This window comes from Podarcis vaucheri, assembly GCF_965113315.1.
Source record: "Podarcis vaucheri genome assembly, chromosome: 3".
NCBI lineage: Eukaryota > Metazoa > Chordata > Lepidosauria > Squamata > Lacertidae > Podarcis > Podarcis vaucheri.
The window spans coordinates 50,499,635-50,641,866 of NC_138761.1; the positions used below are offsets into that span (position 1 = coordinate 50,499,635).

Here is a 142,232-nt window from a genome sequence, read left to right on the forward strand (position 1 = left end):
TCACATCTCTGTAGCTGTTCTACGCCAGGCACATCTGTTATGGTATATATAGCTACTGCTTCTTCTTCCCTGAATCCCTGTGATGTGCATTGTACAAGCCATTCACAATCAATGTAACATTGTGTGTTCTGCATAAGGCAGTCAAAGTCAGCACACCCAGAGGGGCAGCACCAAAAATGTCAAGGGAGGCAACAACAGAGAAAAGACAGAGAGGCAACCCACAGTCTCTGAGTGGAGAAATTAAGATTTCCCCAAACATTTCTGCAGTGTTTCTTCTTCAAGGGCAAGAGTTCTCAATTTTCTCCTTTTTTATCAGTGCTCCCTTGGAGTTCTGACTCTCAGAAAGAAAAGCCCTTGAAGAAAACACATTATCACAACCCACTATCGAGGACCATCTTTCTCATCTTGTCCTAGTCTAATGCTTTACTTGATGGGTTGATACGATAAGAATAATCCTTGGTAATGGATCTGTGATCATGACATCACCTAAATGATAGCTGCTCGTGCAAAAAGCTGTTAAGTCCTATTCCTGTAAACCGATTGTATGAATTGCCCTTAAAAATGCTGCTTTGCTCATCAGTTTCCTAGATAAATTTAAGCCAGCATACCCAAGCAAAGTGACATGCAAATTGGAACTCATGATTTTGTCAAAGATTGCAGTAATTAATAATTTAAATTCATGTTGATCCATGTTGGGGAGGGGGCAAAGTGAAGAGAAATGGATCAGAAAAAAGTCAAGAAGAAGAAGTCAGGAAGACACTGCAAGACATGATGGGGAAAGACTGAAGGAAAAAGAGACAGATTCAAAGAAGAACATAAAGGACAAAATTCATTGAGTAAGACAACTGGGTTCCTTGGGTCATTCTGTCGTTGCACCATGAGTATGAAAGTGTCTTATCTGCTGTATACTTGATCTTTTGTTCAAATTGTATATCTCCTTCCTGTGGCTTTTCCTTCAGTTTCATTATCCTGGTGTGTGTGAATGACTTCATCTGATGGCAGTAATCTAACAATAGAAAAGCATTTCTCAAGCAGAGATTCAGGTTCAAAGCTTTGACTACCAGAAGTGGGGACTTCAGGCAAGGTATCAGATCAAAGTTCCTTTCTAAAACAGGAAAGAAGACATATACACTCTCATAAGTAAAGCAGTACACCCAATGTGAAGTAAAGTAATACACCCAATGTGAAGTATTTCTCTTCTTTTTATACCTTTTATATTTTATAAGGAAATGCAATGCTAAACCAGAGGGGGAATGGATGGGGAAAGATGAGAAGTAATACGGGTTGTAACTGTGAAAGTAATTCTATTGGTGTTAAACACAGTGGCCACGAATTGTGTGGAAAAGAAGAGTTGTGTTCACTGAAATAAATAGGTTTGGAGACTCACTGACAACTTGAGAGTCAGTGTGGTGTAGTCACCAAGAGTCAGTTTGGCATAGTGGTTAGGGTGTTAGGCTAGGATCTGCGATACCAAGGTTCAAATCCCCACTCAGCCATGAAATTCACTGAGGGATCTTGGACCAGCCTAACTTACCTCATAGGGTTATTATGGGGATTAAATGAGGGGGAGAACCATGTACAGCACCTTGAGCTCCTTAGAAAAAAGGTGGGGTATAAATACAATAAATCACTTAGTGATTTCTGTGCATTCTTTGTACAATCGCCTTGATGGATATGTTATACCTCCAGCATCAGAGTATGCCTCTGAATACCAGCTGCTGGGTATCACAAATGGGGAGAATGCTGTTGCGTTCACAAAGGCTGCCCATAGACATCAAGGTGGGCACTCTGAAAAGAGGATGCTGGACTTGTTATGCCTTTTGCTCTGATCCAGCAAATTTATTCTTAGGTTCTTAAGTTTTGAATCGTAGAATTGTAGAGTTGGAAGAGACCCTGAGGATCATCTAGTCCAACCCCTTGCAATGCAGGAATATGCAGCTCTCCCATGCAGGGATTGAACTTGCAACCTTGGCATCACCAGCACCATAAAATCACCTAAAATCATTTCACATATGTGAAAAAGATATTAGAGAAAGAAACATCAGGCAAGGAGCCAGTGGCGTAGCGTGGGGGGTGCAGGGGGGGCCGTCCGCACCGGGCGCAACATCTGGGGGTTAGGGTTAGGGTGCGCAAATCCACGGGTTAGGGGGCGCAAATAACTTGCCTTGCCCCGGGTGCTGACAACCCACGCTACGTCACTGCAAGGAGCTGAAAGGTTAGGATAAGGGACTGGAAATGAAAGTATTAAACACTTTTTGTTAAAATTATTCATACGCACGCCTTTTATTTTTTCACTGTGAGTTCTTTGGAGAGTGGATAGTATTGGATTGGAACAAAGAAGGTCTGCCTTTATGTCCTTTCTCAGTCCTGAATTCTCTGCTTGGCCTAAGATAAACCATTCCGACTCAGCTTTCCCATTTGTAAAATGTAGAGCTGCAAGCATGGCATGGAAATGCCCTTTTCCTAAAGGACATACCCCCTTTGCCTGCTGCATCCCCTCCTCCTGACACCAGATTTGATTATTTGAACTTGTCCTGAGTGCTCTCTCTGGGTTTGTGTGGGTAGCTAGAAGAAATTAATGAACGTGTGCCTCCACGGTAGCAATCTAGGTTACAAAGCATCCTAGCTTCAAGAAAGCTACTTCTGGCTCTTCAATATGACTGTAAGCCTCATAGTGGGTATGAGAGGTTCTCTGGGGATTACAGGCAGCATTTTCTTAGGCTAGAAGGGCATTCCTTCTCCTTGGCTTCATTAATTTCACTTCTGGCCCCTGGAGCATTAAACTTGACAGCAGGATGGTAATTCTTCACCTCTGTGTTTCTAATGGAATGATAATTGTGCATCTACTTGCCAAGTGCAGGGAAGTTCTTGCTCCACAGTCTGTCATGACACTTCCATTGCCAACCCATTTTGCTGACTTAGAATGTAGTTGTTTCTTGGATTCCTTGAAATAAAAGCTATAGAGAGATGAATAAAGCAAGAAAAATGTTCAACATACTAAATTGTTCCACCCCAGCTGTCATATGCCAAGGCCTAAATGTATAACAACTGACCTTTAAAAATCTGGAAAGTACCTTGAATGAAGAACACAGCCAAAAAATAGAGAAAAATAATCTTGACAGCATGAGAGATTGGTTTATTTAAAATATATTCATTATGCCATAAGTTCTCTTTCCAGAGCCATAAACCACAAGCAGATATGGTTAGACATAGCCAGATTCACTGCAGAATGAAGTAAAAATTTGGAAGTTCCCCTGGTTTGAATGTAACATCTGCTTTAACTAGAATATACATTTGACCTGAAAATAGCTACCTTGCATTCTATTGTACATTAACAACATTCACATATGTTATATGAGTTTTGGTGGGAAAAAGTAGACTGTGTGCCAAGACTCTTCAATTGCTTGGGCATCATGAGACCAGGGCCCCTGCAGGATCTGATTTCTTTCCGCAGGGCCTGTAAGACAGAGTTGTTCCGCCTGGCCTTTGGCTTGGAGCCAATTTGATTCCCTCCCCCCCATTTTCTTTTTTCTTTTCCTTCTCCTGCAATGAGGCTACATTTTAATATTTTAATGTTCCATTATTTTAATGTTGTATTTTATTTTTGTTTTTAAGTTGTAATCATTCATCTTGTTTTTATTATTGCTTGTAAGCCGCTCTGAGCCCGGCCTTGGCTGGGGAGGGCGGGGTATAAATAAAAAATTATTATTATTATTATTATCCCTTCTAATTCCTGGAATAGCCAAGCTAGCTTTCCAGTGAGGTGATGGGCCATTAAGGGGAACAAAAGAAGGAGCTCTGTGAGAGGCAGCAAATGGTTGGGGCCAAGTGACCAACTTGGGGATAGTTAGAAGGACAAAGCCAGAGTTGAGAGCAGAGAGTTGGGAGTGATGTAAGCTAGAGGCAAATCAGCAAGCTAGGAAGATAGAACAAGAGTGATGTTTGATTTCTGTTTGAATCCAAGGTTGTCGCTATGGAAGAAGCAAGACCCTCTTGGGCTGTTAATGCTGTGAACCCCTCCATCACAGGCTCAGGTTGTATATGTGCGAGTGTAAATAAACCGTATTTCATAAAGACACCATCATCTCCACTTTACCTCTTTCCAAAGGGAACACAAACCCAGGTTAAATGCTTGGAACCCTCTCACTGCTTGGAGACTGGGGTGGTGTGCAATGTTATATTACTTGCCAAAAGGCAGATGTGACGTGTCTCATTAGATAAAGCAGAGGCTTAGAGAAATACAGTTTTATTGTATTCATTGTGTATTGAAATGTTTATCAGTTGTAGACTATTCTCTATACTAGGTTAAAAAGGTGGGTTATAAGTTTAAGATCAAACAGAAGTATTTCTTCAAAGATGGCCACCTTCTGTCAAGTTAGAAAACCCATATTAGCCAGCAAACAAGCATAATTCAACACCAGAGAAGCTATGGGCATTTAGGGAGACCATCTGATCCCTTGCAACTTTCTCATGTCCCATATTAATTTATAGGGCCCACAATCTGCCTTTAGCATTAACCTAGCCCTAGGCACTATCCTATCTGTGATGGATCTGCCAAGCATAGTTTGGATTTGTAGTGAGAGCACATTTACTAACTGGTTCAGAGGAATTTCTCAGAAGAAGAACTGGTGAAATTGGAGAATCTGTTGTTGGCTGAATCTTGTTGCCAAGATAGGGCCCAGAAGATTGGCTATTGCTCACTCCAAGGAGGAAGGTGCTATTTCAGACAATACAAGGAGAGGAAAGTGGTGCTCTCCTTGCATCCCAAGATTTTGTCGTCTGCTTTTGAGAGAGAAATTATTTCTGGGGGTTTTTTTTCTACCCCCTTTTTCTTCTACCTCCTAAGTGCAATTAGCTGTAACTTTTCCATATTTATAGTCCCATTGCTCCCTGCTTATAGCAGTTATGGTATTGGCAGAAACATCATATGAGAAGCAAATGTGGCAGAGCAGTTCACCTCTGCCTCTCTTGCACCATCTTTCTACATTCATTTGCCAGTGCAAGTTTGCACTGGAAGTAAGAGAATATAGCTACTTCCAGAATAAGACATTAGACCTCGCCACTTCCATACAATTGTAGGTAGAAAGAAACTCTGTTTTGCACCAGGAACTTTTATATGTAACAATGAGTTTACAGCTTAGATCAAATCCTGTGTGAGAATATGATCAAAGAACAAGCATAATGGCATGTTTCTTGTAGGTCCATTAATACAATGATATAAGCAAGTTTATACTGTGAAACACTTGGAAACCACTCTAATAACCATCTGAGGACTTTACTGAAATTGTTAAAAATGTGAGTAGTGTTAAACACAGTAATAATTGCTCTGTGGTGGCTCCAGTTTAGTAAGCTGCTTGGGACACACATTGCTAGACATCCCTAATTAACTGAAATAGGCACCTGCTGCAACCAAGGTAGGCACAATTCACCTGGAAATTCCATCATGTTATCTATGTCAAAATTAATGTGCAAGATCTCATACTGTGATCTCATGCACAGGAGAATATGCTAAATGTGTAGTGCTCAGGTAATTGTGCAGGCACCTGCTGTTTGTAATGTCTCTTAACCTGGTACTTAAAGTTGTAGGATGAACAGAGTTGAGATAGTTTTTCATTTTCTGTGTCAACCAGCAATTAGCCCATCAGTTATCAAAATATACCCCAGGCAAAAGTTGTGATCCATAGGACAGGATCTCCACAGCCGTGGACATTACAAAATTCCCTTCTGACCATAGCCCCTGCACCACGCAACAAGCTGTTTCTTAAACTAATGAAACATTTTGAATCAGAGTGATGACAATGACAATGATTGTAGTTAATAATAAATATATGTAAGAAAACTCTGGGACATTCTGAAGTTCAGCACCTTCAAACCACCTTTGGATCTTAGATGCTTCAGAATCTCCCATATTTTTTTCATGGACATATCATTTTTTTCATGTTGACATATCAGTAAGACAGTGGAGAGATGGCCAAATATTGAGAAAGTTATGCTAACTAGCTGTAGTTAGTAATTTGGCTGGATTCCAGGATTGAAATTATTTATTTTGCATTCCGAGCCACTAATTATTAACCCACCTTTATAACATATATTGCTTCTTTTATCTTTTTTGGCCCTTCCTCTTTGGCCATATATGCCACTAGCTCAGATCTGGGTAGTAGAGGAACAGATTTAAAGGGAAAATAAAATGTGTTGCATTTAAAACAGCATTCCAGCCAATTCTGGTTTTATACAGTTTCTTGGTAATCCTTGGTAATCTTTCACCTTTTGTTCCCCTTGGTTTCAAGTATATTTTAAAACATCCATATACACTTAAGTAAGCAAAGTGTAAGACTATTTATTACTAAAAAGGGTCTTGGAGCTTTATTTTATTTATTTTCTATACCATTGCTACTTGGGTTACAAACCATTATAATCTCTTCCAAGTCATAAAATAATGGCTTTTTATCATCTCTGTTTTATTCTAGCATTCCATCTTTCTATTATCCTAAACATATGTAGAGCAAAGAAAAAACAGATGGGATTTCCCACTGCTAGTGCATCCTTGTAATGATGGTTATTTCCAACTCACAAAACACTCAGCTGTCAACTCTGATTTATTTTTGAAGCAAATTTGGATTCGGTTGCTAGTGGAGTGGTGCAGGGTTTTTTTTTCCCTACTTCCAACATCATCTTTTGTGTGTGTGTGGAATGCCACTATCCAATCACAATTCAGCCTGTGTACCATCTATAATAATAATAATAATAAAATCTCTTTCATTCTTCTAGTTAACAGCGTGCAATATTTTGTGGTTGGAATTTGTGTTCCAGCATGATAAAGGATGTGGAAAGGAAAACATATTTGCAGCTTGCTCTCTTCTTTCAAGCTTCCTCATTTGAACATCCCCGTCTTCCCTCAGGGGGAAAGCACGCTATTAGAGATAAAGAAACCCCCACTATGTTCAATCCTGTCTATAAATAATGGATTTTTATCGTATAAAGACATCTCCCTTTAAATAAAACTCGTTCTCTCCTTTCAGTCACATAGCAAGCGATCACCTATTTGCTGAAAAAGCTATTCCCGCCCCCTTTACGGTTCTTTTCCCTTCTGTCTCCCCTTTAATCTATGCAACACGAATTCCAGCTAGCCGACTACTATGCTAACTGCATACACCAAGGGCAAGGAAATTCCTTTGCAATAAACAATAGCTGTCTTCCACCCCTTTGGCTGCAACTAGGCAAGGTCAGTCCCGCTGCGGCAGCAGCTACAGCGCCTGGAAAAGACCCCCGCCTCCAGCTCCCCTATGCGTGCAGAACTCAGCAGCTGTACATCAGGAAGAGCCGGCCAACCCCATCAGCGCTATTGAACTCAACCCAAAGGAGCTGTCCAACTCCATCGTGGTGCTGAACCGAGCTAGAGCAACACAGCTGGGAAAGCTGTCTATCCGCGCCGCGGTGCTGAACTCAGCAACATCCGCTCAGCAAGGAGCTGTCCATCCTGCCGCGGTGCTGAAAGCTGACTCCTCTCCGACATCTTTCCAGCTGCAAGAACAGCAGCAGGAAGAGACAGCGGCTACTGTGGAACATGGAGGGAAAGGGCTCCCGGAAGAGCAGCAATAAGGCTGACTGCACCGCGCTGTATTTGCGCTGATCGGTTCCATCCCAGCCCGCTCTTGCTGTTTGGACACAAAGCCACCCGCAGCCATGGAAGAGGAGCTGAAATGTCCCGTGTGCGGCTCGCTGTTCCGGGAGCCCATCATCTTGCCCTGCTCGCACAATGTCTGCCTGCCTTGCGCCCGAACCATAGCCGTGCAGACGCCGGAGACGGAGCAGCACCTGCCCGCCATGCTGCACCCCCGGGGCCCTGCGGCAGCGCCGGGGGCCGGGGCCGGAGCCTCCGGACCAGCCTCTCTCGACTACGACTGCGGGGCCGGAGGGGGCAGCGGAGCAGGCGGAGGGGGCGGCGGAGGGGGCGGCGTGGATCATGCGGACAAGCTGAGCCTGCACAGCGAGACCGACAGCGGCTACGGCTCCTACACCCCGAGCCTTAAGTCTCCCAACGGGGTGCGGGTTCTGCCCCTGGTGCCACCTCCTCCGGGCTCCTCGGCGGCGGCAGCCCCTCGGGGTGGAGGCACCAGCTCCTCGCTGACCTGCCCGCAATGCCACCGCAGCGCCTCGCTGGACCATCGCGGCCTACGCGGCTTCCAGCGCAACCGGCTCCTGGAGGCCATAGTGCAGCGCTACCAGCAGGGCCGGGCCGCCGCCTCGGCCGCCGCCAAGTGCCAGCTGTGCGACCGCAGCCCCCCCGAGCCGGCCGCCGTGATGTGCGAGCAATGCGAGGTGCTCTACTGCGCCTCTTGCCAGGTCAAGTGCCACCCGTCCCGGGGGCCCTTTGCCAAGCACCGCTTGGTCCCTCCGCCCAGCCAGCAGGGAGCCCCGAGCGGAGCGAGCGGCGGAGCAGCTGGTGGAGGCGGCGGCGGGGGCAGCAAAGCGCCCGGGGCTGCGCGCAAGCCCCCGACCTGCGCGGATCACGAGCTGGAGAACTACAGCATGTACTGCGTGACCTGCCGGACTCCCGTCTGCTACCAGTGCCTGGAAGAAGGCAAGCACGCCAAGCACGAGGTGAAGGCCTTGGGGGCCATGTGGAAGCAGCACAAGGTAAGGCAAGGAGAGGTCCTGATCTTTGCTCCACAGCTCGCTCGCCTGCACCGCCTGCTGGCAAAGGCTGGAGCGTGTCATGCCAGATCACAGCCGGCCATTGACTCGCGGTTCTTTCGTAAGGAGCCATTACCGCCCTCTAGGACTGAACTAGCAATCGCTACAGCAGACGAGAATCCCAACGCTATAGATAAATTGGCACTGAAAGAGTGGGGAAGGCCCACCCTATAAATCACTTTCAGCAGGTATTTATTTCACCCCTAGGTGGACAAATTTTGTGAATGCCAGTAATGTACATGTACAGGTTTTAAACAAAAGGGTGCCCGTCTTTTCCAACACCATTGAGTAAACCCAACCCTAGGGAGCAGGGTCACTGCAGCACAACATGTTTTGAATCCAGGCTGAATTGAGCTCTGCTACTTCTTCTTTTAGAAATTTGATCCTGTTCTGTATAATGGTCCTAATAGCTGTATGAACCAGTTCTTAAAGTGTATCGAGGGATGAAGTGAACTTTGAGTGCATCCCAAGATTTCCTCCAAGGTTCTTCCCCAAGCATTACAGTACAAAAATATTTAAAGTGGTACAGTTCTGTACTATCTCCATTGTATTTGCCATTCTAACAACCCTTTCTCCCATTCTAAAGATGAAGAACAATGGGCAAAGAAAGGTAGGAAACTTGTAGATGTCCAGATGTTGTTGGACTCCCATCAGCTCTGGTCAGCATAGCAAAAAGCCATGGATGGTTATTATTGTTTATTATATTTATAATAATAATAATAATAATAATAATAATAATAATAATAATAATAATAATTTATTATTTATACCCCGCCCATCTGGCTGGGCCTCCCCAGCCACTCTGGGCTGCTTCCATAAAAACCAAAAATACAATAAAATATCACACGTTAAAAACTTCCCTGAACAGGGCTGCCTTAAGATGTCTCCTGAATGTCAGATAGTTGTTTATCGCCTTGACATCTGCTGGAAGGGTGTTCCACAGGGCGGGCGCCACTACCGAGAAGGCCCTCTGCCTGGTTCCCTGTAGCTTTGCTTCTCGCAGTGAGGGAACCGCCAGAAGGCCCTCGGCGCTGGACCTCAGCGTCCGGGCAGACTGATGGGGGTGGAGACGCTCCTTCAGGTATACTGGACCGAGGCCGTTTAGGGCTTTAAAGGTCAGCACCAACACTTTGAATTGTGCTCGGAAACGTACTGGGAGCCAATGCAGGTCTTTCAAGACCGGTGTTATATGGTCTCGGCGGCCGCTCCCAGTCACCAGTCTAGCTGCCGCATTCTGGATTAGTTGTAGTTTCCGAGTCACCTTCAAAGGTAGCCCCACGTAGAGTGCATTGCAGTAGTCCAAGCGGGAGATAACCAGAGCATGCACCACTCTGGCGAGACAGTCCGCAGGCAGATAGGGTCTCAGCCTACGTACCAGATGGAGCTGGTAAACAGCTGCCCTGGACACAGATTTGACCTGTGCCTCCATGGACAGCTGTGAGTCCAAAATGACTCCCAGGCTGCGCACCTGGTCCTTCAGGGGCACAGTTACCCCATTCAGGACCAGGGAATCCTCCACACCTGCCCGCCTCCTGTCCCCCAAAAACAGTACTTCTGTCTTGTCAGGATTCAACCTCAATCTGTTAGCCGCCATCCATCCTCCAACCGCCTCCAGACACTCACACAGGACCTTCACCGCCTTCACTGGTTCTGATTTAAAAGAGAGGTAGAGCTGGGTATCATCCGCATACTGATGAACACCCAGCCCAAACCTCCTGATGATCTCTCCCAGCGGCCGCATGTAGATGTTGAAAAGCATGGGGGAGAGGACAGAACCCTGAGGCACCCCACAAGTGAGAGCCCAGGGGTCTGAACACTCATCCCCCACCACCACTTTCTGAACACGGCCTAGGAGGAAGGAGCGGAACCACTGTATAACAGTGCCCCCAGCTCCCAGCCCCCCAAGACGGTCCAGAAGGATGCTATGGTCGATGGTATCGAACGCCGCTGAGAGATCCAGCAGAACTAGGAAACAGCTCTCACCTTTGTCCCTAGCCCGCCGGAGATCATCAACCAGTGCGACCAAGGCAGTTTCAGTCCCATGATGAGGCCTGAATCCCGACTGGAAGGGATCCAAATGGTCCGCTTCTTCCAGGCGTGCCTGGAGTTGTTCGGCAACCGCTCGCTCAATCACCTTGCCCAAGAATGGAAGATTTGAGACTGGGCGATAGTTGGCCATCGTGGCCGCATCTAAAGATGGTTTTTTAAGAAGCGGTTTAATAACCGCCTCTTTCAGCGGGTCTGGGAAGGCTCCCTCACGGAGGGAAGCATTCACCACCCCACGAAGCCCATCGCCCAGTCCTTCCCAGCTAGCTTTTATAAGCCAGGATGGGCAAGGATCCAGGAGACAGGTGGTTGGTTTCACTCGTCCAAGCAGCCTGTCCACATCCTCGGAGGTAACAGATTGGAATTGATCCCACTCAACTTGACTAGACAGAACTCTTGCACTCTCCCGCCCCGGCCCTGCTCCCACGGTGGAGTCTACTTCTTCCCGAATCTGAGCGATTTTATCTGCAAAGAACTTTGCGAAATCATTGCAGGAGAACATGTGGCCCGTACTGGGCCCCGATGTTGCAGGTGGTTCCGCTAAATTGTGAACCACCTGAAAAAGTCTCCTGCTGCTGTTTTCTGCAGATGCAATAGAGGCGGTGAAGAAATTCTTCTTCGCCGTCGCTATCGCCACTTGGTAGGCTCGACGTTGAGCTCTAACCTGTGTCCGGTCAGATTCGGAATGAGTTATCCGCCACCGGCGCTCTAGCCGTCTCAACGATTGTTTCATTGCCCTCAGATCCGTGGAAAACCACGGGGCTGTCCGGGCTCCATGCAATCGGAGAGGGCGCTTCGGAGCCAAACAGTCAATAGCCCTGGTTAAATTTGTATACCACCCTTCATCTTTTTTGGGATCACTCACAACAAGAAAAAAAATCAAAACCCCACAAAATACATAATAAAAACAAGAACAAGAACAAACCAATAGGCCTTGTCCCCTTCCCACCCGCTCCCACAACACATTTAAAAGGGTATCAGATCTAATCAGCCAAAGGCCTGGTTGAAGAGAATGGGAGTCCAGTACCTCCCTATGATGGGGCTAATGGATAGTGACTTCCTCAAGGCCACCTTGGTGAGAGACAAATAACATTATATTAGATATACCTGACTAGACCCCTCTTACTAATCTGCTGTGCAACTTGCCTGTGCTTTCCACCCTCGGGAAACTTCTACTAACAGCTTTATAAACCACTTTGCAGCAGCAGAATAGTTCAGAGTGACCATCCTGAAACAACTAAGTGTTATAGTGGGAATGTATTCATTGTAATTTGGTTTTTGGGGGATGTTTGCTAAGAAAAGCAATAGGTGTTCATTCAGAGTGTGGGAGGAGAATATGGAAAATTTCCTTGTAGGTTTCCGGCAACATTTTTTTTTAATAAAAAAAGTTAATGCAATTTTTATTGACACATCACTACTTTGGATTTCATTTCCATTCTACAAGTCTGTTGAAAAACCAAGCTGTATTAAAGTTGCAGGATAAAATGTTATTTTCTTGGCTCTTAAATTATGGGAATAAAGAATCCTAGGTAAGTGAATAAGCGTAATCAAGTATTCCCTTCTGCTTCGTTATTTTTATTTACTATTTACTACACATTCAACTATTAGCTATTCAATAAAATTTTAGGGTTTAAACCAATTCATTTCAGTTTTGATATCACAGGACATAGATCTCATAGAGCATGGCATTTGTATTATTTCTATTAAATACAGTTGTATTTTCTTTACTTTTGAGTAATAATAATAATAATAAATTTTATTTATATCCCGTCCTCCCCAGCCAAAGCCGGGCTCAGGGCGGCTAACAACACTAAAATAGTGCAACATTCTAAAAACATTATAAAAATTAATTAAAATCAAAATTGATGGCAACCATAAACTAAAGTTCTGTAAAGATTGCCAAAGGAGTAGAACATGAAGCTCTTGAGATTGAGCTGAAAGCCAGTTATGTCCATTCATCCTTGCTGAAAATAAAGGCCTACAAAGTATTTATTGATTATTCACATTGCACTTGGGTGAAGCGCTTTCTGTTATTAAATAATGCATACATTATACATTTATACATCAGAGCTCCCAGGGAACTGTGACAGTTATGTTCCTGTGGGATGGCTCGAATGCTGCTATTCTATTCTTTTCTATCATGTGGTAACATTGGGCAGGGAAATTTTTATTTAGTTGCATTCAAAAATACATCTGCTTCATATATTCTGAGGTGATTCAGTCCCCTGAGGATTGTGGCATATGACCTTCCCAAATGTTTGAATCAATTTCTTAAATAAATGAAGTAGGAACTTCAGTAGTGAGTGAAGATTTCTGGCTCATGTAGCTCAGTACTCAACAACACCCATTGACTATTTTTTCTACCCAGTTGGTTGACCTCTTTACAGCAACCACTTGCACTGCTGAAGAAGCAGAGGCAGCTGCTTTTCAGTTTATATTATAAGACTGGAACTATTCCTCTTCAGAAACTGAAGGACTTATCTGGCCCTTTCAACATTTGGCTCTGTTATTTTTAGTATGATCTTGGGGATCACCAGGAAGCACTGGGGGTTCCCATGCCATAGTTAAAGAACCCCTGATCTTCTCTGACTTGGTCTTCCTGGTCAGAATCCCAAAACTCTTAACTGCATAGTCTACATTATTCAGACTACAGTGTGCAAAAGTGGATGGGAGGCTACATAGCCAGGGTGCCTGTGGGGCAAGGTATTTGTTCAATAAATTGGAACAGTCAAAATAATTTCTCTTGGTCGTTTAGACTGCCCACCTACTATTTAAATCTTCATAGGTAAACTGGAGCTATTTTGAACTGCACCATGTGGAGACATTGCACTAGATCTGCTTGCTAAATGGCTCCCCAGATTATTCAAAAGATGATTTAAGCATGACAAAAAGGCTGGCTTCCTAGACATATGGGCAGGAGGAGGAATCAGTTTGCAAAATAGTTGCAAGTAGCATATGCTCATGATGGGTGAACGCTCTCTACCTCCTCCCACAGCCTTATCCATGCAGGAACTCATAAAACCTGATGAAATGTGCAGTCCAATTCAGCCCATGGCACTTTGATTTATGATTTAGCCACTATTATGGGGCTCAGGAGGCTGTAAATTACAGAGAATTGCAGCATGCAAATATCCTGCTGCAGCCAGTTTTGAATATGTGGCTTTAACATGCTATTCGCTTGGAAGAGAAGAGTCAGTGAGGATGTTGGCTCCCTGACGTCACATTTACATCCTGCCAAGGATATTGCACTAGGATAATTAACACTTATAGGAGCACAAGATAATCACTATTATCACAAAAATTAGTTAATTGTGTGCTTATTTTCTTTCCAGTATTTACAACAAAAAGGATGAAACAGCAATAAGGGAAACCTGATGCAAAGAGAAATAAAAACACTGTACCTACAAGTTACAAGTTACACTGTCTTTGTGCTCATAGTTTTATAATTAAGTTGAGTCATTATTTGAAATGGTGCATCAATCAATAAAGCATTTCATCCCACACCTTTGAAAATACTGTTCTTATCAATTGTTACGCAAGGTGTAATTTAAGTTGTTGGTGACGCCTCCCCAATGCTTCTTTTGTTATTGTGTGTACCATGTTGCAGCTGGCCAAGACACCAACACCGCTGCCTTTTTGGTGCCAGATTAAGACTTGTCTGTTCATCCAAGCCTTTTAAGATTTGATTTTAAGTTCCTGTGTTTTGGTTAGCAGTTTTGATGAGTTGGTTTGATGGTTGTTTTAGTTCTGTATTGTATATAGTACAGTAGTACCTCGAGTTAAGTACTTAATTCGTTCTGGAGGTCCATTCTTAACCTGAAGCTATTATTAACCTGAGGTACCACTTTAGCTAATGGGGCCTCCCGCTGCTGCTATGCCGCCGCCACGTGATTTCTGTTCTCATCCTGAAGCAAAGTTCTTAACCTGAGGTACTATTTCTGGGTTAGCGGAGTCTGTAACCTGAAGCGTATGTAACCCGAAGCGTATGTAACCCAAGGTACCACTGTATTTTATTGTGCTGGTTTTGATAATAGGGACCAGATTCAACTAAGCAGTTGCACTAGCAGGAGCCAAAGCAAGGAGTCCTGCCAGGGCAACTGGGGCTTTTTGCCCTCTTCTCCCACCTGCTTCCTTGTGCCCCCCAATTGGTTATGGGAAGGTCGAGATAACCCCCAGTACATTGCACAGGGGAAGGGGAAGAGGAGATGGTTTAGTTGGGCAAGCAGAAATACTTGCACCGATTGAATGGTTGCAATAACACAATGTTGAATTCCACCTTGGGGTTTTGTGCTGGTTGTTTCAAGTTTATTGGCATCTCCAGGTCGGTGCAGCATACATTAATGAACTAGATGGGCAGACAGTGGAAGGCAGCTTTCTTTGTTCCAGTCACTTGTGCAGTTTGGTAGAGAACAAATGCATTTGTTCATGTTCCTTTTAAGACCTGGTGAAACTAGGACTTTCCCCCCTCCTCTCATGAAATAAGGAGTGCTCTCCCTAGAAAAATGGATGAGGATGGGGATATATTGTAAGGCAGAAAATACCAAACAATAGCAAACACATCTGGGTGTGTGCAGTTTTCCCACATACATATGTATATACAGTGGTACCTCAGGTTACAGACACTTCAGGTTACAGATGCTTCAGGTTACAGACTCCTCTAACCCCGAAGTAGTACCTCAGGTTAAGAACTTTGCTTCAGGATGAGAACAGAAATCACATGGCGGCGGTGCAGTGGCAGTGGGAGGCCCCATTAGCTAAAGTGGTGCCTCAGGTTAAGAACAGTTCCAGGTTAAGAATGGACCTCCAGAACAAATTAAGTACTTAACCCGAGGTACCACTATACAACAAGAAGGCAGCATCTAATTAAAAGTTAAGAAGCTGGTCCAGCAAAAATGAAGTTGGTCTAATAAAAGTCAAATAAAAGTGCAAATACTCAATGCTTTTTGAGCTCTTGAGAGTAGTAGTTTGAGAGAAGTAAGCAGTGTTAGAACCTTAGATATATAAGCTAGACACCAAATGTCCCCTTAAACCAGGGTTACCGTCACCAACACGGAATACCTAGTTGCCAATTTTGGGGCCAGATGGCTCAAAAGTTATATCAATACAACTTTTCAGTTCCTGGAATTCATTCTGATTGTGCAGATAAAATATAACAGATAGAATTCTACAGGATGTGTTGCTAGTGTGTGAAAACAGGCAAGATCCCAGGATCCCCAGGCATGCACCTCCGGATGGTGGAGACATCAGGCGCCTTCCTGGCGCCCAGGCATCTTCACTTTGTCACAGGTGACTGATAGCCAGGAGCAAAATGTGCCTGGCAACTGGCGAACTTCTAATGCTGCATCATTGGCTGCATACCCACAACTTAACCCAGTAAATCGCATTCATCCATGGAATAGTGTTAATGGAGGGGTAGATTTCCCCAGAATTCAGTCCAGGAGTATCAGGTCAAGGGGAAGTGCATGTGCACAGAACTGGGGGGAGGAATTGTGTGGGTCATAGAACTAAGTAGTCACTGGTTATTGGCAGGATTTGCTCTGGACAGACAATGGGATGTCACGTCTTCATGCCTTGCTTGTGAGTTTAATAATCCTAGAAGCTTCTGTTGGAAGCAGAATGTTGGACTAGTTGGAGGCTGGGCTGATCCAAAGCAGCTCTTATGGGGGGAATTGCATTTGGATGGGGCTACCCATTTCCATCTGTGAACCAGCCCTCCATGGGCTTAGGAATTAATCTCTCTGTTTTAGAATGTGGGCCTCCAAAGTCCTGAAACTTCCCATTCTCAGCAATTTGTAAGCTTCAGTCGGCAACCAGATCAGGTGAGGGAAGATCGATATTAATCTGCTGCTGCTATTACATACAGAATAAACAATGAACTTTTATCTGAGAAGGAATAGTAGGATTAATGCTTATTTGTAAAATCAATAAGGAACCTATCCTTGTATGCTATGCTATTGACAGATTCTGGGACAAGTGGTTAAGAAAAATCTTGGGAAAATAGCCAGAGTCAGGAATTCTTAATGGCTTTAGTCAATGGCGTTTACAACATGGGGCAATTTAGCTTCTTTCCATTATTGTGAAGGAACTTGTGGGCTGCATGATAGTTTACACGGGTTTGGATAGCCTTTATTGTGGAGGCATCTACCCTTTGGAACTACCTGTGCGTCAGGCGGATGTCATCTCCATTGCATTTTTGTAGCCTTCCAAAGCTTTTCCTCTTGCAACATGCTTTTTAAAATCTTTATTCTAAGTTTGTATCTCTCCTGGATTTGAATTGATTTGATGTTTGCATGTGTTGTTGCTGTTGTTAACTGTCCCCGCCCCCCGGAGATGGATGCAAGCAAGTGGCCCCGGTCAACAAGTGGAAAGTTTGGCGAGGTCTAGAGATGGAATCGCTTTGGCGAGTTGTAAAGGGAGGCTTAGCTTTGGCAAGGCATACAGGGAGTGGGAGTGATGTCTTTAGAGATGGGTAAGGAGAGGAGTAAGAGATGGGATGCGGGTGGCGCTGCGGGTTAAACCACAGAGCCTAGGACTTGCCGATCAGAAGGTTGGCGGTTCGAATCCCCGCAACGGGGTGAGCTTCCATTGCTCAGTCCCTGCTCCTGCCAACCTAGCAGTTTGAAAGCACATCAAAGTGCAAGTAGATAAATAGGTACCGCTCTGGCGGGAAGGTAAACGGCATTTCCGTGTGCTGCTCTGGTTCGCCAGAAGTGGCTTAGTCATGCTGGCCACATGACCCGGAAGCTGTACACCGGCTCCCTCGGTCAATAAAGCGAGATGAGCGCCACAACTCCAGAGTCATCCACGACTGGACATAATGGTCAGGGGTCCCTTTACCTTTACCTTTAAGGAGGGGAGTGGTGACTATGGTGAGTAAAGGGGTGGGTTTGGAGAGGAGGGAAGGAACTAGGGCAGGGCAGCAGTGAAGTTTGGGTCATGCAGGTGCACCATCAGGCATGCTGGATCGATATCAGCTGTTTTGCCAGGGGGACTTTTGCAGTCCCAACCTCGCCATCACCCTGCCCTGCCCCAGCCACATCTAGATAAGCAGCAGTGACACCGGTGTCAGAAGGGTGGCTCAGCAGTGCCACCCCACTCCACTACTGAGTCTAGATTAATGCTTTTCTCATGAGAAAACAAGTCAGTACAGGTTAATAATCCCATATGTTATCCTGAAAGTTAATAATCCCATATGTATCCTGAAAGGAAAAACAACAGTTTGCAAAATTCTGTTAAGAGTGACTCTGAACACACATTTTTGTGCAGTTGGAAGTAAGTCCTACTGTGTAAAGCAGAGCTGCTTCCCAGGTACTTGTGCACAGGATCACAGCCTAAGCATGTAAAGAGAGCCCTTTAGAGTGACTAGAGGACCAAAAGAGTTCATAATGAAAGGAGTTGAAAAGAGTGAAAAGAGTTCATAAAGGCAATCTGTCTTGATTAGACACATAACTTGCTCACTACTTTAAGGGGTTCATTTTCTCTCTCCTATAAATAAAAACCCAATGATAGCAAGCACTAAAATGTTGAGATGTATAGTAACAATTTTAGGCATAACTTGTAAAGAATAGAGATTATCTATTTTATACTTGGCGTCACTGGCCTTTTCCCCCCTTACAGGCACAACTGTCTCAGGCTTTAAATGGCATTTCAGATAAAGCAAAGGAAGCAAAGGAATTTCTGGTTCAGCTGAAAAATATACTACAGCAGATACAGGTAATAATTACAGAATTCTAGCTGTTTTGGATTTTATATTGAACTGTAGTAACTAAACAGGCAGATATTAAGCATGTTTTGTAGTTTTTGTTTTATTTTAATAGGACTATATGGCTAACTTGAAACAGACGCTATATGTCGTGATCCAGCACAACACCTAACTCTGTGCTAGGTTGTGTCCCAAATACATTGATAGAACAAATTATAGTGATCACCATTTAAACAGATTATAATGATAATCAATTCAAGCTTCCAGTGAACATCAGTACTGACAATCCTACAGCACCTACAGTATTGGCATTTAGGTACCTGCTTAATACTCATGTGTTTACCCAGGCAGTTCTTGAATGGTGATCCAACTATATCTATGTATCTATTAATCTGATCTACTGATTATTGATGCATTTTATGCTTGGTTATGAATGTAATTTTATTGTGGATTTTATGCTGTTCATTGCCATATATATCTTTTAAATTAATGTTGGAGGTATAGGCATTTTTTGCAAAAATAATAAAGAAAGAAAACTGCATTATTTTAGGGCGCACTCCTATGCACACTTATTTAGAAGTAAACACTTTTGAAACCAATGGGCATTTGCTTCCAGGTAACTGTGTGTAGAATCTGGGTGTTGGTTTGGTTTATAAAAGTTTCTTTGGTTCCAATTCTGCCCCACTTTGCTTTTTTGAATTTGCTTATTTGGTCAACTTTGTAAAATGTCAATCCAATAACATCAGCCAAATGAAAAATTTAAAATCCTGTTCACACAGACACACAATACCCAACACATACCCAATTGTTATGTTTACCATTTAACCTAATGAAGAGCTCTGGAGAAGAAACTATTATTTTGATTTTACAAAGCTGGAATGCTGTGCATACTTACCCAGGCATAAGTCCCTAAGACTTCAGTCAGGCTCAGTAGAATTGAAGCTACGTGTTTCTTTCACCATGACTTTACAGCAATACACATGCCCATATACTGAAACAATACATTTATTGTCAGCTGTTTTGTTCCAAAATTGAATTATTTTCCGCTTGTACACTGTGCAGCTACAAATGAATTTCAGATTGCAATGACACCTTTGAAAACAAATTTGGGGACGGTGCAGACAGTCCACCACAAACTCTCTATGAAAGCAAGTCCCATTGAAATGAATGGGAGTTGTGCATATCCTCCCCATGATGCTGAACCTTTTTATAGTAACATTTCCCAGAACTGCAAAAAATTAAATATGCTAAAGATTTAGACTTTTTCAATGTTCCAGCTTAACTATCTTGATAGCATCCTCACAGAACTTTTACAACAAGCTGTTATTAATGTCACGACTTGTAATGAATCACACAAACAGCATGCTGCCAAATCCTCATTATATATAAAAAAAAAATCCCCTGGAAGATGGAACACTGGCAATGCTTTGAGTAAAACAGGCTTTTGGTTGTAGAAGGAAATGTGGGGCTTTTTTTGTCTTCAAGGAAAATGGCTTGGACTATGAAGCCTGTCTGGTGGCTCAGTGTGATGCCTTGGTTGACGCTTTGACTCGCCAGAAGGCAAAACTGCTCACAAAAGTTACCAAAGAGCGTGAACACAAGTTAAAGGTGAGTGAAATTTTCATTTGACAACAACCATAAATGTGTAGGCTTATTTGAGATACCATCTGCTGGGTACTGCCCCAAGATCAAGCCCCATTAGAATGAGGGCCATTTGTTATCATGGCAAATGAACTCTAAAACCACATTTATGTCAAGTCAAGGACATGCAGGACATTGTAGGAGAAGGTTGGTGGCAGTGGTGGAAACCAGTGTCTTCACCCCTTACTGTGCTTGCTGATTCTTCCCTGAAAATGCGCCCTGGCCATTCCCCACTGCTACTGCAACCAGGCTTAAAGAAAAGATATATTGGCCTATCCGTATCCAATGGTGGCTGGTCAATGCCCCTTTAAACCTTACAACTAGGGCATGCTAGAGATAGCCACCCCCTCTTTGTTTCCAGTCTATGGTAATCAGAGGCATATTGTCTCTGAGCATAGAACTTCCATTTTTTACATGTATTTTATTTTTAATTTCTTTAATGGATTGTCTTAAGTATGAATTATCCAAATTATTTAGCACCATTAAAATTATGATGAAATTCTTATAAAGAACTAGGGCTAAGTAATGACAACTAAGTGGCACTGATGCAGATGAGGTGGTGTCCATATGGCTGCAAGAGCCTTTGCTTTCCTGCTGTTGCTTCCGAAATAAGTTATTTAATTCAGTGAAAGCCCAGAGGATTATCTACTATACATGGAATTTCCCCCTCCCCAGGTTGTTTGGGACCAGATAAACCACTGTACTCTGAAACTGCGCCAGTCTACAGGGCTTATGGAATATTGTCTTGAAGTAATCAAAGAAAATGACCCTTCTGGGTTTTTACAGGTAAGTTGCCTCTTAATGTTGTGATTAATGAGAAAATAATAATGAAGTATTGTACTTCTGAAGCCCCACGTGTGCTCGCTCATTAAGCATTCTTCCTGATTTGTTTGGAAGCAGGTTAGAAGATGCTGAAAATTTAGTGAGCACTTACCCTAATTTGTTCAGAGAGAGGTTAGACAATGTTGCATCAAGCGTTAGTCCAAACTTTCCAATGCATCTTCCCCAACCACTTTCCTTATCACAAAAATTCTATAATTTGCAGAAGCAGGTTTGCTGCACAAGACCTCCCAATCAACTGGAATTGTGCAATTGGGATTTTTCAATATGTGACTGATTCCACTCAAAGATAGTGAGAATCTGAAAGTGCCCTCTGATGCATGCACAGGTCTTGTGCATTCAAACATGGGATACTCCATCCGTTTCAATGGCAGAAGCCAGGGATAAGTGGACTCCTCTGAGACTGGTCCATTTGCATCAGTTTAATCTCTCCCATGTTTTTCTTATAATGGATTGTTCCATCCAGAGTACACAGGCAAAAAGAATTGCCTTGCGCTGTTCAAGACTTGGTGGCTACAACAAAAGCTGAGGACACAATTCTGGGCCAGCCCTAGAGTGTCCTATATAGAGCACCTGTACCCACAATTTGCTTGAGTCACGATCAATTTTAAATGATTATTCTATAGCTTGGGACTTAAATGTTTCCCTTTCAGATTTCAGATGCTTTAATCAAACGTGTTCAAGTGTCTCAGGAGCAGTGGGTCAAAGGAGCTCTGGAACCCAAAGTATCTGCTGAATTTGATCTCACTCTGGATAGCGAGCCATTGTTGCAGTCAATTCATCAGCTGGACTTCATTCAGATGAAATGTAGGGGTGAGCTTTTGTAGATTGCTTTTCTTTCTTTCTTTCTCTCTCTCTTTCTCTCTTTTACACCAGGATTTCAAAAAGCAGCGGGTGACAGTGAGGCACCTCCGATGGGCCTCAAAGATGGGAATTTCTTATCCAGATGTAACCAAGCATTTGTGTGATGAGAAAACCCTTTCCTCTTCCTGTGACCCTAACAAGCTCAGACAGTAGTAATAGATAATGTTAGACATCTGAGGATATGAAAAGCTTCAGACTGGGCCATCTGTTCTTTTCTTAAGTGAAGACGTTTACCGACATAACTGTAACTTTATTAAAAAAAATTAGCCTTGCCCCATTTTGGAGCATTGCAGATCAACAGTAGAAGTAATTTCAATTACCCATACAATCATGCTTGCCCTCATTCATAGGCTGCATTATTCTTAAAATGTGTGAAAGAACCATATTCATCTAGAGTTGACATTAATTTGTTCCCCAAAATTCTTCTGCGTGGATTTGGGTGCTAAATATTCTCCAGTATGCTCTGTTTGTACATTTTGATATTTGATGCCTGCGTTTTACATCTAATAATATCTGATTTCAATATTTGCCATTTTGCTTTAGTATTCGAGTTCAGAATTTCACAGCTCACATGGAATCGTAAAGCATTTCTGCGCATTCGCTGCATGATATGCAGTGATCATTACCATTTGACAGTTTGGTCAGTTATCATGTGCCGGTATAAGTATTTGTATTGATAGCTGATATGAAATTGTATTCAGTATGCAATAGTATTGTCTGATGTGAAATAGTGTTGTGGTTTTTTACCTTAATTGGCAGCTGTCATCCAACAGGATTTGATGTCTGAAAACTGTTAAGGTTTAATATTTGACAACAGGGGAAATGCTGCAATTCAGTGATTCAGCATCAGGTCCCAAATTCAGTGCCTGGAACCTCCAGATAGAACTGGGCATGTCCCCAGTCTGAAACCCAGTCAGTTTAGACAAAAGTGAGCTAGATGGACCAAAAGTCTTCCTTAAGCAGCTTCCTATGTTTATAAATTCTGACAGTAGTTGATAGCCTATGGATTACTGCATTTGCTTTTTGTGCCTAGCAATTTATATATACACACAGAGAGAATATGTGAACAATAACGCATTCAAATGTTGAATTCAAAATTCAGATGTAGAAATCGTTAATTTCAAATTTCCTTTCTGCTGTAGCGTAAAATTTTGAGAAAGAGGAGAGCGTCATGTGGACATGGCAAATGATGAATGCTCTGAGGATAGTCTATATGAAAGGGAGAAACCTTGTGAACTCACAGCCTCGTTTATTATGAGCATAGGGCATATTAAGCAGTTTCCAGAGGCACAGGTGAAACTTATCCTTTGTCAAAGACACATAGACACATTGTAGCTGTATAGGCAATGTTGTAACCCGCACTGAGACCTTAGGGTAATGTGACAACAATTTTCTTTATAATCAAGTGGTGTACCAATTTTATGAAATAAACAAATAATAACAGCTCTTTGAGCTGGTGTATCATTTGATAGGTAAATTCTATTGCATTAACTTGTCCCTGATTTATCCCATTTGAGCCAGCATATGCTAAAACAATGAAGGTGTGAATTCAGAACCCTAAGGACTGTGGCCCTTGGAGGCTATGTCCCAGGAGGACATTCGATCCGCTGGTGCAGCCTGCACCTTTCTGTAATTTATCCCCCTCAGTTATATGATACTCCATTTGTATTTTGTCCAAAGAGAGTGAATGCCTCAGCAAAACCTACCAGCTTCTCTTCAGTGTCCCTTTTGGCATTCTGAACAGGCATTGCACAGAAAGATTGCTCTTGCAATTCTGCTGCTTGGAAGAGCATGCTAGAGCCCCTACTTAGGATGAAAGCTACTCATGAGTGGCTGCTCCAGCCTGATGATTCTTTTGAGCTGCTTTTTATGGGAATGTGCATATTGCAAGTGCCCAAAGATCAGCACAGGAACAAAGAGGGACAAACAAAAATGAAATCAAATGAAAGACAACAATGGGTCAATTTCCTTTGATGCACCACAGAAGACTGCTAGGAGATTTCTGCTGGAAGGAATTGCATGGTTCATAGGTAAATGATGTTACCAGCACTGTTCATCTTTACAAGAATCATTGGTACATTTTTATCCTTGTTCATCCAAAGCTCATTTGATTTCAGTTGGCTTAATTCTGAACTCTAAAGGCTCAATCTAAAGCAATTAGGTCAGTTAATTTGACAGCTAAATCCTTGAGGAACAACAGAAAAATGCTTGAATTTAGGAAAGTAGTTAAAGGCAAAAATATGCTCCCCAAAAGGGTATTGTTTCCTAAACTAAATGGGTTATATTAATGAAGCCACTGAAAGAACATTAGCAAATTGCAACATCAAAAATTTAAAAACCCAGAAAAGAATATGCAGATGAGGAGAATTTAAGGTGAAGTCTCTCTTAGATTGTATAATTGCAAAAGAACCTGGTCTCAATTTGGATGTATTTTATTATTATTTGATAGCTTCTATTTGCCAGTGAACTAAGGGACGCGGGTGGCGCTGTGGGTTAAACCACAGAGCCTAGGGCTTGCCAATCAGAAGGTCGGTGGTTCGAATCCCCGCAACGGGGTGAGCTCCCGTTGTTCGGTCCCTGCTCCTGCCAACCTAGCAGTTTGAAAGCACGTCAAAGTGCAAGTAGATAAATAGGTACCGCTCCGGCGGGAAGGTAAACAGCATTTCCGTGCCCACATGACCCGGAAGCTGTACGCCGGCTCCCTCGGCCAGTAAAGCAAGATGAGCACCGCAACCCCAGAGTCAGCCATGACTGGACCTAATGGTCAGGGGTCCCTTTACCTTTACCTTATTTGCCAGGGCAAGAATTTGGACTGTAATATTTCCATTATAACAGGTGTCTTCTAGTATGTTTAGGCATAAAGAGGGATGCTGTGCTTCCTTTCTTCAGTGACAAACCATCTATATCCAATTTGCCCCATATTATGTTAGGATGTGTGTCCATCTCTCTCCCAGTGCTGCTGCCTTCTCAGTCTGAAGCTGGCTACCTCTAAGGGCCAAAGCAGCAGAGATGTTAAATTTGCCACTTCCAGCTCTTGGATTCATAAGCTATTGTCTGCATGGCCTGTTTTCCTTTTTTAAAAAAACCCATATGTGCAGTTCCTGAGTTTAGTGGATGCTTTCTGAAAAGGACACACCAAGTATCCAAAAGGCTCCATAGGGAGTTGGCTAAAGATGTCTTAGATGCCTGCCTCTTCTCATCACTCTCTCTTGGCGAGAGTGGTAATCATGGGTGCAGTGAGTTGGGTTTCTATGGCAAGGCAGTTGCAATTTTGTACGTGCAATTTGTACAAAAAGCTTGGGTGGAATGTGAGTTGTCTGGGAAGTTAGAATGAAGAAACCAGGGGACAGGAATGGGTGCAGATGTTCTGTGATGGTTTTCTAGTAGTTAGGCTGTCCAGGGATGTCTATGTTGTACTAGGACAACTTTAAGCTTAAATGAATAATATATATTTAAATGGTGGATTATTATAAATGACAGAATGAAGTCATGAAATGCTTTTAACAAGCTTCTGTCCTTATTCAACCTTACTGAGAGATGAATGTCTGCCCTTAGCTATGCTATGTTTTCTACTAAGGAGAAGGAAAATGTGGATCAGACTGTATTAAAATGTGTGTGCATTTCTTGCCATTGGTGAAATAACTCTTCCTCTCCAAAAGTATAATTTCATCAATAATACAGAAAAGAAGAGCTTCTTTAGCATTGCTCTAGGAACAGATTAATTAATAATGTTATGTTAGAGAAATCTTGAATTATTACCTATTAGTAACATAATTCTTAAAACAGCTACTGTAGATATTCAGAACCTATTGATACTGTAGATATTCACAGTAGCTATTTTACTAGCTGTAAGGCACCAAAGATTTCAAAACTGGGACTCTTACTGGCTAGGCTTCCAAACCTTGGGTGATAGTAAAAAAAATTACTCAGAGTAAACCAACTGACATTAATGGCTGTAATGTGGTCATGTTCATCAGGTGGCACAATGGCTCAGTGTGTCTGGCTGTTAACCAGAAAGCTGGTGGTTCAAGCCCACCCAGGGATGGCTGTGGGTAGGATTCCTGCATTGCAGGGGTTGAACTAGATGACCCTTGAAATCCCTTCCACCTCTATGATTCTTTGACTTCTATGTTCATTAATTTCAATGAGTCTAACTCTTGAGTAAACTTTAGTTGAACACCACCCAGAACTTCATGCACCTCTCGAGGCAGCATCTCTGCTAAAGAGCTTGCAGGCTGAATTTTTTTACCCCAATGTCTAGACAGCATTATGTGCCCCACCAGCTGACTTATACCTTGTCACATGGCCAGGGGAGCCAGCATAGTTCTGCCTGTCCTTATTAAGTCTTATGTTCTGGGACTGCTCTTCAAACAGAACCTACATACTGTTGTTGTCATCCATCTTCCTCGTGAGACGATGGAGTACAGCTCCGTGGATGAAGTCAAACCACTGTGTAACAGCACTGAAGTGAGCTTCCCTTGGATGCAAGCCTGGGTAGTGTATATGGAGGTCCTGGGCTGCCCAGACAACAATAACAATAACAATAACAATAATAATAATAATTTACCAGTATTTATTTATACCCCGCCCATCTGGCTGGGTTTCCCCAGCCACTCTGACCGGCTTCCTGCAAAAAATCAAAATACAATAATTAATCAAATATTAAAAGCTTCCCTAAACAGGGCTGCCTTCAGATGTCTTCTAAAAGTCAGATAGTTGTTTATTTCTTTGACATCTGATGGGAGGGTGTTCCATAGGGCAGGCCCCATGACCGAGAAGGCGCTCTGCCTGGTTCCCTGTAATTTCGCTTCTCGCAGTGAGGGAACTGCCAGAAGGCCCTCGGCGCTGGACCTCAGTGCTGAACGATGGGGGTGGAGACGCTCCTTCAGGTATACTGGACCGAGGCCGTTTAGGGCTTTAAAGGTCAGCACCAACACTTTGAATTGTGCCCGGAAATGTACTGGGAGCCAATGTAGACACACACACCCCCTCGGCCTTGCTGGTGTGGTCCAAAGGTGTATACATATTACTGTTTATTCCAGCTCTAGGAGCTATCACTGCTGGTGTTTGAAGTACATTCCATATCTATCCTTTTCAGACCATTTGAATTTCAGCACTTCCTTCAGCTTCTATAATTGGGACTCTTAATGTCTGTACCCATACTTAGCTTTCTAGTAATAGTTTTGTATTGGTGTCCAAACAGCCATCTGTCACACAGATTCCCTCTGCTGTATTACAAAATCCTCAAATGCATCACTTCTAACATGTCTCCATCCTGGCTGAGTTTTGATGGCACTCCACCTGGTGCGGATTTCTGTGCTGGCCACACCCTATTCCAAACATTGCTCTCCACTCATTGGCTCTACTCTTATGTCACCAGATGCTTTCCTGCCCATGTGTTGCCTCATGCATTGTGCTCTGCTGGCTCTGCTTCAAAGGTTAAACTACAAAATTTCAGCCACAGAATTCTTGCAGGAATAGAAATCCTGTCTGGTGGAATCTAGACACATATCAAAACCACTCTGAAAATGCTTTTTTTGAAAAAGGGTTTTTTAAAAAATACATTGAATTTTCCATAAGGCTCACCACGCCATCTAGTGTCACATTGTATATTGCACTTAAAACACACTTAAAACGTTTTATTTGCAGCTGTATAGCTGAGTCCACTGTAGATGGCAAGCTTAACTGGAATGTCACCTACAGGTATTTACATTAAATCCCTAAACTCTTTTGCAGTGAGAATTTTGTCAATAGACATATGATACACATTTGACGCAGCACCTTTTACCTTGGGGCAGAAAGAATGCTCCACTATATCACCATGTGGGAAGTTAGAGGGCATATGTGGCCTGTGGGTTACACAAATCTGATTTATACCAATTGAAATGCCAGCCTAGTTAATATCAACCAAGGTGACATTTTCCCTTCAGCCAATCAGTAAAAGCAAGGGTTTCAGAGATAAAGTGCTGCAACAGTTATGAGCAGAAGTAAAATAAAAGTTAATAACACAAGAACATTAGTCTTTATTAGAAGAACGTATGGTTCAATTATAGAGATGCAGGTTCTAGGTGAATAAAGGTAAAGGGACCCCTGACCATTAGGTCCATTCGTGGCCGACTCTGGGGTTGTGGCACTCATCTCACTTTATTGGCCGAGGGAGCCGGCGTACAGCTTCCGGATCATGTGGCCAGCACGACTAAGCTGCTTCTGCCAAACCAGAGCAGCGTACGGAAACGGTGTTTACCTTCCTGCCGGAGCGGTACCTATTTATCTCCTTGCACTTTGATGTGCTTTCGAAATGCTAGGTTGGCAGGAGCAGGGACCGAGCAATGGGAGCTCACCCCGTTGTGGGGATTTGAACTGCCGACCTTCTGATCGGCAAGTCCTAGGCTCTGTGGTTTAACCCACAGCGCCACCCGCGTCCCCTAGGTGAATAGTGAGTGCCGAATGCACACCAATGCCCAATTGCATTATTCTGTGTTCAGGCTATGGATAACCATTCTGCTTCCAAATAAGAAAAGAAAAGAAAAGAAAAAAAAAGAAAAGAAAAGAAAAGAAAGCCAAGAGATGAGTTGAGAGGTGGGATCTTGAACAAACTGGATGTTCAGTGAAGTAATCAGATGGTGACTTTGACAAAGATTCACTGTTCACTGCTTTCCCAGATATGGATATTCCTTATGGTTAAAAACAAACAAACACAAGGCAGTGTTAATTGGTCATAAAACTGCAATCCTTGGGATTGTTGCTCCAGAAATGTTCCCCTGAGTGTTAAGTGCCAAGAGAGCTGCAACTGCAATGCCAGTTGCGATGTGTGTGGATTTTGCTGCTTGTCACACGGGTGAGGGCAGAGTTGCACTAATCGGTGCTTAGTTTCTGTTTCAGTGCCGCCAGTCCCACTCCTGCAGCTGGAGAAGTGCTGTACTCGAAACAACAGTGTGACCCTCGCCTGGAGGATGCCACCTTTTAGCCATAACCCAGTGGAGGGTTACATCTTGGAACTCGATGATGGAGACGGTGGCCAATTCCGAGTGAGACCTTCGTTCCTCGTTGATTTATGTTTGGCATCCTTAAACAACTGCTTGTATTGCCTACTGGCGTTTAGTATCAAATTGAAAATCTTTTCAATCCAGTCTTAACCTGTCCCTGAAGAGGACCATTCCCTTCCCCATGACAGAAGAATAAGGTCACATCCACATCATATATTAAAAGGACAATTTTTCCCCCAAAATATTTTTTTATTATTTTCTTCATATGATCTTTTCCCAACAATTCTTATTATCACAATATAATCCCTTTGACTCCACCGAGCCTTGACTTCCCTCCCTCCCCGTAGCTGGTATATGTATCACAATCTTATTGCATATATTATTCTCATATCCCTACTATTACATTGAAGGCATTATTCCAGTCCTGCTAGTGTCTTTAAGCTTTTATGGTTCTCCTTTAAATATTCAATGAATTTACTCCAGTTGTTATAGTATCTCTGGTCCTCTTGGGCCCGGATTTTCCCTGTCAATTTGGCAAGTTCCACAAAATCTGTCATCTTCACCTGCCACTCCTCAATGGTTGGTAAATCTTGTGTTTTCCATTTTTGGGCCAGTAGAGTTCTTGTGGTGGTTGTGACATACATAAACAAATTCTGATCTTTTATTTTAATCTCTCGTCCCACTAGACCTAGCAAAAATGCTTCTGGTCTTTTGGGAAAAGTGTACTTGAATATCTTTTTAAGTTCATTGTAGATTGATTCCCTTGTCACAAGTCCACCACATATGAAAACAGTCCCCGTCTACTTCTTTACATTTCCAACATTTTCTGTCTCTCTTTCTATACATTTTAGCCAATTTTGGCTATATTAAAAGGACAATTATACCACTTTAATGGTCACAGCTTCCTCCAAACAATCCTGGGATCCCCTTAACAAACTATAGAGCAGAGGGTGATGATATGAATCATGTTTTTCAGTGCTGGCTTGCTGTTTGTGGAATGTCTTGCCAGGGTGTGATCATGATATGTTTTTAGGCACCAGTCAGATAGCCAATCCAGATAATGATGGGGTCCACTAAACCAAAAAAAAAAAAAAAAGATTCCCTTCCCTAATCTAAGGGGATGGGGCTTAGGGAGAGAGGGAGATTGGACTGGCAAGTGGTGCAAGCAGGGGCAAGCCCCCTAGTACTGCAAATTCTCCTTGCATGGTCGCAACATTGCTGAGATTAATTGTTTTGCAACAAGAAATTACATGCGGTTTACTTTGAAGGGTCTTATTAGGAAAGATCCCAGGTTAAGAAGAATTTGGTGAACTCAGTTGCTGCCTTTCTCCTTGTCTAGGAAGTGTATGTTGGTAAGGAGACCCTATGCACTATTGATGGCCTTCATTTCAACAGTACATACAATGCAAGAGTCAAAGCCTTTAATTCATCAGGAGTGGGCCCTTATAGCAAGACTGTCGTTTTACAGACTTCTGATGGTGAGTAACTTTAAAGATATGTAAAGTTACTTCTAAAGATTTCTCTTTGTCTAAAATCTATGGAAGCTTTGAGATTCTGGTAGTTTTCGGAACAACTGTTTCCAACTCAGTTCTAGAGTCCACATGAACTGCTGGGCCTTGCTGTGTGTGAATAGAAGCTGTTGGTGTGTTGTGTGGGTCAACGGCACGCAATTAGGTGACAGGAAACTTGGTTACAGTGAAACCTAATTAAGATTGGGCTTGCCAACCTCCATAAGCATCACTGCATTTATGTAGGTGCTTTCACACTTTGTACTTTGCCCTAACATGGACTGAGAATGTCCCACAATTTGATAGACCTATTAATGTTAGTTGGCAAGGAAAAAATAGGTATAAAAGGAGAATTCCCTGGATACCCAGTACTCTTTGGTGAAAGAACCCCAGCAGGGATTTAAAATCGCAAAATATGCAGCAAAGTAAAGCATAGAAATATAGGCTGTTAGACCTTTAAAATATATCGTCATGAGTTCTAAAACTCCCCTCTTCCAAAGTTCTGCACTTCCCCAGCATAGAAGAAGATCACATGTTTGATAAGTTTAAAATAGTTTACTTATAAACTCTCCAAAGGTTAAATTCATCTGCTTTTCAATACAGCATTCAGAAAACACAGGCAGTGAAACTTGGCCAAGTTACAGTAGGAACACAATAATGCAGTCAGAGCTTGGAGCAACCAGCTCACACCTCTTTACATGTTTTTCTGGTAGAATGAAATACAACAGTAGGCTTATTACCTTCCGCCCAAGGAGAGGTAGAGTGACCGAGCAAAGCCTGGCAGGGCAGATTACTCTATAGCATTAACCCCTTCATGTGTTAATTAGATTTAAGTGTATCGTGTATATTAGGTTGGTTATCCCACAGTTAATGCTTTGAATATGTCCAGGGCCAGACCAAAATATTGACTGAACTAAATCTCAGTAAATCTTTGAACTTTTTAACCATCATTAAACAACAGAAAAAGCATCAAATTCAAAAAGCATTGAATTAGAGCTGGAAAGGAAAAATCAGGAACAGTGTAGATTCTTCTTTTCATCATTTTGTTCATTTTCAAGATGCAGCTTGTTCAAGCAGCACCTACAGATGAATATTTTTGTTCAATTTCATAGTGTGTTGCTGATTCTTCTTTTGAAATTGTCATGTAAGGTCATATGACACCATGCAGTTGATAGGTAGCAGCCCCACCCACCTGTCAAAGTGGCCCACTCGGGGTTAGTGAGAAAAGGAGTATTGTGTGGCACACACACAGTTTGTAGAAAATATTGTGTGGGGTTTTTAATAATAATAATAATAATAATAATAATAATAATAATAATAATAATAATAAAATCATTTTTCATTGTGGGAAATCTGTTAATTTCACTACCTTATTAACTAATGCTTTAAATTCTTAATGTTTAACACCATTTGAAACAGGGTGAGGGGAAAAGTGGTCCTGTGAAACTAGAAAGATGATGAAGTTTATGGAACTGAAAACTGTACATAGACCCTTGAACTATTGGCACCTAAAAGCTAGAAGCTACTTCTGTAGAAAATGGAGATGTCCATTGCTTTTACAGCCCCCTTTCCCTAATTATATATCAATGATGAATTCCAGAGCTTAATTACATTTTCTCTCTGTGGAAATAATTTCCAAGCAATGTCTTATAAAATATGGATGTTAATTCAGGCTTCGGTTCTCTGTAATTACACTTGCTATCCATATGGGCAACCAAAGAAATTAATATTGATTAATGATACTTAACTGTCATGAATCACAAAACACATGTTAATCTCATCCTCTCTTCATATTCATGTTGCCAAACTATGTCAGGAAAAACCATTTGTTCCCAAGAATCTCTTTTCTTTTTTAAAAAAGTCTTCAGATGATCATAATTTGTAATCAACCTGGCCACTGATAGAGCAAAATATGCAAGCCTGAGCGAAGGGATAAGTTGCAGCTAAATTCCCAAGATGAAAAATTTTGGATTGTGAGAAGATGAAGATTTGCCTATTTGTTATTTATGTAGCTCAACCGGGATGTTCAGTGTCGTACAACAAAGCTAGTTGCTAATGCTAGAATTAGACATTCTAGCAGATGTGTAGCTGCTGCCAGAAACAGAAGCCTTAACTCTTAATTCTTTCTGGTAGTGATATAGAATGAAGCTATCACATTGTGAATTTCTGTGGCTTCACAAGAACCGGCCAATGAAATCAGAGTAAGAACAGGGAAATCTGCAGCACAATGATGTCATGCAATATTTCACAATGATGCCATGTAATGCCACACATTTTCATCACTAGATTTGCTCCGGGGGGGGGGGAGGTGGGATATAAATGCAATAAATTAATAAATATAAGAAACCATTTTGTTGTACATATTATCATGCATTTTACCATACATTGGCAGTTGATGTGTAATAAAAATTCTCCTTATCACTTGACGAAGGTGATAAAAGAGACCAAGTTATGTTGAGGTATATAGCTGAATAGATTGGTTGTCTGTATGGACTTCAGCATAACATCCTTAGCTCTCAGTTACTGAAATCAATGGAAATTAAATGTGATTTATTTATTTACTGCAGGGATAGGGATCCTCAAGCCTAGGAGCCAAAGGTGCCTCCTGGACTTGTCTACCTGGCCTTTGGGACTCTCCCACAGACACCCCCAGCCACAGCCCCTCTCCCCTCCCCTGCTTTGCACCCCCTCCAAATAATAAATTACTATTACTAGTACTCCTTTTTGCCTGGCAGCAAAATGTCCTTGGATTTTGATCCTGCTTCTTGCTTGCCTGGATGGAGGATAAAGAGAGGTCTGTGTAAGAACTAGACTCCAGTGCAAAAGTGCACTTTGTCATACAGTCCAACGTGCCGCAGAGGAAAAATTGGAACACACGACTTTGGGGGCTGCAGCCCCCCAAAACACATGTCTTTGGGGGGCCCCACTCTCAACGGGAGCCAGGTGACTTGTGCGAGAACCCAGCTTCCCAGAATGGGTGTCTTTTGGGGCTGCACTCTCGTGGGAGTCAAACAGGACAACCCAGGATAGAGTCAGAAGCTGGGATGGTTTCTGTAATACCAGGATGTCCCGCTTAAAGTGGGACAGTTGAGGCGTATGCTCTGTTGCTCTGCCCTCTTTTGCCATTGACTCAAACTACCAGTGGCATGTGGCCCTGGAAGGTTTCCCAGAAGGAAAAGAGTTGCTTGGACTTAGTACATTTGTATCCTACCTGTCTTCCATCATGGAACTCAGGGTAGCCAGGCCACAATCTCTCTTCTTCACCTGCTAATCCAGTGCTACTTTTCCAAGATAGGGTGTAACAAACCAGTGCCTTTTGTGGCATCCTTCTAATCCATCTACACTTTCTTTCTCAATAGTGGCCTGGTTTACATTTGATCCCTCTTCAGCCCATCGGGACATAGTCCTTTCAAATGACAACCAGACTGCTACTTGCAGTAGCTATGATGACCGCGTCATCCTGGGCACAGCAGCTTTCTCAAAGGGAATCCACTATTGGGAACTGCATGTAGACCGTTACGATAACCATCCAGATCCAGCCTTTGGAATTGCTAGAATCAACGTCGTCAAGGACATGATGCTAGGAAAGGATGACAAGGCATGGGCTATGTACGTTGACAACAACCGCAGCTGGTTCATGCACTGCAATTCTCACACCAATCGGTAAGCACCCAAAGACATTTTCTCATGTGCATGTGGAACTTTCCCCCCTCAGGAAGTCACTTCTCAAGAGAGAGGGCTTTTGGGAACCCTTCCAGCATTTCAATTCTAGACATTGCAAACTTTCCCCATAAATCAGAAGCTTATTGCTGTGTAGTTCTGTTGACATTTGTTGACATTATAACTTCATTATTTTTTATGGCATCTATGGACCAAGCTAGATGCAATATGAGCAGCCACTTAATTTAAACCTGGGCCTGCTTCAATCACATATAAATCAGCGAATGGAGAGGAGACTGACAATAAGGACACCCAAGTGGCGTGTACTAAACTTCCCCACCAAAATATTACCTCAAGACAGTCTCTACTCCAATCATTTTTCTCTTCAACCAAGCTCTAATTTTGGAAGTGTGGATGGGGCAGAAATCTGATTCATTTCTCACTTAAACACAAACTTGTCTAATTCACAGTTTCTGAAAGAATACATGAACTGAAACACAGTCATCCTTTGAAATCTGCACTTCTCTAGATTTTCCAATGCAGTTCTCCAGCAAAATAATGTACTCAAAAATGCATATACCAGGGTAAAATGTATGTATAAATGTGCATAATAGTGAAAATTGCATTATACATTTGGAATACTGAATATATTTCTGGTCACTTCGCCTCACCTCACCACAAAAAAGATCCAGCAGAACCTCAGCTCCCAAACCCCTTGGGAGCCGAACATTCCTGCTCCCAAATGAACATTTTTTTTGGAAGCCGAACATCCGATGTGGCTTCTGTGGCTTCCAATTGGCTGCAAGAAGCTCCTGCAGCCAATCAGAAGCCTCACCTTGGTTCCTGAACCGTTTTGGGAGTCGAACGGACTCCTGGAATGGATTAAGTTTGGGAACCAAGGTTCCACTGTATTGTAAAGTTGGAAAAGGTTCAAAAGATGTCTATCCAGTTGATCAGTGGGATGGAGCAACTCCCCTATGAGGAAAGGGCACATGGTGAAGCAACCTGGTGATGATTTCCTCAGAATCTGAACTGCTACGCAGACTGAGCCAACCCATATTTAGAGGCGTTGTGTAAGTTGGCTGCTAATTTCTGTGCCAGTGGAAAAACTGTGCTCCATCTTAGTTCTGGAAACTTTCAGATATTTGAAGATCATTATAAAGACTATATATTATCCTCTTTACAATAAATGTTGGTTTGCATGTTATACCTAAGCAGGGAAAGCAGGTGGGCAAGTGAGGTCTTGTGTGTGTGGCAGAAACATGTCTGTTGGCCTCCCCACCTCATACGCCTGACTCCCTTATGTTGGAGATGATATTTGCATAAAAGTGCATAGGCTATGTACACACAATTTGTATCCTTGGCAAATTGAGGGTATGAACTATAAATTCAGAGCCTGCACATGTTGGCATGGATGCACATAACCACTCCCTGATTAGAGTGGTTGCCCAGTGCATGGAGACTGAGCATGGCAAGGGGGTGTGGTCAGCGTCTGTGTTCCCGAACATGCGTACACCACACATACATCCATGTGTGGAATGACTATCTGCACAGAGGTCAAGGTACAATTTTGCTTGTGCTGCTATAAAGAGTCAAAGAAAGGCTCTCAGTGGTGGTAAAATCTGCAGCGAGATTCAGGCATTGTTTCTTTGTTTATTTATTAAAATGGTCAGTTGCTTTATCTTGCCCAGGGCAACCCAAAGTGACCTACAGCCAAACAAATAGTCAATAAACCCCACATAGAGTAGAGACATTAAAACCAAGAAGAATGAGAAATCCATTAAAAACATCCCTCCCACAGCTGGATCAGCGATGGCATTGCTAGATCCTGCTAAAGGAGAAGCTTTTCAGTGCAGTGTCTGAATTAGTGCTTCGCTAATTTAAACGCTTCCTGTGGCATTCTTCTCAATAAGGTTTTTTTTAATCTTTCCTGCTGCATGCTGGGATTTTATCCATCTTTGCTATGCCCATTTTAAAATGTGGAGAAAATAATGTGACACCTAAGATTTGAATGGAGAAACTGTGAATCACTTAACATTGTCTTAGAACATAACGAAAAATTGATGTAAAGGGAGAAAATAAGGATAGCCCTGCTAAACAACAACAGCAGCAGCAGCAGCTCATATTTACCATTTATATGTGACACTTTCAAGTATTCTACGCCCATCACATAGATTATCTAGTTGCAGTCCTTACTACAACCCTGTAAGGTTAGTGCTATCAGCCCCCTATATTGCAGATGATAGTACTTAAGACTGCGGGAAATTGGTTTTTCTAAGGCCATCTAGTGAATTCATGGCAGAGATGAGAATCAAGCCAGGGTCTCCTAGACCTGTAGTTCACTTTCCTGAGCACTATGCTACACCAGTAGCCTGATAAAGACTTGACTTTGATTTCACCAAACCCGAGCCCTTGTCCAGCTTCTCTGCCCACAGTACCCACAAAAAGAATAATCAATAAAGCTTGCTTGGGGATCCTTAACATTCTGTCAAATCCTGTCTATTATCCATTTCCTTGTTGTTGAGCCAAGCTGCTTAGCTATGATTAACTCCAGCCTTTCCCCCCTCTACTAGCCCTGGAATGCTGATTCTATATTTCAGGAATGGAATTCCACTAGATCTAGAACTTTAGCATATGTTTAACGTGTGAGGTGGAAATGAAATGCCATCCTGGTCCCTTCTTTCATGAGCCCAAGACTTATGATCCACAGCTCAGGAACAGATAGATTAATTGCATTTATTTTAGACAACCTGCATATTGCATATTACACTGGCATAGCAGGGTCACAAATACTGGAGAGAAAGTAGGATGAATGGCTTGAAGGGTTTCTTATCAGTTTGCAACCCATTTATAGGATGGAAAAATAGGCTTGAGATCTGCTCAAAAGTTCCTAAAGACAATGAGCATGTTTCCATTTCTTTTCTCAGAAAAATTTTAAACCTGCCGAGAGTAATGTTTCCCCCCAAAACAATACACATCAAAGGCTCAGATATCTGCCCCTTTAAAACCCTGATTAGATTTAAAGAGGAAATAATGTTAATCTCTACTAAATTTAGAACACTGTGCTGCTTTCAGGCCATGTTGTGTTGCGACAAAATGGCAGCACTCACTCATTGCCCTAGAAACCTACTTTATTAATGTATTCTCAGGCATACTGGATTATAGGCACACAATCTATTTTATGAAATATCACCAAAGCTTAATAAAAAGCTATTCTGTGGAGGACACAGAAGGGAAATACTTTTTCAGATTATTATTCATTTTAAAATTATTATATTATATTATATTATATTATATTATATTATATTATATTATATTATATTATATTATATTATATTATATTATATTATATTATATTATATTATAATATTATTATATTATATTATATTATATTATATTATATTATATTATTATAAATATACAAATTGAGTGCTATTGCCTTTACTCAAGATAAATTACAGAATATCACAAAACAGTGATCAGACAGAAGCAACTAAATACATTAATGTCAAGACCATAATTTTTGCTTCTAGCAGCTATGGGATGCTCTTAGCACCCCCCCCCCCTCTTTATTTGCTTACGATCTTTCAGTCCGACAGTTTCACCCAATCTAGACAGCTGAGTGGTTTGTCCTACCTTTGCCAGCCACTACTTTATGGTGGGAGTATTTGGGATTAATCAGTTTCTGTTATTTACAGTTTTTACTGCTATTAATAAATCTATTACCAAAGGATTCTGAGCTGTCAGTACAATGTCATACATACGGTAAATACAAATGTCAAAACTGTAGGATATGTTATAGTTTTTTATCTTGCTTACTTCCTTAACAAGGCTCTGTCCAATTTTGGGTGAACCCCCCCCCCTTCCAGTAAACCTCCCTGTCCTATCCCATGTTGTTGAGGGAGGGTCTAGACTCTCACAAATTGCTTTTCCACAGCATCAGGTGGTAAGAGGGGGCAGAAAACTACCCCCTGCAAACTTTACTAAATAAACTTAAGATCAAAACCATTGTCACGTAATTGAAAAAAATTGAAACCACTGAAGATCAAAATGTATTTGACATGTGTGCTCATTAAAATTAATGTTTCACCATTCATCACATCGGTGAACTTTATTACCTGATATTTCAACCAAAGAATATTACTACAATGATATTTCGCAAAAGAACCACGCACTGATTAATGCACAAATGTTACCGTAATTATAGTAGTTTACAATACTTGTTTCACAATCTCTCTTAATCCTGATGTAATTATTACTTCACATTCCCTCTTATGCTAATGGAAAGTAGTCTTAACATCTTCCCTTGTGATCATAGTAATTTACCATAAACATTGCACAATCCCCTAAGACTTAGTGTTATGAATAAGGGCTTGGAGACAGAGAAGCATGGCTGGAGTCCTATTTATTCAATGGTACTTTCCCCTCCCCCCACCTCTCCTAATTTCTTTATTCAAGGAAGACAATAATAAAAAATGTCAAACAAAGGTGCATCCTTGCAGGACTTCAGTACTACACAATAGTTTCGTTTAAATTGATCTAGTGACATAATAAAGGTAAAGGGACCCCTGACCATTAGGTCCAGTCATGGCCGACTCTGGGGTTGCAGCGCTCATCTTGCTTTTTGGCTGAGGGAGCCGGCATACAGCTTCTGGGTCATGAGGCCAGCATGACTAAGCCGCTTCTGGTGAACCAGAGCAGTGCACAGAAACGCCGTTTACCTTCCTGCCACAGTGGTACCTATTGATCTACTTGCACTTTGACGTGCTTTCAAACTGCTAGGTTGGCAGGAGCAGGGACCGAACAACGGGAGCTCACCCCGTTGTGGGGATTCGAACCGCTGACCTTCTGATCAGCAAATCCTAGGCTTTGTGGTTTAACCCACAGCGCCACCCGCATCCCTTAGTGACATACTACTCACCCTTTAACTATGCCTTTCCAACCCATTGTATACTTAGTTTCTTTTTATAATGATGTTATGCATAACTGTTCCAACAGTAGTTAAACTTGTTTAAATATGTGTGTTGTTTTCTTCACTCTTCTGTATCCATTGAAGAGTGAAAAGCCATACCTCAGTAGTAGAGCATCTGCTTTACATACAGAAGATCCTGGGTTAATTCCCCAGCATCTACAGCAGGCATGACCAAAGTTAGCCCTCCAGATGTTTTGGGAGTACAATTCCCATCATCCCTGACCACTGGTCCCATTAGCTAGGGATGATGGGAGTTGTAGTCCCAAAACATCTGGAGGGCCAAGTTTGGCCATGCCTGATCTACAGATAGGGCTGGCAGAGATTCCCTGTCTGAAATCCTGGAGAGCTGCTGCCAGAGTAGACAATACTGAGATGGATGGACCAATAGTTTGGATAATAATAATAAAATAATAATTTATTTCTACCCTGCCCATCTGGCTGGGTTTCCCTAGCCACTCTGGGCGGCTCACAACAGAATATTAGAAACACAATAAAACATCAAACATTAAAAACTTCCCTAATTAGGGCTGCCTTCAGATGTCTTTTAAAAGTCAGATAGTTTTTTATTTCCTTGACATCTGATGGGAGAGCGTTCCACGGGGTGGGCACCACTATCGAGAAGGCCCTCTGCCTAGTTCCCTGGAACCTCACTTCTCACAGTGAGGGAACCACCAGAAGGCCCTCGGAGCTGGACCTCAGTGTCTGGGCTGAACGATGGGGGTGGATACGCTCCTTCAGGTATACTGGGTCAAGGCCGTTTAGGGCTTTGAAGCTCAGCACCAACACTTTGAATTGAAATTTAAGATTATATTTCGATGTCCCTATGTATTCTGCTAAAGAAGGAGGCTGATATAGCTTCTTTTCAAAGCTGGTTAATAACAATTATTCCCCCTGCAGAATACATGTTTTTACATTCAACTTCCATTGATGTTGAATTTAAGCAAATACTATTTCACTCATGACATTTTTCATATGAGTTAGAAATTGTTAGTCAACTTCACAGAGAACCAGAAGAGTTTTGTTTTCCCTTTTGGCTGTAGATTTGCTTGAAACTGATGCTAAGATTATGCCTTGCATGTCAGGATGTAATTCTGTTGCAAAACTCCAGTGACATTAACAAAGCATAAGTGTGTGTGGTCAATGCACATATTCAGGAAATTTCTGGCTCAGTGGTTCTATACGCCATAGTGTTGGGCTAGCCTACCTTCCCTGAGGAAAAACACATTACCGTAATGTCAAATCAGTCTTGCATGTAGTAGTTGGCTGAATCCATAAGCATAGTTTGATCCTGCCGTTTAAGCAGCTGTTCCTGTCACCTTATCAAGAGTTATTAGTAACAAACACAGATTTACTAGGAGCTAGTCTCATAGCCTTTGAGTTCCTATTTCATTTAAGCAACATATTTTCATGATGGCCAGGTCGGTTGGAAACATATGCATGTAGTTCTTCCCTGTTTACTTTCAATCAAAAACTAATAATAATAACAGTAAGCACAACAGAAACAACACAAATACCTCTGCGTATTAGTTTAATATAATACAAAATTGGAGTGATCTTATTTTAGAAGGGAACAGGGCCTTGGTTCATTTTTAAGAATTCTGAGGAAGGCAGATGTGCCACAGGTACAACTTCTTCTAGCAGGATTGAGCAAAGAGCAGCTGTTGATTGTCACAGCTTGAGGGCTGTTCTAAGGAATGGTGCCCTGTGGTTGCCCTAAAATTGACCTTTTCTATTTCTGTTGCCTTGCCACTTACATACATTTTCATACAAATTTGAAAGCATACATATGACTTAGTTGCGTAGAATTTTCTTTTCACAAAACGTTATACTTTTTACCCCCTTGATACAGATGATGTTGATCATGGAAACATGTCTCAACTTTAATTAGAAATCCTGGCATTTGAAATTAGTTTCTTGAATTGCATTTAAATAAGGGGTTGAAATCGAAGCACCAACAGTGTTTTACAAACCACCAGGGCCGTCTTTACCCGGGGGTCCAAGGGGTGCGGGGCAGCCGGGCGCCGAATTCTGGGGGGCACCAAATGTATACCTACTGTATACTGGTCCCTCTCAATCGGCGGCAGTGAAAAGCAAGGGAGCGAAAGTCCCCACCCGCCTCCTCCGTCACATCAAATATTCTCAACGAGTCAGGAAACAAAAGCATTTTTTTCTGCTGCATCGTTGTTACAGTGAGCGATTCCCCCCAAAAAAGCTAAACAACTTTGAGTTCGCCCCCCCCAAAAAGAAGGTCAACAACTTTGGCTTCCCCCTCCCCAAAAAAGCTCAATAAAAATTAATTTGGGGGCGGCTAAACTAAATTTGGGGGCGCTGGGTGGATCTTTACACCCCGGTGGCACGTATGCTAAAGATGGCCCTGCAAACTTCAAACCCAAATAGCGTTACGTGGGGTCATATCCAACACTGCAAATCAAGATTTGTAAAATTGTAGTTCAGCAGTTTCAAATTTAGGAAATTTGGTAAGTGTGGGCCAATATTTCTTTCAGGTTCAACTCTACAAAATAGTAATGATTATTTCATTCTTTTCCTGTGATTTCGTAAGAGATTCCTGCATTAAGTACAATACATCAAGGTAATGTAGCTAACATAGGCATTTTTGTCTCTGATCCTTAGAACAGAAGGGGGTGTTTCAAAAGGTGCAACTGTGGGAGTTCTTCTGGACCTCAACAAGCACACCCTGACCTTTTACATAAATGGGCAACAGCAGGGACCTCCAGCATTTGAAAATGTGGAGGGTGTCTTCATGCCTGCATTAAGCCTCAACCGAAACGTGCAGGTAAACTTAATTTCCCCACAGATTTATTTATTTGCTTTGGTATCCCACCTTTCCTCAGAGGAGCTCCTAGTAGCATACATAGTTCGTCCCCTCCTCATTTTATCCCTATAACAATTCTTTGAGGTGGGTTAGGCCAAGAGATGGTGACTGGCCCACCGTCACCCCGTCAGCTTCATGGCTGAGTGGAGATTTGAGTCCTGGGCTCCCAAGTTCTGCTCTCACTCCACACCATGTACATTTCATGTACATTGCCAATCTTTCTGTATAAGCTGGAGCCATTTCAAACTCTGGTCATTTTTCTGTAGGGATTCAATTGCTTACTGACACATTCAATTGCAAATAGACAAACTTACGGTAGGTTGTACAATTAAAGCAGATTTGATCCTTTTCTTCAACAAACCTGCCCCTTTCATATAACTTCCCCACAAACTTTGTGCAAACAAATCAGGATGAAAGCTATAAAACAAAAAAAACCAGGTTGTCTGGGAGTAACCAGAATCAAAATCAGAGAATGGGTGGTACAATTTCCTTTATCCAAATAGCCCAGTCAAGTAGTACAGTATTATTTGTTGGTGGACTGGCACAAACTGCATGAAAGTCAGAAGTTTTGGATGAAGAAAATCTAACTAGTTAAAGGAAACACAGTCGTGTGTTGGTTCTCGAATGCCTTGGTATGTGTACATTTTGGCTCCCAAACACCGAAAACACAGAAGTGAGTGTTCCGTTTTTTAAACGTTCTTGGAAACCAAATGTCCAATGCGGCTTCCACGGCTTCCGATTGAATGCAGGAAGCTCCTGCAGCAAATTGGAAGCCGTGCCTTGGTTTTTGAACAGTTCCGGGAGTCAAACAGACTCCTGGAATGGATTAAGTTTGACAACCAAGGTACCACTGTAGATAATGGTCTACCAGACACTCTTTATATATCCTGTATAAATTCCCCCTTAACTGAGGTGATTCTGGGTGTGGGCAGGGCAGGCAGTCATTTGGGCTGCATTCACACAAGCAGTGTATTCTGTTTCTCTGACACTTCCCTAACTTCTAAATCCCACACTATATTTGAGCTTTCACATGATATAAAACAGGAGTCAGCAACCTAAGGCCCATGGGCCACAAGTGGCCCACAGAGGGATCTCCACTGGAGTGAACCGGCCCAGGCAAGGTAAACCTTGCCGACCCCTGATATAAAAGACTCTTCCAGAAATCTAGTGGGATATAGTGAGAGTTTAGCACTCAATTCCACGTTAATTGCTTCCAGAAAAAAATATGCTTGCAACCCCATTAACTCTGTGAAACTCAGTGCTGAAAGTGAAATGTGGGGCTGTATACCTGCATACAGATCTTTCCTGCCATTTTCATGGGTAAATCATGGGGGAACAGAAGCATGCATGTGCAGAAAGGGTGAGGGAGTGGCAATGTTGTCCAATGACATTCATTGTTGTGTCAGGAAAGAGATGAGAGGAGGTAACTCCTAGCAACCTCTTACAGAACCCTGGGTTTCCATGGAACCCGTTGAGAAAGGCTGCTTTAGACTAACTTCTGACCCACACAGCATTTTCAGGCCTGAGCCTAAGGAGCTTCTCTAGTCTGGCAAGGCTATGGAGTTTCTCCACACAATGCATGGAGACTCCATAGCTAACTAAGGCTGTGAAAGTATTCCACAAAATGTTTCTACTTAGCAATTGCCTGGAACAGCAGTAGTCAGAGTGGTGCTCTTCACATATAACAGGCTAACAACTGCCGTCTTCCCTGACCATCGACTGTGCTGTCTGGAGCTGATGGGATTTGGGAGTCCAACCATTATGTTGGCTCCCCTTGTCTACTTGTGAGGGGGAGGGAGGGAGTTCTAATTTGTCAAAAGGGCAACTTCAAGTGGTCAGAACTGTCTTTTTAAACTGATGAGAAGCCCTTCCACATTGACTAGTTCCTATGCTATCAAACTCATGGTATAGTTGACGGTTTCCTGCTTCATCTTCAAGTTTCAGTTCTAAGTCTTCTTTCGTATTTTTCTCCTCGCAGGTGACTCTGCACACAGGACTCGAGGTACCTCAGACTGTCAGACCACCAAAGCTGCCGAGCAACTGAGCTCCTCTTACGTAAATCTGAGCTGGATTTTATAATCTTTCTAAATAGATTTTGGCATAAATATATACGGAGCATTCGTCATTTAGATCAAAATCAGAATTGGTTATTAGACTTAAGTAACCTAACGCTGTTTTTTGTCTACATGCATTTCAAAATGTTACAGCCTTCTGAGAGTGCTTGCATCACCAAATTTCCTGTGCATTAGCAGTGTGTGAAACCTGATTGGTCTGCCCATCTAAAGTCAATCACATAAGTGGATTTTTTTAATATCAAAAAATGCCTCATTTTCCTTTTCATCCATTTTTCCTTTAGCCACTCAAGTGGCACATGCCAGAGAAAGTGAAAAGTACTTTATCACCATTGATTAGACTGGGATTAAATTCATTGTTGTTATTGCTTTCCATTCCGGTCTCTGAATGTCCAAATACTGTAGGTACTGTTTGGATATAAAGGACCCAGTCCCACTGGTGGGATTTGGACTAAGTGACCTCTGAGGCATCCTCCAGATTTGGGCATGATGAAACAGGAATGAAATTGTTTGTGATCCCACTGAGGTCAGTAGCATAATTCTCAGTGACTCCACTGTGAGCAAGGACTTACCATTTTTAAAGCAATATATGCTGCAGGCCTCAAACTGATTGCTGCAGAATAATGCTACCAGACCTCTGCACTGGTGTAGCTGCTTGCAGCACTTGACTGAAGCTCATGCAGCACTAATGTAACTTCATGATTTGTGACTTTGTGGTTGAGAATATAATCAAATGATTTGCAAACAGAGCAGATCTCTGGAAGAGATTCACTCATTAAAACACAGATAAGAACATGTGGGGCAACAAAGCAGTAAAATAATAATAAATCTTTAACATCTTTATGTGATTTTAGATCCTCTTCTTTTACCTATGTCCCCCACTCCACCTTTCTAGTCAATATTCTATTATTCAACAGGACTTAATTAACAAAACCACTAAACCACATACCACTCATATCCTCCTTCTTCCAGTCTAGCAAAATGGACTTTGCTTAACTTATCACTCATACATATTCTTCCACAAGTATTTGTTAGATTGCAGTGAAGCCCTTTTTGAAGTTGTTTCATGGCTATCTGAGATGCCAGCTGAGTCAATCTCTCAGCACGTAGCAACAACTTCGTTTTTAGGGCCAAACTAGATGTGACATTAACTGTGTCTGTGCATTTAGCACACTTAAAAAATAATAAAATGAGCTGATGTGGTGCTATTCATTGGCAGCCAGGATGGGTGGGTTGCTCCCAGCTCAAAGAGCAGCTTCAAAGGAATGATTTTAGGAAGGATGCATCTCTCCACCCTGCTTCTGTGATCCCAGTAGTTACCTATCCCTGATGTACTTTAAATGCAAATATGTATTTAGTATGAGGTCTAGTGGCCAGGTTCAGACAATTTTTCTTGGCTTCATAAACCATGGTCAAGTGGACTACTCCTTCTTTCTTTACTCCTCCTCTCCTTATGCCAGCTTCAGCACTTAATTATTGGTTTGACATTAAGCCAGAGTTCCCCATTACTGTACGTCTGAACCAGGGAAATCTGGGTTAATCACAATTAATTAACTAGGATACTAAACCTGGTTAGTTAATGAGATGAAGGCTGGATCTAGACACATCAAAAAACTGTTTCTGGAAAATGTGTTGTAAAGCTCATAATGGGAAATCACATTGTCAAAGAATCGAACTCTACAGCACCATATGGTGTCTCAGTGTTATAACACATTTATAATGCTTTTTTTCCTTTTTCCCTTTTTTTTTTTTTTTTTTACTTATGTAGCTGAGTCCTAAGTCACAGTTCCTCTGATCAGACATAATAGAGGACTCTGGTTAAATACCAAGCCAGGAACTAAGTACTGAAGGCAGATTTCAAGAGGTGGAGGAAGGAGCAAATCCATGTTTCATGTACCATGATCTATGATGCAAGGAAATATTGTTCAAATCCTGCCATAGGGTAGCAAATGTTCTAGTCTGTGATGAGATGGTTAGTATTATCAACATCATGCAGCCATTACTTTAGTCTGGATGAAGATGAGGCCTTGCTCAATCAAGTTCTTACATAACTTCACCATATGTTCTTTCAGAGTATTATTTTACCAATTATTTACCTTTCTAATGATGCTATCACTCGTTTGTACATTTAGATGTGCATCTAGGCTAATACACATGCTCTCCTCCTGTTAAAAAGCAACACATGCCAACAGAAGTCCCAGGTGATGCAGGTGTTGTTGCAGGAGTTGGGGAGGAATGCTGAAATGGTCTTCCCCAGAAAGAGCCGGGTAAAACTCTAGCATAGAACAGGAGTGGGGAAACTGTAACTTTCTAAATGCTGTTGGACTCCATCTCCCATTAGCCTTAGCTACTATCGCCAATGGTCAGGGATGATGGGAGATGTAGTTGAGCAATATATGATGAACTACCCCTTCCCCACCTGTTACCTAAAACCATCTCCCTGATATGCTAGTTTTATATGCATGGGGAATATGTTTTGCCGGGAAGCAGGAAAGACACCCAGTCCCTGACCGGCAGTCTGAAATTAAGGACACCAGAAATGGATATATCACAAGAACATTCTGCTCATCTGCTATAACACTGATATAATTATGTGCCCTTAGTTAATACAGTTGTACCTTGGAAATCGAACAGCTCAGTTCCCGAATGTTTTGGCTGCCCAATGTTGCAAACCTGTTCTGCTTTGTGAACTAATTTTGGAAGTTGAATGTCCGACAGGGCTTCCACAGCTTCCGAGAAGTCCAGAAGCCGCGCTTTGGTTTTCATATGTTTTGGAAGTCGAAAGGACTTCTGGAATGGATTCCATTTGACTTCCAAGGTACGACTGTATAAGAATTTTATACATTCCAAATCCAGCTTTCTGCCTTGAATAACACCTCAGATATGGGACATACTGATATGTAGCATGTGGTTTATTTGTTTGTTTGTTTTTTAAAGAAAACCTTGGCTAGTTCAGATGTTAAATTGGGCCAGGAGTCATCCCAGCATCTGCATCTGCAGTATGTGAGTCCATGGGTATAATAATTAGCAAAACACATTATCTCCAGCATACATTTCTGAACATCAGAGATAATGGGAGTTGCCTATGACATTCTAGCTCATACATTGCATTGTAAAAATACATTGCTGTGACACTTCTGCTGAAATCAAATGTGGCCCTGAAAATCAGGACCTCAGAACCATGGAGACTAGGCATGCCATTGCATGCAGACATTTACTGTTCAGAACATCATGGTAGGCATCCTCCACTCATCGTACATGTGGAGTTCTAGTCATTATTTATTATTCATACAGGTATATTACATGGAAATCTGTGGTGCATAGGGGTGTGCATTTGACATGGAAACTGAATTTAATGCATCAACTGAATTTGCGATTATCATGCTTATACTGCTGCAAGGATTCAGTGACTGGGCTTCACACAATTCCTAGAACTACTACACAACAGCATCTCATGTGCATTGATCCAAATGCATCCCTATCATAGTTTCTGTGATTCGATGTGGAACTTCATACGCAACTCAAATGAGCTTTCCATGCATGTATGCAGAGAGTACTATAACAGTGGAGAGTTATTGGGGAAGGATTAAGAAGCGGGAGAATTAGGAATCTCATGGTGAAGAAATGGAGGGAACTGCCAGTTAAACATTTCCATGCAATTCCAACTTTTTCTTTCCTGTTTCCTCCAGTCTTGCAAGTAGCAAACAGACACTAAGACTGCCAAGGAAAGAATACCAGTGGGTTGGACAGAAAGGTTCCCTTTCTCTGACAGAATGGTCTGGAAAGATTCCTTCCACTGGTGGGGGGGAAACTCATTCCATTACAGCAAGTTATTTCCATTGGAGGAAGGAAGCATTTGGATCCAACCAACCCTGTGAAAATGTCTAATTTCCCCTCTTAAGCCTGCAAGCAAAGGTGCTTTCTGTTAAGATGTAGCTCTTTTTATTATGATACTTTAATTTTAAGATACTTCTATATGACTGTGATATATTGACAGTAGCGACAAATGCTGTTCTATTTATTGAATTTCTTGTTTAAAAGTTATCAAAGGGTTCAGCATCAAGCCTACCTCACCTAACATCTTATGGACCCTGCTCACTGTGACCTAAGCCTTGTCTGAATTTAGAACTTGTACAGATTGTAATGACTTATTATACAGTACTTCTTTGGAAATACATCATACGGCCATGATTCCCAAATGGCTGGGCAGCCATTTGGCTCCTGTGAATCACAACAGCTTTATGGGCCAGAGGTGAGCGTTGGGAATAAGGTGATGCAAAAGACTAAGAGGATTCTGTTTCTGATCCAGCCTAAAGCCAACAGATAGGCCCAAGAAACCCAGTAATCCCATTGGTATTAGTCCCATTTAGTAAAATATTTCGGAATCACAGTTGAATGTTAGTGCCACATTTCAGTAATATATTCCTTGTTATACAACCTTGATACCGAAAACACTGGGCTTTTCTTATTAGCAGTAAAGCAGCACTGCTTGTTAGTGTTAGATTGAACTTCTATCTTCACTTTCAATGATCCCTTGCAATTGAAATTCTTGCAATCCAATTTTTAAAGGGATTTGAAATCATTTTTATACACCTGTTGCAGAGTTCTTTTTTATAATTTCTCTCTGTGTATATATAGATATGGCACCATAAATTGGTGTGGTGCACTTGCACTAGACTTTTCTTGTAGATTGTGACTAAACAAAAAGGTGTACCACAAGCTTAGAAGACTGAAGGCAATGCATGCTATTGGAAGGGGGATTCTTCCTTGCTGTGGAGAAGTGAATAATCCTCTCCATTTCTGTTCTTTCTCGGATTCTAAGGGAAGAATAAACTAGACAGAATCTTCACCTCCCTTTTATCAAAACTAAGGGCCATTTCATAGGAATGAGTTTGCAGCTTTTGCATTTTTAGGTGTACACTTTAAATTTCTCTGGTGCATACAAAAAGCATGTAACATAGGAAGTACTAAAAAGAGCTGTTAAAAATATGTTAGGCTGGATTCACCTAATAAGCACTGTCAGCGGAAGCCACGTGCAATTCTGCTTGCACAATTGGGCTTCCCTCAGTTCCCAGCTATGCAGCTGTGGGAACAAGAACAACAGGAGGATGAAAAAAGGCAATGATAAATCATATAAGCTAGAATGAATGGCAACAGAGGGTCCCTGCAGGAAAACATACACTAATAACCCAGCTCAGCTATCTGATTATTAGTATGCAAGCATGGACTACGCAATTTGTGCATTTACACTAAAGGAAAATGCTGTTGCTGACTTTTATTCATATAATTATTTCAGACAACTGCTACAAAGCTTTTGCTACTGGCTACAGTATTTTTTCCCAAAAATTAGCAACCCTGCTTTATGACATTGCGGACCCACCATTAGCTTCCCGCTTCTCTAGCTGTTTCTTTTTATGTAATAACTTTGAATCTTTGAAGGAGTGGCCCCCCAAATTTTCCTCCATCCCCTTTGAAGACCTCAACTGATGAATCCACATTACTCAGTTGTCTTTATCAATTGTGGGGGTGAGGAGGAAGAGAGAGAGATGTTTCAGGAATGATGAAAAGCCTTTTACTTACTGTGCAGTGTAGAGAGATATCCATTGTCATTCTTCCGCCTTCATAACTTTCCCTGACAAAACGGCCCCATTTTATACTGCTGCAGTTAATTAGAAGAAAAAATGATATGCAGTTGCTCAATGGTTTCCTTCCTACTGACAGATTTTTAAAATAGAAAACCCTACTTTTGCTGATTTCATTCTATACGTCATTCATTCCATCTCCCCGCCATGCGGGAAACTGTTTTCTCGTTAGGAAAAAGAAATCTTTGTCTGAAGGGACATAGCTCAGTGGTAGAGCATCTGCTCTGCATGCAGAAGGTCCCAGATTCAAATTCTGGCATCTCCAGGTTGGGCTGGGGATGATTCCCCACCTCCCCTGGAAAGTCACTGTCACTTGGTGTAGACCAGTGTTTCCCAACCTTGGGCCTCCAGCTGTTTTTGGACTACAACTCCCATCATCCCTAGCTAGCAAGACCAGTGGTCAGGGATGATGGGAATTGTAGTTCAAAAACAGCTGGAGGCCCAAGGTTGGGAAACACTGGTGTAGACAATACTGAGCTGGAGAATGGACTCAGTTTAAGGCAGCTTCCCATGTACTGCAGAAAGGACAGTGGTGTTTACTCAGAAGTAAGTTCCATTGAGTTCAGTGGGGCTTCTTCCAGGTAAGAGGGTAGAGTTACCGCCTGAGTTGACCTATTCAGGTCCGACTTGCAAATTGGATTTTTTCAGATTTAGAAGGCAGGCCAGAAAGCATGTCCCTCCTGAGTCCTGACTGTATTAATGAAAGAACAAAGCATAAAGAGAAAGGCCACAGTTCGACAGTGTACCTAAAGCCACCATGGGCTTAAAAGTGTCTAATTTACCTTGGATTATAGCCAAAATATATTGGACTGAGGGGAGGGGGGAAGGTGAAATAAGCTATATCAGAGTTTTAAGAGGAGATTATTAATATGTAATGTAATGTATTATGTATACATACCAATCCATCTTAGTGTATATAATGCATTGTAATGTACCGGCGTAGTCAGTTATTGATTCGTGGTCACATTCCATTGTAGTGCTGTAGATTTTTTTAAAGACTTGTTCCGCAAAACGAAAAGGGGGGGGGACGCACTTGGTTTCCAAGTTTTTTTAGGTGTTTTAGAGAAAGACAAAGTGTGTTGTTTTGACTTTTATCCTCCTCTTTTAATATGGACAATAAGTTTTAAGAGATTATGGCTCCGCCACCCACCACAGTGCATGGCACTGCAGTTTGCTATCCGGTGCAATCCATATTCTAGATGTACACAACCCCAGCTCTGCTTTGCCTGCAGCTCGAGCCTGATCCATACATCTACCAGATCGGCAATCCCCTCTGTGCGGTGGAGGAGGAACTGAAATATGTCTCGCTCCTCCACCACACTCAGAGCATAATATATGAGGTAGGTGTTCCAGACTGAGTCACATGTGCATGGAAGCCTGTTTCACACCCACCCACCCACCCAAACTCCTTTTTAGGTGGCTGAAATCACAAAACTTGAGCCTCCAGAAGGCTTGTGGGATTCTTAGGTTATGGGTGTGTTTCAGGGGAGATTGAAACTGGGGACCACACTATATATTGCATGAATGTAATCAGTGTGTACGTTGTTTGTTGTGCAACTAGCAGCCCAGGGAGGGCTGGGAAGCCTGTGTGACCTTGAGTTCATGTGAGCTCGGGAGAATGTATATGGTATGTATATGGTCCTTCCACATACATACAGACAGACATAGAAACTGCTGTTTGCATCTTAGTTGAGCCCTTCATTGGTGTACATGGAAGCTTCCCTTGAAACGCAAGCGGCAGCTTTGGAAAGACAATGTTTGATGAACTCTCCCTTCCCAACTCCTGCAATACTGAAGCTGCTCAGGCTTCCCTGCAGCTGCTATTTACATAGCAGACACAAATATTACCGGTAATTACATTCACACAATGAATGTCAGCTCTAGCCTGGCCCTTAGACTTCAAGACGCACCGGGCAGAAATGCACAAGAAATCTCAGTTGGATTCTTCTGTATTTTTTTCCCTACCCACAGCTTGCATGCAAGGATGATAAGGCAGAGTTATGGTACAGTTCTGTAAAGTCTAACCCTGGGTTTTGACCTACCTTTACAGCATCCTTGAATAGAAAAATTGAAACATTAATTGTAGGAAGTGCAGTAGAGTGTAGTCATAAAGTCACGTCATAACCTCGGTGAGTCCTTCCACAGTTTAAATTACCAAACCAAATCAATACAAGAATTTAGTGGAGGTGGCTTGTTATTGCTAATGTTTAACCTCTTTCTTTCTTTCTTTTTTAATGAGCAGTTACCTATTTTTATTGACAATATTTATTTCAGAATCAAACAGGGCAGCAAAACCAAGCACAAATTGATTTAAAATGAAATACGCATAGCCAGGCTTCTCTAGAATTCCACATACACCATGATATCTACATCCTCACACAGTCTAATTTAATTATTTCAGTGGGTTTGTAACCTAGGGCTGGATAAATCTACTGCATTCAGGAGATTTCTCTAAAAGCAACAACCCCACCCACCCGCAGTAGTTCCTTTCACACACCCTTGTCAGGAAAGAGAGTGGCAATTTGATGAGAAAAAACCCCAACATGATCAGACCCATCAATCTACATGTCTGGCTCAAATTGTTCATTCCAGCACGCTAAGTACTCTGGCAGAGAGGCTCTCTGCACAAGGCAAGCCATCCATGTGGCAACTGCTGCATAGAGATCCAAAGAAGGTACTTTTGTTGGTCTCCATCTGCATGGGTATCACTTGAATGAACACTCTCAGCCAGACTGTGGTGTAGTAATCTAAGGACTATGGGCCAGCTTCCATTCCATATACAGTACTGGACTCCTTTTGGGGGGAAAACCCCATAGACCATGACACCTATGCTCGCAGCACATATTCCCTGTTGTGGGAAATTGTGAGTACCGTATTTTTCGCTCTATAAGATGCACCAGACCACAAGACGCATCTAGTTTTTGGAGGAGGAAAACGGGGGGGGGGGGGAGAGAGATTCTGAATCTCAGAAGCAAGACAGCAAGACGGATCGCTGCGCAGTGAAAGCAGCAATCCCTCTTGTTGTTCTGGCTTCTGTGATAGCTGTGCAGCCTGCATTCACTCCATAAGATGCACACACATTTCCCCTTACTTTTTAGGAGGGGGAAAGTGAGTCTTATAAAGCAAAAAATACGGTACTTGAAAATCTGCCCTGCCCTGCGGGGTTGGGGAGAGAATCTTATTTTGCATATAGCAAGTGGCAACAGATTTTAAATGTGGCACTAGCTTTATTTATTTAATTTAGATCTTGCCCTGGCTCCCAAAAGAGCCCAGAATAACAAACACAGCCATACTTTTCCTTAAAGAAAGGATTATAGAACAGTTACAATCAGAGCTTTATTTGGGCCAGAATTCACCGAAACTCAGTTCCGGAACCTCTCAGGTGGGCACCATTGCCATTGTAAGAGAACAAGGGAAGTATTCATGGTGAGTTCCGGCACCTCTTTTTCTAGAAAAATAGCACCGGTTAAAACATTATAAAAACGGTTACAATTGAAAACATTGTTTTGTCCAGTGATACAAGGAGTGCCAGGAACAGTGTTCTTCAGCCTCCGAATGCCTGGGTAAGCAGGCATGTTTTCAAATTCCTCCAGAAATAATGCTGGGGACAGACCTACCACACTAGGAAGTGCATTCCACAAATGGGGGACCACTACTGAAAAGGCCCTGTTACATGTCAACACCAATGAGGATGGCATGATCCCGCTGATGGCATGATCAAGGCTTTGCCTTGTTATCACTCTCTTTAATGTTGTCATGCAAATGGCTATGTTCTACCTCCAGCGCTATCAGTGGTCTGTCTCTGAATATCACTTGCTGGGAATCACATGTGGGGATAGTGCTGCTGCACTCAAATCCTGCTTATGAACTTCCCACAGGCATCTGGCCACTGTGAGAACAAGCTGGAGGGATAGATGAGCTTTTGGCCTGTTGTAGCAGGGCTCTTCCACTGTCCTTAAACTCTTATGTATGATGACTTCCATGCTCTTCTGTGAGTGCAGGCAAAGAGACTGTAATAAACATGTCAGAAGTGTGAGTTCACTGGATGCAACATTTAATTTCAAATTGAGAGGTGTTGTAATAGCTGTTATAAACAGATCAGTGACCTTGAAACCAATCACATGATCACTTCCAGAAAGTCTTTGCACAGGAACTTCATGTACCTGTGTTATTGTCATGCGGAAAGGCTTTTAAACACCATTGTTGTGAAAAGTCTATCGATGTGACACAGAACATTCTATTAGAAATGGCCAAGAGCGTGCAAAGATTAAAAATTCTTCCCACGTGGAAGATTTCACTAATCTTTTAAAATTGCACAACAGTAATCATCACCATACATTTACATTGTCCTTTGAGAGTACTTATCGTCTTAAGACAATAAGCTTGTTTACTTGTGAATTTCCAAAGTGAAACCTCAAACTGGTACGAGCTTTTCTGTCCCCACCCTGTGACACCCACTCTGTTACAGGAAAGAATGAGAGGAGATGATTGGGTGCCCAGAAACATGCCATGTTCCCAAAAGACAAAGTGCAGCCTGGCATTCTCCTTACTTTCCTTTCACAGAAGAAGGCAGGGAACACCCATGCTCCTCAGACTCATACCAGCTTGATATTTCTCCTTGGAGAGTAATAGTAAACAGTCCGAAGGCTTGCCAAGAGTTGGCATTCAAAGCCGATTCTTTGCCACTGATACCTGCATGACAGAAAAAAGTCAATAGGTACAGATATTTTTCATTGCTTCCCTCTCACAAGGAAGGGCCAATCAGCAGAATTTATTTTTTGCTATGCAATATTAAAGGACCCAGAACCCCTTCTCAGTTTCATGGGAGTTGACAACCCTGTGTTAGGTAAATGCTGTCAATAAAAATACCAAGCTGTTAAAAAATAGTGAATGGAAGCACAGCCTGAAGACACGGTATGATGAAAATGTTATAGAATTAATGCATGAGGTAGAACTGCTGTTTTTTCTCAAGTTGTTATAAAAAAGCATGGAAGACGTTAATTTAAATGTTGGCAAAAACAATTGGAAAGAAAGTCACATGTTATGTTCATGTTTGCTTAAGTAAAGAATACATTTATTTACTCTTGTTTTCTTCCCTAATCATGACCTTTTTGTTTCTGTCATGTAGCCTAGTTAATATCCTTAGATCTGGTGGAATGTACATATGTCACCAGATCACGTAAGGGGAAAAATTTAACTTTTTCTAATTTTTCTACCTGTAGCAAAGTTTGTATTTTTTCAATTGGAAACAAAACAATTTTTGTCTTATTGTCTCAAAGTCAAAACTTTTTGTGTATTTGCCCCTTTTGGAAAACATAAAGTATGAGTTTATGCTGTTTTACAAATTTTAAATAAATTCTTATTACACTGCCAACAAACCCATTGACACCGTCTCCTTTATTTTCTGCTAAAATACAGTTGCATCCATGTAATCTCCCAGCAAGGTTTAGTTAGCAACAAAGCACTGTCATTGATGAAGGGTTGTAGTTTGGTGGTGCAGCAGAAGGTCCCCGGTTCTATTCCCAGGTAGGGTTGGGAGAGACCTGTCTGAAACCCTGGTGAGCAGCTGCCTGTTAAGAGTACCCAATAAAATTGTCACATTGCCCTCACTTGCTGAAACTCTTAAAAAAAAGCTAATAAAAACAACAGCTCTGATATTGGAAACTTGACCTCATTTGTATCCCAGCTTTTCTTAAAGGGAAGCTGAAAGCAGGATATACAGCAAGGGTGGGAACCTCTTGCAAGACTGAGTGCCACATTCCCTCATGGACAACCTTCCAGATGCCAGAAGTGGATGGGACCAGGGGGGGAAATTGGGCTGAGCGACTCTTACCTCTGTTGAACGAAACAGAAAGCCAGACGTTTCTACATCACCCCATCCAGGTAAACAAGAGGATTTTTCTTAGCACAGAATTTGTATTGGCTGGGCATTAAGTTTCAATAACTTCCTCAGTTTCCTTCCTTTGCAAGTGTGAGCCCCTCCTCAGGCCATAGTCCCAGTTTGCTCTATTTTTTCACAAGCATTTGGTTGGCCACTATGAGAAAAGGATGCTGCACTCAATGGGCCAATGGCCTGTCTAAACCACTGAGCCCCTTGGGCATGCTGATTAGAAGGTCGGTGGTTCGAATCCCCGCAACCAAGTGAGCTCCTGTTGCTCTGTCTCAGCTCCTGCCAACCTAGCAGTTTGAAAGCACACCAGTGCAAGTAAATAGTTACCATTGTGGCAGGAAGGTAAACAGCGTTTCCGTTCGCTCTGGTTTCTGTCACTGTATTCCGTTGTGCCATAAGCAGTTTAGTCATGCTGGCCGCATGACCCAGAAAGCTGTCTGTGGACAAACGCCGGCTCCCTTGGCCAGAAAGCGAGATGAGCATTGCAACCCCATAGTCGCGTTTGACTGGACTTAACCGTCCAGGGGCCTTTACCTTTACCTTACCTTATGTTCTTTTCGGCTATTTATTAAGCAAAGAACACGTTCAGTGGCAAACTATGCAGGTCCCTTCTAGTTTGGCCCTCAGACTGGCTTCTTTCTATACCTGTTATTGTCAGTTTCTGCTAGTGAATCCACTGGCTTTCTTGATTTGCTTTTTAAAGGAGTCAGGCCCATTGTTCATAGCTCCCCACTACCACTTTTCTCCTCCATAGGAAAAAGATGAGGCATACTTGAGGGGAAAGTCTGAAACAGGACAACCGGGGAAGAGAGGAAATGTTGGAACCTGGCAGAGTTCCACTGAAAACAGCTGCTTTGCAGACAACTGGAGAAAGGTTGTGGTTTTATTGTTGGTTGCTGTTGATCTTGACTTGGAAAGTAAAGCATAATTGTAGGCGAAGTGTTTCTGACTGGCTTAGGGAGGCAAGAAATGCAAATAATTATGTAGGTTTAAGAAGCAGACGAGCTCCCTTAAACGGGCTCATCGAATTACAGGCGAGTCTGAAATCACAGGCTCTTTATGAGTTAAACACAGACAGCTATTCAAGCTGTGAAATTGTGTTCACTGAAGCCCAGCATGGAACTTGGCCCACAAGGAGAATGCCACATTTTGGTTGCGACTTTGCCATTGTGAGAGACAATAGCAGCACTGGCTAACACTTCAGATACTGATCCAGAAATCCTTGAAAAGATTCAGATTGGAATCTTTTCTGCAGGGACTCAACATCCTTTACTATTCAGAAGAAAGATTACACTGGTGCCCGGTCTTTGTACGCCAATACCAGGAAGTGGAGTGGTCACAGGCACAGCTTGCTAGCACCCTTAATTTCTAACCTCCTATGAAAGAGGTGCAAAAAACGTTCATACAACATGTTCACACAACTCCTCTGATATTCCAGAGGAGCATCAACATCTACTGCAGTGAGAGATTAACTCTGGACAACACAGGACATTCATTGTGGATGCATTTCTTTCTGCTACCCAATACACAAATATAGAGGACGGCATAGCTCCGAGTTATTGGCAGTTAGGCTGTAAAATTTACCCTCTTCTTAATTACAGATTTCTAAATTAGTTTGTTAAACTGTATAACAATTTCCTTAACAATCCTTACAGCAATGTATCCTTTCCATTTTAATATTGCAAAACAGTAGACAATGGTGCTGTTGTTTTTTTCAAGTTCACTGGGACGCCAATCAAAATTTATCAGATTTGTTTATCAAAATTTCAGAATAAGAACATTTTTATTTATTTATTACAAAGATTTTAAACTACCCTTCTTCAATGCGACATCAGAGTGGTAAGCAATAAGAGATCATAGAAAGATTAAAGAAAAGTTTTTTTTTTAAAAAAGTTTATTTTGCTACAAAGTTTATCCATTTCATTTTCCATCTGAACATGATGCAGTGATGTTACTTAATGACTTTAGAAGACTTTATTTTCTTTATGTCAGAACTTCGAAGTATGAGAGTGCCGTTTTTAAAAGTTCCAACCTGCCCCGTTGGTAACATACTCTGCTTTTTCTTCTTTTTCGATTTTCTGCTTTTAAAAGAAAAGTATCATCAGATGCTAACGAAAATGCTAACCATTTTTAGGTTTCACAAGAAATGTTTTAAGATAGGTATGCTTTAAATCCAAATACAACAATGTAGCTAAAGTTACTACCTGTTTAGGATGCGAAAAGATTGGCAGAAAACACACTATCAGAGTTTTATACTGAGGAGATCACAGTAGTGTGTTCAAAACCAAACAAAACCTGTTTTGTATTCTTCTATTCTTAAAGGAAAAAATTTAGTTCAGGATCCAAAGATTCCTGTAATTAGTTCTACGTGTCCCATGTTACAGCTCTCTATGTAACATGGAAATTCACTTTTGAAACTAAAAGGACTAAAAGCAGATTGTGAAATGGCATAGAAGGCTGCAGTTCTAAGAAATAGTCAATGACCCATTTTGCATACAATATTAATCCATAGTTCAGGGCGTGGTGCATAAGAAGCAAAGAGCACCAGGCTCACATGCTCCTCCTCTCCTAGAGTTGACATGCGGAGGACAGTGGAAATATCCACTTGTTATCTAACTAGAGTTTCCTGTTATGTGCAGACTTGGAAAATGCTGGTTAGTTTAAAGTGTGGCTTACTAGCAAGGATCATGCCCAGTTCTGGGCACCACAATTCAAGAAGGACACTGACAAACTGGAACGTGTCCAGAGGAGGGCAACCAAAATGGTCAAAGGCCTGGAAACGATGCCTTATGAGGAACGGTTAAGGGAGCTGGGCATGTTTAGCCTGGAGAAGAGGAGGTTAAGGGGTGATATGATAGCCATGTTCAAATATATAAAAGGCTGTCATATAGAGGAGGGAGAAAGGTTGTTTTCTGCTGCTCCAGAGAAGCGGACACGGAGCAATGGATCCAAACTACAAGAAAGAAGATTCCACCTAAACATTAGGAAGAACTTCCTGACAGTAAGAGCTGTTCGACAGTGGAATTTGCTGCCAAGGAGTGTGGTGGAGTCTCCTACTTTGGAGGTCTTTAAGCAGAGGCTTGACAACCATATTGTCAGAGCAGGAGTGCTCTGATGGTGTTTCCTGCTTGGCAGGGGGTTGGACTCGATGGCCCTTGTGGTCTCTTCCAACTCTATGATTCTATGATTCTATAAACAATGGTTTGATCTTGGCCTGATAGAACCAATTTTCATTTAAACCAGTGTTTGGGAGCCTTGAGCCAGGGGCTGAATGTGGCCCTTGAAGCCTGTCTGTATGGCCCTCAGGACTCTCCTCAGGTCATGTTCCCTCCCCAGCCACACTCCCGCTTGTCCCTAAACACCCTCCTTGAGTATTTTTGCCTGCTTAGAACGTTTCCTTGAACCTGGGCAATGCCCCTTGCCTCCCTGGATTGAGGACAGAGAGGGATGAGTTGAGTGCATATAGAAATTACTCTAGTGTACAAAGGTGAATTGACACTCTTTGTTTCATCCACTTTTACTTCTGGGCCCATTCGCCACTGATATGTTGTCCCCAGCAAGCTACCCAGAAGGGTATGCAACCCTTTGGCTCGAAAAGGTCCTCCATCCTCGATTTGAACAAACCAGAGTTCCCTCAACTTCAGACATAATGAAGAACACTGGTTAATTTAAAAGCAGATCCTTCTTATGTCCTTGCGGCTACAGGGGGAAGAGCAGAAGGGGGGCAGGGATATATGTGAATCCAAGATTCACCAAGGTGCATTTCCTTTGCAGTTAGTTACGAATTAGCATTATGTGCAAAAGAAGTCATTCCCCCAGGGAAAGCCTAGGCCCTTGCACACGCCTTGAGCATTTTTATGGTTCCTAGCCTGACATTCGGTTACTGTGTCTTCATTAGCAAAGCTGAAAACAGATCCAGTTTCTTTTACTACTCATTGATGTAGTTCCGTAAATACTGTCTCACCTTTCTTCGGGCCCTTTTTTCTTCTGCCTCTTGAGAGAATTAGGTTTATTTTCCTGTTAATGAAAAGCAGTAAGTATACATTAGCAGCTAGCCAGTAGTCTCTGGAGTCAATCAAACATGGCTCCCAAATGCAACGAGTGTTGATTAGAACAGCCACTATGCCAGGCACATGACATAGTTATTATCCAACTGTGGGCACTGGTGTGGCTTCATCAGAAACCCCCACACTAGATTTTCCAGTGTTCATCCTTGCGGAAACCTGAACTTTTATCCAGCAAGTGGCTGCTGGACTTTGCATTTTGTTTTCATAGGAAACATTTGACACAAACCGTCATGTTTTCTTCCTTCTTTGCTGCTTTCATTTCTTTGATTTTCTGCTGCAGAATCTTGTAGTTCAAATACTGCTTTTTAGGAGGCTGCAACAATTTCAAAAATGACTCATTTCACCAACATGCAAATAAATACAAAAGGTAAAGGCAGTCTGAAGCAGAAACTTAACAGACGGTGCAACCTTCTCCAAAGGAGGATTCTTGGCTTCTTTAAATATTAAAACATCTGAATTTGATTATTTAACTTTGGGGATGCCATTAAAACAGGCCCCCTTGACTAACACAGGTATGACTTTCTGGGATGTGTGGATTGGCTTGGTTTCCAGCCTTCTGACTCATATCACTGAAACGTTTTAAAAAATGAACTGGGGACTGTTTTGCCAGAAATGCAACCAAGAACCCCCACCCACTATTTTCCCAGTTAGAAGCAAATGCATTGCTGGTATTGAAAGCTCAACACAACCAGAGCTGAGTTTGAACTCTTTTTAAAACTGATTCTAGAGTTCAACCCTTTACAACCCCTGGTTCAAACTCAGCTCTGGGTGTGTTGAGCTTGCAATACCAGAATAAGTTTTTATTCTAGAGTTCTTTCCTAACAAAAGACACGGGTGGCGCTGTGGGTTAAACCACAGAGCCTAGGGCTTGCTGATCAGAAGGTTGGCGGTTCGAATCCCCGCAACAGGGCGAGCTCCTGTTGTTCAGTCCCAGCTCCTGCCAACCTAGCAGTTTGAAAGCAAGAAGTGCAAGTAGATAAATAGGTACCGCTCCGGCGGGAAGGTAAACAGTGTTTCTGTGCGCTGCTCTGGTTCGCCAGAAGCGGCTTAGTCATGCTGGCCACATGACCCGGAAGCTGGCCACATGACCAGTAAAGCGAGATGAGCGCCATAACCCCAGAGTCAGCCACAACTGGACCTAATGGTCAGGGGTCCCTTTACCTTTACCTTCTTGCCTAACAGCAGTAGTGGTGATGTGAGGAGTGGTTTCCAGCAGAAAAACAGAAGACAGAGAACCCTACCATTTCCCCCTTGCCTGCAGGCTCAGTGACTGGAAGGAAAACTGGAGCAGGGGTGCCAGGTAAGGGCTGATGGTAGTGGCAGGCAGAGGAAAAGTTCAATACTCACTCTCCTGCTCTTGCCTTTTCTGGAAAATCCCTAATGCTACTACCTTCCAGCTGTTTGGCAGTGATCTCTTGGGTGTGCAACTGCCATGCCAAGTTCTATCCAGAGCCTTGTGGTGGGAAGAATTATGTCCTCTTTTTATAGCTCAGGAGAGAAGGAGACACAATACCTTTGCTCCCAACATGATTGCACGTTCTTGTTCCATAACTCGCTGCTCTTTTTTCTCAAATCCGGTGATTCCAAACCGGTGCACTTCCAAACGGGCCTAGCACATTACAAAAATGGTTAACAGCATCTTCAAAAGAACTAAAAGCGCATGATTAGAATGAAGCAATCGTGTTTTCAAAGGAACAGTGTAGGATACCAACATGTGGCAAAACCAAAATACAGTATGAGGAGAATGAGGCATTTGATGGAATTATCCACCATCCACTTCTATGGGCATTTCTCCCTCTGGGGTTTGCAAGAGCAATTTGTCTTCACAAACATTGCTTGATCTCAAATATAACCAAAGATGGAAGACAACTTGCTACCAGTATCAAATAAATTGCATTTGGCTGCAAATCTATGCCCACTTATTTGGGAATGGGCCTACTGAACATAGCTCAGCCTAATTCTGTCTCCCCTACTCCCAGAGCACATTTTCATGGATTTTCTTTTTCAGAGTTCTGTGCATGCCCTTCCCAAATCCCACACAAATCCCCTAGAATCCTAAAAGAAAATTGCAAGATTAGTTTGGGCAACACAGGGAACCTTAATACCTGTAGAAGGAACTCCCATTTATGTGTGCCCTGTTTCATTTTGGAGGTTCAATAGATTTTCTTTTTGACTTAGAGACTGTCACTATGGCATTCTGACAACCCAGGATCCCTACAGGTATACAACCACCTTTTTCTAGCAACCATCAAAATACTGTGCATGTTGAACACTGGTAGAGCAATCATTTAGGGATAAAGCATTTCATAATTCAATACCCACTACAGATTTATCTGCAGTCTCTTTGAGACATCAGCCATCTGCATGCATTGAAACAGAAAAACAATAAAGACTTACTTTTTCCAAGTTAAATTCTTGGTCAGCGGCATGGTTTTCTTGAACAGTCAATTCTGCCTATTAAAAAATACAAAACAGCATTTTGAAACAAAGCGCAGTTTGCCACACAACTAGATTATGGCAGTGGTTGCAGTCACATGATTCCAGGGTTATGGCATAAAAGCGGAAACTTTTATTTTGGACAGCTTTTGATTAAGAGCTATAATACAGCTCTTACTAAAAGAGAACAACTGATTCTTTATTTAAGCAAACATATTAAGTCTTTAATCCTACAGATAATTTCTTGGAACTAAACTGAGTTGAGCTCAGTGGGACTTACTTTTGAGAAGGCATGTAGGATTGTGCTGCAGATCTAAAATAGCATATGCATTTCCAGCACATTGTTTTGCATGCTGCTGGCACAGCTCCAACAAAAGAAAATCTTTAACTTTTACTTCACGGAATATATACAGTTTAACACAAAATGTCACTTAAAATTTGCTTGAATTACGTCCTTTGTTTGATATCTGTAACCTTGACAAACAAGTGAGATTTTAAAAAGTTAACTTAGTATACTGAAACATGAAGACTCTGAAAAGTGCCTCTCTGCCCATTGTACTCTAACTATCCCTTGATCACGCCTACAAAAGCTTACATATTTTGCATATGGCATTTTTAAGATGAGGGCCAAAAAGGTTAACATGCTAACAGAAATTCAGTTTGAACAGTACAGTGAGAATAAAGGAAAACAACTAAAAGGAGAACATACATGAAAGTAAAACATGAAGTGTATATTGAGGGTGGAAGAACAACACCACTATTACCACACAATGTTTAGTCATCAAAGACATTGTACAAGGCTCAATTGAGATGCCAACCATTCTATATTAATCATGTCAGTGCCTAAAGAGAATCTCAAGTTCTCTGTAATGCAAGAATTGTATTCAGACCTTTTATCACCCCTTATCAAAAAGTAGAACAGTGCCACGGAGGGCATGGTTGTTAACTAAGATGTATAACAAAGCAGGAAAGGAACACAGATATTTGCCTGGTTTGGACATAAAACAATGGAACATCTCGCTTCCTGGTTCCTCTGAGATCAAAAGTTTCCACTTCCAATTTAAGTTAAATACCATTTGGCATGTTGTTAAAACTAAAGGACTGTGTAATTCAGAGCCACCATCACCATTTCCTACTCTGTGGGTCTCATTTTCCGGGATACAAACAGCAAAATGTTTGCCCTCCCAGGATGTTCTGTTTGTATGCCTTACACTGGAGGAAATCTAGTCTCTGTTCGTTGTGGGTGGAAGTATTTAACCTTATCAACAAGATAGGCCAAACACACACACCCATCCCCGAAAGGATTGAAAAGATCACATAGCACCTTTGTAATAGTCTTCTGCAATTCCATGTCTCAGCCAGTGCCACATGATTTCAGGAAAACCTTCTGCCCGTATATTCAAAAATGCTGTTGTTATGTCTACAGATATGTAGCCCAGAACCTGTTCTGTCCGTTTCATGTAAGAAAGAAGAGCAGAAGGTGTTCTGCCTATTCTCATAATAGCCAGTTAACTCACTTCCCTCAATGTCTCCACAAACAGCACCAGTGGTTACAAAACAGTTTACAAACTTGAACTGTTTAAGCATTTCCCCCCCAGTCAAAACCTGCCCTGAGATCTCCCCCCACACACACCATAGCTATTATTTTCGACAAAACATAAAAGCCTGGTTGTTGGGGTTGCTAAGATCTCAACTGCATCTGCAAATGTTTTCAAATAACCTGCACCCTCACATCAGGAGGTGGCCAGACATAATGGCAACTCTTGTTAAAAGACCTTTGCTCATCAAATAGGACTTGAACCACTGCAAAGTGCTGCAGCCCTATATTTTTTTACGTCAGAGAACACATTGCTTCATTTGTTTTGGTTAGAGTACCTTCGCTGCAAGATCAGCAGGGGATGAATCAATTTTATGTAATATATTTCCAGCGGATGTCTACCTGAGCCCAGGTTTACAGCTGCTAGAAAGCAATTAAGAGGCATTCTGGTGGGATATTGGTAAACATTTCATTCACTTTGTTTGGAATTTGAGGGTAGTATTTACTGTGTAAAATCTATTTTTAATAAATTGCAAAAATAAATAATTACAAAAATAAGGATTCTTGCTGCAATTTCCCATCACATTTTTGAACCTAGAATTTGTTCAGATTAAGGGAGAGATAAATTTAAAAAAACCATAACCCAATAACCAGAGTCCTAATCAATTTCTTCTGTCAAATGAACACACTTTTATGAATTCAGTCTAGTTTAGAGATTATATGTGCTTGTGGGAGGTGCATGAATGCTTAAGTTTTGGTCTGTTTGCCCAAAGACAGAGAAGTGAAGTTACAACTTGAACGACAGCCATGTAATGATAACTTGAATGATAGCTTGTTTATCTATGCACCAGATCAATACAATACAGCATTTTGGCCTAGAGTCTAATTTAAATATCTGCCGTGCCTTAGACTGCTGGCAAGTCATGATCTCATGGCCTCAGTAGGTCATTTGTAAAATGGGAATAAAGGTAATATATCTTTCAAGGCTTTTATGATATTAAATAAAACATGCTACCTTCTCATAGCCTTAGGAAGTAGACAGACAATAAATGAATATAATGAAAGCATCACTGGGCTCTCTCATCAATATGCCCTGTTAGCAATGACGTGGGTCAGGATACATGGATACATGGTTCACAGATAGAGACATTACCAAATATATACTCTATTAATTTTCAAACATGTAAAGAGATTCTGCAGTGTCAAAACTGGCACAATTCTTTTTCTTTTTAGAAGACAATAGTCATCATGCACAAAGATGCTTTCAGGAGTTCAACTGTTGTTCTACTTTAATTACAATGCTCATTCTATCTTTTACAAAGCTCCTTGCAACATTCACATGACGTAAACCAGTACTGCAAGAGCCCTAAGCACTTGTCTATAGAACATGTCTATACACCCCAAAACTGATAATAAAATTCTGGGAATGAAACCATGCAGCTTAGACTTAATTACTACACAATGCTTGTGTTTGGCAATCCAGCACCCATCATGACATCTTGCTGAACCACCAATCAGAAGCCAGTTTCCTAATAGGAGGCTACTGTACCAGCAGCATGAGATACAAGAAAGAAGTGGAGTGGAGTGGAATGTCTAATGCAAACATTGCTAAAAATGGGTCAGAATCTAGCACAGGACCACAGAAGTCACACACTCAAGTGGGTAACACTGTAAAATAAGATAGTACTGTATTGCATGAAGAATTGACACAGAAGTAGATAAACCAAAATCCTGACTCAGCAAAAAAAACCCCAAAATCTTTACAGCTGATATAAACCTAAAAATTCCACTGTAGCAAGGAAATAAACTATCTGACTTTTAGAAGACATCTGAAGGCAACCCTGTTTGATGTCGTATTGCGTTTCAATTTGTTGGAAGCTGCCCAGAGTGGTTGGAGGAACCCAGTCAGATGGGCAGCATATAAATAGTAAATTGTTATTATCCTCTTAAAAAGAAAAGAAAAGACCTGGGGAGTGTCTTATATTGCCATTAAACATATAATTCCAGAACATTATATAAAGGCTACTGTTATACCAAGCAACTGAGTTTTTTAACCCAGATTTCATACTTTTAAAAGCCATCCTTCTAAAGAAATAAGATTAGGAGCAGAATTTCATTTCAGAGGCCATAAAGAGATTCATAACCGATTCCACTATCTTATTTATCCACAGGATTTTATTTTACAAATATACTAATAAAACATACATGAGTTCTGTCAGTACTTATACATGTTATTTTGCCTTTATTCTATAAAACAAGTATCCTTGAGGTTTTAAATTTTGTCACAATTCCAAAATATACACATAAAAGCAAACCATGTAGATTTACAGTCTTATCTACAGCTTATGCTAGAGTACTTTCAGTTCTGTTTGGCTGCAATCCTGAGCCCATTTATTATGAAATGTGTCCCACTAAACACAGTGGCCTTGCTCCTTTTCAAAGAGACTTGTGCCTGCTCATACAGCTGCTTTGCCCCTCCTTTCGCAGTGTAAGCAGTCAAACCAGGAGGTGTCTGATTAACCAAAGGTTCTCAGGGAACCAATAGTTACTGTATTGGCTTCGGAACAAGCCAGATGATAAAACTATGGTTTACAGTTGTCTTAATATATTTGATTGTTCCAAAGCTGCAAAACACAGCTCCCTGGTTCAGACAAAACAGAACAATGTGGTTAATTAGAGGCTTCTTGGTTTGACTAATTGTATGAACGAGAAACAATGGAACTGTATGCATGGGCAAAAAGGTTTAAGCTGAGATATGTTTGTCCAAATGTTTCCAGTTATTCCAGTTATTTACTAGTTATTTACTAAGTGAACATGCTTAGGACAACTTGTTTAGAGTTCTGTAGACGGAAATAGGTTTGTAAACAGCCACTCATTTAGTCACCTGGAGTGAGAACCTGTAGCTGGTCTGATCTGAAATCTGGTTAACTTTACCTTAGAACCACCATCTTCAGCAATTTCAAGTTTAGCTTTCTTCTTTCTACGTCGACCATGAAATGTCACAACTTCAATCTCTGTTGTGTTTCTCAACCGAGCAGATTTAAATGTATCAGCATCAGGGGAACTGGATTTGGGGATAGTGCTTTTCTGATGAATACAGTCATAAGCCAGTTCATCTTTCAGACTCTCAAAGAAACTGGAAGCACTATTCTTCTTACCAAGAGGTACTGCACCAGATTCAGGAATCATGCTTTTATTTTCCACTTGAGTTTTGCTGACCGCCAATGTTAACTTCTCATTTGAATTTCTCTTTTTGCTCTTTTTCTTTCCACCCCCATCCGGTAATGATTCACCTGTGGTTTAAAAGTGAACAACGGTTAGCAGAGGGATTGGAACAAAGGCATTCGAATGATTTTGGATACCACATCATTTTTTAAATATAAAATGAATGTTTATTATTTAGAGAGATCACATCCACAAACCATGTAGGAAACACACACAAAATCTCTCCCGCTTTAATTAAAAAAAAATGTTTTAGTTTTAAGTGCAGGGAATCTATAAGTGGATGGGGCCCTGGAGGAAAATATGAAAAGACCATTTATTTTGGAACCTATAAAATCAGGGAGTGACCTGTAACCATAGGACATACAATGAATATAGATTGTGGTTAAGGAAGAGAAACCTTAACCACCATCCTGTGTTCTGACATTGCGACACTGAACTAAAAAGCCTCAGAGAGGTTCCTGAGGTGGCAATTTTGATTACTTTCCTGCACCAGTTTTGATCCACTCTGGCCTGCTGGATTTGGAGTTGCAAGCATCTTTGCTAAACTAATATCTGCTTTACTACTTTATTGTTTTAACAATTCTAATAGCAACCAATTAGTTTGAGCCGTATCATAAGCTGCCTGCTTTCTAAAAGAAGTTCTAATGTTCCATTGAAGCAACATGCCTTTGCAAAAGTGCTGAAGAAGACTCATCTGTTTTCCAGAAGTAAAACCAAAGTAAGAGCATAAGAATGACTCTGCTGGATCTGGCCAATAGTCCAGTATCCTGTTCTCACAGTGGCCAACCAGATTCTCATGGGAAGCACACAGCAGGACCGGATCAAAACAACTCCTGCTTAGAAGCATACTGCCTTTCACAGTGGAGATTAAAAGCTAATCCTCCATGAATCTGCCTAATAGCAGGGATGGCAAAACTGAACACGCCCCAGCCAAGTACCACACGTGATTCCCTAGACACTGGGTCCACAATTATACCATATGCTTAAAGCACCATGCATGAGACCACTTTCAAGTCATGGCTCCCCCTCACCAATCCTGGGAGCTGTAGTTTGTGAAGGGTGCTGAGAATGGTCAGGAAGCCCCAGAGCTACAATTCTCAGAGTAGTTTAACAGTCAGTCCCTCGTCTTCCTAGGGAGTTCTGAGTGAAGGGGAGTCCTAACAACTCTCAGCACCCTGAAAACCACAGCTCCCCAAATCCTTGCGGGTGGGAAGCCAGGACCGCTGCTCCAAAGGCATGGTGTGCATGTGGGCCGGGAAGCGCTGCACGGGGATTTTGTAACGTCTGAAAGCAGCATGTGCCGAAGAAACGAGAGCAGCCAGAGTCAGAGAGAGACGCTTGCAAGAGGTTTCCGGGGGTGGGTGGGTGGGTGAGGAGGGCAGGTGAGCCTGTAGCAACTGGCCGAGCGCCCACTCCCCGCACGCGGCCATTCACGCACCGAAGTCGTACAGGGAGCTCAAGACGGCGTCGAGCAGGCAGCTGGCCGAGGCGGAGCCCTTCTCCTCCCTGTCGTCCTCCCCCGGCTTCAGCTCGCACCCAGCCGCCGGGGTCGCCGCCATGCTCGAGTCCTCCTCCTCCTCCTCGCCGCCTCACTTAGTCCATCCGCAACGCGCCGTAGGAGGAGGTTTGTCCTCGCTCGGCCACCACCCCTGCAAGATGGCGGCGCCCACAGAGCACTTCCGCCCATCCCCTCTCTCCTTACTCCCTCCTCCTGAAGTCCTCGCTGGAGGAGCCGCCGGGCAGGGAGGCGAGGAGGACGGGCGCAGGGGCGGGTTCATGGGCTCTGCCGGCCCCCGGAGGAGGGAGCCAGCTGGGAAGGAGAGGGCTTAGCCAGGCAACGGCTGCCGGCAGGAGAAGCTGGCCATGGCGGCTGCAGTCGGTGGCGCCGTCCGGCGAGGGACCCCCATGTACTCGGTGAGCGCCTCCTGCCCCCTCAGCGGCGGCGGTGCTGCTGCTCCGTGGCTGGCAAGGGCGGGGGGCGGCATTGTGTGCTGGGAAGCCCCGTGGGAAAAGGAGAGCGGCCGGGCCCTGCTTCCTCGTCGGGGCTGGGAGGGAGGCGCGGCCGCCCCTCGCTGACCCCTCCGCGTGAGACTCTTGGTCGTGGGCAGAAGGTCCGCGCGATGACAGGCAGGTTGCAGTTCGTCGGGGTGCATGCTCTTTCAGCGCTGGAACTCGGGGAAAGGAAGGCGGGGTACTGCACCTGATGCATTGCTGCCTACCTGACAGCTGTTCGGGGCCCACCGCTCCACGCCACAAACAGCAGGCAGCTCTCACGTGGAGCCCGCCTGCTCATGTGCCAGACATGCTTACTGGGCTGTCACAGCACAGAAGTGCAAGGTCTTTTGTGCATGGGCGCTGATGTCCCGAAAGAAAGAATCGTTGTCCGTTTAGACAAGAGACATTAATATGTTGAAGCCTTTTTGGCATGGTCACCTGAAGAGAGGCTCAGTGTGTGGCAGGGCTGTGAGTTTGGTTGCTAGGGTAAATAAGGGTTTTTAACTTGGGAGGAAGCTCTACTGAGCTGTCACTTTGGCTGGCGCCCCATCGCCTTCCCTCATCTACTGTAAAGCCTGTAAGCCTCTTTTCCTTCGCCAAGAGCAGGGAATAAACCTGAGCTATGTGGACACAACTGATTTGAGCAATCTCAGGCAGCAGGGATTGCACAGGAATGGGGATCCAGGCTGCTTCTTTGATCTTAAGGTTGTTTTTACTGCGTCAAAAGAAGGTGGACAGTACTGTCTTGAAAGGGAAGTGTGTTCATTTTCTTCCTACAGTCCCTATCCTGCTGCAGAACATAAACCAGTGCTGCAGGTATTGCTGAATTTTGCGGTAGTATGTTTCACTCGGTTTTGTTACACTTGAACTTGTATGTACTCTTGCAACAGTCCTTCAAATAGCTGGCTTATCAAGATGCTAAAAATTCCCCTTCCCTTGAAATGTAGGAGGAGATACCTGTACAGACCAGTGCTTATTATTGGTAGAAATCCTAACATGTAATGTAGTACTGCCAACCACATCTCAGAAGCAGTGTTTGAAACTCCCATTGTTCTAGGTGCCTTTTGTGACAGGGAATTTCATTTACGTGAGCAGTTTCTGAGCTCTGGGCGCAGTACTACACCTACAATTTCAGATTAAAACTGCAGAGTGGAAGGAAAGGAGGGCTTTTTTCTGCCTCCCCACTTCCAGCTACTGTCTGAAGACTGGAGAAGAGACCCTCTTAAGAATATTAGGGGGATGGGCAGGGGAAGGACTAGACAATGTGGAAAAGGAAGATAATATTTAAACTGCAGTTCATTCATTTTCAGCTTTGTATTCTAGTTATAAAAAAGTGCACCTAGATATTCCGTTGTTGTGCCCATAACCTAAGTTTAAGGTGCCATTTAGCTCCTAGCTTTCATATCTCAGTTTCAAACACTGCTCAGAACCAATTGAGAATAGAGAAGGCTGCATTCTCATCAGAATAGTTTGTCAACAGATAAATCTGTAGTAATCAAAGAAATTTGCACTCCTTGCAGCTAGTTCTGTATCTTTGGATTTTTTAATTGCAAACTCCACTTTTTTATAATTCCCTGTTCTCAGTGCTCTGTCAAAGAAAATCCCCACAAAAATGAAGCTGAAGTGGGGTGGTATTTGTGAGTACTGCCATCCTAGAATAGGGAGCTTAATGTCAAAGGCTTAAACTACAGCAAGCCAGGAAAGTTGTTAAAGTAGCATCTCTGTGCTGCCTTGCCTTAGTCCTGTTCTTTATGTTAATGGCAGTATGGTGGTGCTTTAATGGATCCAGTCACCTGGGTTGGCTTTTTGCAAATCCTTCTCTTTCACATTGCATTGGGATGTGTGCACATTTGTTGTGCATACACATTCATTTATTCCTGCATTGCAGGGGATTGGACTAGATCACCCAACTCTACAATTCTGTGATTCTATGCTGGAGCCTTTTTTCATCGAATAAGCAAATCAGTAGGGAAAGAAGGATTTTCTATAGCAGTAGCAAGTTTTGCCTCCAGTATGTCTCTTGTGCAGTGTTGTTCTTGTCTGAAGCAGGAAGACTGACAGAGCAATCCTATTTAGGTCTACTCAGACTGAGTTCAGTAGGAGTTGCTCCCATGGAAGCTTGTAGAAGATTGCAGTCTTAGTCCTGTGCCACCCCTTCCTAACCATGTGCCCCAAGTGCTAGTGTAAGAATTCCTACAGATGCAGAACAGAGCCATACACCTATGTTGGGTATACTTTGGTTTATCAACACAGACCTGAAGATATTGGGGGCTCAACAGTGTGCGTAGCACTTGTGAGTACGTACACATCTCATGCTGGCGCTATTGGATAATGTATATATGGACACATTTGAAGCATCCTTATATAGTCACACCACTGATGCATCTAGCCTGGTACTTTCGGTTCTGCCTGGCTGTCCAAGGTTTCAGGCAAGGATCTTCTCCCAGCTCTGCTGCCTGGGATCCTCTTAACTGGGAATGCCACTGTTTGCACTTAGGGATCTTCTCTATCCAGTATGTGCTACTGTGCCTTCCCAAAGAATGCAGGTTAATCTGTAAATTTTCTTTCATTGACACACACAACAATTTGAAATGCACAGTTCTCATATGTGTAGAAATCAGTGCATTTGTTTTTTTAGTACACTTGTGGCAGTGAGGTCACTGACAGTTATTGGCTGAATTGGTGTGGACATTCCAACTTGTGAATGTTCCAAACTGCCCATGGGACAATGCTGCCTCAACGCTTTCAGGGTGGAGAAAAGCTCTGAAGAAACTCCACTTAAGGTCAGTAGGGGCTGTACGCCGACTCCATGGGGCTTGAGGGGGCCCGAGCCCCCTCAAAAATCCGTTTGGGGGGGCTCCGCCCCCCCAATAATCTCAGGCGCCCCTCCAGCAGAGCGCCATCGCCACCGCTCCCCCAGCCCAAAATGCACAGGGTCAGGCTGCATGCCTCCTGCCCTCCCTCCCGAGCAAAAGCTCCACCCAATTTCCTTCGGAGCTGATCAATAGGCGCAGCACGCTCTCCCCTATTCACTCACGAGGAGGCGGCGCCACTTTATTTGCATATTCATGAGCTTATTTATTATTCATGAGCTTTCCCGCCCCCCCCCCCAATATTTTTTATAAGTCCGCGTCCCTGCTGTATGCTATGGTGGGGAGGAAGATAGACTACCGAATGGACATGGAACAAAACTGATGGACAGATAAAGAGGTACTCAAGGAAACAATTGACAATGGAGAGATGGAATTGAGGGAGAAAATAGGACAGAGGCAATGCATAACATTGAGGGAGCTAGAAGCCAAAGGATTTGTGTATGCTATTGACAAGAAGGAAGTGGATATGCAAAGGATGATTTGGAGAGCATGGGGACTGTGGGTAGCACTGGGTTGCTAAGACTATAGTTAGTCTTTTAATATTTGTATAAAAGGGGAGTGTTGCCAATTGTTCCTTCTGTTTTCATGGCGACATTTGTTACCAGATGACAACCCTTATGGACAATAAAGACCATGTGAAGAACTGAATTTGCCATACTAATTTAAACCAGCCAGCCAGCTCCTTGATTGTAAAACTCAGCTATTAAGTCTTGTGGCTCATTTGTGTAGGTTGAACTCTAATTAAATAAAAGCAAATATTACAAAATGGTTTCATGATAGCAGAGATAAGGGATTTCATGAAAGTAAAGTTACTGGATTTCATAACAGCAGAGATAAAGGATTTCATGATAGCAGAGATGTTGCTAATTGTAAATTTTACTGTCATGACACCATTTTCTCTGACAAACCTCAGAAAGCTATTTAGGCTGCAGTCCTATACACAGTTATGAGGGAATAAGTCCTATTGACTTTATAAGGACTTCACTTCGGAGTAGATATGCATGAGATTGCACTGTGCATGGATTAAGTTACTGTCTGATTCTTCATTCATTTTGTTCCCAGCAGAAAAACCTCACATCAAAGAAAAAAGATGATTTTGAAGATATCTTGGAAGAGAGACGGCAATCCAGTGACCTCAGATATGCAATGAAATGTTACACACCTGTTGTTTATAAAGAACTTTCTCCCTGTAAGCCAAGTGCCATTAAAACTATTGTTCTGCAATCTGAACAAGTTCAATATGTCATCAAACACGTGAGTAAAAAATTGTTCTTACTTCAGAAGTTAATGTATTTGTAGGTCTTCTTTGAGCAGCACCCTTGTTTACTGCCAGTTTTTTTTCTACCCATGAGGCTATTGCTTTGATTTTCTCAGGGTAGAATTTTGTTTCTTTTCTTTCCCTTGTAGTAGAAATTCCTCAAATTGCATAATCATCTATATTGTTTTCTGTGTCTTGCTCAGGTGGAGGTGCTCTTTTTAGCTGAGAGAGTTTTATTGGATCGGCCTTTGCATGGTTTGTGTTCCCCAAAAATGAAGGGGAAATGTGTGTGCGTCCTATGGGGCGAATACAGGCTTTCGCTGAAGCCTGGAGAGCGAGAGGGGTCGGTGCACGACCCCTCTCGCTCTCCAGGCTTCAGGAAGCTATCCGCAAGCCTGAGGCTATCCGCAAGCGTGACTTCCCGCCGGGCTCCCTAGGCTTGCGGATAGCAGCCTGCATCTCAAAGCTTTGGGCAGATACCTGCAAGCCTGGGGAACTCCCGCCGGGCTCCCAAGGCTTGTGGATAGCAGCCTGTTCTGGGGTCGGGGGAAGCTTGGGCCTGGGGGGGAAATAATTTTTTCCCCTTTATTCCCCCCCCCCAAAAAAACCCTAGGTGTGCCCTATGGGCCGGTGTGCCCTATGGGGCGAAAAATACGGTAATTTATATGTGTTTTGAAATGGATTGTTTCAGGGATTTATAACTTTATCAACAGGTGGGGCTTTCCCCATAATTGTATTTCCATAAAAGAAAAGGATTACCCTATTTTATTTGTGCTAGTCACACAGCTGATAAATCCTCAAGGTGTAATTTCCTTGGCACCTGCACTTGTAGTTCTTGCTGCAAGAGAGTAAACCTTTTCAACAATTCTTACTTGCCACATGCAAAGCAACTATAGGCCACCGTGTGCCAAACAATCTTCAAAATGTCAGAGACATTTGGTTTTTATTCACTACTGCGCTTCATCTTTCGCACAGCTATCGAAAGAGACAGGTGAATCACCTGACATCATACAAGAAGAAGCAGCAGAAATTCTGGACGAGATGGCGCATAGCATGCATATGGGAGCTATACGGTTTTTTGCTTTCACACTGAGCAAAATATTTAAATCCCTTTTCAAGAGCATCTGTGTGAATGAAGATGGCATGCAGAAAGTAAGTATGTGTATGAAGCCATATGGAAACAGCTAGAACTCTTAATACCATTACAATCGGAATGAATCTGTGTGGCCGTGCTGACTGTAGTAACCATATTATAGTGTGACAGTTTGACATATTGATTGTCCTTGGAGTGGCATTTTCAGAACCCTTGGGTTGTAGCCATAACTAAAGAATTACCATGTTCATGGCCCTGTGTAAGTGGACCAAAGAGCCTATCTAGGCCAGCTTCCAGTTCTCACAGTGGTCAACCAGATGCGTATGAAAAGCCCACACTAGGGACATGTCTGCTGCAGTGCTGCCCATCAGCTGGTGGTATTTATAGGTGTACTGCCTCCAACCCTGGAGATGGCACATAGCTATCAGAGCTAATAGCCACTGGGAGCCTTGTTCTCCTTGGATCCAGGATCTTTACCTTAAGATATATAAAAAACGACTAAGGAAAAAAAAATTTATTTGTAGAAGCACCTTTTCCATTCCCCCCCCCCTCGTATCAGCTTTTGATATGCAACTATCAACGAGCATTAATTTGTACGAATTTTCATGCCAATGTTAATGTGGAGTTGGAATTAATGGCCTAATAACTCTACAAGTCAACAGGTTGTTTTTCGAATCTGCACAGCGAAGTGAGCTCTCGTTGCTCTGTCCCAGCTCCTGCTAACCTAGCAGTTCGAAAGCATACCAGTGCAAATAGATAAATAGATACTGCTGCAGCAGGAAGGTAAATGGCGTTTCCATGTGCTCTGGCACTTGTCACGGTGTACCATGCGCCAGAAGCAGTTTAGGCGTGCTGGTCACATGATCCGGAAAGCTGTCTGTGGACAAACACTGGCTCCCTTGGACTGAAAAGCGAGATGAGTGCTGCACCCCATAGTCGAATTTGACTGGGCTTAACCATCCAGGGGTCCTTTACCTTCTTTTTTTAACTTTTTAATATAAAAAGATTGGGCTACTGCAGGCATGTCATCTTTTTATGCAATCCCAAGTGATCTGTGGGAGATACTTAGGACAGCAGCCTTACATAGAAGTAATTAGGTGAACCTTGTGTGGGCCAAGCTGATTTCATTCACACAACGACTGCATGCAACCCAGAGTAATTAAAATGCTGATGTAGAATTCTGAGGTCTGACTTCCCTGCTTCTGTTATGTTTAAGTCATCATAAAAGTTGATGCTTTAGTTTATTATTCAATCATCTTCTCTAAAGAAAAATCTGAAAGAGTTGCAGAGTATATTGTGGCCATGTGCTGAAATTAAAGAAAAAGACAACTCAAGATTCCTTCATAGTGATAAATGGCATTTTGTTCTTCATTAGTTACAACAGGCAATACAAGAGCATCCCGTTGTTCTGCTGCCCAGTCATCGCAGCTACATCGATTTTCTCTTACTATCTTATGTGCTGTACACCTATGACTTGGCTTTACCTGTCATTGCTGCAGGAATAGGCAAGTATTTCCTTTTAAGCAAAACATTCTTAAAATAGCCAGAATTTTGTAATGGCGCAATCCGGATTGGCCAACGTGAGCTTCGATCAGACTGTTATAAATGTGTGTGTTGGTCGTCTTACTGTGCTTGCAATATCCCCCATGGATTTGTACAGTAAGGAGGCTGCACAAGGTCTGGCCAAAAATTTGAGAGGAAACTGATGAATGCAGGGATTCCCTGATCCCCCGGTAGGAGGAAGAATAGCCCGTCCCGAGGGAAATCGTAGTGGATTTTGTTCTTGAAAACCTGTGAATGAGATCACCAGTGTGAAGATTACCCTTTCGGATCTTCAAGATAGCTCTCTATTACAAGTAGGAGCGTTAATACACTTTGAAGCTTAATTATAAACATTTAAAACATAAGATGCAATTATGCATGTCATTTATCAAAGGCTTGTGTACAACCAGCAGAAAACCAAGGTAGAATACCAAGGCTTCCATAACACAAACCCCTTACAATAGCAAGCCCATTGAATTCACTGGGTCATAGCCAAAGGAGTGCCAGAAGACCTGCAGTGGTGCAAAGGATGTGCTCTGGCAGAACTTTTCTCTCCTTTGCTCCCCCCCCCCCAATCATCTCCAAAGCATCTTCCAATCCTCTGCAGCTGATTTTGGGGGCCCATAGGGGGCTACAGGTGAAAGAGAAGGGAAAGTTCCATTCCACTAGTGTATGTCCTTTGCGCTAGCAGAACAGGAGCCTTGGATACAGCCTAAGGTGTTTATTCTATGACTTAGTTGTATATCACCCTATGAATGCTATATAATTTGCTGCCAAATAATACCTTCTAAATGTATTTTTTAAATTTTGTTTCTGATGCGCTACCCACATAAGCAGTTGGCCAAATCTGTGTGTGTTTTGCATTCTACTTTCTGAATCGAGTACCACTTTGAAACACCGATTGATTTTTGCTACTCTATTCTGTGCCTCTGCTAGATTTCTTGGGAATGAAACTGGTCGGTGAGTTGCTACGAAAATCAGGTGCCTTTTTTATGCGACGTACATTTGGTGGTAACAAACTCTACTGGGCTGTGTTTGCTGAATATGTGAAAACTATGTTAAAGGTAAATAACTGTAATTTTATGTTGAGTTTTAATACTTGCTCAGGTTTACTTTATTTCTTTATTTGTGGTTGATGCCACATTTGTTTATACTTTGTTTGACCCAAGTAGCTGCTATTTAAAACATTCATTATTTTAAATAAAAAAACAAACACCACTTAGATTACTTACTTAAAAATGAGTTAATAGATTTCCCTTGTGTTTGCTAATGGTTATGTTTTGGTCTTTTTTGTCCTAAAGAATGGATATGCTCCCGTTGAATTTTATCTTGAGGGGACAAGAAGCCGCACAGCAAAGACTTTGACTCCAAAGTTTGGTATGTTGGTCAGAAAATTGCAGCCTTTGTCGCAGAATTAGACGATTTATGCTCAGAAGTGAGCCATGTGGTCAGCACAAATCGCATGCTGGAAACTTATGCGCTCTGTAAACAATCCTGATTTAATTTTTACATGAATTTTATGCATTTATTTCATACTAAATAACATAATTTTCTTCTTATAGGTCTCCTCAATATTGTGATGGATCCTTTCCTTAAAAGGGAAGTGTTTGACATTTACCTTGTCCCAATCAGTATCAGCTACGAGAGGGTATTGGAAGAATCCCTTTATGCACGTGAACTTTTAGGAGTCCCTAAACCAAAGGAATCTACATCGGTAAGAAAGCAGGTTCAAATTATTGTAGTTCAATGGATGGAATCTTAGGCATTTATTCTGGGTTCATATCTTGCTTGGCCTTAAATTCACTGTGGCCTTGTTTGGTCACCACGAGCCTTGGGCTTATTTGTTACTCTCTCTGCCTTCGATGTAGCTACAAGGAGGAATTTGGAAACTTTTGTTTCTGTTTTAAATTAAACTTAGCCTGCCATGACATCCAGACCTGGACAAACGATGGTTAAGTATGGTTTGTTGAAACAAGCTAACTGCAAGCCGTATGGTTACATCCATCATTTGTCATAATTGAAGTAAACCCATTTAAATCAATGAGATTAATTTTAATGGGTCAACTCTGAGTAGATTTTAGTTGGCTGCAACCTATATTTTATGAAGTTGCTTTATTTTAACAAACAATAGTTAAAATCTGGTAACTGTAAAAGAATCAGCAACTTCTGGTGCTCTTTTTGCACCTGTGCTTGTAGGAGGTGGATGCATGCAAACCATGACTTAGTGTTGCATTTAAACATTGCCTGGCTGTCAAGGGCAATTTCCTACCTCAATCACAGTTTCCTTCCTATAGAAGAGAAAAAAATAGTCATGTACCTCAAGGTTGTGAGGATGAATAGGCTAAGAATCCTAAGGTAATCATAAAAATTGCAAACTGATGCTGTAGAAGGTATGATAAAATAATAAATGTAGTATATCTGCATGTATCTTTGCTGTTGAACATGTCTCAAGTTTTATCCTTTGTAGGGACTCTTGAAAGCTAGGAAAATCCTGAGTGAAGATTTTGGAAGCATACACATATTCTTTGGACAGCCTGTATCACTCAGATCTTTGGGAGCTGGGAGAATCGATACCTGTTCATTTAACTTGGTTCCAAGGTATTACAATGTTATATATATATATATATATATATATATATATATATATATATATATATATGTGCTTTCGTAGATTTTCACGGGTACAGGAATGCAGGTTTTGGTGTCTTCGGGTGTCTTCCCGTGTAAGAGTCGGGGTGTCTGTGCGACGTTTCGACGAGGTCTCACTCGTCATCTTCAGGCTGGTGCTTTCGGCTTCTTGTTACTGGAACAGAGCAGAATCTGGTGTTTGAGTTCCTATAAATACTGTTGAGGGGTGTGGTGTATAGCCTCCAACGTTCTGGGCAGAGAGGAAGTTCCTAGATTAGTGTGCCTTTTCTTCTTTTGTTCCTTAATTACTTGGGGATATCTTGAGTGATTTCATGAGTGATATTCTGAATACCACTGGGTGGGTCATTAAGTGTAGATTTACACGAAGCCAAGCCAGAGCACAACTAAATGCAGCACAGCCATCTTCTCAGAAAAACTCTTCACAAGCTCAAGAGGTCAAGACACGAAAGCTTTAGCAACTAATCTACACTTAATGACCCACCCAGTGGTATTCAGAATATCACTCATGAAATCACTCAAGATATCCCCAAGTAATTAAGGAACAAAAGAAGAAAAGGCACACTAATCTAGGAACTTCCTCTCTGCCCAGAACGTTGGAGGCTATACACCACACCCCTCAACAGTATTTATAGGAACTCAAACACCAGATTCTGCTCTGTTCCAGTAACAAGAAGCCGAAAGCACCAGCCTGAAGATGACGAGTGAGACCTCGTCGAAACGTCGCACAGACACCCCGACTCTTACACGGGAAGACACCCGAAGACACCAAAACCTGCATATATATATATATATATATATATATATATATATATATATATATTTATTTATTAATGGCTTGTGGGGAAATTAGAATGAGTCTGTTTTTCACTGCAAAATTTAAAAGTGCTCATTAGCTGGGTAGTGACGCTACTCATTTTATCACAATATTTAGTAATAATTTTACTGTATCAGTCAAGTCTATTAGATCATCCATTGGTCCTACCTTCAGCATTGGTCAGATCTCAGTGTTTGAGGGGCATTACAGTGTGAATGCATCATGGAGATACTGATCCCAAAATAAAGCATTCCTGAACTCATTTATTACTTCCTGTAGATGTAAATACTGTTCAATGAGCATACTTCACTTGTTAATATGAACTTCAAAATATTGTTACTTAAGCTTTACATATGAAAGTAAGCACCCCCCAGCTGCTGCTGCTATTATTATTATTATTATTATTATTATTATTATTCACCCACCATTTGGGACCCGTAGGCACATTTGGAGTTTTGAGAGAGTGGCATATGGGCACTACCCTTTCAAGTTGTTTCTCTTCTTCCACACCCCAGGTTACTTCCTTTCCAGAGGAAGTGTGCATTTATGTGTGTGTGTGTGTGCGCGTGTGTGTGTGTGTCACACACACTGTCGCACACACATTCTCTCATTGTGTTTTTTTCTATGAGGTCCAGGTAAAAGTTGGGTCTAGTTGAATGAATACAGGTCCTCTTGAATTGGCATGATTATTATTTTTTAAAAAATCAAATAAAAATGTGTAGACTTCACTATCAAAAACACAGATCCAGTTTTCCCCAGTATCAGGAAAACAAGGCAGAGATACTCAGGAACCTTCTTCATTACTTTTGCATTACTTTTGCATTACTTTTGCATAGGATGACAACAACACTGTGGATGCAGTTGTGACCTATGATTTGATAGTGTTTTTGAGGAAATCCCTTATAAAATTACGTGGCTCCATAAGGATCCATGCCTTGCATCCATGTTTTTGCACCATGACAACACTGAAAAAAAGCACTGGACTTTTAAATTGTATGGTTCAGTCAGTGGCAGACAGGTGTGATCAGTGATTTGAAGGTATTGCTTGCTGGTGGGGGTGGGGGATTCCATGCAAAAATAAATGCAATTTCGCAGGTCCCTCACTCAGTTGCACTCAGAGGTCCTGTAAAAAAAAAAATTCGCAAAAGCAAACTGACTCTATAAGGGAGTACAAGACTTTGAATGCCTTTGCTCACTACACTTTTCCTTTTAGGCATATTCCCCAAAAGCCATCTGAGGAAATCCAGGAATTTGCCTGTGAAGTAGCCTACAAAATGGAACTCCTACAAATAGAAAACATGGTTCTGAGCCCATGGATATTAGTTGCTGCTGTCCTACTCCAGAATTTACCAGCCATAGATTTGCAGCTTCTTGTTGAAAAGACACTTTGGCTAAAAGGTTTAACTCAGACATTTGGAGGATTCCTTGACTGGCCTGGTATGCAATGAACACATTTCCTTTTCTGAGAACAATGTAGCTTGTGTTACTTTTTATGTGTTTGGGAACAGTGGGAGGCTAGAATTTTCCTTTTAGGACTTTAAAACCAGTCTGATTCCCGCACCCCCACCCCTAAATACATGAATATTACTACAGCATATGATTACCGCCCTTCCTCAATATAAAAAAAGATTTTAATATTGCAGGAAAGGTTACTTATATTTGTGGTGACCATCTCAATTATAAACGAGAACAAGACATGCTAGAAAGCAAGGTGTTTAAAAACAAAACAAAACCATCAACACAAAATGCACACACAACAACTGTGAGGCAAGGTTAAGCAAGAGGGCCCTACTAGGGCCCTACCTGATTGTACTGATTTTATGTTGCTTGAGCCTTGAGGCTGGGATGGGACGCAATCTAATTGAGTTTTGTATGGCAGACATAGAATACCAGTGTCTTGCCATGACTGCTCAAGGAGCCACGTGGTTCAGGGCAGGAGAGATGATTCCACAAGGAAATGCAAATATGAAAAATACCTGAGCTTTGAAGGCATCATAATTTTGAGCTGGAATACAAGGTTCTTGTAGTTTGCCTGCCTCCATAAGTCATTTATTAATTGGTCACTATAAATAAGGTTCACAAAGGCTGAAAGTATAAAATTGATGCTCTTACCTTGTGGTAACAGGGGTCTTCTCTTTCTCCCGCTTTCACATTTCCATCTTTCACCTGGTCATAAGTCTGCGGTTCTCTTAATTTTGAAAAAGCTCTGATTGCTTTTACTACTTTGCAGTGCAGTGGAATATGAAGGATACATAACTTTGTGCTAGACACAGTGGTCTGAAAATAGGATGTTTTCCTGTTTGAGGAAGGCAGATAATAATTGCATGCCTTTTTAAAGTTGCCAGTTTAGAAATCTCTTTGTCCTTACCAGCTTCCACCCTCTTCCAAATTCTGCCTCCACTCAGAATGGTGGAGCTCTTCCGGCTCTCTCATCCGCCTGTTTCCCCAGCCTTTCTCAAACTTACCAAGTTGTAGGGTGAGGTTGCGGAAGGGGAACAATAGCCAAAGACCACTTCACCAGCATTACCAGTGTGAATTCTTAGGACTGCAATTGTTTGTTCTTCCTAAGTCATTGAACAGAGTCCCCATTGGCAATGGAGGATCCAAAGATGTTCTGAAGCCTTCACGTTAGAGAACTGGAAACTTAGGACATTTTTTGGCAAGACACTCCAGCTGCTTGTTTTTTCTCCTCCTCCACCTCCCCGTCCCAGCAACTTAGTAAAATTGTGAGTGCGTGGGAAGTAGGGCTAGTGATAGTGGGACCTAGGAAGGTAGGAACATAAGGAAGTGGTGTGGCTCAGTGGCAAGGAACCTTGCTTTTCATGCAAAGGCACCAGGTGCAACCCCTGAAATCTCCAGATAGGAGTGGGAATGTCACCTGTCTGCAAATGCTGGATAGCTGCTGCCATTCACTGTAAGTCATACTGAGCTCAATGGACCAGTGGCCTGGCTCAGCTTCCTATGTTGTTCAGTGGAGGAACTCCCCTAGGCCAGCTCTTCTGAGCCTTTGGAAAGAATTGTCAGAAAACACTTGGGCGGCTGCTTCTGAGGATTCTCCCAAAAAAGGCTAAGAAAGGCACAGCCTGCTCTGAATGAGACAGGCGCATTTTGCCCATCACTAGCTGAAACAATTCATTTTTCCTGCCTCTTTCCTTGGTATTTTTCTTGCAAAATTCAAAGCTAAAATAAGAGATGGTGTCAATTTTGGCATTTATTCCCAATTTGTTTTTTCCTAGATAATCTGTGTGCTAACAAAGCGGTGCGATCCAGTCTTGCTCTACACTCCAACATTGTGAGCCTTGTCAATGGGCAAGTGGTTCTCAATGACAAAGATATGGAAGCTGGCGCTACGGAAGAGCTTGTCTTTAAGCAAGCGCTCGCCGTCCTCATGTGCGGGTCCTACAGGAACCAGCTGCTCAACGTCTTTGTGCGACCAGCCCTTGTAGCACTTGCGTTGCAAATGACACACTGTTCTAGAAAAGGTAAATTCATTGTCTAATATAGCAAATCTGTAAAGCCACAAATCTGCTCCTATTATTCAATTATGTCATTTGCTAAACAGGCTTGTGATGAGATTTTTGGAGCTATTCCCTTGTTCCCCAAGCATTTTATGTATGGTTAGACTGAGCAGGTCTGGATGAGCTACAGATTGGGAAAGGGTATAAAGAGCATTTTGTGCATGCTCCTTTTCCTGTGCTCTGGATTAGGCTTTATGTCTTATCCATACCTCTTTCTTAAAATATATAAATAGATTGTTCAGATATTTAGCACAATTATAAAGTGCTTTCCTATATTATAAGCTGTACTGGAAGCTGGCAAGTTAATGTACCCAATATGCCTATTCACCATGATCTAGTGTTCATCATGCATGCAGACTAGTTAGTGTAAATAAAATGTGAAGCTTATATTAGTTTGCAGTTCATGAAGGTAATGTCCAGTGACTCTCTGTGGTTATAGCAGCTTCACTTCCCGTGACCTGACTAACTTGGTCATGCCTCAAAGCATCCTTAATTTAACAGCTATGGTGTGTGCCAGTGAACTGTCATTGTTCACTGTAGCTGTTGATTGAAGTGGATGGTGCATGCCCTGACAACTTCCATTGCATAATTTAGTGTTAAGGTTAACCACAATCCATCAACAATTCTGGTTTGTGAAATCCCCTGTCATTTCAGTAGACTTTGTGCAGAAGTAGCTTCTGATGATTGCACCTACCATTTCCAAGTGACTCTGCCATTCTTGTGTACATGTTCAGTTTTTATGCCATCGTTTAACATACATTATTATCTTAAAAAATGAGCATCTTGCAGACATCCTCTTTTAATAGTGAAACACTTTGAAAAAAGGGTTTATTCATGGGCAGTGGCATTTTGTTTTCCAGAGGAAGTCTATAGCAATTTTGCTTTCTGGCGTGATGTCTTCTCTGACGAGTTTATATTCTTTCCTGGAATACCCCTGAAGGTAAAGTATTGTGTGCGGTCCTGGTAGCTTAATATCTACAGGAGTTTCTCATGACTTCACTAAACAGTGAAGCCTGATGTGAATAGAGAGAGTGATCTTGAAGCTGTTATGATCTTCTGTTGGTAGCATTTTTGGCTGTAATTTCCCCCTGCTTTTTGAGTGAGTTTTCAGTATGCTAGTCCCTCTTTTCCTTGAAGCAACATGGCTAAAACCCACTCCCATCAGTCCCATCTAGCATCACCAGCGAGTTGGAGTCTAACATCATCTGGAGGACCACAGGTTCCTCCTCCCTGTTCTATTGCTTCTCATAAAATGACATCATCTATAATGTTTTAAGATGTTATGACTTCCTTTGCTGTAAAACCAAAGCTATGTAATGTCATGTTATAGCCTCATTCTAGATGTCACAACCTAATTTTTACACATACACCTGAAAGAGCTTGACAACTAACAGTCTGAAACTTTAATGGTCTGAAACTTAAAATATATTTTTTATGGGTGGCATATACACCTTGTGTGTACACAAACACACACCACATTTATCTTTGCTTCTCTATTACCAGCATTTTATCACTGACCTTGCCACACTGTTCTGTCCTTCTAAGATATCTGGAGAGTGTCAGTTCAGTATCCCTACTCACATCCCCCGAGCAAAGATGGGAAACCTGTGGCCCTCTAGATGTTGTTGGACTGCAACTCCCATCAGCCCCAGCCAGTACAACAAGTGAGCATGGATGATGAGAGATGTAGTTCAATCTGGAGGATCACAGGTTCCCCACCCCTGCCTTACAGATGTGTCTTATTCCTCACTTGGGGTGGTTTTCCCTCTCCTACCCCTTATTTTGGGCTGCTTTTATGTTCTGTCCCATCATGGTGCGGAGGAAGACCATTTTGGTTGTGCTAGAAGTGCATGCACAATTATTTTCTTCCTTCTTTTTAGTTTGTTCAGCCCAAACTTTCTCTGATCTAGCTTCCATGCGCCGTTCTTAATACAGCCATAATTGCATACTACTCTGTGGTTCAGTTTGCTCTTGTGTAAGCCCAATAACGAATTGTTTGCCCTCCACTCTGCCTCTTGAAAGGGCAGGTCTTCAACTGCACTTCATGCACTCTCAGTACAAAAACTCAGGAATGCTTGGCCATCTAAGAGTGCAGAGTGTTCGGTTCTAAGATGTTCAAGGAGCATCTCTTTGGATTACAAATCCCAGCCTCTTAATCTTGATGTAGTGTGCAAAGTGCTCAAACAAGCAGGACTATTTGCAGTTGTTGCGCAATGCAAACTGAGAATTAGCTTTTGCTGCTGGCTGGGAACAGCTGTTCCGTTGGGGCTAACTTGGTGCTAAAACGTCCAGGGGTATAGTACAGGCAACATGGATTGCCTGATTATAATGATTACTGTTAAGCAGATTGAATTGTTGAAATTAAAGCAATTTGGGGCAAAGATTTAAATGAAATTTCCCATTCTGAAATTCATACATATATATTTAACAAGCATGCATTCTAACTAATTTCTCCAACGGTTAAAGTTTGGTTTGCAATTAGTGTTACTATGTAACCTAGAGGCATAATTCAAAACTTTTGGTTGTGCATCCCATGTACTGTTGCTTGCAGAATTTTGTCTGCTTACAGACAAGACAAGCAATGGCAAAATATGTGGCCTCAGCTTTTGTACGCCAGAGTCCAGTACACAGATATTATTTTCTTCAGATGGCAGGTTGTACAATACATGCATATGCTTGCTCTACTTGAGGGCTTGCAGGGAATTTTATAGGGCTAGTTCCAGAGTGTGTATGCCTTGGCTGTCTTGTCTTGAAAAACTGGTTTTGATTTGTGTAACCAGACTCCACTGTATGCAATTAACTTTATCATGCATCAGATTATTTTTATAGAATAAAACTATATTACTGTTTTGATATCACAAAGGAGTCAGCTGTCATAAAATGTTAAAAACCATCTGTCTTTGCTGCGACCATAGTAACTGAAATACCTTTTCACTGAGATACCATTTAGGTATAATTTGAAAGTTAGAAACAGACTTGAGATACGTTAGACCTATTTATTGGAGAAATACAGGTATTGAATAACTGTAATTGTCTGCATGGCATTAAACCCACTAAAAAAACATAACCAATTTTGTTTAATCCCCAGGATTTTGAAGAAGGTTGTTTCTTGCTTACAAAATGTGACGCAGTTCAAGTCACGTCCCAGCAAGTTTTCATTACTGAGAAAGGAAACAATATAATCTCTTTCTTGACAGCAATGTTCAAGCCTTTTGTGGAAGGTTATCAGGTACAAAATCAACTGCAATGTTATTTTCACCAGTCTGTCTTCTATTCCTTTTGTGGGGAGTGACTTATTTATTAATATTTTGATGCTGGGGCCCACAGAGAGGGGCCTTTGGTAGGATAAAAAAGATAAATATATAAAGCAGAAAATGAGAAGGGCCTATGGTGAAAATCTTAACATGTGGGTGTTTATATAGAAGCAAGTGGCCTACATGCACCCTAAGCATCCTAAGAAAAAAGGTTAAAACCTGTAGCACAGATTTTACTAGAAGGCAAGCAAACACATGTCCTCTCCCACTTAGGGTTGTATCTCCTGATCAAGCTGACATTTAAAATTTAACTGGGTGGTGTGATTGATTAAAGGAAACAAAAATTGAATAAACAAGTTGAAAGTGGTATTACCTGCGGAACGAAGCCCTGCTGTACCTTACAGCCCTTGTGTGGGTTCCCATATTTTTATTTTGCAAGCACTATTGTGGTGTTCTGACAGCATCATCTCCCCACCTCCCAAATGCCATATGACAAAATTGCTTTGAAACCCAAAGTGGCTTTCAAAAACAGAGCTATGGCATGAGGAACTTAGCATTCAAAGGGGGGCGGGGGGGGGGGAGATCCAATCCGGCTGCCCCTTGGAAGTAGCTCTTTAGAAAGCAGATCAACTCTTTAAAATGCTATGAAGTATTTTTCAACTCAGAATGTTACATTTTAATTACAAGTTTAGTTTTCCAATGACTATTCATGCAAGAGTGATGATCCTTTTGTTAATGTGCTTCTTAACCAAAGATGTGAATGGGTTTCTCTCCACTAGATAATCTGCAAGTACCTTTTAAAGGAATCGAATGAGACCTTTATGGAGAAGCAGTTTATATTTGGAGTCCGAAGCTTTGCTTCTGAGCTTCTCGAGGCAGGTGTGTGTTTGGTCTTTGGATGATGCCATTCTTTCCTTAGCACTTGGGGTAAAAGAACTGAAGCTTTAATTGTTCCCCTTTCTCCTGTTTAGGAAGCACACAGTGTTACGATGTCCTGTCCTCAGACATGCAGAAAAATGCTTTGGCAGCTCTCGTGCGACAAGGCGTTGCATCAAGAACGAAAATGTGAGTACAAAATTTTTGAGAAGAAAGTTGGGGTATAAAGTCTCTTGCAAATTATACAGAGATTGCACAACTAAGCAGTGCCAGAAATTCAGCAAGGAGGGATGCCTGTCAGGAGGGGCTTCTGTAGGCTTGGACTCACAACCCTGAATGCATTAATTATATGGCTCAGTTCTTGTCCTTTTCTCCCCAGGAGTGATGGATTCACTTACACTGTAAGGAAAGAAGCTCTAAGTAAAACTGCAGGAATGTTTGGTAAGTGTCTCTGCTAATGGAGAGTATTATGAAATCTGAGGGAGATTTTTTGCCAAAGACTTTGCATGTGTCTTCTCTTTTTGTTATTTCCCAAGTCAACAGTAGCTGAACAGTTTGTAAACTTCTTGCAAGAGTAGGAGCTGTTTTTCAAACGTAAAATGTAGCATGCTGAAAACTGGGCCCTTGCAATATTGTCTTGACAGAGTCTCACCTTGTCAAGATCATCTCTGACCCACAATAGAAATACAGACTGAGTGAAACATGTATGGTCTCCAAAATGTTAACACTCTCCATAGCAGCTTTTATGGCCATTTTTATTACATTTCAGCTGATTGCCTCCTGGCTTAACATTTTCAGGAGTATATGTCTGATACTCTTTAGTTTACCTTTAAATTTTAAAAGTGATGAAAGTAATGATGGCAAAGACTTAACACTACATCAGTGGATTTAGCAGGAGGTGTAGCAGCTGATTGCAAGTAGTTTTTGCTTGAACATGCCCTGCCTGCCCTATTCAATAATGGAGGCTCCTTTGCTTTTCCCAGTCCAAAATAGAGCTTCCTTCTAAGCTCCGATTCTGAGAGGTAGTTTTTGTAACAAGTCCTTTCCCTGCATAACTTTTTGTCTTACTTCTTTAACAGCTTTTGTAAAGGAATGGTAGAGTGTTTCTCTCTCAGAACTAATGCCCTCTGTATTCCTGTTACAGAATCTAGGATACCTGTAAGCAAACCGATGGCTGCAAGACTTTAATTTGAGCTTCTTGAGTGGCTTGCCTTATGCACACTAAAACTGTGAACGGCTGGAAGTAAGGCAGATTATGAACAGGATGCTAACTGAAGACTTAGGATACACTTCCCACCTTGAAATGTTACTACTGCTACATAATTGTGAGAGAAAACTCCTGACGTCCAGAATATTTCCATCACCACTCAGAGAACTTTGTCAGCATTGATGATTAACATTCTCTTTAATAAACACCACTCCTTCCTTCACCCAGTTAGCATTTAACAGAATCACACTGTTAACATCTGAAATGTTTGCCATAAGGAAATTGTTGCTTTTATATAATTATTTTGTTGTTGTGAAGAAATGTGATTGAACAACTAAGGACATAGCATTAAAAGCAATATTTAAGGAAAAGCATCATTGGCTGTTGTTGTACATAGGAAGAGATTATTTCATTCCTTTCAAGGATGTAATTCTCACAAAATGTCAATGCTGTAACTGTTTTTCAGGTTTTGCAATTTTTAAGTATTAAAAACTAAGAACGGAATACTTTGCTGCTTTCAACTGTTGCACACTTGATGACTTCAGTGTAATGTGCATTGCATTGTTTTTCTTCTCTTGCTGTTAGGTTTTATAAAAGCATATTGTCACTGAATGGTATATACATTTATATATATGCCTGTGTGTTACCAAATTTAACAGGGTTTCCTACTGCAGCCTTTGCAACCTGATGCCTTCCAGATGTTCTGGGCTACAGTTGTGTTGACTGAGACTACTGGGGGTTGGCGTATGGATGTATCTTCTCCACTGGAAAGCTTAAATAAGGGAAGGACCTGAACTTTGTCTGGTTGTGGGGAGAAGACATGAGTATGCAGTCCTATAAATACTAGGTATATTTCATAAATTGGGCAAACTCATTGTGTGTTTATTAGAAATAATGTGAGTCGCTGATAATGGCTGATTCTTAGCCTTTGCTCTCATCAACAATACTATCTGTTTATACAGTATATGCTTGCCAGGAGTGGGAGGGAGCAATATAAAAGAAAGCTAACATTTTGTCCCATTACCAAAATAATTTCTGATTTTAAAAATGGGGATGGGGAGAGCAGATAAAAGGGACTTGTCTTTGTGCTGGTTTGGATGGCTATATGTTGAAAAGAATTGAAAATAAAATTGGAAACAGTGCCAGTCCTGCAAGAGAAGTAAGTGGAAGGTATTCATAGTTACTGAATGTCATGCTCTTGTGATAATGCAAACTGCTCCTTAATGTACAATGACAATAAGTATTAACTTAGCACCCAGTGCATCAGTATGAGCTTGGAACACCATTCTGTTCTTGCAGGGAAGTGATCAGTACACCCCCCCAAGGTAATCAATCCCCCTTCTCTAAGAAGGATGACCCAGCTGCCGTATAATATGTGATACTGCATGAGTTAAGACTAGCATTTGCCCCAGTATCTCTATTTAGCTTCCTCTTTCATGCAGCTAATTCATATGACCAAAAACGAATCCTCACCTCCCAAATCTAATAGACACAACAGTGACTGTAACTGGCACCTTAATAATGTGGTCATCTGAACATACTTTGGGTTGGTCATATCTAGAAGAAGACATAGTTCCTGTACCTGGATAACTATGGAAAAGGAGATTCTATTAATTGCAGCTTTTCTTCATTACAAGCCCCACTTGCCCATATCCTCTCTTCATAATTATTTAAAGGTACCTGCCACTGCCTGTTAGGCAAATTTGCTTTTGCATAAAGCTGGTGAAAAGGAAGCTGTGTAAAACCTGGTGGCCCACTTCTCCCTATCCAGTTCTAGGGTTTATCCCAGGTCTCAGCCCTACCCAGCTAGGTCACACTGCCCATGCTCTGCACCCTCCTTGAATGCTTTTATCTGGCTGAAATGTGTCCTTGACCAACGGCAATGCTTCTTGCTTTCCTGGAAAGGAGTATGGTGTGTGTATCATCTGCAACACAACCCACCCTACAAAGTTGCGTCCATAGCTCCCTTCACGTTGGCCCAGGCTGCCCACGCGCCTTGCTTTTTGCCTTGCCCACAACTGGCTTGTGGCTCTCAGAAAGCTGCCCATGAGGCCCTTGAGGTTGGGGACAGGGAGAGCTCCGATTCAGTATTAGGATTCGGAGTAAAAACCAGGCAAGCCCAGAGCCAGCTCGCGTTTGTTCTGGGTGTGGAAGGGGGCAGGAATTCGGTTCGATTGTACTCCAGCTAGGATTCTGACCCCTTCATTTCCAGGCTGTGGGGATTGAAGCCACCTCACTTCTTTGTCACCACCAGAGGATCTTCTGAATCTGGTGCAGCTGGGAAGGAAACCGCCCCGCGGCCCGCCACTTTAAACAAGGACTTTGCGACCGCCTGTCCTGCGGGGAGGGAGGCGCCGATTTGGAAAAAGAACCGTCTCCAGCCCAACCCCCGCAGGTGCCTCTGCTCTCCAGCGGAGGCGCTGTTGCTTCCCCTCGCCAGGCGGACTCCATTGCCGCTGGCTTCCACCGCCTGGGCCGGGAAGGCGACATCATGGCCTCGCGGCGGGTCGAGCTGGGCTTCGCGGAGGAGGCGGCGGCCTGGCGGCTGCGCAGCGAGCAGTTCCCTTGCAAAGTGGGCGGCAGGCCGGCGTGGCTGGGGGAGGCGGGCTTGCCGGGCCCCGCCGAGCTGCAGTGCGGCGAGTGTGGGGAGCCGCGCGCCTTCCTGCTGCAGCTCTATGCGCCTCGGCCAGGCCGGCCCGACGCCTTCCACAGGAGCCTCTTCCTCTTCGCCTGCCGCCGGCCCGCCTGCTACCGCTTCGCCGGCCCCTCCCCGGGCTGCCTGAGAGGTGAGGGGCCTCGTGTCGTCTGAAGGGCCCTTGGTCGGGTCTGCTGTGGGCGTAAAGCCGTGCATGAGGCAGATGCTGGAAGTCCTAAGTCCCCTCCCCTTAAGCCCAGCGGGGCAAGTTAGGATTGCAGCTGAAGCCCTCAAGGCCCTATTAGGGAACCTGCTTTTGTCAGCAGCCCCGGCCAGCATGGCCAATGGTTAGGGGGGATAGGGGTTATTGGGTGGGCCGGCTGTTTCCCTATCCCTGGGCTCTTTGTTGTTTGTGCCTATTAAAATGTGGGCCCTTCCATTGAGGAAGACGGGATGTTGCCCTGTCCCACTGGTTCCCAACCTTTTTTGGGCCATGCCTCACCTAAGCATCTCTGAAATCCTGATGCACCTCCCCCACGACGTATAATTCTTATTATTCAAAAGGTGAACTCCTGTTGACGTGGAGGAAGCCTAAAAGGCTTAATAACTTAATAACTCATTCTTGAATTGCCCCCCTTAAAAATCAAATTGCCCCCCCCCAATAGGCCGTGTGCCCCACATTTGGAACCACGGCCCTAGCCGAAGGGAAATCACTGGCCCATCTAGCTTGTATCATATACAGGGGGTGGCAGTGGCTCCCCTGGGTTTCAGGCAGGGGTCTTCTTCCCTACCTTTTCCTGGAGATGATGGGGATCGAACATGGGGGAAGCAGGTACTGTACAGCCCATTTCAAATAAAAATGCTGCTTTCTTTGCCCAGCTCCCTGCTACTGAGCTCCCTGTGTAGGAGTTTGCTTATCTTTGCTTATTCAAGGCATCTTTAGTCCTACCACTTGTCATGATACAGATGTGTGGTAACATCTGCATTGGCTCACATCCTGTGCACCCTGGTTCATATTTGACAGGCTTGCTTCTGCCTTGCGGCACATCTGGTAAAGAGTTGGGATGTAAATATTTCCACTAAATAAATGCAAATGTATCTTAGGTACACAGCTAAAAATCTAGTTTTATTTATTTCTACTATTTATAGATGGCTATTCACCGCAGGTGTTCACAAGGCAGTCTACACAACAGTCAGTAAAACAATCCATAGATCAAAATAAATCAGTGTTTAAAACAAAGAAAAAAAGCACAGGTAAAGTTCAATAAATAGGTATAGTACAACTTACTTAAATAGAATGCTGTGAAGGAGTTCTAAAACTGGAAGTCCAAAAATAATAAACAAGGGCAGCTCATAACTTTATAATAGAATTTGAAAATGGGGGGGGGGGGGAGAGAGAGAGAGACTTGTCAGTGGCTTCAATCTTGTGCTCAGGAACATGTCATGTTGGCCCCACTAAAATCCGTAGTATCTTTGTGTGTGTAACCAACTGCAAGATTACAGCATAGAGATGATGAACGGATACAGTGTATGTCATTTGGTAGAGTTTTCTTAAAAATAAAGAGAGTCAGGCAATCTTTTTTTTCACCAACAACCCATGTCAGCAGTTATATATCAGATGGGAATGTTTCTTCCCTTTCCTTAAAGTGCTTCCCTTGTAGATGCATTAGAGAGCATCTCAGAGCACCATAAATCGCCATGTTTGAATTAAATGTCAAAATAAAAAAACTGGTGACGTGGAGCTAAGGAAAGGGAGGTATTTTCTGGTACTTCTTGGTTGGCTTTGATGTTGACAAGAACAGCCCTTTTAAAATGTGAGACAACCAACTAACCTCTGAGATCCTAAACTGACAATGTTTGCCTTGCTCTTGATACTTTCATGGCAAAACTGTTCTGTTGAACGGAGCAATTAAAGCATAAAAAATGGATTTAAGAAAACATTAGCAGTGTGAGTCTTACCTCAGATGGTGGCTAGAGATTTTTCAGGTTGTATTCCAACTGAAATGTGTGGTACTATTAAACTAGAATTGGAGCATGTGTAGTTTGACACTACTGAGAAGTGAGTTTTCTCTCAGATTATATACGTGCCGTGCATGCTGTTATTACCACACTCAAATGCTGCCAAATAAATATTACAAAATTAGTGGATCTCTCCCTCCCCTAAGGAGCTTTGGATCCTCTGGAATAAGAGGTCTCTTCTCCGGTAAAGATTAAGGAGAAGTGTAGCAACTTGTATAGTTTCTGACATAGCCAGGTCAGAGAGAGCAAACAAAAAGTATATACAAATACTTGCTTTCAAATAGTTAATAATTTATTTCTATTTTCAAGTTTTTAGGAATCAATTACCAAGGAAGAATGACACCTACTCTTATGATCCACCACGGGAAGAGCCACCCCACGAAGAGCCGATTTGTGCAAATCTACAGCTAAAATGTGGAACGAAGCTGTGCCGAGTCTGTGGGTGTTTAGGAAGCAAAACATGCTCCCAATGCCACAAGGCTCATTACTGTAGCAAGGACCATCAAGTTAAGGACTGGAAAGCAGGGCATAAGCTTTCATGCTTGCAGTCTGGTAAGCAATTTGAAACTCTAGAAATTTGTATTGATTTAGAGGAGGGTCTCCATCAGTTGAAGATCGGCTTTCATTACTTCAGAATTAGCAGCCCAAGAAGAATTGTTATAATTGGGGAGAGCAGGCGGGGGTGCAATCACAATGTTTCAGGGTAGGTGGGGTATGGTATGGGAGGTGGGGCAGGCTGGGGAAGGGGCCCACGACCCACAGTTAGTGACTGTGCTGTGTGCCAGCCCGCCCTCCAACCTGAGGCATTGCAGTCATCCTGTTAGCCAGCCCTTCGGTCCGCGGCTGCTGCCCTGAATGCCAGGTTAGCTCTGAGGAAGACCTCCCTCATCCTATTCTGGATGAGGAGGCTGATCTGGTCTATATTACTGATACCTTGGTGGCTGAGCAAGGTGTGGTTGGTCAAATGCAATCAAACATTAGTGAGGCCTCATCATCAAGCCTACTAAATGGCAGTGAAGGCAGCAAAGCAAAGGCAGCAAAAGCCTCCACTGCATTCTCATTGTGTCATCCAACAGAGTTTTCCTCAGTAGTGCAAGGCCTTTTACAGTCTGGCCTGAAGGAGGTGACACAGTAGTCGTTGTCATCGTTATTCACCTAGGAATTCTAAAACATTGTATCCTCTATTATATTTAGAATTTTTTGCCAAAATAGTTTTTACATAGTTTCTGGCGCTGCTGTAAAGTCCACTTTTGGTCTTTGACATCTCCAGCAGCACAAGTTTCTGTTTTTTAGCAAAGCTGCAGCGTCTCAATTTGTACATTTCTTTAAAACCCTGTTTGTCGCTGTGAGTAGAATGACATAAAAACTCTAATTTTGGGACATTTCTGCTTCTAGAGACAAGCAGGGTTTTAAAGAAATTGAAAAACTGAGACACTGCAGCTTTGTATAAAAAAATGGTGCCTTCTGCTCTGGCTTTAATTCTGCTGGCCATTTCATTCTATATTTGCCGTTGTTCTCTGCTAGTTTCAAAGTTTGCCCCCCACCCCTAAGAAATCATTTGAAAATAGACTAATATACAATACAAAATAGAATAGAGAAAAATGACCAAAATAATTTTGGGTTCTTGTTTTGTAGGTGAGCTGGATGTTGTTATTCCAGATCATAAATTTCTTTTCCCCGAGTATGAAATTGTGATAGAGCCTGAAGAAACTGATTCCTCCAATGTCAGTGAAACAGAAGAGGAAGATCAGGACAAAAAAGAATTGACACCTGCCGCCAATGCAGGTAAGTAGCATGAATAAATTTCCTTGCTGCAAGACCTATTTTTAAATTATACTACAGTTGTACCTTGGAAGCCAAACGGAATCTGTTCCGGAAGTCCGTTTGACTTCCAAAGCGTTTGAAAAACTAAACGCGGCTTCCGATTGGCTGCAGGAAGTTCCTGACATTCGGTTTCCAAAAGAACATTCGAAAACCGGAACAGTCACTTCTGGGTTTCGATCGTTCAGGAGCCAAAACGTTCGAGAACTAGGCTGTTTGAAAACCAAGGTACGACTGTACTTTTGGTTTTTTACCTGTGGTGGCTAACCTATGTCACTAGATGGTGCTGAATTCCCATTTTCCATCAGCCCTAACCAGGATGGCCAATGGTAAAAAATGTTTGGATCTTTAGTCCCAACAAAATCTTTAGGGCCACCGATTAACCACCCCTGCTTTTACATAAAATGCTATGCGCCTGTAGCATAGACTTGAAAATAATTCAGGTCAAAAGAACAGAAGAATTGTGAACATGATAAATTTCTCTATATTTAAATATCACTGTGCTCCATGTAAGTAAGTCTCCAAGTTAGTGTGTGCTTAAATTTGATTGAATTAAGTTTTGTTTTTCTGTATCTAGTCATCGGAAAAAGTTTGACAAACAAAGGAATGCATAGTATAAAAGTAACACAGATTAACAATAAACAAAAAGAACACAAATTTGAAAAAGATTACATGCATAATCTCCCTGGCATGACACAGCCTTTTCTTTTAAAATATTTCACAAAAAGGAATATTTTAAGCAAGTTGCACTATGAAAATCAAACTCTTCATCTTAACATACTTTGTTCTAACTTCTCATGCAAACCTTCTGAAGATTTTAATTTTGCTTATTAAAACTATAGCATTGCTGATTTTAACACTATAAAGATTTAATCTGCTTGGGTTTTAGATGAAGCACCAGATTCTTTAGATGAGACATCATTGGAAGCAATGGCAAAACACGAAACCCAAGATGACAAGATTTTCCAGAAGTTTAAAGAGAAAATTTCTTCAGAACCAGAACAGGTTTTGAAATGTATTTTTCTGTGGCTCCCTCTATTTTTTTAATATGAGTCCAATAGTAATGCCTGTTCGTCATTTGTTACTTAGCCTAGAATCCTGTCAGTATTGCCTAATTTTCTAACCACTAAGATCTTCATACCACTAAAGTACTAAAATATGGGGTGAAGATCCGAAATCTGGCCCAAATGAAATCTTAGAATAGGGGAATTAGGTAGTGGCACTGCTTAAGGTGGCTACCTAAGAGAAATGGTAATATTGTTTTACTTTTAAGAAACAACAACTTAAAGGATAAAATTGGCAGAAGTGGAGAGCTTGCCCATGAGCTGGGCATGAGAATAGCTCTCTCCTGCTGTTATATAAAGTGGTACCTTGGTTTGCATACGTTTTGGATTACAAACACGTCAAATCTGGAAGTGCGTGTCCCGGTTTGCAACCTTTTTTTTGGATTACAATCCCTTTTTTTTTTACAACCCATTTTTTTCTGATTACGGACAATTTTTTTTTTGAAGGCCCCATTGGTGAAAGTGTGCCTTGGGTTACAACTTGTTTTGGTTTACATACGGGCCTCCGGAACCGATTACGGTTGTAAGCCAAGGTACCACTGTATAGCATATTCAACTTGTTCTTTTTGTAGTTAAATTATGTGCTGTGTGATGAAGTAATTCAGCTTATTGAATGAAGTTCTGGTATCACAAGAGATGGAGAAAGATATCTTGATCCAGTTCTTTCACACTACTTCGCAAGACGGAAAACTCGCTAGACGAAAGAGTTTTCCGTTTTGAAGGTGCTTCGCAAAACAAATCTCCTATGGGCTTGCTTCGCAAGACGAAAATGTCTTGCGAGTTCCTGTGGGTTTTTTTCCCTTCCCCCCCTTTTCTAAGCCGCTTATCAGCTGATCCGATAAGCCGTTAAAAGCCGCTAATAGTGCTAATCCGTCAATGGGCTTGCTTCGCAAGACGAAAAAAACCGCTAGACGAAGAGAATCACAGAATGGATTCTTTTTGTCTTGCGAGGCCCCACTGTATACATGTTTTACACCATATGTTCCCCCGCCCTACTCATTTTTTCTAATTTAAAAAGAGCCAACTCTGTAACTTTCCCTTATAGTGGAACTGCTACAGTTCTCAGACCATTTTTGGCTACTCCTACATTTATTTATAATAATCATGTTACATATCTCCTTTTTCTTCCTGACAGAGGCATACATGTGCTTCTCAATCTCTTTTTGAGATGCAACAACCAGAACTGTATGCTACTCAAAATGTGGTTGCAGCCAGATTTTTATAAAGGCATTGTGATATTAATTTGTTTTCAGAATTCTTTCCTAAGGCTCCCTACCATGGTATTTGCCTTTTTTAAACAGCTGCCACACACATTTTTATTGAGCTACCTACCATGACGCCTTTCCTGGTCAGTCACTGTCAGCTCACAACACATCATCAGTGTAAAGTAAGGATTTTTTTGCTCTACTGTTCATCATTGTACACCAAACCGCATTTAATAATAATAATTTATTATTATAAAGACCTCACTTCTTACATCCCTTTATTGTGCAACCTGTTGCTTATTCCTTCTGCTACCCTTTCTTTAACTTTTTATTGATCCAAGAGGACCTGTCCCCTTATCCCATGGCTGCTAAGGGATGTGACATAATTTTATTAGAAGATCAGCAATTTCACATTTCATTTAGAACCTTTGACTAGAAACCATTCAGACCCTGTGGTTTTTAATTTCTTGAGAAGGAAGGCCTGGAAGTTCACCTCTTGTCACTAGTTGCCTCTGTCGCAAGTCTTCCACAGCGAAGACACATTAATTAACTTTTCAGCAATCTCCTTAAAACCCTTGTTGTTATTATTGGTTCAGTTGCCTCCATACCTGGTTGCCTGTGTTTGATATATTTATACTTTGATAAGTGGTTTCAGTGGTATGCTTCCTTTTCATCTCTTACTGTTTTGTAAGGATGTTCTTATTTGAGTAAGACTTACATTTTCTGAAGGAAGTCTCTGGTTCTTAGCATCCTGAAATAAAGCAAGGATTGGTTCTAGAGGTTGTGGAGCAAACAAGCTAACATGATTGCCATGGAGGCACAAGATTTGAGAGGAGTGACCAGCAGCACAGCATTGTTCCACAGAAGGGATGACATATAGATTACATTTTTGTTCATAACCTTTTGCCCCAGTTCAGAGAAGTTAAATTGCACTTACTGGCATTGATATTAATGGAGCTTTAATTCAGATTTCATTAATTTTAAAGGGACTGAAGTCTTGGGGCCTTTCCATGTAATTTAAAACTCCATCTGTGATCTCTCTTAATCTCAGATTATCAGATACTGTAGAGATGGAGAAGGCCCACTCTGGATTTCCGCAGAAAACATTCCTCAGGAGACGGACATCCCCAATTGTTTATGTGGCAGTAAAAGAGTGTTTGAATTCCAGGTATGGAAATCTGGTTAAATTGTGTGTAATAAGTGTGTGTGTGTGTGTGTATGCATGCGCAGCAGAGGAGAATTTTAGGAATTAATTCTTAGTTCTACTTAAATTTTCTTTCAGTCCTTGCCAAGGTCTGTGTAGCCTGAATTGTGGGAAGTCAGTAGTTCAATGATACACATTTTTGGAACTATAGTCTACTTAAATTAAAAACGGGTTGTTGACTAGAAGGTAAAGGTAAAGGGACCCCTGACCATTAGGTCCAGTCGTGGCCGACTCTGGGGTTGCAGCGCTCATCTTGCTTTATTGGCCAAGTGCTAAATAAACTTTTTAGGACAGGTAATTGCTGCAAATTTTCTACAGATTTTGCTGAAGTATTTGAATGGTGCTGTTTTTCTCTTTTCCCCCACCCCAACTAATCCTGTTGCTTTTGCGGGGGCTGGAAGCTAAGATTTGAAGACTATAAAGAATTGATCACTGTGCCTTCTAAACTATGTAGTACAGAAAAAGCTTAAAAGGTAACTTAACATTTCTGTTGTGTTTTGTTTAAGATTATGCCGCAACTTCTGAATCACCTAAAAGTTGACAGCCTTGGAGAAAGCATTGACTGGGGAACACTAGCTATTTATACGTGTGCCGACAGCTGTAATAGAGGCAACCACTATACCGAAGAATTCGTCTGGAAGCAGGATATTTCTAGCACTATTTAATATCTACAAAATTTAAATGGCAGGACATTTAACTCCGCATCATTAAAATATCTCACTTCATAACTAATCCCGTAATTGTGTTTATTACCCTTGGGACATCTACACAAAACATGGATAAAACAAAAGAAGCAAGCGCTTATCCAGTGATGAGATGATAACAGTTGCCCTTTTGTTTTAATAAAACCATTAGCTAAGGTAGCTTTATTATATTGTAGTGAAAGTTTGCCATGACGGCAGCTAGGTAAGATTTTTCAGACAGTCGTCTTATTTTTATACCTTTAATTTTAGAGCTAGACTTCTTCAAAGCTCCCCCCTGTGCTCAGTAAAAGAACAAACTACCCATGGAGGTAACTGGGTGCTCCATATGACCAGGTGTTTAAATGGTGCTACCCATTTGAAATTGTTCTTATCCCTATAGGGCTGCAAGCCTGCTCCACCACTACATGAATTGACCACCAGTTCCAGAAAATGTGTGAACTAAGCTATAGCTTATATGCTAAACTTTTTTTTTTTAAAGATACTTAAGAAACACAGAAAGTAATTTAAAAGGCAAAACACATTGCTTTAATACTGGATTGTTAAGAAATCTTATAAAAACCAATTCAATACACTGAAAGCTACAAGCATGCATTTAGCACATTAAAACAGCAGCAGAAGCCAATCAGGTTAATCACAGGCTTTTACTCTTCAAATTCTTTCCCCAATTTTCAAAAGCAGCATGTATTTATACATTTAGAACTCAAAAAATTGCTTCCCAAATAGAGGAATATATATATACAACCATCAGTTTTCATTAGCAACTTTCTGTCCTGCTGAATACTGAAAACAGGGAATGTGAAAGGTGGTCTAAAAATGTAGAATCAAAGTTTCTGATTATAAAATTCATGGTTGAAAGAATACTGTAAGAAAACTGTTAAATGTTGAGTAACACGGTTTAACCAATTTGCCAGCGTAAGCTTTCTGATTTTTTAAAAAATAGATGTTAAAACTGTTTAAAGGCTAGAAATATAAATAGGTCGAGTTGTTTCTCCAAGGAGAGCAGAGTGAAGCAACTCGCGGTAACTCAGTATAGACGTAACACAAACACCCTCCCCGTGGAGATCTGGTAATTAGGCACTAACTGGGAAAATGTTCCAAGGCCTGATGCTGCAGTCTGTAAGTCTCCTTTTACTGCTGTGCCATAATCAGTAACTTTAAAAATGTTCCCCAACGTCTTGGATGAGCGTGAGGAACTGTTACGTTGTCTTTCTGAATCCTTTTAAAATAGGATATATATTTTCAAATGCTTCGTAGATTTCAGCTCTGACTTTTGCACCTAGAAGGCAAAGCACTAGTTATACAATCACATTTTTTTTAAAAAACCTACAATGTACCCCCCCTTTTTTTTTTACAGAGCAAGAGGTAGGGTGTCTGGTTTATTCTTTTCCTGTAATTTGGACAGGAAAAAGGAGGAAATGCATGGCTCAAATCTCTTATTTGTGCAGTTGGTTCACAGTTGTAGACTCTTAGAAGAGTTCATCAACAGAAGTTGTAGCACATTTGCAATACCAAAACACCAACACTTCAAAAAAACGACTAAGCCGACATTAAAATAATTTGGATTTTCAAGAAATCATTACTATTAGGCACCCCTGTTGGCACTACAATTTAACTCAATGCAGAAATGTCATATGTAACTTACCTGTTAAAACTACCTTCCCAGAAACAAATATAAGCAGCACAATTCTTGGCTTGATCATTCTGTAAATTAAACCAGGAAACAATTCTGGCTCATAACTGGAAGAAAAGAATAAACAGGTAAAATCTTTAAATGAAACTTAAGCTAGTGTGGGTTGATTGAAATGTCTGTAAGTGAAAGTCACTTTATTTCTCTTGCCACAAGTTAATTTTTGTTATTACTAAATCTTGTGGCTGATATACCAAGGCAGACATTTCCAGCAAAATATACGACATATTTTGTATAAGAATGACAAAATATGGCTTAAGCTAACTGGTGAGCCATCTCCTGTTTCAAGCTCTTTATGGGAAGCTGACATTTAAAAAGGTTTTCATACAGATTTAATTTCTCTGGCTACTCATCTAGCAGTGTACACCATTAGCCCCCAAGACTTCATGAGATCAGTCTATTTCCCCCTCTCTCTTTCAGAGACACTTGTTTGTAAACGACCAGCTCATTTAAAATACAGCTATATACAATAAAATCATTACATCATAAAATATTAGCAAATGGAAGAAGTCTCAAATGTTGTAATTCATGTATACAAAACTTTATAGATACAGGGTTGGATCTGAGAAAAGTGTGCAGTAGGACACTGACAGAAGTTGTCTCGGTGCTTCTCCCAGGGGGTCAGGGGACTCTGCTGAATAGGAAATCTCCAAAAACTGGATACATGCACCTTTTGCAAATGTGAGCAGTGCTCACTGAAAGGGCCTCTGCCTGATTTCTGTGGATGCCTGTCCTTCTTCATGGAGAGGGTTTTTGGTGAGAGGTGGGGAAATTAACCAGCCTTCTGCTATACACTTTTACCTGGATCCAACCCACAGAATGTCCTAAATTGGCTACAGCTTGACAAGCAATCCTTCTTATTTGCATACACCTAATTCAGGATACTATGGGAGATCCAAAGCAATGATTAAACATACTAACAAAAAAAAATTAAAATGGCGGAGATAATAACAAGAGAATATGTTGCCGTATCCACTTGTATTTTGTGGCAGGTGGTATTCACTACTTGGGTACAATAACCTTTTACCTACCTGCTAAACTGTTGATGCGTAAGTACCAATCCTTCGAGCCTGATGGGGAATTTCACATCACAGCTGCCCACCATATTCTGAATCTTAAAATCCAAGAATTTGGCTGGAAAGCCTAATTTCTGCACAACTCTGGCATACTTCCTGGCAGCTAACCTGGACTGCTCCTCACTGGGGGGGGAAAGGAGTCACTGTAATTTTACCAAGTATTATTTATCAAGTAAATAATAACAAAATGTTATATACGGTGCATGTGTGTGCAGTAAATGTGCTTGGGGAGCTGGGCTGTTAACCCCCAAGTGAAATGAGAATAAAACTATACTGGACATTGAGATTAATGGGCAGATTTTCCATGGACTCACATACCTCTTCGCCCCTGTACACACCATTTTCCCAGAACTGAATATGAGGGCGGTGGTACGTGGCTCTCTTATTCTCATGATTACAGCAGCAAAACGCTGAAATACAAAAAAAAAAGGTTGTTACTACAAGAATCCCAAAAAACATTAGTAAGTAATTTTTGAAGCTGCAACCACCTCTATATTATAATTCACTCCTCAGTCATCTTTATAATTTTGCAAGCATTTATAATCAACTACTTCAGGAATAAGAGTACAGTGGTACCTCGGGTTACATACACTTCAGGTTACAGACGCTTCTGGTTACAGACTCTGCTAATCCAGAAATAGTACCCGAGGTTAAGAATTTTGCTTCAGGATGAGAACAGAAATCACGCGGCCACAGCAGCAGGAGGCCCCGTTAGCTAGAGTGGTGCTTCAGGTTAAGAACAATTTCAGGTTAAGAACGGATCTCCGAAACGAATTAAGTACTTAAACCGAGGTACCATTGTATGAACCTCACATTCCAAAAGGGATTACAGTGGTGCCTTGGGTTAAGTACTTAATTTGTTCCGGAGGTCCGTTCTTAATCTGAAACTGTTCTTAACCTGAAGCACCACTTTAGCTAATGGGGCCTCCTGCTGCTGCTGTGCTGCCAGAGCCCGATTTCTGTTCTTATCTTGAAGCAAAGTTCTTAACCTGAAGCACTATTTCTAGGTTAGCAGAGTGTGTAACCTGAAGCGTATGTAACCTGAGGTACCACTGTATTTATCTTGCTGTATAAACAGCCTTCATTTCCACTTTAAGATATATAAGCCACATTTTGCAGCCCAAATGTGTCTATTCAGGAGGCTTGTTAAAAATATTGCAAGGAGTATTGCAAACTCACTCTTCTACAAATTGTTTTAAGTGTTTTATTATATAAAATTTTTATTGTAGCAGGTTCTTCCTTAGATTCAACACTAAAAAAAGTTTTCTTCAACAAAGTATCATTTTTTACTATATAGAGACTCTAATCTCCAAATGTGAGCAACAGTTATCTAGCAGAACAGAAGTGCCAGTCTCTGTCCATTTGTGCCTCTCTCCCCAGTAAATAACATGCAGAGGAAGTTGGGTTTCCCCAACAATTCTTTAGAGGTGCAGAACTCCCCTGGACAGTTGAAAGACTGCATTCTCCACCATGAATCCTAACTGAAATGGCAAAAATGGGAAGGAAAGATTCTCCACTCCTTGCAGTCATCCCAGGAGAAAGAAATGGGAGAGAATTATGTGAGCTCAAGGCTCACTCCTCACACACTAAACTGATTTCACATACCATCTGAATATGGTCAATATGCAATGGACAACTCAAAATATTACTTTTGCCAAGGAGCTTTTGGAGAGGTGAAAACTGTTACTCCCCTTTTAGAAATACCTTTGCAAGTGACTTTTGCATCCTTTCTACCAATTCTGCTAGATTTATTGTTTTACCTTCTTTAAAGAGTAAAGATAGGAAATTGCCAAACTCGATCCAACGGGTGAATTATTTGTTCTAGTGGAACTACCTATGTCCAACTCTTGACATATGATGTCAGGTGTGGGGCAGGTGGGCTTGGTTTGGGGAAACAGCCCCACAGACCAATTTGGGACCTGTAGACTGGGGACTTCCCAGCTGTGAGAAAGCTAAAAGAGATTCATGCTGGTCCCATGGGCAATCAGAAACAGCAGCGTCAGGTAATGGCTATCGACTCTCATATCTTACCTTGGGGTTGTATTCAGCATTTCGAGCACGAAGGGCAATGGTTTTGAGGTCCAGTTTGCAACCAAGATTCACTGTAGACACAATATTCCTAGAGACAATTCAAAGAGATGCCAGGCAAGCTAGATTTTTTTTCCAAATTTTGAGTGTATCCCCTACTATGCAACTGCATTTAAGCAAGTAAAAACTAGAATACCAGGACACAACCAGCCTTATAAAATTTACAACCGGGATAACTTTGACTCGTGAGCTACTGTCTCGTGCTAATTTTCATGTATATATATATTTTCAAGATTAGTCGGTCTCCCTGTCTGTCTGTCTCTCTCTCTCTCTCTCTCCCTCTCCCTCCCTCCCTCTCTCTCTCTCTCACACACACACACTCAATCAATCTCCAACAAAGGAAAGTCTACCACACCTCAATGCACTGTTCCATTTTCTCACAGTGAACCCATTGATTTGGGTCCTACCCTCTGGAACAGCAGGAAATACATTTGGTCCATCAGAGCTGTGACAAATATTTAAAGGGTGCTATCGTATTGTCTCTGAACACAACAAAGAATTGAATATCGTAAAACTACAGGAGCCCACTCAGTCCCACATTATTGTGCATTAACAGTTTATGGTCAACATATTAGGGGCACCTCCTGCCTTATACCCTATCCTGATGTCTAAGAACAATCAAACAATTGAGAGTGCTCATGAACTCTGTGAACCAGTTCAGAGCACAGGGATGCAGAGGAACTCTATAGCTGTCACATTCCTAAGAAGTTCCACATTCCAAAACATGAGCTAAAGCCTGAACATCTTTTGCAAATGTTGTGAGGCTTATTTGAGATGTCCGGGAAGCAAGGGATATGTCAACTATTCAGTGGTTTTTAGTTAAGTCGCTGCCATTAAAAGGAACTTTATTATTGCTGCTTAACACTAGTTGCTTCGCCCTAAGTCAATCAAAAAAGATAGATTTGCTAGCCAAGATCAGAAGGTTACAGGAGCTTACAGTCACTGTTTAAAAACATTGCAGGGTCACAGGAGGGAGAAGAGAAGACTACACACTCACTGCAGCTGTGGTACAATCCCAGAGCTTTCAGAGGCAGGTGTTGCGGGAGTTATTGGGGTCATGGGGGTCATCGGAGAGGGGTAGAGAGGTGTGGTTCCTGGTAAAGGGGCTGTAGTAAGTGTCTGTGAGTGGAAGAGCTGCGGCGTTTGGCCGGATGCACCCTGTGTGGATTGTGATGTGGACTGCTGTGCTGCTGCTTGCTGCTGTTGCCTCTGTTGCTCTTCCAGAATAGATAAACTGTTGGTGCTCTGAACAGGTTGGGGTGTGAGCCCCGTGCCATAGGGCATCATGGGACTAAATATAGGGATACCAGGAGTCATCGCACCCTAAAAAAAGAGAAGAGAATTAGAGATTGCTACCGACCACAGATGTTTTTGAACAATCAAGAAGAGGATTAAGTTGCTTTAAAAACAGAAGATTCTATTTTGACTCCAGTGGTGCTGTCCAATGCATACTAACCTGGGAGTAAGACCCACTGGACACAGTGTGCTTTACCTTTGAATAAACGTGCACAGGACTGCACTGAAACAGTAGCAGGAGCCTCCAGAATGAGTATATTACCATGTGTATTCTCCAAGGCATTGTTATCACCTTATTTTACTTGGACTCTTATAATAGGGCTGAAATTGACATTCAGTTACCATAATAAAAGAAAGGGGGGGTAGATCAAAACTGGATTTCTCTCATATATGCTTTCATTAGCACTGAGATACTTTTAAGTCAGTGCTTCTCTCTGGCTGAGGAACTTTCCCTTAAAATTAAAGGCATGAAGCGCTCTTATATCCTTAATGGTTGATTTTCAGAACCTGTAAAAGTAATAACTACCTACTCAAAGGAGTGCTTCCCTTTCATTTCAGCATTCCTTCCCTGAGGCTGGTAGTTCTGTGTCTTTGCATCAGGGATGACGGACACTACATTCCTATGCATGTTTACTCAGAAGAAAGCCCAATTGTGTTCAGTGAGGCTTGCTCCTAAGTAAGTGTCCCAAATATTTCTGCCTGAATTATCCAAATACAATGTCGAGAGGTGTCGGAGTTGCCCACCACTAGAATGCCAACCAGAAAGCAAAATCAAGCGAAGAACAGAGCAGTAAAATCATGAAGTGACGCAGCTCCTTCTGGGCAGCTGTTTTGGGTTCAGAACATGCAGTTGGGCAGGAGTCACCTACTCAGTGCCATCAGCAGAAGGCCTGCACAAGAACTTCTGCTTGCATCATGGTGCTCCCCCGCCCCTTCCCCTTGTGCCCCAACACTGGCTCTGGGGAGGTTGGGAGAGATAGGTGGGATCATTCTGTCTAGAAAGCTGAAATGCTTTTGCAGGTGGGGCAACTGGAAGAGTGCAATGCTGAATTGCATCTATTATTTCAAAATGTATTCCTCAAGGCACACTAGTATACCCCATGCCTGGGACACAGTTTGGGAATTACTAGTTGAAGCTAATTAAAATAAATTCAGTTGTACATGTCATACTCTTTAAAAAAAGATCAGCAAATTCCAAGTTCTTTTTAAGCAATCCTGCAGTGTTTTGCAACTTTCCCTTCTCTCAACTTTCACCACAGGGATGTCTGAAGGGCCATCTTGCCCTGAGGGGGGAAGAAGCAGTAATAGTTTTTTCTAAACAAGTTGTCCCATCCATTCTATTGCAGCTTCTTTTTTAAGAAGGTGATGCTTATTGTTGTAATAACCTTATGTGAAGTCCACCTGAAAAATGGTATATAAATACTCTAAATAAACAAACTATTGTTTGCTTATTGTTCCCTTCAATCAAATTGCATTACAACAAAATTACAAAACAACAGAAGGGGGGCAGAGTTCGGAATTTCCATAATACAAATAAGCATCTAGACACACATTGTTCACTTTAACTGAGATATTTTGAAAAAGGATTCAAGGATTCTAAACCATAATTATAAATTAAGACTATATTTTGAAATTAAATGAAATAAGAGTCTCCTCCCTTCCTCCCTCTCTTACACACACACACACACACACACCCACCCACACCCCTTTCAGGCCAAGGGTACATCAAAGAAACAAAATGCTGGAAACTGAGTCTGGGTAGTGAGGAAGTCAGTATGGAGGCGTCTGTGTCTTTAATGCTTCAACATTCACACATCTTTACCTGAGGGGATGCTAAACCCTGGGCATAGGGTGGTAAACTGTTGTTTTGATCCATGGTAGCAGTCCGGTGTCCAGTCAAGTGACAAGTATTTACAGAAACCCCGTCCAGAAAAGCAGTTTCACACCATCTGCCTTGTGAGTCACTTCCTAAAGCATCCCAACAAGGTATGCTGCCTGTCTTGACATATTTGAAAGGACTTCAGCTTCCAAGTGTCTAAGAGGAGGATCATAAGTCTGAAAGAGAGAAACAAGTTTAATGAAATGCATGCCTTGCAGTAAAATTAAGAAACACACAACACTGCTGCATTTTATATTCACAAAATTATTTCTGTTATCCAAACAATGCTGTCAAGTGTGCTTCTTCCAGTATTATAAGCATGGGCCTGCTTGCAGAATAGCTTTTGGGTGCCAGTTCTAAGAATCTGCAATGACAAATCCCCTTTCAGATCTCCCACATACTGAATGAATTGGTTTTTGAAGTACCGGTAAGCAAAAAGCATAAGCCTAACAGACAGGTGAGATCTGTGATGACAAGTACCTTTGAAGCAGGGCAAAGGAGAATACACCATCAGTTTAGCTATCCAACCCAAATAGCTCAGTTTGGAAGGAAAATAACTATACCTAAACAGAAATCAAGTACTTACAACTTGGTTTCTTCTTTGACCCAGTAATACTGCAACTTAAAATTTCTATTCTGTTCATACCTGAACTTTGAAAGACTGTTAAATAATAAGCAAACTGAGGTTATCATTTTATTACTTTGTATACCCCATGGACTGTGAGCTTCAGCTGAGACAGAGTGTTATTCCCAAGGTCTTCCGGTGACATTCATTATCTGAGAAAAGATTTGGAGGTCCAAACTCAACACGCTAGCCACTGCACCGGCCTGCCCAGGACAAGCAAAAAGCCAAAACCAGGAGTGCAACAAGTAAATAATAAGCATCAGGTTACATAAACATTTTTCACACTGAAAATAGAAATAAATAGCTGGCTAACTTGAGGAGGGTGGGTTGATGTGACCCCTGAAATACCTGCATCCCCATGCTCTGCCTTGCAGTCCCTTGATACAGGATGCTTCTCCTGAATGTTTGCCTTGGAGAGCTCAAGGCCATCCTTCAAAGAGCTTTCCTCCAAAAGACCTTTTACATCAAGAGATCCTTTTTGGAATAAAGCTTGAAACTGATTATCATATCCCTTTGCTGAATAGCAGGCAGCAGTTAGAAAAGGATCTGAAATGTTTTCCTTGAAACTTGAATTTGCTTTATACTGGATTGTTTTAGTTGATGCTTTAATGTGTTATCAACCTGTTTGAGATTTTTTCTTTAAAATATAAAGTGGCATAGAAATGGAATTATTATTATTAATAATAATAGGTCTCATTCTAAAAAAACCTATGGCGCCTAGATATTCCGTGGTGGCAACCACAACATAGGTTTAAGGTGTCATTTCTAATGCTGGTTGTCTAACCAGAAAAAATATTGGGGTTGTGTTGCACAGCTCAATGAAACCAACTCAGGGCATGTCAGGAAAGAAAAAGGCAAAAATCCATGCTATGGGTTATTTAGAAATGAACATAAAATAAGACATCAAGAATTGTGAGGGAACATACGGTAATAATAAAATGTCTAGCTGTATCACTGAGTGTGAAACTATTTTGAGAAGTCACGTGCATGCACCTGTATTGAGAGCACATTATCCCTTAATAATTGTTCATTGATGACTGCTTATGGCCAAAGGCTGGCAAACTCCAAAAACGCCTACATGGAAAGAATAGATCAAAACTGCACAATAAAACTGAGTGAGTTTAAGAGAGCAAAAATGCAATTCTAAGGTTGTTTACTATGAAATAAGCCCAATGATTTCAATAAGACCTACTCCCTACTAAAGGAAAGTAGAAATATGTTGGCATTAACATTAATTGCAAACATGCCCTGGATTATGGAGAAAGCTAGAGAGTTCCAGAAAGACATCTACTTCTGCTTCACTGACTATGCAAAAGCCTTTGACTGTGTCGACCACAGCAAACTATGGAAAGTTCTTAAAGAAATGGGAGTGCCTGATCACCTCATCTGTCTTCTGAGAAATCTCTATGTGGGACAAGAAGCTACAGTTAGAACTGGATATGGAACAACTGATTGTTTCAAAATTGGGAAAGGAGTACGACAAGGCTGTATATTGTCTCCCTGCTTATTTAACTTATATGCAGAATTCATCATGCGAAAGGCTGGGCTGGATGAATCCCTAGCCGGAATTAAGATTGCCGGAAGAAATATCTACAACCTCAGATATGCAGATGACACAACATTGATGGCAGAAAGTGAGGAGGAATTAAAGAACCTTTTAATGAGGGTGAAAGAGGAGAGGGCAAAATATGGTTTGAAGCTCAACTTCAAAAAAACGAAGATCATGGCCACTGGACCCATCACCTCATGGCAAATAGGGGGAGAAGGGGAAGAAATGGAGGCAGTGAGATATTTTACTTTCTTGGGCTCCATGATCACTGCAGATGGTAACAGCAGCCACGAAATTAAAAGACGCCTCTTAAAAATTAAAAGACGCATCTTAAAAAGCAGAGACCTCACCTTGCCAACAAAGGTCTGTACAGTGGTGCCTCGCAAGACGAAATTAATCCGTTCCGTGAGTCTCTTTGTCTTGTGGTTTTTTCGTCTTGCGAAGCACGGCTATTAGCGGCTTAGCGGCTATTAACGGCTTAGCAGCTATTAACGGCTTAGCGGCTTTAAGAAAAAGGAAATAAACTCGCAAGAACTCGCAAGATGTTTCGTCTTGCAAAGCAAGCCCATAGGGAAATTTGTCTTGCGGAACGACTCAAAAAACGGAAAACTCTTTCGTCTTGCGCGTTTTTCGTCTTGCGAGGTACCACTGTATAGTTAAAGCTATGGTTTTCCCAGTAGTGATGTATGGAAGTGAGAGCTGGACCATAAAGAAGGCTGATCGCCGAAGAATTGATGCTTTTGAATTATGGTGCTGGAGGAGACTCTTGAGAGTCCCATGGGCTGCAAGAAGATCAAACCTATCTATTCTTAAGGAAATCAGCCCTGAGTGCTCACTAGAAGGACAGATCGTGAAGCTGAGGCTCCAATACTTTGGCCACCTCATGAGAAGAGAAGACACCCTGGAAAAGACCCTGATGTTGGGAAAGATGGAGGGCACAAGGAGAAGGGGACGACAGAGGACGAGATGGTTGGATAGTGTTCGCAAAGCTACGAGCATGAGTTTGGCCAAACTGCGGGAGGCAGTGGAAGACAGAAGTGCCTGGCGTGCTCTGGTCCATGGGGTCACAAAGAGGCAGACACGACTAAACGACTATACAACAACAAATGTACTTTAAGTTGAATTAAGAAATAATGTATGTTCTGTGTATGCATATTAAATGTCAGTTAAAAAACTGTCAATATTATAATTTATGGGTACAAGTATATGGCTGCATATATATATTTGAACTACTGTGTACGTTTCTTATTGTCCCATCTTGGGAAGAAATTGTTTAACTGTAAAAGGTGCAGCACAATACACATTTATAAAAGTATGCATAGTGTGGAGAAAATGAGAGAGTGTATTTCATTTCGTTCACCTAACACTTGGGTTTGGGGCACCCTTAAAAAAACTGATTGGAAGAAGATTCAGTGAAATGAGAAGCTAGTACTGTACTTCAATGAAATTCACTGCTACAACTCAGCATTAACTCAGCTTGCTTTAAAGAAGGATTCAACTACCAGTAGTTTATGAGGGACAAGTCTATCAATGGCTATCAGCCAATCATTTCTATGTGGATCATACAGGCTGAGAGGCAGCCTGCCTCCCAATAACAGTGGCCTGGAAGAAGAGACAACATGCCTACATGCCCTCCATCAGCCTTCCCAAAAGCATCTGGCTGGTGACTGGGTAAAAGAAGATGCTGTACACAGATCTTTGATTCCAGCATGGCTGCTCTTAGATTATGAACACCACGAGAACATCATTATCTAGTATAGTGGTTTCCATTCTGTGCTTCCCCAATCCAGCCAATGGGCTACTTGAAAATTATTTATGGCCTTGGCAGATCACTTAATGATTTTTCTGCTTGCCGTAGCAACTGGAATGTGTGGTACTATGCATTTTTTGTGTGTGTATTTTAATCTATTCCCCCTTGCCTGTATTTTATTGCAATCTGAACTCCACAGAATTCAAGTTGTAATACAATCTAATATAAGAAATAAAGGCAGCAAAATAAAAATAAAAATCAGTATGAGTAATTAATGCAGACATGTTGCAAGACCACTTGAATGATGCTTGCAGACCACTGGTGGTCCACTGACCGCAATCTGGAAACCCCTGGTCTAGTAGCATCATTTGTCAACATCCCAGGAAATGATTGTTTCATCCAGAAACCAACAGCTTAAAGGCCTAGTAAAAACAACCCAGAAACATTGTGAAGCACCTCCATACATCAATACTTTGAATAAGCTATTTTACAGAATGGACTATATTGCTTCAGTAATGAAGCTATACAAACCTTGCTTCCTCAAGAAGTGTTTTATAGAAGTACTCACTGAAGGCTGCCATCCAAACAGCACTATTTTTATTTCACTGACACAGAACTACACCAGGGATTAGAATAGTCTTGCCAAATGCCACAAATATATCGGTGTCAAAGTAGGATAATCTTTCCAGCTGCAGATACACCTACAGTTATTGTTATACTGCTACATAGTAAGTGTGGGTAGCATTTAACACTTCAAGATTGAAAGAATTAGGCAAGTGTAAAGGAGTGCAAGCACTGCATATTACAACTGTTTGCAGATTGACTTTGTCATCCTCTATTTATAGCTTTCATCAAATACAAAAACATTCAACATACATTAACAGTGCACACACACAATACTGACATCTAAGCAGATATAAAAACATGTATAAACTCTTATAAAATGAGCACAGTCAATCAGTACTCCTTCTTGTGGTCTGTAACTCCCTCTCTTCACATGTTTAAAGAAAGTTATGTTTGTATAGGAATATATGTGAAAGAGATGGAGAAATAATTCAAGACAGTTAAGTACCCACTGCAGGTTTCAAAATTAAATAAATCTCTAAAGAGACTGACATCAATCACCCAATTGATGAGTTTCACTGATATCTATTACACACTACAACAGTTCAAATGGCACTTAATTGCCAGTAAGTTTAGGATTATAGCCTAAACAACAACCGGCTAGCAATCTGTGTGGTGCAATGGATCAGTGCATCTGACTGGCACTGCAGGGAGTTGGACCAGATGATCCTCGGTGTCCCTTCCAATCCTACAATTCTATAGTTCTGTGATCTTGTGCCCACGGAAATGTAACCTGTTTCAATTAAGTATGTTAAACTATGGCAATTTGCACTCATTTCTACTAGTTGAAGGGTAATGCAGCAAACAACATTTCACTGGCCCTTCCTTGCGAAACATTTTTAGGATGGCAAAGGAGCAGGACAGCTTCCCAAATTGCACAGAATCATCGAGTGCTTCTCGGAATCGTGTGTGCCAAAACGACTTGCAGGAAAACGTGCATAGACCCAGAAAGGTGATTATTTTCCTCTCTCCCTCCGAGCACCTCCCACGCCGGTGCAGGAGCTCCATTCAGCGTAGTGGGACTTGCTTCCAAGCAGAGAGCATGCACAGGATCGGGAGGAGCTGCAGGAGGAGCACGTGTGGCCGACAAGAAGCAACCTACCTTAGGGCCACTGGCTAGAATCCTCCTCATTAGTTCCCATGGACTGGGAAACCGCACGGGCAGCAGACACCGCAGCCGGGCGGAGGCGGGAGATTGGGGACATCGCCATCCCGCAGCCGCCGGGAAAGAGGTGTCGAGAGGGCGCCCCTCCCCGCCGGCCGCGTTTCCGCTGGAGGGAAAAGCGGGAGTGAGGCAGGCGGGCGGGAGAGAGGCTACCGGGCCCAACTCGCGGCCCACAGACCCGCCAAACCCTCGTCCTGACGTTACGGGTCCGAAGGGCGGGAAGGGGGAGCGGGAAGGAGAAAGCCCTGCCTGCCGCCCGTAGCGGTACGAACAGTCGTAGCGGCGCCGCCTCCTCCGTCCCCCTCAGCCCAGCGGCTCTGGGCTCCTTCCCAGGGTTGCCCTTCCCCTCGAGGGCGACGCTGGCGGACCGGCAACTTACCGCTCCAGAAGTTCTCCCGAGCCGAGCTGTGCCCCTTCACTCGCTGCATCGAGCGGCGCGCCTCTTTCGCGTCATCCGAAGCAGCCGCTGCGCCGCTCGGAGGTTACCTCGGGCGCCAGCTTTCTTGAGGGCGGCAGCGGCCGGCAGGCGGGGTGGGGTGGGGAGAGAGAAATGAACGGAAGGAACGCGCAGGCGCGTCCGAAAGACTCCGAGCGCGGCTGGCGTGCCCCAAAGAGGAAAGGGGCATAAAGGGGAGGAGGGGTGAGCATGAGCATCGGGATACCAAGCGCAGCTCCTCTCTAGGAGGCATCGGCGATCAAAGCCGCCTGCTGCACGCCTAGGCAAATGGATCAGAGCAAAGTGAAGTTGCTCCTGATCCCCTTACGCTGGCCTCCAACCCTCAGCGCTGTGCTGTGTATGACTCCCGTGTTCCCGTTTGACTGCAAGTCTTTTTCTGCCTCGACCTTTACGGCAGAAGCAGAAAAAACCCCCCACGAAACAGGGGAAAGCGCAAACAAGATGTTGCTACACTTTTCAACTGCCCTCACTCCTGAACATTGGCCAGGCTGGCTGGCTGGCGCGGATGGGAGTCGGGCTCCCCAGCGCCGCTACCGCCGCCTCAGCCTCTCTCTCCCCGGGAAGCGCGCTTGGGTCTGAAGCTTGAAATGAATCCCCCCTCCTTCGTCTGCGTTGCTCCCTTGTGAGTCCTAGCAGCCTCCCGCCTGCAGGTGGCGCTGCGACGCGCAGGTGCCGACGCCGGAAGTCGCCGAGGATCCCGCCCAGAGAGGGCTTGGGAAACCGGTTCCCTTCCGGAGACGCCATTTTGCCGTGAGACAGCAGCAGCAGCCGCAGCAGCAGTCCGGGAAGCGGTGGGGTTTCTGAAGCTAACGATGCTGTCGACAGCAGGCTACGCCGAGCCCGCGCTTGGCCTGGGTTGTGAGGCGAAGCAGGGCTCTGCGGTGCAACACCGCTTCTCCCCTTACACCTTCAATGGCGGGTGAGTATCTGGCCGCCGCTTCCTGTCCTCTCCTTTTGTATTCGGCTGCTCGGTCCGGGCTGCCCAAATTACGCTGGTTTTTGCTTCGCGCACGCGATCAGCCCTACTTCCTAGTGTTTGGCTTTTATGTCTTGGAGACGTGCTTGTTTTATTACAATCCGACCCCACCTTATGGCATTGCTGTCAACGTTTTCCTTTTTTTAAGGGAAATTCCCTTATTCCGAATAGGATTCCTCGCAAGAAAAGGGAAAAGTTGACAGCTATGCCTTATGGCCGTAGAAAGCCCCCCCCCCCCTTCAAGACGGCTTCCAAGTTTAAAACACTAAGGACAGCTTTAAAGATGAATACAATCACCAAGAGCATCAACTTGCTGCCCTCCTGTGAGAGCCCACAGTTATCACGGTCTCCATGTGCTCACCCGAAGGTCTTGACAGAGTCGGTGTGTTTTCTAGATCAAGACTTGTACAAAATAGTTTTAATCCCACCCTCCCAGTATGCCCAGCCTTTTTCTCATGGATTTTCAGGTTTTCCCGTTGGTGAGGGTGGCTCCTCCTTGATTCCCTCAGTTGTATTTCATCTTACGTATATCCGATTTTCTTTTTCTTTTAATTCAGAGTGCTGTCAGTATTTTTTCAGTTGTACAAGTGCACTAAGGAAAAACAATAACCATGGGGGTTTTTTGGGGGGGGGTGGAGGGAGACTCTGTTTTTGAGCAAAATTGCTGAGATCTGGCTGCTGTGTCAGTGAAACTCCAGTTTTGAGTGTTTTCAAAGAATGCGCAACCACATATGTGCAGGCTGTTTTTGGATCCGGGCAGGAGTGCGGCATGCTTGCACAAACTCCACTAACATGCACAAATGATCCAGAATGCAACCCCTGTTCAAATCAGGGGTTGCCTGTATCTGATTCTCTGGTATAAATGTGGATCGATAACTCAGGGTAGAATGACAAGAGTCAATAAATTACAGGATTGCACTCCTGCTGAAGGAGTGGGTACCTTACTTGGGGTATTCCTGAATCCACTGCTGTGGCTTGAGGCTCAGGTAGCCTTGGTGACAGAGTGCTTACATCAGCTTCATCTGATGGCCCAGCTGTGCTCCTATCTGCACAGAGATAGCCTAACCTCTGTTATCTATGCTCTGGTAGTCTGCAGGTTGCATTATTACAATGCATTATGCGATTATGTCTTCAAATACTTGTTAGATCCGATTTTTATTGGAACAATCACAACTGCAAAGCAAAATCTATAATACTTGTAGGATTTCTAGTTTTTGTGTTGCTGAGCTGAATTGTTTGCTAAATCCTAAGTACACAGAAACATTTGTTCTTTTTTTTGTCTTAAAGGACTATATTGGCAATTGCTGGTGAAGACTTTTCTATTGTTGCCTCAGACACCCGACTGAGTGAAGACTATGCAATTCATAGCCGGGACAGTCCAAAATGCTACAAACTGTAAGTTTAACTTGAGAGAACCTAAAATTGTAATTGCCCTATAGTCATCAAGAGCATCATGTCTTCGTTGCAGCTAACTTAATTCTCTATAATTTTGCTTTTTGAAACAGAACTTCACCGAAGCCTGGTGTTTCCATAAGCTTCATTTGATTTCTTATAAACTCAAGTATCTCAAACTTTTAGCTAGAAGGATGATAACTAACTGACAAGGATTTTGCCTAACTTGGCTGTATCTTACCTAATATGCCATCTGGTAAAATGGTGAAATTCTCTGGCTGTGTTCGTCATGACAAGCAGCTTTTGAAAATGAATGAGCTGTTTAAAAGCACATTGCAGTGTGGAGCAGAGGGGGAGCCTGCTATTCAAGTACACAAAAAGTTGTTTCAGGGCATGCTTTTGAGTGCACGTGGGCTGCAAACCTAAACACACTTACGATGGAGTAAGCCCCATTGAACATGGCAGTATTTACTTCTGAGCAAAATATTGTGCTGCTGTAGTAGCTCTTGGAACATTGGTAGGCCCAGCCTTTTCTAAATAAGTAGTTTCAGTTTCACTATCTAACATGTTTCACTTTGTCAGTGTCTTCTCTTGGGTAATATTCTTTAAAGTGAAACAGGAAAAACACCCAATTACATGCTTGTGCACGTAATGGACGTTTCAGACTACAAAACCGAAATGTTTTCTATAATATTGCTTCAGAATTTTCCAGGGCTAAGGAAAGAAATTTGCTAGGTATGAGTAGTGCCACAAACTTCACCACTCATTTTTGCATAACTCATTTCATTTGATGCATGAAATATGTAGCTTTTTAGTTTTCTTAATAGATGTGTTTCATAGGTTCCAACTGGGGATGCATTCTTAGCATATTAGGATATACTGCTAGGTTAAGTGGGTATAGAATTGTAGACTTAGTTTTATTGTTTTAGACTGGCATACTATGTATCCACTTACTTGGGAGTGAGCCCCATTGAACATAGTAGGACTTACTTTTGCATAGGGTTGTGTTGCTAGCATTATAGTAGAATAGATCTTAAATGGTTGTCTAGATATAAACATTTGGTTTGTAACCTTCTATTGACATCAGTTGGTCTTTTGTGATGATGGTACTTGTTAATACTGTCTCCATAGCATTCTCTATAAATGGCAGGGTTTGTGCAAATTACTATATGCTATATAATATGCTATGCGGAGTCTTGGGGCTGGTCCAGATGTGCATTACTGCCACTTTTCCTTGATTTGATACTGTGGTGTCTTTGAGAACCTGTGATCTGGTGGAGAATGTACCAAGTGAACCAAAGTACACTCAGGCACCAGTACATGGAGTTAAGAATGTAAGCAAAGCTTTGCAAAATCAGACCCAAAGGTTCATGTGTTCCCAGATGCTTCTGAGAAGCCTCCAGCAACTGGTATTTGGTGGCATGTGGCCTATGAAGACGTAAGTTGTACTTGGCCTTCACAGCTAGCACGTCACCATCACATCTTACAAGAATGCATTCCATATAATTGCTCCAGTTGTGCGTAGCACTATATTCAAATTGCATGGGCCCATGTGATAGTGAGCACAGTTGCTTATCATCATGTTGAATAAAAACAGTATCAATGCACAACTGAATTAGTCCTGGTTCTGCATGTTAAACAGTAAAGTTGTAATTCGTACAATACCGCTTTATGAAAATTTGAGTGAGAGGAATTCTTTGATGTTTTTGTTTACAGTTAATATGTGTCATAATTGACAACTAAAGGTACTTTAACAAACAATCTTATCTGAGAGTATTCATCATGTCAAGATGACTTAAAATCATATTAATATTGCATTTCTACAGGACAGATACAACAGTCATTGGTTGCAGTGGATTTCACGGAGACTGCCTTACACTTACTAAAATTATTGAAGCAAGGCTAAAGGTAAATTATATTTATTTATATATGTCTGTAAATGGAGGTGGCCAAATGCTAATAAAAAAAAATGCCAAGGGGTGTATATAAAACTTACGTGGCTGTTCCAGTGTACAGTTACAACATTGGGTGATGCCAGATGTTTTAAGGAACTCCTTTAGCCTTTAATGATAACTTGTTTTTCTTGCCTGTTGGTAGAGTAGCCTGCTTATGCAGTAGTCTGAATCTGACCGTCCTGCCTGTTCTGCAGCTCATTTCAGGGAAACATTCAGCATGAACTTCCACCTTGTTTCTGTTATAACAATTTTGCCATTTGATTCCAGATGTACAAACATTCCAATAATAAGACCATGACTGCTGGGGCTATTGCAGCCATGCTTTCTACAATCCTGTATTCTCGAAGATTCTTCCCTTACTATGTTTACAACATAATTGGTGGATTAGATGAAGAAGGTAAAGTCTAATTTGAATTCCTAGTAAATATAAGTCTCTCTTGCAGCATTCAAAATTTGCTAGGCGCCAAATGTATTTTGTACCTGGCTATCAGTCACCTGTGACAAAGTGAAGATGCCTGGGTGCCAGGAAGGCGCCTGATGTCTCCTCCATCTTGAGGTGCATGCCTGGGGATCCTGGGATCTTGCCTGTTTTCACACACTAGCAACACATCCTGTAGAATTACAGTGGTACCTCAGGTTAAGTACTTAATTCGTTCCGGAGGTCCATTCTTAACCTGAAACTGTTCTTAACCTGAAGCACCACTTTAGCTAATGGGGCCTCCCACTGCTGCTATGCCGCCGGAGCATGATTTCTGTTCTCATCCTGAAGCAAAGTTCTTAACCTGAGGTACTATTTCTGGGTTAGCAGAGTCTGTAACCTGAAGCGTATGTAGCCCGAGGTACCACTGTAGAGCCGTGAAATTTTATCTGTGCAATCAGAACAAATTTCCTTCTGCTCTGCAACAGTCTGGAGTAGCCACTCCTCCATTCAAACAGACCATACATTGGCTAAGCAGAGAATGGCTTGGCATAATCTATGAACCAGGCCATTGATTTAAAATGCTTCACACAAACCATGAACTGTAAACTAGGGTTTGTTCTTGGTTTACAACTTGGTTTACCACAAACCATAGGCACATCTTGAGACTTAATGCTAAGACAAATCATAGCTCAGCCCTAGGTAGCATGGTGGCAGCAGGGCCAGGGATGGAGCACTGCGACTGCAGTTTCTGTTGCAGGAACCCACACAATGTTCATTCATGGCAAGTTGTGGTTTGCCTTAGAGTTGCATGTGAAATGGGCCCAATCCCTGTTGGATTTTTTGAATTCATTCTTTTGGGTTGTGTTTAGAGTTCATTCTTTTGGATTGTGTGATTAATTTTGTTATGCTTTGGTAGCTATATAATTTCTCATCCACTTTTATTTAAGGTGACAGTTCATTACTCTTTCTGTCAAATCCACATCATCTGGTTCCAAACTGAAGTGGCTGCTATAGCCTTTTTTGTGTGTGTCTCCTCCAGCTATTAGACCTTATTCATGGTTGCTGCTTGTGATTCTAACGCCAGCTTCTTTTTCTTCTTAAGGAAAGGGTGCAGTGTACAGCTTTGATCCAGTAGGCTCCTACCAGAGAGATACTTTCAAAGCTGGTGGATCAGCTAGTGCCATGCTGCAGCCTCTGCTGGACAACCAGGTAAGATTTCAGACATGACTCTCTGGTTAGTGGTTACATTGACATAGAAGTACAGTGGAACCTTGGTTCTCAAACTTAATCCATTCTGGAAGTCCGTTTGGCTCCCAAAACCATTTGAAAACCAAGGCGTCGCTTCCAGTTGGCTGCAGGAGCTTCCTGCACTGAAGCAGAAGCCGTGTCGGACGTTTGGCTTCTGAAAAACATTTGAAAACTGGAGCACTTCTGGGTTTTCGGCGTTCAGGAGCAGATTTGTTCACCAACTAAGCTGTTCAAGAACCAAGGTTTGATTGTAGTTGAATTGTTTCTGAAGCACTTAATGTTTCTTCTGTGCTTCTGATGGCCTCCATGTTTGGCATACAGTAGTTTTCACCCGATAGAAAATGAAGAGTAAGAAACAGACAAGCTTTTATCAACTAATTTTCCATACACAAGAACGAACTTGTAAATGGCTACCTTCTTGGCAGCCTGGAACAATTAGGATTTGCTTCCAGAGCCCCAGACGTCATAGCTTTAGAAAAGTCTGGTGGTTCTTTCCTCTTAGCCTACTGATGACTAATGTAGGTATTATGTGAGCAGGTGGGCTGATAAGCATCTCTGGGGACTTCATTTGCTCAGTTGTGAGTTCCTGAAAGAGTTGTCATTCTATAAAGCAGTGCTACTCTGGCTGACCAAGCCTGATCATGCCACAGGCATTAGAAGGTCACTTAAGTAAAAAGGAAACTATTTCTACTGGTGCTTTGTGCTTGTTTCAGTTTATTTTTTATTAATTCAGAGAGGATGACTATTTTATTTGCCATAGCTGCATTCAGATAATGCTTGCATCCACCACTTACATTGAACATGTGAAACTGCTGTCATCTCATCATCAGTTGTCTGTAACTGTTACACTTTGATGTCATGGCATTTATGAAGAGTTGATTTCCAGCAATTGCAGCCAAAGTGAATCTGCGAGTTTGGCCTTTAATTTATTCCCTTATTCTGCTCCCGCCTCCAAATGAATGTAGTGATCATTTACCAAATGACTTCCTTACACATTATTTTGATTTTGATTTTTTTAGTGGCAAAACCTGGCCTTTTAAAATACCTGTCAGTCATGGTGACAGCATAACAAAGTAACTCTCATCTTAATTGTCAAATGAAAGTGAGAACAGAAAGGTGAATTAAAATGTCTTTCTTTTTGAAAGGTTGGCCTCAAGAACTTGCAGAATGTGGAGCATGTGTCTTTGTCTCTGGAGAAGGCTTTGCAGTTAGTCAAGGATGTCTTCATTTCTGCTGCAGAAAGAGATGTATACACTGGGGATGCACTAAAAATCTGCATTATCACAAAAGATGGAATTAAAGAAGAAATCACTCCATTGCGAAGAGACTAAATCAGTGCAGTGTACATTTAAAGAATTTTGGTGTGCAACCTTATTTTTTGTGCAGGCTATATACTGCTGGTATGCTATTTGATGTAATAAAAAAGAAACCAAAGCTGTCTTTCATCATTTATATTTCATTGTTTGCAGCATAAGTGGGATTTGAGTCACATGCGGCCAGTCAAGGAAAAACAGGCTCAGTTATTCAAATGTAAGTTGCATTCTGGTAAATGGTAGAAGAGAATAACTTAATGATCATTATGTCAGCACAGTCTTCTACACAACCACTTAAATTTATCTTAATACTTTGGACTTGCACAAATGCATGATACAAATTTATGCTTTAAATTAAGATGATGACAGCTGTTAGTTGGACAAATTCTCATTACTTTGGGTGAGTAAGGTAGCCAGCCTTCTGTCCCTTCTGTTTCTCTGAATCGTGGTGCAGAGAGGGCCCAATGAAGGCATGGTTTTAAATGTGTATTTGCATTTAATGTAGGGTGTTTAAAAAAAAAATGCAAAAAATATCCGGTACACGGGAAGGGGCTAATACAGTGGTACCTCAGGTTACATATGCTTCAGGTTACAGACTCCACTAACCCAGAAATATGACCTTGGGTTAAGAACTTTGCTTCAGGATGAGAACAGAAATCGTGCTCTGGTGGCGCAGTGGCAGCAGGAGGCCCCATTAGCTAAAGTGGTGCTTCAGTTTAAGAGCAGTTTCAGGTTAAATACGGACCAAGTACTTAACCTGAGGTACCACTGTAGTTTTTGGCACTAACGGGAATTTTCTCCGAAATGCAAGTATCTCCTTTAGGGGAGGAATTTTCCTCAAGATCACAGCATGGAAGGAGAGAGAAATTCTGATAATTATTACTCCTGATGTTCTATGGTGGTTTTTTAAACTTTTTAAAAAGTGGTTTGGCCCAGAAAGTAAGTATGTTTAAGTTCTCTGCATACTTAATGATATATTCAGCTCGCTACAGAATATCCACATGCTTTACTTGAGTTTATCCTAGAGTGGAGAAGTAAATTTGGCACTAGCATTTTGGTGAAAGTACTTTGCAAGTCAGATACTCATTCCCGATTGTTGAAGCTACAGACGTTCAGCATGTGTAGTAATCCCAATTTTGCCCATCGCAGAAAACCATGGTTAATGATTTGCTGTAAACAAGTCAATGATGAACACTTTGCTCCTTCCTCTCTGCTAGTGCATAAAACGAACCATGATCGCTGGCTTTAGTGTATGTCTGAACTCGGGGTCGTGATTAATTTTGTTCCAAATAAAACATCTGTAAAGAAGATTTGTGGCTTGCTGATCAAAGTTTGTTTGAATGAAACAAACTGATCCCTGATTCAGCCTTGATGTTAAGTCAGGGATCGTGCTTTGTTTTCCCCCTGTGCTAAGTATGGGGAGCGAAGTGGGTGAGATTGGTGCATATATGGTAAACGATTTACCATGGTTTACTGTCATGTGGGAACAAGGCCTATGATTCACTCCATCTTTTTTCTACAGCACTATGCTCCGAAGTAGCAATTTGTTAAAGAAAATTTTCTTCCTTGTTTGAGAACATAATGCCTATCTTGTAAGCTATGGCAGAAAATGCGTTTATAAGACGCTATTCAACAGTGTCACTCAGATGATGATCTGTAGAATGGGAACTGAAGCGATATCCAGTGATCTCTGCAGCATATTTAGGGAGATATGGAAGTTGCAAAGGGTGGGGAGGGAATTTCCAAAAATTGTCTCCGTTGTTTTGGTAAGCCAAATTACCATTAGCCTATCGACCCTATTGAACACAACCTGCATATATTCTTTACAAAATGAAATGCACATCAGCTGCCTTTTATAGGTGAAAAAAGATCTGCATTTGTACCTTATTGTTTGACACTACATTCCCATTGTGCTTATTTGAAAATGTAGGAAAAGGTGTCCTAACTCAAAAAAGTGGTTGATGCTATCAAAGTAATGGAAATTGGTCCTGTCCTAACGTTAACAAAGATTAAATTGAAACTTGGTAGTTTTAGTCTATTGTTAATAACTTGGGAGATCATATTTTATGTCTCTGCAGGTTCCTTGTCCCCTTTTTTCACTTTGTGGCCCAGAGTAAAGTATACTCATTTCTGTGTAAAGGTAAAGGGACCCCTGACCATTAGGTCCAGTCGTGACCGACTCTGGGGTTGCGGCGCTCATCTCGCTTTATTGGCCGAGGGAGCCGGCATTCAGCTTCCGGGTCATGTGACCAGCATGACTATGCCGCTTCTGGCGAATGAGAGCAACACATGGAAACGCCGTTTTACCTTCCCGCCGGAGCGGTACCTATTTATCTACTTCCACTTTGATGTGCTTTCGAACTGCTAGGTGGGCAGGAGCAGGGACCAAGCAACCGGAGCTCACCCCGTCGCGGGGATTCGAACTGCCAACCTTCCGATCGGCAATTCCTAGGCTCTGTGGTTTAACCCACAGCGCCACTCGCATCCCTTCATTTCTGTGTACCAGTTGGCAAATTATTAATATAATTAATATTGTATATAGGCATCAAACATCCGCAGTTTGATATATTGACTGCAGATGTTCGCTCTCTGATTACAGGTTATGAATGAGAAACTGACTAATATTCTTTGTGCGGGAGGGTATGAATCAATTGTAAAGATTTTTCCTGCAGTAGAGTTGGCCACCACCAGGTGGCATTACTGTTCCTTTGAAGTGAATTAAGATTTCCCTAGTTAGGAGAAACAGCAGATCATCTGTGTTTGGATAGAACAAATGTTAAAATATAAAACGTTACTCTTAACATGGAATTGTTCCTAACAGTTTTCAAAGCAAGACTGCTTATATAAGAATTGCTATATGAAATCATTTACCCTTTATGGTCTAGGAAGTTTGTTTAACTTCATTTAATACTGAGAGCATTTGACCTTCAATTCCTGGCTTCTGCTCAGCAGTTTCATTTTAAAACAGCAGTTCAGAGATGGGAATGTGGCGAAGTCAAAAAATTAACCGAGATAAAATAGTTCAGTGTTGAGGAAGAGTGCAGCCTTGAGCATGCAAATCAAGAATAAAACTGGAGACCTATAGCATCCTTTACTTCACCTTAAGCTGCCTGATAAACTCAAATTACTAAACACACACACACACCATCCCTAGCTTGAATTAACTTGGTTTTTCCCTTATCTGAGAAATTCCCACCTGCCCAGTATTGCTATGCAACTCAAGGCTTTCATTTCTAAAGACCAAGCATCTGCAGAGGGATGAAATATAGTCTGGAGCAAAGTGTTACTGGATTTGACTAGGCTATGCTGAATTGATCAGTTTGCTGGTAAATACAGGGAAGAGGCAAAGAACTACACTGTCCCAGAAACTGTAGGGAAACTATATTGCTTCTAGTTATGCTGGACTACAGCTCTGACTTGGCCATGCTAGCTGGGGCAAGAAAGTAAAAGTTGGAAAAGTTAATATTCTTGTTTTTCACCTAGAATTCAGTCATGTGATTGCATCAGTCCACAAGCCATCTTATTATTCAACCTGCAACCCCAACCCCAAAGGTATCAGAACATAATAGAGTGACAACATAAGAACCGGGGGTGGAGCTAGGAATATTATGGCACATCACCTTGCAGATTTTCCACTCAAAGCTGCATTTTCAATAGAAAAAGGCCCCTTTTCACAACCTGCTAGCACGTTCCACAATCAACAGCCCAGAAGTATGCAATTGGCTTGTCTGCTCTGATGTCATGGAAAGCTGAGGTCTTCCTTAGAGAGCTGAGTGCTGATTGAAACTTAATATACATTTGAGCAGATGTGGTTCTAGTGGTTCAAGTATTATGCCAAAAGTAGAGCCATTCAGATCTTCATTTAACTATGAAAGCAACCTTGGTTCAGTCACTCTCAGCTGAACCTGCTTTAATGGGTTGTGAGGATAAACCAGGAAGGGAACGAATTTTTGTTAACTTGTATAAAGATTGCACAGGGAACATGAATGTGGAACTGCTGCCTTGCAAATGCAAATCAACATCCATTTCAGAGGCTTTCAATACAAGGAGACATGATATTTGCTTCTTAAGACCTATGTAAGTCCTATGTGATTAACTACATGTTTCACCCAATATTTACATGAATGTATTATTGGTAATGCTGAGGCAAAGCAGCTTATCAAATACATTGAAGCAATTACAAAGTAATTGTGCCTGATTTTGTTTTACCAGTGCAACAGACTATGTCCCATGTCCCATACGATATAGCAAGAAGATTGAAAGCAATCGTGCTGCTGTCATAACGCCTTGTACAGGACTAGCTCCAGCACCTTGGCAATACTGCTCCTCAAACAAACCTAGGGCATTATGATTGTCAAACAGACCTAATAGCATCCATATAGCTTACAGTTAATCATTCAGCCCATTCTGTGTAAACACCAAGGCCAACTCATCACAGTTATAAAACAAGGGACTGAAAATCCTGCTTTTTAATGGGATAATGAGTTTATTCTGAGTTAATGGATCATCTTCCTAAGTGGGCCATCTGGTACATCAGTCAAGCCATTCTCTTCCTTGATCATATCATCCCAATCTCCAATGTCCCCAATACTGGGAAGAGTCCCATTTATTTAATTCAGCATGCATTTTAGTACAGTGGTACCTCAGGTTAAGTACATAATTCGTTCCGGAGGTCCGTTCTTAACCTGAAACTGTTCTTAACCCGAAGCACCACTTTAGCTAATGGGGCCTCCTGCTGCCGTTGCGCCGGAGCACGATTTCTGTTCTCATCCTGAAGCAAAGTACTTAACCCGAGGTAATATTTCTGGGTTAGCGGAGTCTGTAACCTGAAGCGTTTGTAACCCGAGGTACCACTGTGTGCAGAAGTTCCACTGAAAGCTATGGGACTTGCAGGCATTGTTAAACCGTGTCCTGATTGTCTGTTTGCAAACTAGGACTTTTCAGTCTTTTTGTAGGCTTCAGCTGTAACAACCAGGATGTGACTAGGAGTGAAATCTTATCTCAGCAGATGATATGAGCTATGTCTTTTCTTGAGGCTTGAGCATTCCACTGACAGAGTGCCCAGAAACAGCCACCAAGGTCTTTCCACAATTTAAGCCTTTATTGGCAGTTCTGTAAGACCTCCATGTATACATGAAAAGAAGGGAGGTATGAACACTATTATTTATCCCTAATTTAAAGCCCACAGTCACCACAAAAGTGGGGTTAGGTAGCACTAGTAACCACCGCAGAATCTGATCTGGAAACAATCCAGGACCATGAATGTATTAGCTTGCACCTTTCATTGTTCAGCTCACTTCAGGGTTTTGTGGTTGAGCTACTTGCACACCCCAGTGTGGTTTCCTAGTTCAGGTGAGAGGATTTCCTGTGAGCCAGAAGGTGGAGCCCTCTCCCTCTCTGTTTCAGACCAGCTAGTTTTTGTTCTTTAACCATGCCATAATGCCTTCTAACAACACATGCACCAGATGCATGGGCACTATGAGCCACTTTACCCAACAACCCTTGGGCTCTATGGATGGAAACCAGCACAATTCTGAACTGTCCTCAACTATGCTCAGACCCCAGACCCTCCCCCCGCCGTTGCATGTAGAATAAGGTTACCAGATTATTTTTTTCAATGAATCCAGGGACACTTTTCGACTTCAATGGATTTTGTATGGGGACTGATTTGTAAATCTGGGGACTCTCCCCAGGAAATGGGGACGTTTGGTAACCTTAATGTAGAAACCTTGTGCTCCATTAACTTTGGTGCAGATGTCTTGTCTTTTGATTTGAAAGAAAACCTAAAATTTCCACTTAAAAGCAGACTTAAAAGTTGTGCAACTTAGCCAAAAATCCACAGGTGGTTTACAGAAGTTGTAAAACTGAAACACAATACATATAATAAAATAATATAAATAATGATCAGAATACTTATTATTGCTACTTTAATTCATTACTTGCCTTTCGCCAGAAGGTCCTAGGGGTTATGCAAGATCTAAATGGAACCCCAGCCACTGCATTTTGGACCAATTGTAGTTCCTGAGTTGTCTTCAAAGGCAGCTCCACATAGAACGCATTGCAATAATCCAGTCTGGAAATTAGAATGGGATGCAGTGGCTAAGTTATTTAAAGCAGCAGTTAAGCAACGGAACTGGTTAATGCTCTCAAGCATCCAAACAGTGATTTCAAAGTGTTATTTTTAGTGACGTCAGACCACTTACATGTTTGGCTGCCCATTTTAGAGCAGAATCTGAAGTTATTTTGGCCAGGAGTAAACATCAGAGGGCAGCATTGAGCTGCTATTACTGGCTTGGGGGGAGTGCTTTGGGCCTGAGACACAGAGAGATTTAACCAACCTGAGCAGCTTTTATTCAGTTTCAGTTCCTGTTCTGCTCCACATTAATGGTATTCACCCATCCAAATAGCATGAGAAATCTTCAAAGATAATTTTGAGATCTAACATGAAAAGGGCCTTTGCTGCTGAGGCTTCAGTCTCAACTATGGTGGTAGTCAAACTGTGGGTGAGGTCAAAATGGAGATTTATTAGATTTCAGATAAACAGTGAACATTTGTTATCAACAAAAAGGAGAGAATTGTTTCCTATTCAAATGTAAAAATTACTTTCTAATGTCAAATTACCTATTCCAGATACATTTTTCACCATATACAGGTAATATTGTCACCTGATCTAAGCTGGCCTTCAATAAAGAATACACAATGAAACAGATCCCATTTGAAATTTAATAATTTCAGTGGATGAATTTCCAGTTTTTACTTTATAATCACCAGAATGAAAAATTTTCAACCTGACTTATTGCACCAATATGAAGCTGTCAACTTCCAAAATGAAGGAACTTTTGTATTTAATATGAATTCATTTGGGGAAACATAATTTAGGCCTATTTATCATGTGCTCGTGGAAAATAAACTAACAAGGCAGCTATTATATCCTTACTTTTTGAGCACTCTCTGGTGTTGGGACATTAGATTAATGGGTTATTGCCTACTTAATAAACTAATAGGCTATGTGCTCATTTGCTTTCTACTGGCAAACTATGCTATGTTAATATTTGACCAGTGGTACACAGAAATAAAAGAGGTGAACTTCCAGGTTGCTGGCAATGAGAGGGAGGTGGTGAGTTTCATATGACTTGTGATACTCATGCGTGAAATTTTGGGGTCACCTAGTGATATTCAACTGCCCAGAACCTAGTCTTTGTGGATGTGGTGGAGAATCACACTACACTTCCAGAAGGGCTCAAAAATGAATTTTAGTGCTTGTTGAAGCCATCCTTGACACTGGATGAGAGGATTTCTGGATTTCATCATGAGAAATGATGAATTTCCTATGATTTACTTTAAAAGAAGAATTAAATCGGTGTATGCATGACCACAATCAAATCATTTAAAATCATTTCTGCTTAAGATTTTACTATTGTTACAATTTAAAAAGTTTAAAAGACCCATAAAGACACATCAGCAAGGAAAATCTAATGGAAGGAAAAATGAGAACTAGGGGCAGGTGAAACACTCTGTTTCTGGTCTGTTTCATTGTCCCATAAGACCCACAAGTCTATTTAGTCCCAGTTCCTCCTTGCTCTGTGAATATTTCTTAAAATTACTTTTATTCAAATCCTTGAAAAATGCATTTCCAATTCAAAATATTTCAAGATATTCCAACACATTTCACAAAATATGTGTAGCAATTTGCAAAAGTCGAATTCCTCAAGCATCCTTTACAAAATCCATAAGTGCTATTAAAATGAATGAGAACCGCACAAGAGCCCAGTTGTCATTATTTTATTTGTGTAGCTTGGACTGTTTTATACTTGTTTCAAATGTTCATTTTTTGTAAGTTACTTTGAGTTTTGGGGGCGGGGGGAATTCAACAAATAAATAGAAGGAAGAAGAAGAAGAAGAAGAAGAAGAAGAAGAAGAAGAAGAAGAAGAAGAAATTTCAATGGGGCTTGTGCATAACTTCCCCCCAAATTGTCGCTTGTGTATTTAATCTAGACATCAAATTTTGTTTTTTATTTGAACTGTTTTGTTGGTTTTTCACTGCATGCATCAGTCTAGTTACCTTCAGACAAACAAATCTGCCTTATAATGAAGCAGAAGAAGAAGAAGAGGAGTTTGGATTTGATATCCTGCCTTTCACTCCCTTTAAGGAGTCTCAAAGCGGCTAACATTCTCCTTTGCCTTCCTCCCCCACAACAAACACTCTGTGAGGTGAGTGGGGCTGAGAGACTTCAGAGAAGTGTGACTGGCCCAAGGTCACCCAGCAGCTGCATGTGGAGGAGCGGAGACACGAACCCAGTTCCCCAGATTACGAGACTACCGCTCTTAACCACTACACCACACTGGCCCTGCCCCATCTTTACCCACTAACTAACTTTACACCACACTGGCTCTGCCCCATCTTTACCCACTAACTAACATCTACTCCATCTAACAACAGCTCTCAGGGAGAGGCTTTTCCCATCCCTCCCAACTGAGATCCATTAACTGGAAGTGCCTGGAATTAAACCTGGGATGAAACCATGGCCCCTCTGCAACTCAGCTGAGATGCAACTAACAAATATCTGCTTGGCTCCTGAAATAATTTAACTTCAGGAAGTGCACAGAAGAAAAGCTTCCTGTCCCCTCTTCCCCTCTGCAAACATCTGCACCCTTTAAAAATAATACCATTTCTCTCCTACCTTCTTTCTCTAGGTATTTCTCAACTTAAAGTAGTAATAGAATATGGCTGTGACCTCACTGCTGTGACCTCACTGCTGTTGTGCTGTGTTGCAATCCAGATGTGTGGACTCACCCTGCAGAAACCTGCACCACGATCATTGTGGGCTTTAAAGGTTGCATGGGACTGCACAAACAGAATTTCACATACCCCTTTCTGCTCCCAGCCCATTAAAACCTGGCTAGTTTTGCTCTATATTATCTCTGAGAATAAGCTGTCTTTCCACGTGGTGGGTTTCCCATGTAACTTGATATCATGCGCATGCCAACGACCAAAGCTATTATCATACCTTTCGTGCAAGGGGTATTTCTGTTCATATTAGATTTCAGGAAAGCCGGCCTTCCTCACAAATCTCATGTTTTCCCCTCCCTCTCTAAAGTTTTGCTGGAGGTAGCATTTTAACTACAGCATAATGAAGTGTGACATTAAGCAGATAGTTAATCCCATCCCTTAAGCAGATGTGGTAACAAACATGTCAGCGGCTGAAGGTGTTTATTTGCTAGCAGGGCAGAAGCAGGGCCCGCAATCTCATTAGTGCCACATTTACTACCACAGCCAAATGGACACTGAGACCGTTTGACAGTTTTAACAGCTGCTCTAGATTGAAAGATGTCCCGGGTCTCTCCCTTCACACTGCACTTAGAGGCTGTTTGACTTCACCAGAATTAGGCGGAAAGGGATAGTTTGCAGGGCAGTGCCCTTCCTCTTAAAAGGGACACGGTACTTGTTTGGCATTGCCACGCAACATTAAAATGAGATTTGTCGCTTGTGCAACTCACATAATCTGGCTGGATAGGTCACGGGCGTGTGTGTTAAAAACTGGCTTCACTCAGGGTCAAAAGGGTGAATATCCCCATAAATGATTTTTATACATCTGTTTTAGAGAAGGAAATAGCCAGAGTTTTCACAAAAAGGTACTGCTTGTTGGGACTTTAATAGACTTGATCACCCAGGATGGCCAATACATTCATAACAATCATGTCATTATCCCCACAGCTGTCCAATCCTGCCTCTGGGGCAAAATACTGTCCCCTACAAAATGCTGGATCACACCGCTATGCACATCACTTGATGACAGTAAGATCAGATGATGGCTTGCATGTATGAACCGACCATTGCAAGCCTAACATCGCAGACAGAACTTTCACATCACTCCGAATTCAATTCAAATGTAATTTCTTGCCAACAGAGTCTGTTCAAGCATTCTACAGTGTCAGTAGGTGCTGCGTAATTCAGCATTGAGGAGTATATGCATGTGTGAAGAAGCCCCGAGACAACAGGACAAATATATATTTGATGAAAGGCAGCAGCAATGGATAATCTCTAAACCTACAAATGTTGGATTCCAGCACCCATAAGACCTGACCATTGGCCAATGGCTTGGACCAATGGGAGTTTGGTTCATACAACATCTGCAAGGACACTGGTTCCCCATACATGGTCCTGAGGCTGGCAAGAAAAATTCATTTAGTAAATTAATACGCTGCCTTTCACCATAAATAGCCTCAGGATGGTCTGCATACATAAAACTTAAAATTGTAAAACACAGTGTAACAAGTTAAGACTAGAACAAAACAGCAGAACCACACTGATTAATCGCTCCCAAATGTCTTAGTGAAGAGTTATTAGTCAGCTAGTGTCAAAACAACAACCAAATTTCTTCCTCTGTGGGTGAAATATGTGGGATGTATCATCAGTGAAGCAGTCAAATACAACATTTTCTGTTGCCTAGAGTGGACATGCAGGAGAATGTTGCTCCAGACAAGGAGGACTTCATGTCACACCTGATATGGAGCATCCTCCCCCTGTGTATGATCAGGTAGATGGGCGTGACCCTAGCAGACCCTACAAAAGGGCTAGCCATGCAACCATCTTCCTCTTTTGCCATCATCCTCTCTTCTGGCTCTTAGCCAGCACTTGGCTCATCCTTACAAAGGAAGGAAGCCACAAGGTAGAAGGTCTAAGGCCTAGCTCAGACTTCTTTTCTCTACAAATGTAACTGTAACCACAAGACAAAGCCTGTCTTCAGAGCACTGCATGTAAATAAACTTTACTCTTATTTCCAAACAAAACTGTCTTGTTATTATTTTTAAGAGGGAAATAAAAAGGAACAATCCAGATTGGACAAGCCAGACTGGATTGCTTAACTTAAATTCTAACGAATCCATCAACTTGCTTCCAGCAATCTGCAAGGGAATGTGCTTTGCTACTTGTTGACTAGCATGAGTGAGGAGGGATAATATTTAATCAATATATCCTCTCCTACTTTCCTCAACTTTCCCACAAAATGAAGTCTTCTATTGACTATCAGTTTCCATGAGGATCTTCTCCATAATCCAGTTATTATCACAAATGACCTGTGTTTCCTCATTGGCTTGGAAAATTTGCTTCCTCCATGCCCCAGGCTACCAGAGTGGAACCCTCTGATGAAGCAAAACCACAAGAACGGAGGGAAAGCTGTACAAAAGAACCAAAACATTCACTTGAACATGAGGCTCAGTCAACTACAGAATGGAATGTGCGAGAGCAGAATAACAGCTTTGTGGCGCAGCAGCACATATCTGAGTGGCAACTCTATAAAAGCCATTAGTATCAAGACAGCATATACTAGTGCAACTTGCCTAGCACTAAAGTAGCTGATAGCTGATTGGATCTACTTAATTTGATTGATACTCTGGAGCTTACATAACTTGTGTCTGATATTCTTGTAGTCTCTGATTAACTCTTTGCTTTACAGGTTCCGTAGCCAGGAGATGCTCCCATGAGCCTTGCCACTTCAACCTGTGGGCTCCATTGCCTGACAGGTTGGCTTAAACATGGGGTAAATCATTAAAAAAATGAGAGAGAAATTGTGTCAGAATTGAGCATAGGGTGTTAGCAAGGAAATCAGATGTGGAAAACTCAGTTGTATCTCTGGAAAACTGGAGGCTGCTTCTTTCATGTCCTTGAAACAACAGGTGTCAACTGGGGGATTGTCCATGTTTGAGCATTATTTAGCTGTTAATCCACTTTCCCCACCATTCAGATGAGACCATAGTGGTCCACACCTGCATTTATTTGTATATGAGAAACATGTTTAGCCTTTCCCAGGAAGCATCCCTTTATGTGTTTGCTAAAGCTACACTCCTCCATTCAGCATCACACCAGAAATAGTTATGAGCAAGGCTGGAAAAAGAAACAAAATCACCAAGGAATTAGTGGGTGTGGAAAGGGTAGTAGCAGAAAGTGCTACTCTACCCATCCAGAGACACTGAAGCAAGTCATCTGCAACCCTGAGTGGAGCAGTTTGGAGCCCAGTATCCCCCAATTTATTGAGATTGGCATTGTTTGAGGGTAGACATCATGTGGACTATGCAAGCAGCTGCAAACACACAGTAAATTCTGGTGCAGACAAGCTGTAGGACAGCGAGCAACAAAATGCAGCGCTGTTTAAAGAAACAAACAAAGAAATAAATGGGATTCAGACACCACCAGCCTAGAATCTGTGGGATGTGTGCGACTGTGCTCAGAATTATACCTTTGATCCATTCATCCATCCATTATTCAGATCCAGTGAAGACAGGCTTAGAGAGGAACCGCAAGGCCTCTTCTGGCCCCAGAGCTTTCCATCCCATTTGAAATGATATGTCATGACGCATCAATACACATCATCACATCTGCCCGTTTGACAGAATTTGCTCCGCCACCGCCCGCGCCCACTGCCATTTAAAGTTGCACAGTAGGAAGACCTGCTTTCCTCTGGAGCTTCGCAACGGGAGGTCTCCCAAATTGTGTGTCAGTCTGTGTATGTCAGGGAGAGTGGGAAAACGGGGAGGGGGAAAGAGAGAGAGAGAGAGAGGTCTCAGGCCCAGAAGCCTGTCCTGGGCTGAGTGGTGGTAATAAGCAGCACGGGGATATTCAGAAATCAATAAGCTGACTGATCACAGGGCCTGGCGACTCTTCGGAGGAGACGTTCCATGCACACGCTCAGGGGCCGAACATCTGTCAGGCAAACAAAAAGCAAACCAAGCAGAACAAAGGAGAGGATTATTTTCACTCAAGTTCTTCTTCAGTCTCAGCAGGCAATGTTCAAGCCGTTCTAGCATTCAAACTCTGAGGCCTTATGGAGTCCGGGCTGTCCGGGAAATGCCAAATGCTGTTACCAAAAGACAAAAGAGGGGAGTGAGGCAGGCGATGGAGGGGAGGAGGAGGAGATGCAGAATGTCTCCAAAACACAACCGCAGCACAGAAGGATCAAAACTGGTGGAGTGGAACATGGCAGCCACACGCAAATGGCGTATCTAAGTTTTGTGTTCCTAAAGGGGAAAACTTTATCGTGTTTGTATTTGTGCCTAAAAGAAAAAGCTGAGGAAATTTTTAGTAGTGGAGAGCTGCTTTCCATCCAAGTATTTCACTTTGAATGGGTCATTTCCCAAGAATAGGAGATTCCCCCCAGAACTGTTTTAAATTAGTTCTCACCCATTCCATTTACTGATTTAAACACATGGCTTAATAATTTATAATTTTCATGAGTCATTTTTTACATACACACACGTGTCCCACCCCCCACCCCCAAAAAAAGAAAAACCCTGGATATAATTTTTCCCTCCATATTCCTGGTACTAAGATAAATGGAAACAAGGCTACTTTTACACAATAAGCTTCTTGTTAATACCAACATTTGAGGCTTTCAGTGCAGAAACAAGGCACAGATTATGACATCTTACTGCCCCTTTCTGTTTTGTAGTACAAACTCTACTTCTTCACATCCCACCTCGAACACAGTTGGTAAGATCAGAAATTCAGATATGTGAGGGTGCTGTATACAAACAACCCTTTATATGCTGTACAAAAACTAGAGGAAAATGGTATGCTGCAACCAGTTGCCCCCTGACGTTGCATGGTGGAATAGTTGCAAAAGCGTAGTTTTTGCCAACATGAGCCCTTCCAGATGTTTTGGACATCTGTGTTGGCTGGGGCTGATTCAAGTTGTACTCCAGAACAACTGCAGGATGAAGGCTGGTATTGCTGCACCCACACGCCTACACAATTCCACTGCATGGATGCAGGGAAAGTGTTAATCTGTTTTATGCGCATGCAACCCAATATAGAATCCTGCTGTTTATGGAAAACTGGAGTGGCCTCTCTGGAAGAGGAAAGCGGATCCACTTGCCTTTGGCTTCAGATGTGCATGAAGCGGCATATGCATAATCGAGCACATTTCAAGTGCGCTGCCCATCTCTATCCTGTCATCTGCATATACATATTTGTTTCTGCACTCAAATGTGAATGACGATTTCCTTCCCTTTGTGCTTTTGATTTTTTTGCTACTGTGACACCTCAATTCTTCATTTCACAGAGTCGTCACCACTGAAGTTCTTTGTCTTTATGAAGTGCCAGATACACAGTTACCACAAGCTGAGATTTCTAGCGGACCCAGCCTATGGAAATGGAAACATTATCCTCCCCTGGAAAACTCTATTAGCAAAAAGATAATTCTCCCTTCTTAGTTACTTCTTCTCTTCCACAGTAGTACTCTCTTCTGCCTTGCCACTTAGTGGAAGGAAAACCATTTATAAACCACACTCATCTCTCTCTCTCTCTCTCTCTCTCTCTCTCTCTCTCTCTCTCTCTCTCTCTCTCTCTCTGTATTCCAATCCACTCTTAGTTACAATGCTCATCAGGTGACATTCCTGCACTCACCAGCTTTCAGCCTAATGCACCTCACAGTGTTGTGAAGACAACACCGGTTAGTCCTACTTCTTCTAGGAAGTGGGATACTAATGAGAGAGTGACAGGCAGACTTCTGCACCACTTCAGCTTTGGCAATGCTCGATTTTTGAATTTTTGACAGGTTTAATTACGGCTGCACACATACCAGAAATGTAAAGCGCATTAAATCACACCCCCACACACCCCAAAGCCTGGGAACTGGAGGCTGCGAACACACTCTACCTGATGTTGGGAGTCTTTGGCCCTCCAGATGTGGCTGAACTACAAACCCCATTGTCCGTGGCCATTTGTCATACTTGCTGGGGCTGACAGGTGTTGTAGTTCGGCAACATCTGGAAAGCCAAAGGTTCGTGACACCTGCGCTATACATTTTAAGCACATTTGAAGCACTCTTTCCCTCAAGCACTGTAGTTTACCCCTCACAGAGTTACAATTCCCAGTAATGCTATAGTGCCCAGAATTTTCCCAGAGGGAAATAATCTGCTCCATGTGTGCTTTAAAGGTAGAGTGTGTGCAGTGTGCAGTTTGTTAGGGCTGCTGGGAATTGTAGCACTGTTAGAGGTGGACAGTTCCCAATATTATTTGGGGGTGCTTTAGATGTATGGGTTTGTACACAGCCAACAGCAGATTCCTGTGCCACGTACATTGCAAACTCACCTCAATTTCAAAAGGTGTTTGCCATGTGACATGGGATACTGCTGTTCATGAAACATAAGCCTGGCATCCTTTGAAGAACCTGGAGCTAGTTCTTTGGGTTCTACTCAGGTTGTCAAATCTGTTTGTTCTTGTTTTTACTAAAATGACAGGTGCCACTCTAGTCTCAGGATCATCCTATACGTTGATAGGTGTCGTGGCCCTGCAGCTGGTCATCTTGTCAAGTCTATGAGAGCTGGCATTTGGTTCTTGGTTATCCATTTTCTCCCAAGCTGCTTTTCTTTAGGTGTGACTGATGGAGACCCGAGTACAGTTCAAGTCTGAATTATAATCTGATTATGCCGCAAAAGCCACCAGAGCAGGAGGGGAGAGAGAAGAAAAGGATAAGTTTGTTGGCGCACGAGAAAACCTCTGTTTCATGAATTGGTGGGAGAAACCTTTTTCAGAAAACGCCAGTGCTCACTCTGTGGGCGAGGTCAGCTCACCAGCAAGAGGCGGAGGAGAGAACAAACAGTCCCAGACTGTGAGAAACACTCAAGAGATCAATCTAAATCAATTAGAAGACGACAGACGGGTAAATCTGAATTGTGCTGTGATCGCAAATATAATAACTTCCCCCTGCAAGTTAGGAAGTGGCTTTTGGGGAAGCCAGCTCTGGAAACGAGAAAGGGTTTTCGTCTTCTTTTATCATTATTATTATTAAATCAGCTCAATAGGGCAGGGGGAGCAGAGGGGCCTGCTGAAGTGGAAGCAATTTCTCTTAAGTGTATTTCATGGTAGTGTGGTGCTGAAAGGCAAAAAAGGGTGAAGGAATTGGGAACAGCTGGTAGATGGCAACCCTGTGCCAACAAAGGGGGGGAAATGTGGGGGGCGGCGAGTGAGGAGGAGGCTGGTATAAAAGGAAAGTGGTAAAAACTGATGACTCCTAACTTAATCTCTCTCTCTCTCTCTCCCTCGGCAGCTATGGGGCAGTATTGTCAGACTCCAGCTTCCCAGGGATTCTCACAGCAAGGGGAACCATTGTCCTCTGTTGGGGGGTGGGGGCCACATACAAAGATGGCATGCTGGGCTGGGAATAACTGCAGTTCTTCCCTCCCCCCCCCCAGCTCTTTCTCTATTAAAAGCCAATGGAATGTCGTCATTGCCGATGCACAATGTCTTGTACAGAACGCGTCCCAGACTCCAAGTGGCCGACTATGGGCTCCACTAGACATTTGCTTATTGGTATATAAGGTATGTTTGCTTCCATATATATTTGCTTCCTGGAGACGCTTCCTACAAAATGTAGCCCCTAACCTTTTCAGAAAAGCATTAGAATAGACTGCTGGATCAGGCCAGAGGACCACCTAGTCCAACATCCTCTTCTCACAGTGGCCAACCAGGTGCCTGTGGGAAACCCATGAGCAGGATTCAAGGGCAATAGCATTCCCTCCTCCTGTGGTTTCCAGTCACTGGTATTCAGATACATGCTGCCTCCAACACTGAAGCAATTATCGCCTTCCAAAGCAACTACTCTATTCCGAACTTAAGAATGGAAAGCGTAATGCTGATGGTCCACAAAAGAGGTTTAAGGACTCTCTCAAGGCAAATCTGAAAAATGTAGTCTAAACACCGACAACTGGGAAACACTGGCCTGCGAGTGCTCGATTCAGAGAACAGACTCTACCAAAGGTGCCATGGGCTTTGAAGATGCTCAAACTCAGGACGAAAGGGAGAAATGTGCTAAGAGGAAGGCACACTTGGCAAACCTTGATCAACTGCCGCCAAGAAATATATGTCCCCGTTGTGGAAGGACGTGTGGATCCAAAATGGACCTCAACAGTCACTTACGGACTCACTGTTAAGACTGTGTTCATGGAAGATAATCTTACTCGGCTACAAGTGATCGCCAAAGAAGCGAGAGATAGAAGAAGGCTCCAACATTGAAGCAAATCCTTCAGTGGAGTGATGTCTTTGCCTGAGACTTAACATCTTTCAGTTCCCTTCAATCGCCCTTTCATATTTTGACTGAATGGTTCCTGTTATCCAAACATGGCAGCTTCATCAAACATGATGTAGCCAAGGGACCTTATTTCAGATTTCCCGGTTCCTTAAATGTTGTAAAGTTGGCTCCACAGCCCAAGACATCTCTCTCTCACTCTGTGTTTCCGATTCCCTCTCTCACATAGACACACTCCACACTCATATTCTTTTTACGCAGGATGAATTAAACCAGAGCAACAGTTGCATGCTCATTCCTTAACGCGAGGACTCAAACCCCCTGGAAACACAGGGTGTGTGGATTGAGCCTGTGCTTTTGGAAAGAGAGAGATCAGCCAAACAAGGAGCAGCCCCCCAAATGCTTGCCTTAAGTGGTCCTGCGGACATGCTCTGGAGTAATTTTCCCCACTCACTTCACAGTGCAGTGAAAACTGATCTGTGTGATAGAAGAATCAGATAACAACTTTGCTGCACAGGCAGCTGTAATGTGAACTAAGCTGTTTGATGAAGGCCAGCATTAGGTCACATGAATTGATTATATGTCTATCCTTTAAATAAACATTAAGGCTGCTATCCTAAGAGCATGTCTGTGAAAGTCTATAAAGCATCTGTGAGAAGTTTAACCTACAGCAATTGGACCTACGGCCCTTACATGATACCTCCAAACATCCAGGGTATAGGACAGCAAAAAACACCCTAGACCATTATGTACCATATAATGAATGGAGAAGGCGAACTAAAATTCACCGGAAATACTTCTGTCAAGCCTTGGAGTCTTAGGGCTCCTCTGCACTTCCATTTTCCCCAAGGAAAACTTACCCTTTACTGCTGGATCAGAACAAACAGCAACCGGGTTTGTGGTGGGTTGCCTTTTGTTCCAATTCAGCAGTAAAAAGCAGGTTTTGTGGAGGAAAGATGAGAAACCTTTCAGACCCATGTGTAGGAAGCATGTGAAAAGTGGAAAACCTCTGAGATCTGTGCTTTCTAGGTACGGGCCAAGCAGGAGTGTGGACGAGCCCTTAAACATGCAATGTAATATTGCTACAGATAAATTTGCATGAGGTTCCATTGACTAGCCAAGATCACCAATTGAGAGTGAACTAACGTGCTTTGGGCCAAGAGATTTAGATGATGCAAATACCTTCTTCTTTTGGTTTCTAACCATTTTGCGAGTGATACTATGGAGCCAAAGTGGAAAGAAATCCAACAGCATCTCCTCTGCCACCCCCCCCCCTTTCAGGTAATTCAGCTCCTGGGCCATATCCATGTCCCACATGGGTGCTAAATCCCATCAGTATCTGAGACAAAGAGGTATGAGAGGTGGGGGGTAGAGGCAGATCTTTTGATCTCCAAAGACTCTTTCATGGGTCATTTGAAAGGTGATGATTGTAGGTGAAGATTCCTAGTTCATCATCAGCAATGTGTTGATGGCCTTCAGATAGTCTGGGAACATAATAGAGGGAAAATATTTACGAAACAAAAGGCAGCACAGCATTACCATTGCTAATGGGCTTTGGAAAAGGTGGATGTTTAAACAGTATAGAAACACTATCTGTTTGGAGGGGGAATACCCTCTGTGCTCCTTAAAGAGGCAGAAGGATGGCAATATTTGCTTCTTTATTACAGTATTATTGAAACAGACTCTGGAAAGTGTTGAGCAAACCACCCAGCTTAGAAATGCATCTTCTATTCTGCTAAAGGTCCAGTCCTCTGGGAAGTTGTCTTGTACGCCTCTCATTCACTTCAAAGGGCTCACCCAGAGAGAGGTATCTATTATCATAGTAAAAATGGGCCATGCATCTCAGACTTAGGAGCACAAAGCAAAAAACATTACCAAAAATCATTATATAGGTTCCCAAGAGGTAGCATTTGTTTGTTTTCTTTTTAAATGCAGGACTTGTGCTTTGGAACCAGCTCATGCTTTTACCATCACCCGACTGAACATGATGCAGGAGATCAATAATCAGGATCTCCCATGGGTTTTATTTTAACTTCAAAGCCACCATGCTGAGGAAGATTTTTTTTTAACCCTTCCTTCCCATGCCATGTCTCTGATCTAAATTGCCTGCCCCTTTCCAAGCGTGGGATTGAGGCACCTGAGGGACCACATAACTCTGCATGAACCTGCCTGTTTAATGAGAGGCACTTCTCCAAGTGACCCCACCTGGGCAGAGACGGTGGGCAGCAAACCAAAGCGGGACCTTTTATGTTGTGGCACCCTGATGATGGATTTTTTCCCCTTCAAGAGGTTCACCTGGTGCCTCTGGTGTGGTTTTGGTGCCAATAAATGTTCTTATTTTCCAGTGCCCTTTAAGTAGGGAGGGGTGGGTTTTTTGTGGGGGGTACTTTCCTTTGCTATGGGGAAGTGGGTGGCACTGTGGTCTAAACCACTGAGCCTCGGGCTTGCCAATCGGAAGGTTGTGGTTTGAATCCCCGTGACGAAGTGAGCTCCTGTTGCTCGGTCTCTGCTCCTGCCAACCTAGCAGTTCGAAAGCACGTCAAAGTGCAAGTAGATAAATAGGTACCGCTCTGGTAGGAAGGTAAATGGTGTTTCTGTGCACTGCTTTGTTTTTGCCAGAAGCGGCTTGCTGGCCGCGACATGCTGGTCATATGACCCGGAAAAACTGTCTGCGGACAAACATCGGCTCCCTCGGCTAGTAAAGTGAGATGAGCGCTGCAACCCCAGAGTCATTCGCGACTGGACTTAACTGTCAGGGGTCCTTTACCTTTTTTAAAAACTGTCCTTTGTTACTTCAATTTTTAAAGGTTTGTTTTTATTTGTATTTTGTTATTGTATTAGGGTGATATCTGACTACATCATGCTGAGAGTAGGCCTACTGAAATCAATAGGTTACTTAAGGCCCATTGGTTTCAGGGAGTCTACTTTGGATTAATTTAGGATAGCACTCTAACTGTTTTATTGTCTCCCTTTTAATTTAAATGGGACCTAGCAAAACACATACTGAGCTTGCCGATCAAAACAGATGTGATTTTAAAGTGTTTTAACTCTGACTGAATCATGCCTTCAATATTTAACATTCATTTTCTATAAATATAGATTACAAGAATATCCTCTTTTAGTCTCTCTCTGTGGCTGTATGTGTGTGCATGTAAGCGTTGGCCAGAATTTTAAAATCTCCTAATCTTCCGATTGTCTGCTTGGTATTGCTTTCCTGCCCTCAGCGGTAGAATGTTCCCCACCCTTCAGCCACGCATACTGCAATTCCCTGATATCCGATGAAATTATCAAAATTACACAGATTAAGCTGCTGAACAGCAGTTCTCCGGCTTTTCATTACAGTCCGCCATTTGGTACATGGGATTTGTATATATTTAACAGTTTTATGGTTAACTGTTCTTTAAGAGGCTTATGGGAAAATTCACTGACTAATGTAGTCCTGTCATTCAAGTCAACAGAACGAAAGCAGCAGCATGTGGTCACTGTTATTGCCCCCTAAAAAGCTAAACACCTCCAATCAGTGCTGCCCCTTAGTCTCAGGAATGAGGGAGAGAGTGATGATGGCATCATTATTTTCAGGGACTTATTACAAAGCCAACATTTTGGCTGCAGTTATTACTACTACTACTAGGTAAGGTAAAGGTAATGGACCCCTGGACGGTTAAATCCAGTCAAAGGCGATTATGGGGTGTGGTGCTCATCTCGCTTTCAGGCCGAGGGAGCCGGCATTGTCCACAGACAGCTTTCTGGGTCTTGTGGCCAGCATGACTAAACTACTTTTGGTGCAACGGAACACTGTGACGAAAACCAGAGCTCATGGAAACGCCTTTTACCTTCCCGCCGGAGCAGTACCTATTTATCTACTTGTACTGGTGTTCTTTTGAACTGCTAGGTTGGCAGGAGCTGGGACAGAGCAACAGGAGCTCACCCCGTCGTATTACTACTATTAGGCTCCAGCTCTCCCATGGTATGTTTGCTTGCTCCCCGCCCCTCCAGTTGTGTTCAGAATAGTCTAAAGACTTAGAATCATAGAACTGTAGATTTGGGAGGGACTATAAGGGCCATCTAATCTCAGGTCACATTGAAGGAATGGGTTGGGGGGGTGTAATGGAGAATGGTCACCTTACAATCTTCTCTTTCCACCACTTTCCAAGAACAATCTTAATATTTACAGTGATATTTCCTTCCTTCCACAACAAGAAGCTGCCCAAACTGCACCTCCTCTCCTAAAACCATTCAAGAAAAGAAGCTGCTCTAGAAGACAAGTGAGATGGCACTAGTCTTGCTTCCTATAATATTGCTTACTTTTCTGTTTCAAGTTAGCTTTCAAGCTGAACCTTTAAGTACTATTTTCCTTCTTTTTTTTTAAATGTAATTTTCTACTTCAGCTTTTCAACCTTAGGCACCCATTTTGCTGGCTCCTTCTCTGTCAAGTGTGGGAAAAAAATCCTCTTTGCCTGGGTACAACTTGCATTGTAAAAGTAATTCAATTTTACACCATAGCAATGACATGATCAAGGGAGCCCATAGCAGGCTTTGTGGCCAAAAGCATTTAGCAAGGATGTGAAAAGTTCTCAGAGTACCTTCAGGAGAGGCCAACTGTGACAATAGAGCAGATCCCTAAGACTGGTTTATAGGCGTGGATTAAAATCATTATTTGTTGCTGCTGCTGTTGCTTATGAAGAACATGTCTAACCTGCTCTGATCTCACCAAGATTGTTAGATTGATGAATTAGCAAAACGGTGCTCCATACGGTATGCAGGGTGCAGCTTCCTGCACATCCAGTTGGGGGCAACCAAGAACAGCTACAGCCCTGAGCACAAAGTATACAAACAACTGTACAGATTACTAGGCTGTACACATCATGCTGTCAGCTGCATGCATTGACTAGAATCAGAAGCACTAAAATGGTTAAGAGGTGCCTAGGCGTACTTTGGGGCTATACCATAATCACAGTGAAATCCAAAGAAATAGAACTGGGTTTGGGGAGATGAACAGCATCATCCTAAACCTAAGCCTCAGGGTTAAGAAAACAGAAAAGCCGTGGCCAATCTGTCTGGCAAGTATGCCACAAATCAACTACAAAGTGTGAAAAAGTACCATTCTAATGTGTGCAGCAGTGAACACGCAGATACCTGGTTCAGAGTGATTTTACTCTAGACACCACACAGCATTGGAAAGGGCAAGCCGTGATGTAGATCTGACATCCTGCCATAGCCAGGATCAAGTACTCTTCCTTTTTAAGTGTGCCACCTTTTCCACTTGTGGCATATATGTCTCCTATTGGCCATCTACAGACTTCCTTGTGTGAGCAATCTGTAGCTGCAGTGATCACTCTGTGTCCTCCATGAGCCATATTA

At 42.2% G+C, this 142,232-nt stretch overlaps 6 protein-coding genes and 1 long non-coding RNA gene across 15 annotated transcripts; 4 read left to right on the plus strand and 3 right to left on the minus strand.

Annotated features, from left to right (window-relative positions):
- Positions 1-6,300: 6,300 nt before the first annotated feature.
- On the plus strand, positions 6,301-49,627 carry TRIM67 (tripartite motif containing 67). Of its 4 annotated transcripts, none has more exons than XM_082217089.1 (10): positions 6,301-8,637; positions 18,358-18,453; positions 19,928-20,050; positions 20,759-20,869; positions 21,577-21,736; positions 28,658-28,815; positions 30,113-30,251; positions 33,641-33,944; positions 41,545-41,707; positions 43,725-49,627. In XM_082217089.1, the coding sequence occupies exons 1-10, from the start codon at positions 7,684-7,686 to the stop codon at positions 43,788-43,790; spliced, it is 2,274 nt and encodes a 757-aa protein (XP_082073215.1). In that variant the 5' UTR covers positions 6,301-7,683; the 3' UTR covers positions 43,791-49,627. The 4 variants fall into 4 exon arrangements, with proteins under 4 accessions (XP_082073215.1, XP_082073217.1, XP_082073216.1 ...); XM_082217091.1 differs by having other exon boundaries at positions 6,302-8,637; positions 28,670-28,815; XM_082217090.1 differs by having other exon boundaries at positions 6,302-8,637; positions 21,577-21,730.
- A 7,487-nt stretch (positions 49,628-57,114) lies between these two features.
- On the minus strand, positions 57,115-68,286 carry FSAF1 (40S small subunit processome assembly factor 1). 2 transcript variants are annotated; one of them, XM_082217117.1, is made up of 7 exons: positions 68,054-68,286; positions 66,325-66,683; positions 61,815-61,871; positions 60,931-61,026; positions 59,644-59,730; positions 59,315-59,367; positions 57,115-57,431 (listed from the first exon to the last, which is right to left on the minus strand). In XM_082217117.1, the coding sequence occupies exons 1-7, from the start codon at positions 68,172-68,174 to the stop codon at positions 57,302-57,304; spliced, it is 903 nt and encodes a 300-aa protein (XP_082073243.1). In that variant the 5' UTR covers positions 68,175-68,286; the 3' UTR covers positions 57,115-57,301. The 2 variants fall into 2 exon arrangements, with proteins under 2 accessions (XP_082073243.1, XP_082073244.1); XM_082217118.1 differs by having other exon boundaries at positions 57,115-57,428; positions 68,054-68,285.
- A 55-nt stretch (positions 68,287-68,341) lies between these two features.
- GNPAT (glyceronephosphate O-acyltransferase) lies at positions 68,342-88,306 on the plus strand. 4 transcript variants are annotated; one of them, XM_082217099.1, is made up of 16 exons: positions 68,342-68,529; positions 72,546-72,737; positions 73,717-73,893; positions 75,210-75,339; positions 76,313-76,440; positions 76,678-76,753; positions 76,939-77,090; positions 77,844-77,974; positions 80,053-80,276; positions 82,076-82,321; positions 83,218-83,297; positions 85,446-85,586; positions 86,391-86,490; positions 86,583-86,676; positions 86,867-86,928; positions 87,632-88,306. In XM_082217099.1, exons 1-16 carry the CDS (start codon positions 68,479-68,481, stop codon positions 87,673-87,675), a joined length of 2,028 nt encoding a protein of 675 aa, XP_082073225.1. In that variant the 5' UTR covers positions 68,342-68,478; the 3' UTR covers positions 87,676-88,306. The 4 variants fall into 4 exon arrangements, with proteins under 4 accessions (XP_082073225.1, XP_082073226.1, XP_082073224.1 ...); XM_082217100.1 differs by having other exon boundaries at positions 72,549-72,737; XM_082217098.1 differs by lacking the exon at positions 68,342-68,529 and adding an exon at positions 71,244-71,393 and having other exon boundaries at positions 72,549-72,737.
- Positions 88,307-90,117: 1,811 nt separating this feature from the next.
- On the plus strand, positions 90,118-98,374 carry PDCD2 (programmed cell death 2). The gene is made up of 6 exons (XM_082217115.1): positions 90,118-90,480; positions 92,658-92,900; positions 93,984-94,133; positions 95,059-95,174; positions 97,490-97,606; positions 98,149-98,374. The coding sequence occupies exons 1-6, from the start codon at positions 90,186-90,188 to the stop codon at positions 98,305-98,307; spliced, it is 1,080 nt and encodes a 359-aa protein (XP_082073241.1). The 5' UTR covers positions 90,118-90,185; the 3' UTR covers positions 98,308-98,374.
- Positions 96,189-97,483, minus strand: LOC309529282. Its single transcript, XR_014218151.1, has 2 exons — positions 96,851-97,483; positions 96,189-96,784 (listed from the first exon to the last, which is right to left on the minus strand). It is a non-coding gene; the product is annotated as an uncharacterized lncRNA (long non-coding RNA).
- A 474-nt stretch (positions 98,375-98,848) lies between the features above and the next one.
- On the minus strand, positions 98,849-112,633 carry TBP (TATA-box binding protein). 2 transcript variants are annotated; one of them, XM_082217119.1, is made up of 8 exons: positions 112,465-112,633; positions 106,316-106,548; positions 104,195-104,520; positions 103,141-103,228; positions 101,428-101,519; positions 101,065-101,232; positions 99,989-100,083; positions 98,849-99,622 (listed from the first exon to the last, which is right to left on the minus strand). In XM_082217119.1, exons 2-8 carry the CDS (start codon positions 106,367-106,369, stop codon positions 99,543-99,545), a joined length of 903 nt encoding a protein of 300 aa, XP_082073245.1. In that variant the 5' UTR covers positions 106,370-106,548; positions 112,465-112,633; the 3' UTR covers positions 98,849-99,542. The 2 variants fall into 2 exon arrangements, with proteins under 2 accessions (XP_082073245.1, XP_082073246.1); XM_082217120.1 differs by lacking the exon at positions 112,465-112,633 and adding an exon at positions 112,023-112,448.
- A 636-nt stretch (positions 112,634-113,269) lies between these two features.
- Positions 113,270-119,968, plus strand: PSMB1 (proteasome 20S subunit beta 1). Its single transcript, XM_082217121.1, has 6 exons — positions 113,270-113,461; positions 114,806-114,913; positions 116,737-116,818; positions 117,133-117,262; positions 118,389-118,495; positions 119,680-119,968. Exons 1-6 carry the CDS (start codon positions 113,355-113,357, stop codon positions 119,863-119,865), a joined length of 720 nt encoding a protein of 239 aa, XP_082073247.1. The 5' UTR covers positions 113,270-113,354; the 3' UTR covers positions 119,866-119,968.
- Positions 119,969-142,232: the final 22,264 nt, after the last annotated feature.

What these genes read in the sequence shown, in the direction of transcription:
- TRIM67 (XM_082217089.1), top strand. Translation starts at nt 7,684, where the DNA reads ATGGAAGAGGAGCTGAAATGTCCCGTGTGCGGCTCGCTGTTCCGGGAG. An exon ending in ACCCTTCTGGGTTTTTACAG is followed by an intron (nt 20,870 to 21,576) that starts GTAAGTTGCCTC and finishes TTTCCCTTTCAG; the next exon opens with ATTTCAGATGCTTTAATCAA. An exon ending in CATTCAGATGAAATGTAGGG is followed by an intron (nt 21,737 to 28,657) that starts GTGAGCTTTTGT and finishes ATCGGTGCTTAG; the next exon opens with TTTCTGTTTCAGTGCCGCCA.
- FSAF1 (XM_082217117.1), bottom strand. Translation starts at nt 68,174, where the DNA reads ATGGCGGCGACCCCGGCGGCTGGGTGCGAGCTGAAGCCGGGGGAGGAC. An exon ending in AGAAGGAAGAAAACATGACG is followed by an intron (nt 59,368 to 59,643) that starts GTTTGTGTCAAA and finishes TTTCATTAACAG; the next exon opens with GAAAATAAACCTAATTCTCT. An exon ending in AAAAAAGGGCCCGAAGAAAG is followed by an intron (nt 57,432 to 59,314) that starts GTGAGACAGTAT and finishes TTCTTTTAAAAG; the next exon opens with CAGAAAATCGAAAAAGAAGA.
- GNPAT (XM_082217097.1), top strand. Translation starts at nt 71,331, where the DNA reads ATGGGACAATGCTGCCTCAACGCTTTCAGGGTGGAGAAAAGCTCTGAA. An exon ending in TCATTTAACTTGGTTCCAAG is followed by an intron (nt 77,975 to 80,052) that starts GTATTACAATGT and finishes TTTTCCTTTTAG; the next exon opens with GCATATTCCCCAAAAGCCAT. An exon ending in TAAAACTGCAGGAATGTTTG is followed by an intron (nt 86,929 to 87,631) that starts GTAAGTGTCTCT and finishes TTCCTGTTACAG; the next exon opens with AATCTAGGATACCTGTAAGC.
- PDCD2 (XM_082217115.1), top strand. Translation starts at nt 90,186, where the DNA reads ATGGCCTCGCGGCGGGTCGAGCTGGGCTTCGCGGAGGAGGCGGCGGCC. An exon ending in GCTTTCATGCTTGCAGTCTG is followed by an intron (nt 92,901 to 93,983) that starts GTAAGCAATTTG and finishes CTTGTTTTGTAG; the next exon opens with GTGAGCTGGATGTTGTTATT. An exon ending in GACACCTGCCGCCAATGCAG is followed by an intron (nt 94,134 to 95,058) that starts GTAAGTAGCATG and finishes CTTGGGTTTTAG; the next exon opens with ATGAAGCACCAGATTCTTTA.
- TBP (XM_082217119.1), bottom strand. Translation starts at nt 106,369, where the DNA reads ATGGATCAAAACAACAGTTTACCACCCTATGCCCAGGGTTTAGCATCC. An exon ending in ATGCTGAATACAACCCCAAG is followed by an intron (nt 101,520 to 103,140) that starts GTAAGATATGAG and finishes TTTGTATTTCAG; the next exon opens with CGTTTTGCTGCTGTAATCAT. An exon ending in ACGCATCAACAGTTTAGCAG is followed by an intron (nt 100,084 to 101,064) that starts GTAGGTAAAAGG and finishes CTTTTCTTCCAG; the next exon opens with TTATGAGCCAGAATTGTTTC.
- PSMB1 (XM_082217121.1), top strand. Translation starts at nt 113,355, where the DNA reads ATGCTGTCGACAGCAGGCTACGCCGAGCCCGCGCTTGGCCTGGGTTGT. An exon ending in TGGTGGATTAGATGAAGAAG is followed by an intron (nt 117,263 to 118,388) that starts GTAAAGTCTAAT and finishes TTTCTTCTTAAG; the next exon opens with GAAAGGGTGCAGTGTACAGC. An exon ending in AGCCTCTGCTGGACAACCAG is followed by an intron (nt 118,496 to 119,679) that starts GTAAGATTTCAG and finishes TCTTTTTGAAAG; the next exon opens with GTTGGCCTCAAGAACTTGCA.